The sequence below is a fragment of the Hypanus sabinus genome, chromosome 2 (assembly GCF_030144855.1).
Source record: "Hypanus sabinus isolate sHypSab1 chromosome 2, sHypSab1.hap1, whole genome shotgun sequence".
Lineage (NCBI taxonomy): Eukaryota > Metazoa > Chordata > Chondrichthyes > Myliobatiformes > Dasyatidae > Hypanus > Hypanus sabinus.
This window is the reverse complement of record NC_082707.1, coordinates 51550066-51694244: the sequence shown is the minus strand read 5'-3', so window position 1 is coordinate 51694244 and position 144179 is coordinate 51550066. Positions and strand designations below refer to the sequence as shown.

Sequence of the window (144179 nt, the reverse complement as noted above, 5' to 3'; positions counted from 1 at the left end):
GTCTTGCAGCTCACCAGAATGTGTTTTAGTGTTGCTGAAGTCGGGCAGAGGGAGCATGTGGGGTCCTCTCCATAGCACTGGCTGAGATTCATGGGAGACGGCAAGGCACTGTAGGCAGCCCTGATGGTAAAGCTCGCTCTGAATGTCTCCATCTCCCACAGCTCCCTCCAGGAGATCTTTCTTTTCTACAGTTCTCCCATCTCACCCATTGCCCTTGCCCTGCCTGAGTGAAGGCCTTTGAGCCTCCTCCAGCCGACGTATCTTCTGCGTTTCTGAGACGGAGCAGCCTTGTTCCAGGCCGGTGTACTGTCCCCGAGGCCCAGACCTCTCCTCCCTCGCTGCTCTTGGCCCACGACGTCCCTCTGCTTGAGTGCCGCCTTTGCTTGCTCGGTTGCTTCTGATGGGGTCCATTTCCTCCCAGTATCCAGGATGAGGGCAGCTTGTGCTACAAATGGATCACTCGCCTCTGTTAACATCATCTCCAGTCTTACTTTGGCGCACTGGTACTCCTCTGAAAGACTGGAAATGGGTAGCTCTAGGGCTCCTTTGCCGTACAGCCCGATGCCACTGAGGCTCCTGGGAAGACCAAGCTACTTCTTTATGTATGAGCTGATCAGTCTCTTCAGCTTTTCCACCTTCAAGATTTTAACTTCATACAGGGTTAGTGGCCACATGAGGCGTGGAAGGAGCCCAAACTGCATACACCAGAGCTTCAACTGGCCAGGGAGTGTGGTTCTGTTGATGCTCTTGAGCCACTGACAGCATCCTTCCTGATCTGATCTGCCTGCTCTGTGTCTTTGAGGGATGTGTTATACCACCGACCTAGGCTCTTCACAGGCTTCTTGAGACTGTTAGAATTGTCTCATCACCCATGTAGAAGCGTTGGTCTACCAGCTTCCTCTTGACGATGGAAACTACTTCTATGGAGAATTCCACATTTTTTAAAATGCCTCAAAAAGTCAGCATCCATGATTAAGGACCCACATCACCCAAGACATGCCCTTGTCATTGCTACCATCAGAGAGGAAGTAAAGGAACTTGAAAACACACACTCAACACTTTAGAAACAAGTTCTTCCCCTCCTCCATCAGATTTCTGAAATGACAATTACCCCATCCATGAATACTAACTCACTACATTTGCTCTCTTTTTTGCATTACTTACTTGTATATAAATAATACAGTGGACTCCGGTTAATTGGGCCAAAGATTAATTGGGCAGCTGCTTATTTGCGATAGCTTTTCAGGAACAAAAACTCAATCAAGAAAATCGGGATTCCTTTTGGTTATGTGGGACATTATGCTGCTTGATTAGGATGGTAGAGTGTTGTTGAACAGTTTCTAACTAGCATCACTTCCACCCTCTTGTGTGGACCAGACACTACACCATGCTTAGAGCAAGTGATCTTTAAATAGCATCAGGTGCATGTGTTTGTGCTCAAAATGAAGTGAATTTTGTCACAGAAAATTGGCAAGAAATAAGCAGTCAGACAATTCAGAACTATTTTGCTCACTGTGGTTTCAAGCATTCAGGCTTGGGGATGCCAGAAACAGATAGGAGTGAAAATGAAACTGTTTTACTACTTCAACAAGTTAGGAACTACGAAGAATTTGAAGGTATTGATGATCAATAAAAATGAAGATTTGGACAATGCAACTGTCAAAAGTATTGTATGAATGCAGTCCATTACCTGCATGAGGAGTCTGCATTGATTTTGTTCATTTACATTTAATCAAAAGAACATGACAGCGTTCATTGGATGAATCAACAGTCTCCAAAACCTAGGTTTCTGTACCTCCCTCTGCAAATGCAACCCAGACTTCCTCACCAGAAGACCACAGTCTGTGCAGACCTGAAGTAACATCTCCTCCTTACTGATAATCAACAATAATGCACTTCAAGGATGTGTACTTAGCCCACTGCTCTACTCTCTCCATACCCACGATTCTTTGGCGAGGCACAGCTCCAACGTCATCTACAAATCTACCGATGAAACAACTATGGTCAGCAGAATTTCAGATGATGACAGGAGTGAGATAGATCACCTAGTTGAGTGGAGATGCTGCAATAACCTTGCACTCAATGCCTGTAAGACTAAGGAATTGATTGCACACTTCAGGAAGGGGAAGTCGATTGAACACACAACAGTCCTCATTGAGGGATCAGAAGTGGAAAGGGTGAACAGATTCAAGTTGCAGTCAACATCTCTGATGATCGACTCAGGGTTCAGCATATTTATGCAATAAAGAAGGCACAACAGTGGCTATATTTCATTAGGAGATTGAGGAGATTTGGTATGTCACTAAAGACACTAGTATATTTCTACAGAAGTACTGCCGACAGTGTTCTACATGGTTGCATCACCATCTGGTATGGAAGGGTTACTGCGCGGGATTGGAAAAAAAACTGCAGAAAGTTGTAAACTCTGCCAGCTCCATCATGGGCACTAATCTCCCCAGCACCCAGGGCACCCTCAAAAGGTGATCTCAAGAAGGTGGCATTCTTCATTAGGGACCCACATCACCCAGGACGTGCCCTCTTCTCATTGCTACCATTGAGGAGGAGATACAGGAGCCTGAAGACACACACTGAACATTTCAGGAACAGCTTCTTCCCTTCACCATCAGATTTCTGAATGGACAATGAACCCATGAACACCACCTCAGTATTTTTCCTCTCTTTTTGCACTACTTATTTAATTCAATTTTCTTTTGTTTATATACAGTCATTCCTGTAAATTGGGCCATTGGTTAATCAGGACAGCCAATTATTTTGAACAAATCTTAAAGAACAACTGCTAATCAAGAAAATAGCTGGGATCCCTACATTTATTTGCAGTTTTTTTTGGGACTGTAGACTACTGCTGTACAGTTTCTACCTCGCGTTAGTCATGTGCACTTGTGTGGCCATTGACATTACACCGTGCTTAGAGTGAATAGTTTTGAAATAGCATCAGTTGTGTATGTTTGTATTCAAAAAGCAGTGATTTTTGTCACTGATAGTTGGCGAGAAATAAACAGTAAGACTATTCAGAACTGTGCTAACTGTGATCTGAAACATTCAGGCTTGGAGCTGCCAGAAATGGCTGTGAGTGAAAATGAAATAACTTCACTACTTCAACATGTTAGGAACTAAGAAGAACTTGAAGGTATAAACAATCATCTTGAAGGTTATAATGAATATTAAGATTTGGAAGATGCAATCGTTGAATGCACTATAGGAAGGCAGTCCATTATCTGCACTAGGTATCTGTGCTGATTTTATTCACTTATAATCAAAAGAATATGGCAGCGTGCACTGGATGAATTCCTCTGTTGCGAACTGTTAGAACCAATACACAGTTTTATAGTACTGTAGTAGTAACGGTGGTTTTCTAAATAGTTCTGTAATTTGTTTAAGTACATAATTTGTTACACAATAGTTTGTCTTTTTTATTTTTAACTATTTCCATGAAATTTTGGCTAATTGGACAGCTGAATAATTGGGGTCAAAATGTACTGCTCTGATGCACCATCAATAACTCTGAGACGTAGGTTAAGGTAGGCTTTTATTGGCTGGAAGAAAGCACAAGCAGCAAGTGACCATCACACGACATCCTGGAGACTGAGGAAGGGTCTGTGGCTCCAATCACCTTTTTACCGGGGTCTGTGGGAGGAGCCACAGGAGCAGTCAGCAGGGGGCGTGTCCAGACAAGTATATGTAGTTCACCACATGCTCACAATGTGTTTCAATTAACCAGAATTCACTGTATTTTTTACTGTAATTTATAGTTTTTATTATACGTTGCAATGTACTGCTGTCGCAAAACATCAAATTTTGGATGCAGCATATGAATGCAGCAATAAAGAAGGCAAGACAGTGGCTATATTTCATTAGGAGTTTGAGGAGATATGGTTTATCAACAAAAAACACTCAAAAGCTTCTACAAATTTATTGTGGAGAGCATTCTAACTGGCTGTATCACTGTCTGGTATGGTGTTGGAGCTACTGCACAAGGTAAAAGTTTGTAGAAACTTGTAAAATTAGTCAGCTCTATCATGGATAGTAGCCTCTGTAGCATCCAAGACATCTTCAAGGAGCGGTGCTGTAGGAAGTCTGTGACAATCATTAAGGATCCCCACCACCCAGGACATGCCCTCTTCACACTGTTACCATCAGGACGGAAGTACAGAAGCCCAAAGGCACATGCTCATTCATTCAGGAATGGCATCTTTCCCTCTGTCACCCGATTCCTAAATGGGCATTGAACCCAAGAACACTATCTCACTACTTTTATTTCTGTTATTTTGCACTGCTTAACTTAACTTAAATATTTAATAGACATATGTATACTTAATATAATTAAGTTTTTTTCCTTGTATTTATTTATCATGTATTTCATTGTGATGCTGCCTTAAGTTTAACATATATATGCTGGTAATATTACAACTGATTCTGATTTTGAATTCCTCTATCAATAAATTTTAGAAACTGATTCACAATTTTATAGCACTCAAGTGATGTTGTTAGTATTATAATTTGTTCTTTTTAACTATTTCTGTGAAACTTTGGCTCATTGGAGCAGCCACTTAATTGGGCCAAAATGCACTGGTACACATACCAATCCTCACAGAAGGATCAGAAGTGGAGAGAGTGAGTGATTTCAAGTTCCTGGGTGTCAAGATCTCTGAGGATCTAAACTGGTCCCAACATATTGATGTAGTTATAAAGAAGACAAGACAGAGGCTTTACTTTATTAGGAATCTGACGAGATTTGGCATGTCAACAAATACACTCAAAAACTTCTATAGTTGCACTGTGGAGCGCATTCTAACAGGCTGCATAACTGTCTGGTATGGGGGCCTACCACACAGAACCAAAAGAAGCTGTAGAAGGTTGTAAATCTAGTCAGCTCCATCTTGGGTACTAGCCTACAAAGTACCAGGACATCTTCATGGAGCAGTGTCTCAGAAAGGCAGCGTCCATTCATAAGGACTTCCAGCACTCAGGACATGCCCTTCTCTCACTGTTACCATCAGGGAGGAGGTACAGAAGCCTGAAGGCACACACTCAGCGATTCAGGAACAGCTTCTTCCCATCTGCCATCCGATTCCTAAATGGACATTGAATCTTTGAACACAACCTCACTTTAAAAAAAAATACACAGCATTTCTGTTTTTGCACGTTTTTTAATCTAGTCAATATACATAATTGATTTACTTATTTATTATTATTTTTATTTTATTTATTATTATTTTTCTCTCTGCTAGATTAGGTATTACATTGAACTGCTGCTGCTAAGTTAACAAATTTCACATCACGTGCCGGTGATAATAAACCTGATTCTGATTCTTCCAACCTTGATGTGTCCCAATTAAGTGGAATCACTGTATCTATACGGCTGCTGCAAAACAACAAATTCCGTGACATATGAAAGTAGTATCAAATCAGTTTCTTAATCTGATTCGTGATTCAAGGATATCAGCTCTCAAAAAAAAAAAGTATTTCAGGTGAGGTTTTGCACATGATCATCCAGGATGTGCATTTATTGGCAAATGTGACTGGTAAGAACAGATATCATATTTGCACTAACACCTTGGAGCTTTCTTCCTTGCAGTTATCAGTAGAGAATAGGGGAAGTGTAGAATGCCATGTGAGAGAAGGCAATGGACTAACTGTATCTCCACAAACAGAACACAAACTGAGCTCTGCAGCCTACTAGGAACTGAATGGAGCAGAGCTCTTTCTGGACTTATTGTGGTGTCGCAACACCAACCTTGCATTCAATGTCAGTAGGATCAAGAAATTGATTGTGGACTTCAGAAAGGGGAAGTCAAGAGAACAAACATCAGTCCTCACCCAGAGGTCAGCAGTGGAAGGGCTGAGCAGCTTCAAGTTGCTGGGTGTCGATATCTCTTAAGGTCCATCTTAGCCCAGCATATTAATGCAATTATGAAGAAGGCCCACCTGCAGCTGGATTTCATTAGGAGTTCAAGAAGATTTGGTACAACACCAATGACTAGCAAATATCTACAGTTGTACAATGGGGAGGATTCTGAGTGGTTACATCACTGGAGGTGCCAATGAAAAGGATCAGAAAAAGCTACAGAGGGTTGTTAACTCAGCCAGCTCCATCATAGGCACTGGTCCTCCCACCATCAAAGACATCTTCAAAAAGCAATTCCTCAAGAAAGTGTGCTGTAACTTTTGTTGTATTGTATTCCAATAGTAACATCCTGTATTGCGATATAGGTAGAAAATGGAGGGGTCAAAGTACTAGAGTGAGGAAAAATTAAACACAGTGTAATTGGGTTATAGAATAAGGAGGAGTTCAGAAGAGGTCAAGCGAAGAAAGTAGAGAATGATGAAAAGGTAACAGGATCATCCTGGGAATAACAGTCAAAACATGTGTTAATACAAAAAGAATGGTGGTGCAGAGGTACTGCCTCAGATTGCCAGACACCCAGATTCAGTCTTAATCTTAGGTTCTGTCTGTGTAGAGTTTGCATGTTCCCCCCATGAATATGCGAGCATCCTCCAAATACTCCTATTTTATCCCAAATACACGAGGGATTGCCCATAGCGGAGGTAAGTAAGAGGGCCTAAAGGGAGACAATGAGAATGTGGGAAGCATACAAACTAGTTCATATGAAGCTTATGGGGACATTGTAAACAGATGAAAAGAAAGTGTAGTGGGAGAGGCTCTGTAGAAATCTGGGATGAAACAGCCTCATGGATACAAGGCAACATCCAGGTTTATTGTGCATAGTAAGCCATGAGCTACCCAAAAGACTTAGTATCAGTGGGTGTTCACCCACTGTCTCAAATCTGAATCTGCAAGAAAACCAAGAAGTGGAAAATTAATTATAAACCAGCAGAGGTCAGCAGTCGCTTCAGTGTTAGGAATGCACACCAGAGAATCTATCATGCTGTTACTGAAACAAGATGTAAAAGAAGCAATGCCCAAAGACCAACTCTAATGAATCTCAAGGAGCCACATTATTGTTAATTGAATATTTCAGTAAAATTTGAGTAATATTGTAAAGATATTGTTTGATTAAGTGTTCTTTGTTTGTTACATAATTCATCACAGGCTATATGTAAGGTCGATAAATGGCATATGCAATTATGCCACAACATCATATGTGAACGCCTCACTAAAGTAAAAAACTGAGTGTACATATTGTCCCAGGCTCCTGGGTTTTTCTTCTGATTTGTTTTATGTTTTGGAGTTACAAAACGTAACAGTGGTGTTGAGGGGATTTTAAACAAACCCAAGATGACTACCTTCCCATTGAAGAGCAGTGAGGCGTTTGAGTTTTTTAAAAAAAAAGCACAGCACAGTTTTTCTTCAGAAAGGGGACAGAAAAGCAGGTGAGTTAAAAATAAAGGCAGAAAACAGATGAAATTCATGGGTTTCTAAACTATGAGCACCAGGAGAGAATAATAATAAATAAATAAAAGCACAGAAATTGCTGGCTACGTGGGAAAGATAGACACATTTGACTGCACAGCAGATAACTGGATTATGTATACAGAGCGAATTGAGCAGTATTTTGAAGCAAATTAAATAGCCAATGAAAAGCGCGTGCCAGTGCAACTGAGTGCAGTAAGTGGAAGAGCATATAGCTTGTCTGGAAGTTTGACTCTTCCAACCAAACCAGCCAAAATGACTTTTGCTGATGTTGTGGAAGTAATGCAGGAACATTGAGTACTGAAAACACTGTTGATTGCAGAACACTTTAGGTTTCATTAAGTAGCTGAATTGAAGAAATTGTCTGAACGTTGCCAGTTCAGTGACGTGCTTAACGATGCACTGAGAGGTTGTTTAATTTGCGGAATCTTACAAAAAAAAAACAATCAAAAATAGCTCCTAAATGGAGCACCACTCACATTTAAAAGAGCAGTAGAAATTGCTTTATCAATTGAAATAGCAGACAGACACACAACTCAGGAATCAGGAATGAAAGTGAGCTTGAACAAAATGACAACATCTGAACAGAACCTGCCTGGCTGAACAAATTGCATTATCATTGTGACAGCGACACCACACCAATGCAGGCTTAAATGCGGAACTTGCAATTATTGCAACATTGTAGGACACTAATAGTATGTTTGGCAGACAAAAATAAATGGACTGCACGGGGAAGAGAAAAAAACAAAAAGTCAAGTTGCAGTTTCAAAAAGAGCACTAATATGCATGCTGTTGGTGAAAATACTGATAAAGATAAGAATATCACAGGATTGGTAGCCGTGAGATTTACAAATGTGAAAACTAACCACAGGAAAGCAATATGACTTACACCAGAAGTGAACAGCAAATTATTTAAAGGGGAATTGGACAGTGGTTTGACTGTTTCAGCAATTCACCAAAAGGAGTCTGAATGGCATTTCAAAGATACTGAACTGAAACCAGTGGATATCCAACTAGGAACTTATACTGGCGAAAAGGTAACTCCTTTCGGAATGTCATTCATCACAGAGAAATACAATAACCAACAGGCCACATTGGTCTTGTATGTGGTAAAAACAGGAGGGCCAGTATTGTGGGGCCGTGATTGGCTGAGACAACTACAACTTGATTGGAGATCCATTTACCATTTGCATGCCACATCCCCAACAACAGAGTCAACTGAAAGTTAATTAAGGTATTGGATGATGTCACAGAAGTGTTCAAGGATGGCACTGGAAAATGCAAACATAGTGTTAAATGAAAATGCCACACCTAAGTTCTATAAAGCCTGTCCAGTTCCTTAATAAGATCTGTGATAAAGTAGCCAGCGAGCCAGGTTGCATGTAGGCTGTATTAGACACAATGAGCTGGAGGTGCTCAGCCAGTCAGGCAGCATCTATGGATGGGAATAAACAGTTAATGTGCTTGGTGGTGGGATCCATTTGGAGATGGCAGAAGTTACGGAGAAAAGTCCCCTGAATATGGAGGCTGGTGGGGTGTAGGTGAGGATGAGGAACCCTATCCTTGGTGTGGGTGAGGGAGAATGGGGTGAGGGCAGATGTGCATGAAATGGAAGAGATGTGGGTGAGGGCCGTGTTGATGGTGGAGGAAGGGAAGCCCCTTTCTTTAAAGAAGGAGGACATCCTAGTTATTCTGGAATGAGAAGTCTTATCCTGAAAATAGATGAGGTGGAGATGGAGGAATGGAGAAAAGGGAATGGCATATTTACAAGTGACAGGGTGGGAAGAGAAATAGTAAAGATAGCTATGAGAGTTAGTGGGTTTATAAAAGATATCAGTAGATAGTCTGTCTCCAGAGATGGAGACAGAGAGATCAAGAAAGGGGAGCATTCTTTCCAAGGTTGAGTGGAGCCCATGGCAATACTAATGGTCCCAGTAGCCAAAAAGAAAGGGTCTGTTTGGATCTGTGGTGATTTTAAGGTCACCACCAACCCAGTACTGAAAGTAGATCAAATACCTTCACAAATACTTCTGGAGGGAAACATGTCAGTGAAGTGGACTTCGCTGAGGACTACCTACAGATGGAGATAGAAGAAGTGTCCAAAATGTTTCTCACAATCAGCTTTCTTGCTAATAATAGGCTTATACTTGGAGTAGCATCTGCACCTGCACTCTGGCAGAAAGCTAAGGACCAGGTGCTGAAAGGCTGCCCAGGCACTCAGTGTTACCTCGATGGACATCATTGTTACTGGTAAGGATGACAAGGAACATCTCCCAAATCTCAGGATGGTACTTAAAAGATTAGAAGATTATGGGGTCAGAGCACAATGTAACAAGTATGAGTTCTTTATTCCAAGCATCACTTACCGTGGTCACATCATCGACACACAAATGTGCAGAGAAAATTCAAGCAGTGGTGGATGCCCCAATTGACACATTGAAATTGCAGCCCTTTTTAAGAACTTGACAATATTTGTTACTATATCAGGTCCCTGGCTACTGTGCTCCACACCTAGGACTCATCACTATAGATCAGGAAGAAATGGCAGTGGACAAAGCAGTGTGAGGTGGATTTCCAAAAGACAAAGGAAATGGTGATGGCAGTCACTGTACTCACTCATTATGATCCATATTGTTCAGTAATGCTTGCCTGTGATGCCTCACTTTATGTATTCGATAGGTACAGACATGTCACATGTTAGGTGTGATGGAAGGGAACAACCTATAGCCTTTGCATCACGTTCCCTTATCATGCAGAGTAAAATTACACACAAATTGACAGAGGTCTTGAGTCTGGTTTGGAGTGTAAAATATTGCAACTAATACCTGTATGGGAGAGAGTTTACCCTCATTACTGATTGTCAACCACTAGTGTCCATTTTCAACCCACAGAAGGGTGTTCTATTAACAGCAGCAAAACGAATGCAGAGTTGGGATCTGTTTCTTGGAGGTTCGATGTTTCATTCCTGGTGAAGGAGATTGTTTCACAGCCATGGGTCTCACCTACTAAGCAGAGCGATCCCCTTCCCAACTCCCTGTCAAGAAGGATGTTATCCCACAAGAGTAAGACATCCTCCACAATGATTAAAACTTCAGGCCTGAACAGGAAAATTTTGAATTTACTATGCTGTGGATGTGTCTCTTGGAGTTGTATTATACAACATATTGTGTGCTTTTAGGAGCATTGTTTATTTAATATTTCTGTCATATTTGAGTAATATTGTAAATGTATTGTTTGATTAAGCATTCTGTGTTATATAATTCACTATGGGTTACATGTAAAAGTATGTGAATCGTTATGCCCCTATGTCACATGTGCATGTCTCACAAAAATGTTTTTAAAACTGAATGTACACATTCTCCTGGGCTCTTTCAAATAGTGTAATGTTTCAGAGTTACAGAATGTTACACACGTGACAGTAAAAAATTACAGTATCAGTGAAGGTGAAGCAACTGCAGAGTAAATAAGGAACAGATGAGTAGTGGCTCATAGAATTCAGTGCAGCAAAGGATCATTCTTAGGGATGAAGGGATAGAAAGCAGGAAACAACAGAGCAAGTGAAGCAACAATACAGAAAAATCCTGTGGGAAGCAAGAAATGAGTTTGCTGGGGCTCTGGTTTCTGCTTATTTGTTCACCACAAGCGAAGATAGCTAATATTCCTTCATTTAAGCAGGGCCACAAGCCAGGTAACTGCAGACTGATGAGCCTTATAATCAGTCATAGGGGAAGTGGTGGAGAAGGTTTGAAGGGGCCGGGTTTACATTCATTTGAAAATACATGGATCGATTAGGGGGAGTCAGTATGGTTTAATGAAGAGGAAATTGTTCTCGGTAGTTTGACTGAGCTGAGGAAGGAAACAAAGGAACTGATGAAGACAGTGCTGTTGATATTGTCTGTATGGACTTCAGAAAGGCATTTGACAAGTCCCTATGTGGTAGGTTGAAAAGATTAATGCACTTGGGATCAAAGGTGAGCTACTAATTCGATCCAAAATTGACTTGGTGATAGAAAACAAAAGGGAGTTGTGGTTCTACAACAGGATAGTAATCAGTTGGAGAGTTGAGCAGAATTTAGCAGATGATATTTAATTCTAACAATGTAAGGTGATGCATTTTGATAAGACAAATAAAGAAATATTCATTTTATTTATCACATGTACATCAAAAGATTGAAACATACAGTTGAATGCATTGTTCGTGTCAATGACCAAACACAGTCCGAATATGTGCTGGGGCAGACTGCAAGTGTTTCTGGCGCCAACACGGCATGGCCACAACCCAGTAGCCCTTCCTAAGCTGTATGCCTTTGGAAAGGGGAAGGAAACCAGAGCACCCAGAGGAAACCAACATGGTCATAGGAAGAACGTGCAAACTGCTTACAGAGTAACAGGAGTTGAACACCAGTCACTGGAGCTGCCAAGTGTTGCTGCACTAAAGGTAATAAATACATTTACTAAAATACATTGTACTTTCATTGTATCCTGAAAGTGACAATGCAGGTTGTTAGACCAAAAAGAAAGCGCATGCTTACCTGCATAGGCTTCAGCTGCTGAAACTCTACAAAACATTGATTAGAGTGCACTGAGAGTGTGCATCAAGAGGGCATAGTCAGAGTGTGGCAGGTAGGAGATGTAAAGGTTTTGGAGGTAATTCCACTCACTAAACACTGCGCCTCGCCTCACACACAAAGTAAGTGGTTACTAACTGGAACTTGCTGCAAGGGAAGATAGAGGAATTAGATAGAATTACTACATTTAAGACACAAACACAAGAGATTCTGCAGATGCTGGAAATCCAGAGCAACATGCTCAAATTGCTGGAGGAACTCAGCATCTGTGGACGGGAATAAACAGTCGGCATTTCAAGCCGGTTACCTTCAACATGATTGGAAAAGAATGGGGAAGAAGCCAAAATAAGAAGGTGGGGGAAGGGGGGAAGTAGAGGTTGGCATGTGAAAGGTGAAGCCTAGTAAGGGGAAAGGTGCGTGAGTAGGGGAGGGGCATGGTGAGAAGGTGGAAAGGGCAAAGGGCTGAGAAAGAAGGAGTCTGATATGAGAGGAGAGTGGACCATAGGAGAAGGGGAAGGAGGAGGGGCACCTGAGGGAGGTGAGAGAGAACCTTACCCCTCATTATACCAGCATGTACACCACCAGATGTTGTAAAAATTGTGTTCTGCTCAATCAGGTCACCTGTGATTAACACAAGAGAGTATAACCTCTCCACATGCAACAAACCCCTTACTTCCAGTAAGATAGCGCCATTAGTGAAAGATGGCCAGCACCACTACAGGTGATATCTTCAAGCTAGTACACGAAGCCACTCCTTTCACTTCTTTTATATCTTTTTTTAAAAATGTCAGATAAGGTTCTGAATTGTTAGAACCTATTCACAAACAAGAGAAAATATGCAGATACTGGGAATCCAAGCAACACAGAAAATGCCAGAGAGACTCTGCGGGCCAGGCAGCATCTACGGGAAAAAAGTACAGTCAACATTTTGGGCCAGGCAGAGGGCGAGCGAGTGTTCTGTGCCATCCACCAGCCTCTCCACCGCTGCTGCCGGAGAAGGTGTCTGCAGCTGGTGGTCTCGCTTGCTGCTCCCGTGTGGTGAACTACGTGTGCCTGTCTGGACACGCCCCCTGCTGACTTCTCCTGTGGCTCCTCCCACAGACCCCGGTATAAAGGTGATTGGAGCCTGAGCCCGGCCTCTCAGTCTCCAGGATGTAGTATGGTGGTCACTCGCTGCTTGTTCCTTCTTCCAGTCAATAAAAGCCGATATCTCGCCTTACGTCTCAGAGTGAGTTGTTGATGGTGCATCATCCCAAGAGAAGGCCCTTGAGTTTGAATGATCTCTCTCTCTCTTTCGATGCCGTCAGTGGATGGTGCGAGAGCAAGGTTTAATCAGCGTGGATTGTGGATTTGGACTCTAATTCAGTGTTATAATGTACTCTAGTTTCTAATTCTAATTCTGGATGCACTTATTTGTTACTACTTTTGGGCGATTATTGAATTAGGGTGGCCTGCAGATAACGAGCACTGAGTTGAACTGTACTGAAATACGTCTTTAGATGCTGTGTTTTATAATCTTTGTTTTTGCTCTCATTTTCTTTAATGCTGTTTGTGTAATTTTTTTGTGTGTGGGGAGGGGGTTTTGAAGTTTGATGTTTTTCTTGGAATGGGTTTGTTCCATGGTTCTTTGTTTTGTGACTGTTTGGAGTGAATACTGCATACATACTTAGGTAGTAAATATATTCTGGATTGAATTGAATTGTAACTGTTTGCGAGCAGCTCCGATCAAATAGTTCCATTTAGGACTGCTATGGCTGAAATCCATAGTCACAGCCATGGGTGCTTCAGTGAGAAGCATCTTCTTAAGACGTTAAAAATCTATTGATACTCAAAATCAACGAACCTTGGACAGCTGACTCAGCAACTACAGTTCCCCTTTAAGAAAATGGAAGTGTGGAAAGCAGGCTGGTCTGCAGTGGCCTTAGACTTTCACTCCTAACTACCTTGCTGGCAAATGTACAATCCCTGGAAAGTAACACTGAAGACCTCAGAGCATGATTGCCATTCTAGACGGATATCAGGGGCTGCTATGTATGTTGCTTCATTGATACGTGGCTATCCCCTGCCATTTTAGACACCGAGCTGCAGCGCAATGGCTTCACCATTCTCAGCAAAGAAAGGACAGCTCAGTCTTTTAAAGGCAGAAGAAGTGGAATATGTTTATGTGTAACTTATTGTGATGTACCAACATGACAGTTCTGTCTCAGTCCTGTCCAATTGAGCTGGAACACTTAACAGTGAAAGGTCGCCCATTTTATCTGCCAAGGGAGTTTTCTGCCTTCATTCTGGCAATGGCATACATTCCACCTCAGGCCAATGTCAGGCAGGTTCTGGAGGAACTGAGCAACATAATCAGAGGCACAAAACAGCGCACCCTGATAGATTTCAACCAGTCCATCTTGAATAAGTCTCTCCAACATTTCATCTGTGGAACCAGGGGAGCCAACACACTTGACCACTCTTATAACAAAATCAAAAATATTTACCATGCCATCCCACGTCTAAATTTGGTAAAGTCTGATCTCCTGGTTGTACTTCTACTCCCAACATATAGACAAAGACTAACAACCCCAGTACCAGTGGTGAGGACCAAGGAGGTCAAAAGTCAAAGTAAAATTAATTATCAGAGTATTTACATGTCACCACATACAACCCTGAAATTCCTTTTCTGTGGGCATACTTAGCAAATCTTTAGAGCAGTAACTGTAAACAGGATCAATGGACATCAAACTGTGCAAATGCAGATATAAATAAATAGCCATAAATAATGAGAATGAAATAACAAGATAAAAGAGTCCTTAAATGAGTGCAGTTACAGTATCTCCTTTTGTTCAAGAGGCTAGTAACTGTTATAGACAATAGGTGCAGAAGTAGACCATTCGGCCCTTTGAGCCTGCACCGCCATTCTGAGATCATGGCTGGTCATCTACTATCAATACCCGGTTCCTGCCTTGTCCCCATATCCCTTGATTCCCCTATCCATAAGATACCTATCTAGCTCCTTCTTGAAAGCATCCAGAGAATTGGCCTCCACTGCCTTCTGAGGCAGTGCATTCCAGACCCCCATAACTCTCTGGGAGAAGAAGTTTTTCCTTAACTCTGTCCTAAATGACCTACCCCTTATTCTCAAACCATGCCCTCTGGTACTGGACTCTCCCAGCATCTGGAACATATTTCCTGCCTCTATCTTGTCCAATCCCTTAATAATCTTATAAGTTGCAATCAGATTCCCTCTCAATCTCCTTAATTCCAGCGTGTACAAGCGCAGTCTCTCTAACCTCTCTGCGTAAGACAGTCCGGACATCCCAGGAATTAACCTTGCGAATCTACGCTGCACTTCCTCTACAGCCAGAATGTCCTTCCTTAACCCTGGAGACCAGAACTGTACACAATACTCCAGGTGTGGTCTCACCAGGGCCCTGTACAAATGCAAAAGGATTTCCTTGCTCTTGTACTCAATTCCCTTTGTAATAAAGGCCAACCTGGTTCTTGAACCTGGTGGTACAGGTCCTGATGCTTTTGTATCTTCTACACGATGGCAGCAAAGAGTAAAGAGCATGGCCTGGGTGGTGAGGATCTTTGATGATGTATGTTGTTTTATTATGGCAATGTTTTATGTAGATGTGCTTAATGGTTGGGAGGATTTTACCCATAAAGGTTAAAGCCAAAGGTATTATCTTTTGTAGGATTTTCTGCTCAAAGGCATTGGTGTTCCTGTACCAGGCCGTAATGCAGCCAGTCAGCACACTTTCCACCACATAGTTATAAAAGTTTGCCAAGGTTTTCAAAGATGTGCCGAATCTCCGCAGACTCCTGAGGAAGTAAAGGTGCTATCGTGCTTTCTCAGCAATTATAATTCTATGATGGGTCCAGGACAGGTCCTCTGAGATGGTGGACACCCAGGAATTTAAAGTTACCAACCCTCTCTACCTCTGATCCTCCAATGAATACTGGCTCATGGACCTCTGGTTTCCCTCTCCTGAAGTCTATAATCAGTTCCTGGGTCTTATTGACATCGAGAGGTTGTTGTTATGACACCACTCATCCAATTTTCAATCTCCCTCCTGTATGTTGGTTCCTCACCACCTTTGATACTGCCCACAACAACGGTGTTCTCAGCAAATCTGTAATTTGGTGTTGGAGCTGTACTTAGTCATGCAGTCATAGGTGTAAAGCAAATACAGCAGGGGACTAAGTACGCATCCTTGTGGTGCTCCTGTGCTGATGGAGATTGTGTAGATGGTTTTGCCAATCTGGACAGACTGGGGTCTACAAGTGAGAAAATCCAGGTTCCATTTGCACAAGGGAGCATTGAGGCCAGGTCTTGGAGTTTACTGATTAGTTTTGGGGGATGATAGTATTAAATGCTGAGCTGTGATTGATAAAGAGCATCCTGATGTATGCACCTTTGGTGTCCAGATGCTCCAGGGCTCTGTGAAGAGCCAACAAGATAGCATCTGCTTTAGACCTGTTGCTTTGGTTGGCGAATTGGAGAGGATCCAAGACACCACTCAGATAGGAGCTAATATGCTTCAACACCAGCCTCTCAAAACACTTCATCATGTGGCTGCAAGTGCCACTGGGCCATAGTCATTCAGACAGGTTACCCTGCTCTTCTGAGGTACCAGTAGAATCGAAGCCTGCTTGAAACAGGTGGGTACCACACTCAGCAGAGAAAAGAGTTTGAAGCTATCTGTAAATACACCAGTCAGGTCTTCATTACTTGGCTAGGTACTCTGTCCGGATGGGATGCTTTCCTTGGATTCACTCATCTTCAGAAACTGAGACCAAAGGAACATCAGGAGACATGGGGGTGTGCAATAGTTCCTCCCTGTTCTGGTGATCAAAGTGAGCATAGAAGGCATTGAGCTCATCTGGAAGTGAAGCTCTGCTGTCCCCTATGTCACAAGATATAACTTTGTAGGAGGTTATGGCATTCAAACCCCACCACAGCTGTTGCGCATCCCTCGTTGATTCCAGTTTAGTCCAGAAACTCCACTTCACCCGAGAGATGGCTTTCCAGAGATCATACCTGCACCTCTTGTAGCATTCTTGATCTCCGGACTTGAATGCCTCTGATCTAGCTTTCAGCAGATTCCGGCTTTCATTGTTCATCCAGGGCTTCTGAATGGGAAACACCCTGAATGATTTTTTGGGGGCACACTGATCCACAGCTGTTTGAATAAAGTCAGAAATGACTCTGGAGTAGTCATTCAGGGTGTCAGGTGAGTTCTTGAACACAGCCCAGTCCACTGACTCAAGCCAATCCTGTAACCGTTCCTCTGCCTCTTGCGACTACCTCTTAGAAGTCTTGATTTTGGGAGGCTTGCTTTTTAGGTTCCGTCCATATGCAGGTAGTGGATGTACAGCCAAATGATCCATCCTGCCAATATGTGGTCTTGGGAAGAGACGAACGGCATTGCTTATCATAGTGTGGCCCTGGTCTAGTGTGTTGGGTCCTCTGGTGCAACAGGCTATGTGCTGGTGATAATTGGCAGGGTTTTCTTCAAACAGGCCTGGTCAAGGGAGGCAGAGGAGTGCTAACAGGACTGCTTTGAGTCAGTGGACAAGACAATATTCAGGGTTTCATCTTTCACTCTAAATGATTATGCCACATTTTTCATACTTGTATGGATGAGTGTGTGCCTTTGACAATATATCATACACTTATGAAACAAAAGCAACAGACGAACCAGGAGACTTGTAATCTGCTAGGGCCTAGGTCTGTGGCATTCAACACCGGTGATCCAGAACTAAACAAAAGTCCAGGTATGACATACAGATGGTTATTTTAAGGGCAAAAAATATATAATTTTGATTGAGGTTAGAGACAGAGTCAAATGCAGGTCAGCTCTGCCAGAGTATGCAGGCCATCACTTCCAACGGAGTGAAAGTGATGAATGGCTGTGATGCTTCACTTCCAGATGAACTCCATGCCTTTTGTACACGCTTTGAGAGGGAGAATAAAGCTACACCTGTGCGAATCCTTGCAGCATCTGGTGACCCTCTGATCTCTGTCTCGGAGGCCGACGTCAAAACATCTTTCAAGAGGATGAACCCTCGCAAGGTATCAGACCATAATGGGACACCTGGTAGGGCTCAGAAAACCTACGCCAACCAACTGGTGCAAGTGTTCAAGGACATCTTCAATCTCTTCCCACTGCAGTCAGAGGTTCCCACCTGCTTCAAAAGGGTGACAATCATACCAGGGCCCAAGAAGAATAGTGGGAGCTGCCTCAACAACTATTACCCAGTGCCACTTACATCTACTGTGACGAAGTGCTTTGAGAGATTGGTCATGGCTAGAATCAACTCTTGCCTGAGCAAGGACCTGGACCCACTGCAGTTTGCCTACCGCTGCAATAGGTCTACTGGAGATACAATGTCACCTGGACAATAGTAATAATTACACTACATCAGTCTGCTGCTTATTGATCACTGCTCAGTGCAATCATACTCTCAGTTCTAATCAACAAGCACCAAACCTGGGCCTCTATAACTGGATCCTTGCTTTCCTCACCAGGAGACCACAGTCTGTACAGATCGGAAATGACATCTCCTCTTCACTGCCAATCAACACTGGTGCACTTTTACCCACTGCTCTACTCTCTCTACACCCATGATTCTGTGGCCAGGCACAGCTCAAATGGCATCTATAAATTTGCTGACAACACAACCACATTTGGGAGACTTTCAGGTGGTGATGCGGAGGCATACAGGAGTGAAACGGATCAGCTGGTTGAGTGGTGTTGCAGCAACAACCTTGTACTCAATGTCAGTAAGACCAAGGAAGTGATTGTGGAGTTCAGGAAGGGGAAGTCAAGGGAACTCACCACAAGTCCTCGCTGAGAGATCTGAAGTGGAAAGGGTGGCCAGCTTCAAGTTCCTGGGTGTCAATATCTCTGAGGATTTATCCTTGGCCCAACATATTGATGCAATTACAAAGAAGGTACAACAACAGCTATATTTCATTAGGACTTTGAGAAGATTTGGGACATCACCAAAGTCACATGCAAGTTACTACAGATGTGCCATTCTGACTGGTTGCATTTCGTATGGAGAGGCCACTGCACAGGACCAGAAAAAGCTGCAGAAAATTATAAACTCTGCCAACTCTATCATGGGCAATAGCCTTCCCAGCATCCAGGACACTTTCAAAAGGTGATGGCTGAAAAAGGTGGCATCCATCATTAACGACCCACATCACTAGGACATTCCCTCATCTCATTGTTATCATCAGGAGGAGGTATAGGAGACTGAAGGCACACACTCAGCATTTCAGAAACAGCTTCTTCCCCTCTGCCATCAGATTTCTGAATGGATAATGAATCCAAGAATGCTACCTCAGTATTTTTCACCTCTCTTTGCAATATTAAGCTTGATTCTGAAACAATCCAGTGAATTTACGATCTAGTGAACTTTGTTTATGTAGTGGCCTAGTTCATATTTTCACTGTTATGCTGTATGTTTTTCATTTTAAAAGTTCTGTAAGAGCTGCTTGTTTTCATCTTGCTCTATTTTCAGTTTCTTTGGGTTATCGTAGAAGATAAGGGATGATGTGGAATGTGTGCCATCCAATTAGCCGGAGGTTTTCTTGGTGAGGGACAAGAAGGTTGGGCTTGGCGATTTTATTTGGCAGGAAATGACTAGAGAAGACACTGGGGAGAACCGGTCGATGCGGTGGAAGAGCCACTTGTTCGGGATGGATTGCGAGTGACGTTTGGAAGGTGGTGACCGACGACCCAGCGCGCGAGTGACAGAGAAGTTCACATTGAGCTCCAACTTGCGCACATTTGACTGTTTGATTAGAATATGCCCTTTTTGTTATTCTTTACTAACCCTTTAGTTAAGATTCATAAAGGGGGAACGCGAAGGTGAGTAGACAGGTAGTGCAGAGCACTCCTGTAGCCATTCCCCTGAATAATAACTTTACCGTCCTGGATACTGTTGGTGAGGACGACTGACCAGGTGTGAGCCACAGTGGTAGGGCCTCTGGCACTGAGTCTGACCCTGTGGTGCAGAAGGATGGGACGGAGAAGAGGATAGCTGTTGTCATAGCCAGGGGAACAGACAGGAGATTTTGTGGACATGAGAAGGAAACCCGCATGGTTTGTTGCCTCCCGTGTGCCAGGGTCCAGGATGTCTCTGACCGGGTGCATGACATCCTGATACAAGAGGGAAAGCAACCAGAAGTTGGGATACATGTTGGGACCAACGGCATAGGCAGGAAGAGGGATGAGGTCCTGAAGTGTGAGTTTTGGGAACTAGGCAGAAGGCTGAAGAACAGGACCTCAAGGGTGGCGTTCTCAGGATTGCTGCCAGTGCTACGTGATAGTGATGGTAAGAATTGGAGGAGATGGCAGTTGAATGCGTGGCTGAGGAGTTGGTGCAGGGGGCAGGGTTTTAGATTTTTGGACCATTGGGATCTCTTCTGGGGAAGGTGGGACCTGTACAGATTGGATGGGTTGCACCTGAACTCGAGGGGGAGCAATATCCTTGCAGGTAGGTTTGCTAGCATGGTTCAGGAGGGTTTAAACTAATTTGCAGGGGGGATGGGACCTGGAGCGATAGAGTAGTGGAAGAAGTGCATGGAGTAAAGCCAGATCTAACATATAGAGAGGCTTTGAGGAATGAGCAGCAGAATAAAGGGTGTAAAGGTAGTAAGGTAGAAGGGCTAAAGTGTGTGTACTTCAATGCAAGAAGCATCAGGAACAAAGGTGATGAACTGACAGCTTGGATACATACATGGAATTATGATGTAGTGGCCATTACGGAGACTTGGTTGGCACCAGGACGGGAATGGATTCTCAATATTCCTGGATTTCAGTGCTTTAAAAGGGATACAGAGGGGGGAAAGGGGAGGAGGGGTGGCATTACTGGTCAGGGATACTATTACAGCTACAGAAAGGGTGGGTAATGTAGCAAGATCCTCTTTTGAGTCAGTATGGGTGGAAGTCAGGAACAGGAAGGGAGCAGTTACTCTACTGGGGGTATTCTATAGGCCCCCTGAAAGCAGCAGAGATACCAAGGAGCAGATTGGGAGGCAGATTTTGGAAAGGTGCAAAAAAAACAGGGTTGTTATCATGGGTGACTTTAACTTCCCTAATATTGATTGGCACTTGATTAGTTCCAAGGGTTTAAATGGGGCAGAATTTGTTAAGTGTGTCCAGGATGGATTCCTGTCACAGTATGTTGACAGGCCGACTAGGGGGAATGCCATACTAGATCTAGTATTAGGTAATGAACTGGGTCAGGTCACAGATCTGTCAGTGGGTGAGCATCTGGGGGACCGTGATCACCGCTCCCTGACCCTTAGCATTATCATGGAAAAGGGTAGAATCAGAGAGGACAGGAACATTTTTAATTGGGGAAGGGCAAATTATGAGGCTATAAGGTTAGAACTTGCGGGTGTGAATTGGGATGGTGTTTTTGCAGGGAAATGTACTATGGACACGTGGTCGATGTTTAGGGGTCTCTTGCAGGATGTTAGGGATAAATTTGTCCCGGTGAAGAAGATAAAGAATAGTAGGGTGAAGGAACCATGGGTGACAAGTGAAGTGGAAAATCTAGTCAGGTGGAAGAAGGCAGCATACATGAGGTTTAGGAAGCAAGGATCAGATGGGTCTATTGAGGAATATAGGGTAGCAAGAAAGGAGCTTAAGAAGGGGCTGAGACAAGCAAGAAGGGGTCATGAGAAGGCCTTGGCGAGTAGGGTAAAGGAAAACCCCAAGGCATTCTTCAATTATGTGAAGAACAAAAGGATGACAGGAGTAAAGGTAGGACCGATTAGAGATAAAAGTGGGAAGATGTGCCTGGAGGTTGTGGAAGTGAGCGAGGTCCTCAATGAATACTTCTCTTCAGTATTCACCAATGAGAGGGAACTTGATGATGGTGAGGATAATATGAGTGAGGTTGATGTTCTGGAGCATGTTGATTTAAGGGAGAGGAGGTGTTGGTGTTGTTAAAATACATTAGGATGGATAAGTCTCCGGGGCTTGATGGAATATTCCCCAGGCTGCTCCACAAGGTGAGGGAAGAGATTGCTGAGCCTCTGGCTAGGATCTTTATGTCCTCGTTGTCCACAGGAATGGTACTGGATGATTGGAGGGAGGCAGATGTTTTCCCCTTGTTCAATAAAGGTAGTAGGGATAGTCCGGGTAATTATAGACCAGTGAGCCTTACATTTGTGGTGGGAAAGCTGTTGAAAAAGATTCTTAGAGATAGGATCTATGGGCATTTAGAGATCAGGGACAGTCAGCATGGCTTTGTGAAGGGCAGATCATGCCTAACAAGCCTGATAGAGATCTTTGAGAAGGTGACCAGGCATATAGATGAGGGTAGTGCAGTGGATGTGATCTACATGGATTTTAATAAGGCATTTGACAAGGTTCCACACGGTAGGCTTATTCAGAAAGTCAGAAGGCATGGGATCCAGGGAAGTTTGGCCAGGTGGATTCAGAATTGGCTTGCCTGCAGAAGACAGAGAGTTGTGGTGGAGGGAGTACATTCAGATTGGAGGGTTGTGACTAGTGGTGTCCCACAAGGATCTGTTCTGGGACCTCTACTTTTCGTGATTTTTATTAACGACCTGATGTGGGGGTAGAAGGGTGGGTTGGCAAGTTTGCAGACGACACAAAGTTTGGTGGTGTTGTAGATAGTGTAAAGGATTGTCAAAGATTGCAGAGAGACATTGATAGGATTCAGAAGTGGGCTGAGCAGCGGCAGATGGAGTTCAACCCGGAGAAGTGTGAGGTGGTACACTTTGGAAGGACAAACTCCAAGGCAGAGTACAAAGTAACTGGCAGGATACTTGGTAGTGTGGAGGAGCAGAGGGATCTGGGGGTACATGCCCACGGATCCCTGAAAGTTGCCTAACAGGTAGATAGGGTAGTTAAGAAGGCTTATGGGGTGTTAGCTTTCATAAGTCGAGGGATAGAGTTTAAAAGACGCGATGTAATGATGCAGCTCTATAAAACTCTAGTTAGGCCACACTTGGAGTACTGTGTCCAGTTCTGGTCACCTCACTATAGGAAGGATGTGGAAACATTGGAAAGGGGACAGAGGAAATTTACCAGGATGCTGCCTGGTTTAGAGAGTATGGATTATGATCAGAGATTAAGGGAGCTAAGGCTTTACTCTTTGGAGAGAAGGAGGATGAGAGGAGACATGATAGAGGTGTACAAGATATTAAGAGGAATAGACAGAGTGGACAGCCAGCACCTCTTCCCCAGGGCACCACTGCTCAGTACAAGAGGACATGCCTTTAAGTTAAGGGGAGGGAAGTTCAAGGGGGATATTAGAGGAAGGTTTTTCACTCAGAGAGTGGTTGGTGCATGGAATACACTGCCTGAGTCAGTGGTGGAGGCAGATACACTAGTGAATTTTAAGAGACTACTAGACAAGTATATGGAGGAATTTAAGGTGGGGGGGGTTATATGTGAGGCAGAGTTTGAGGGTCACCACAACATTGTGGGCCAAAGGGCCTGTAATGTGCTGTACTATTCTATATATAAATATAAATAATTCCTTTAATCGTATGCAGTGTATTGTCTGTTATTTCGTGGCACTAGTTTGTAACAGGGTCGCAAATTACACAGCATCCACACAAACTGGGGTTTAGGGTGGGATCGAGCCGTCTCAATCTCATGAGTTTGATGGAACTTGGAAGTGTCTTCCCCATACTTACACAGCCAAGGAAACCAGGGCGATCATTTAATTGCAAGTACATTTTTCCTTTAGTAAAGAGACAAGACTATTCTCAATGTTGTCTCACCTGGGACCTATATAATTTCAGCAAGATGCCTCTATTCTTGTACTCAAATCCTCTTGTTCTAAAAACCACCTTGCAACATCAGAGTTCTCCAAGATTTTAGATACTTATTTTTCAATCAATGCCAAATGTGATGGACCAGAGATTGTATGGCTAGCTGTGGAATAGCAATTGCTTTGGTTTAAATATTTGTAACATGTTTCTTTTTATAAATAAACAAAAGCTCATCCCTCAGCCTCTCTTTCACTCCACCCCCACCATATTTCTGGCATTTCCTTTCCCTTGAATGCCTCATTCTATTCTGGTACTTTACCTTTTATTTAAAATTTACCATTAAAATCTCTGATAAAGTGGTCTGACTGAAAATGTCTTCACTGCATTCTTTGAGCCAGATCTGGTTGGACCACACTCAGGATGCTCTATCCAATTGCAAGCCTGAAAAACATGTTTTACAAACTGAGTTTTCCAATTACCTGCCATGCCACTTCTTACCCAATCATTACATCAATAGATTAAAATTCAAAGATTTCCCTAACATTGATGTCAAATTTACAACTTACGTTCTGGAGCAACAGGCCCTTTGGCCTGTGACGCACGGGGGGTATATCCCACAAACGTGTTTGTTCTCGTTCTAAACGCCTATTCAATTTTGCTGTTGTAATTGCTTCCTCCACTTCCCCTGATAAAACATCCCAGGTGTCTTCCAGTGTAAGATCTTACCTCATAAGACTCCTTTAAACTTTTCCTATTTCAACTTAAAGCTATACCTTCTAACATTAGACATTTGACCTTGATAAAAAAAAAAGGCTTTGACTATTCCTATCTACGTCTCTCATAATTTTATGTATTTCTATCAGGTTGCACTCCCCCCCCCCCCCCCCAAGCCTATACCATTCCAGGGAAAATAATGCAAAATCTCCTTATAGTTTCTAATCCTGGAAATGTCCTGGTAGACCACTTCTGCACCCCGTCCAAAACCCCCCACATTCCTTCCTGTAATGTGGTGACCAGAACTACACATAAAGCACTACATATACAGCAGCAACATCTTTCCAACTTTCGTACTCAATTCTCCAATCAATGGAGGCAAGTATGCCCTATCCCTTTCTTCAGGCACCCGATCTACTTGTGTTGCTGCTTTCAATGAGGTGTGGATCTGAACCCCAAGATCCCTTTGTCAAACAATGCTCCTGAGGATCTTGCCACTTAATGTATACGTTCCTCTTTTGATTCTCAAAGTGCAATACCTCAGACTTATCTGGATTAAACTGCCATTTTTCTATTCATGTTGTCTATTGGTCTGTATTCTGCTGAATCCTTTGACAACCTTATTAACTATGCACAATTCTGCCGATTTTTATGTCATATGCAGACTTACCAATCAGCCCACCTACATTCTAGTTTTTTTCCTGTCATTTGTCACATCCCCACTGAGCATATCATGCCATTAGATCCACCTTCTGCTCCCTCAACCGTATTCTGCCAAAGCTGATAACCACCCAACTTCACTTTCCAGTTGCAGTCTCCCAAACCGCAATCTCTATAATTATATTGTCCATTTTTTATTATACCCTTTACTCAAATATCTCCAAGTAAGAAATTCAACTGGGGAAAAAAGGGTACAAATGAAACATTAAATTTTGCAGTTAGCTTGCAGTGACACCCTACCACAGTGATGAAGTGACTATTATCTAGATTAATGACATCTTATGATTATATTATGCCAAAGGCATTAAGTATTGTAGTTAAGCATAATATGCCATTTGGGTACATAACGTAATGTTATCATCATGTGCATGACCTAAGCTCTGCTGTTAGTTCTTAATAAAGTACACACCCTTGTTGTGAATCTCCTAGCATCCTCTAGACATTATTGTGGTTATCATGTAATCCACAATCTCAGCATAGTCCAAATCCAAACCAAAATTCATTATAATTGGTGCCAAGGATCATCTTTAGTGCTAATATAGATCAGCAGAAATGTTGTTGAGAGGAAAAGCAGCGATGTTCATCCCAAGCAATGCTCATTGTGCAAATCTAAGAAAACCCTGATGGTGAGATAGAGGCAGGGGAACCACAACCAAGTGCTGGAGTTGCCAGCTGTGCAGGGATACTGGCAGGTCACACACACACACACACACACTATATATATGTGAAATGTTACCTATAGAATCCTATGGTTCATTTTCTTGAGCAGACTCAATAGATCCAATATTGTAACCATAATAGAATCAATAAACAGTGCAAGTACCAAAAGAAAGAAGAAATAATAATAATACCTCAAATTATTTTATGACCGATCCATGATTGCAGATAGGACAATACATAATAACCAACTGGATATATTACAGGATAAACAAGCAAGAACAACTTAATTAATAGATATAGCCATTCCAAGCACACATAACTTACAAAAAATAAGTGAAAAACACCAGAAATATGCTGAATTAAAAGACGAAATTGAAAGATTTTGGAACATACCTTGTTCCTTGTCCCGAAAGTAATATCTACAACTGGTATCATCCCAAAGGCACTACACAACAGCCTTAGACAATTAGGGCTACACAGTAATAGAAATATAGAAACATAGGAAACCTACAGCACAATATAGACCCTTTGGTTCACAAAGTTGTGCCGAACATGTCCCTACCTCAGAAATTACTAGGCTTACCCATAGCTCTCTAGTTTTCTAAGCACCATGTACCTATTCAAAAGTCTCTTAAAAGACCGTATCATATCCATCTCCACCACCATTGCCAGCAGCCCATTCCTTGCACTCACCACCCTCTGAGTAAAAAACTTACCCCTGACATCTCCTCTGTACCTCCTCCCCAGCATCTTAAAAATGTATCCTCCTGTGGCAATTATTTCAGCCATGGGAAAAAAGCCTCTGAGTATCCACATGATTAATGCCTCTCATCATCTTGTATACCTCTATCAGGTCACCTCTCATCTTCCCTCGCTTCAAGGAGAAAAGGCCAAGTTCATTCAACCTAATCTCAAAAGGCATGCTCCCCAATCCAGGCAACATCCTTGTAAATCTCCTCTATACCCTTTCTATGGCTTCCACATCCTTCCTGTAGTGAGGCGACCAGAATTGAGCAGAGTATTCCAAGTGGGGTCTGACCAGGGTCCTATATAGCTGCAACATTACCTCTTGGCTCCTAAATTCAATTCCGCGATTGATGAAGGCCAATACACCATATGCCTTCTTAACCACAGAGTCAACCTGCACAGCTGCTTTGAGTGTCTTATGGATTCAGACCTCAAGATCCCTCTGATCCTCCACACTGCCAAGAGTCTTACCATTAATACTACATTCTGCCATCACATTTGAACTACCAAAATGAACCACTTCACACTTATATCTACAAACCCCATTTCCAGAAAAGTTGGGATATTTTCCAAAATGCAATAAAAACAAAAATCTGTGATATGTTAATTCACGTGAACCTTTATTTAACTGACAAAAGTACAAAGAAAAGATTTTCAATAGTATTACTGACCAACTTAATTGTATTTTGTAAATATACACTAATTTAGAATTTGATGGCTGCAACACACTCAACAAAAATTGGGACAGAGGCATGTTTACCATTGTGTTACATCACCTTTCCTTTTAATAACACTTTTTAATCGTTTGGAACTGAGGATAATAATTGTAGTAGATTTGCAATTGGAAATTTTGTCCACTCTTGCTTGATATAAGACTTCAGCTGCTCAACAGTCCGTGGTCTCCGTTGTCTGATTCTCCTCTTCATGATGCCCCATACATTTTCAATAGGAGATAGATCTGGACTGGCAGCAGGCCAGTCAAGCACACACACTCTGTCTACAAAGCAACGCTGTTGTAGCCTATGCAGAATGTGGTCTGGCATTGTCCTGCTGAAATAAGGATGGACGTCCCGGGAAGAAACGTCGCCTTGATGGCAACATATGTCTCTTTAAGATCCTAATATACGCCTCAGAGTCAATGGTACCTTCACATACATGCAACTCACCCATGCCGTGGGCACTGATGCACCCCCATACCATCACAGATGCTGGCTTTTGCACCTTTCGCTGATAACAATCAGGATGGTCGTTTTCATCTTTGGCATGGAGAACTCAACGCCCATTTCTTCGGAAAACTAGCTGAAATGTGGACTCATTTGACCACAGCACATGGTTCCACAGTCTTTCAGTCCATCTGTGATGAGCTCGGGCCCAGAGAACTCGCCGGCGTTTCTGCATGGAGTTGATGTATGGCTTCTTCCTTGTGTAATACAAGTGACAATGGTTTTCTGAAGTACTCCCGAGCCCAGGTGGCTATAATTGTCACAGTAGCATGACGGTTTCTTAGGCAGTGCTGCCTGAGGGCTCGAATATCACGCGCATTCAACAGTGGTTTCCGACCTTGCCCTTTACGCACTGAGATGTCTCTGAATTCTCTGTATCTTTTCACAATATTATGTACTGTAGATGTTGAAAGACCCAAATTCTCTGCAATCTTGCATTGGGAAATGTTCCTTTTGAACTAACAATTCTCTTGCGAATGTTGGCACAAAGGGGTGAGGCATGACCCATCCTTTCCGGAAAAAATATTTATTTATTTATTTATTACATTTTTAAGAGAATTACATAGAATGAATGGAATATTAGAATAGTAAAAAAAGTTAATATTGACCCTCCCCCCTCCCCTTAACCCCTATCTAAAAAGAGAAAGGAAAGAAAGGAAGAAAAATTGCCTGAATATCGGAGGATCCCACATGCTCTATGGAGTTCAAAATAATTTTAATTTTAATTTTTATTTTCCCCATTACTTTGTAATTTTATCTTCAAAGGACCTGTATATTTAATCCTATCTTTTGTAGATATGGGTGCCAAATTTTCAAAAATATATCATATTCATTTCCTAGATTATAAGTAATTTTTTCAAGTGGAATGCAGCTATATATTTCATTATTCCAATGATCCATAGTTAAATACAAGTCTGATTTCCAAGTAACTGCAATAACTTTTTTGGCTACTGCCAATGCAATTTTTATAAAAAAATTTTGATACTTATTCAATTTAAGTTTTGGTATTGTCCCTTCAATGTCACCTAGTAAAAATAATATTGGGCTATGTGGGAGTTGTACTCCAGTAATTTGTTCCAATAAAAGTCTTAGATTTATCCAAAATGCTTGAATTTTAAAACAAGATCAAGTAGAATGTAAAAAAGTACCAATTTCTTGATTACATTGATCAGATAGATTTGAAATTAATCTATTTATTTTCCACGACCCATGCTTGCTTGCAAAGACTGAGCCTTTGATGGACGCTACTTTTATACCCAGTCATGATACTTCACCTGTTACCAATTAGCCTGCTTAATGTGGAGTCTTCCAAACCGGTGTTACTTGAATATTCTGTGCACTTTTCAATCTTATTTTAACTCTGTCCCAGCTTTTGTTGAGTGTGTTGCAGCCATCAAATTCTAAATTAGTGTATATTTGCAAAATACAATTAAGTTGGTCAGTAAAACTATTGAAAATCTTTTCTTTGTACTTTTGTCAGTTAAATAAAGGTTAAAAATTAACATATCACAGATTTGTGTTTTTATTGCATTTTGGAAAATATCCCAACTTTTCTGGAAATGGGGTTTGTATGTAAATCTTCAGAAAGTCACAATACTAAACAGCACTTGAATAGTCTGAAAGTTCCTAGCAATTGACAAATGAGCATGCTTGGCTGTGCCCATACTTCAGGTTTTATCAGCTTGAGCTGAGAAAAAATAAACAGTAATGATAAATAAATAAACAATAAATATCAAGAACATGAGATGAAGAGTCCTTCAAAGTGAATCCATAGGCTATGAAAATATTTCAGTGATGGGGCAAGTGAAGTTATCCTCTTTGGTCAAGAGCCTAATGGTTGAAGGGTAATAATTGTTCCCCATCAACTTCTCGAAGTTCAAAATAAATTAATATCAAGGTATATATATGTTACCATATACAACCCTAAGATTCATTTTGTTGGTAATGGAAGTCTTGAGGCTCTTGTACCTCCTTCCTGATGGTAGCAGTGAGAAAACAGCATGGAACACATAGATTGATGGAGGAACTCAGCAGGCCAACTAGCATCTATAGAAAAGAGTAAACAGTCAACGTTTTGGGCCAATGATAATAATTCCACTCTCTGTGTAAGAGGTGAATAATTTGCAAGGGTAGTTGAAGTTCCCAAGATTCCTAGCCCCGATGGATATAGATAAAAGCACAAAGAATACCTGGTTAAAAAAAAAGTGGCTTCCTCAACTTGTCATCCTGGATGTCGTTCAATCCACGAAGAAAAAACCTAATTTGTCAAATTATCTTATTTCCATGGGTGGTATGGAGGATATGTTATATTGGAAGAACTGCAACAATATAACTGTGTTTTCATACAGCTAGAGGCAGTGCATTTGGGTTAATAGAGAATGCTTCAATGGGTTGGTTCATCAAATTTACCCAGCTCACTGATAGATTGTGCCTAAAGAACACTGATTCCCCGGGCACTGGAACTCTGGATCCAGTTTGGCACAATGGATCTCTGGTAAACTCTGTGCTTGGTGATTGTGTGGACATGGGTAAGTCAGATGTCAAACCACTTGAAACACTTAGTTCTATTAGGTGATTGACAGGGAAGTCCTTGGAGGTATTTCAGCTTCTCAGCTGTGCCTTTTTACAGGATGAGGCATGGAAATGTACTCAATCCCACTTCAAATAACGACAGGGCTGAGAAATTTGGAGACAAGAACATATTTTTTTAAAAACTGACAAACTGTTTTAGAATGAATCAGCGTTCCTCACCCTTTCTGACTGTGAGGCCAAAGATCAGTACTGCATTCTTTTTCCAGACCTCAGGTTCCACCCTGCTGCAACTGAATTCCATCCTTCCTACATCAAAGGATCCATCTCTAAATATCCTCTTTCCAGCCTCCTGAACTCAGAGACTGAGCCAAAACATTGCTCCTTCTCACTCAGTCAAAGTTTTCCACTCAGCAGTCTAGATTTGTCATGAACCCCTCCGCAGTTCCTGCGTCATTATGGGAATCAGCCTGTTAATGCACAAGCCAAGAGATTGATCTCGCTGCAGTGAGGCCACAAATCAATGAGGAATTTAATTCACTGATTGGTGGTTTGGTGATTGACAGGTTATACCACAATGGTGACCGTCTTCCAGTTTCCATTACTGCAGGTTAATTCTTACCTGATCTTGTGATGGCCATGATACCATTACACTAACACTTTCAGCGAATGTGAGTTGGAAGTGAACTGATATGCATCAGAAACTACTATACACTTTAACGGTAATTGAGCAGTGATTCTCTCCTGGTTGAGATTTAATGAGAATTCCAAACGTTGCATGCAACACCTCAAGTTACAAATTAAGATGCTGTAGCCAAGTTACTGATAGTGGGCAGACACTGCAAACTCCATTTGCTTCATTCTTAACAAAAGCAATTGTAATTACATGTAAATTGAAGGGAATGTGCTAGCAATTATCTTCAGTGTTTAGAAATTCTATCTGCTCCTACTGGGAAAATCCTTTGTTCTTATTAGAGATTGCAAACTGTCATTGGTGATCCTAAGGCTGAATTCCAAAAATGCATGCAAAGTGGAACATGTTAGCTGTCATTTTTTTGTTCTTAAAATTATATATTATTCAATAAATCAAAATTGAATTGTACTCTATCAGGATTATTGCATGAACTCATCGATCAGGCTTATGAACACAAGGTTTTCATGCTGCAAATAGATGGTGTGAAGTCTCTGGTTGAACACGAACTCCTAAAGTGTGTCCTTGAACGTATTCTGAGAGCATATCAAAATAAAGATCTGCAATCATTCGACAATAGAAAGCATGAACTTTCAACTGACCAAAGTTGTTTGAGACAGGGACATTGAGTAAATAACTTAAATGTTCTCAGGAAATGAAGTCTCAAGGAGTTACTGACAACATGAAATCCATTACCTTGAGCTCTGAGTAGTGATCAAAATTTAATAAGTCATTGCCAGAAATAGTTTCAATGTGTGAAGTTAGCCAGCAATGCACAGCAGTACCACACAAGACATTCCCATAACTGACTCGGCCATTCCAATAACTGGTCCACTTCAACATTTGTTAGAAAAGGAAGAAAGTTTTCTTATTCTTATTGATGCAAATCTTGGATCAATGTGAGACATTTATTTATTTGTAAAGAGCATACTCTTTAAGATGTGGGTCTTTACGAGACATGAATGTGTTATTGCTCAATTATCGAAACATTATCAAACATCCATTGATTACTCCATTTAACTTTGCTCCAAAAGAGCAAAGCTGCTAATGTATTATTGTCTTTGCACGTGATTGAGCTTGGTGCCACTTAGAATGGAGGGTAAGAGTAGGTATTAGGCAAGTGAAGCAAAAGGCAGTGACTGAAGGCAAAGCAATTCTGAATAAAGTCACCAAATCAGTGAGCAAGAATGATACTCAGCAAAAGGACTTAATGAAGTATTATGAAAACACATCAGGTACACATTAGAAATAAGATCAGAACTGTACTTATTGATTAGATGCTCACAGTAAGAGATTTACCTGAAGGAATTGAAGTGATGTGAAATGATAAGTCTATTCATGAAGTCGATAAATAATTAATTACCATTGAAGTTACTGAAAGGCAGTAAAATCAAGGGAGTGGCAGCTCTTTAGTTCCAAAAACAAGTTCAACATCAGAAATAGATTTGTCCTGAGATGATTGAACTAATTAAGGAAGCTAGTTAAAAGACTGAATCTGTAGTGGCTCTGTATATTTCAAACAGGGACATTGAAACTATTTTTCCAAAGCCTTATGGCATTTTTATATTATGTGAATAAGCTATTTGGGTACAATAAGCAATGACATGATATTTGGTATATGTGGCGCAAGTATCATGTGTTGGTGTGCTCTGCTGTTGGACATGAACAAACTGCACACTTTAAAGCTTTTGATCTATAGATACTCAAGTGACTAGAATTTACAAGCACAACTAATATCGTCTCAGGTTCATCTGAAATACAATACACATTCCCTTTATCCCTTCTCATTCTTCACATACTTTGATACCACACAACCTTCCTTCAACTTGTAAACAGCTCAGGTAAATGTCTCAGCTGAAGTAACAAACTTCTGCTTATTTCTTTAATGCTGCACAAAGGATTGGCCTTAATTGCCCGTTCTTGATTCTGAGACCACACTACCATACAGCCAAGTCAAAAACTGGTTTTCACCTACTGTCTGCCCATAGTTAGGGCCAAGATGATTCATAAACCAAATTAGACAATATTCTCCCTTACAGATTTAGGTTATATCTGTACTCCAATTCATGTGTTATTACAAAATGAGATCTCTGTACCACTTTCACAGTAATGTAAGTTTGCCCTTAAGTATTAAATTTCAACTTGTTTGGGTTTTGCTCTCGGAGTCACAATTCACAAGATGCCCTCTATGGATTTGTCTTTTAATCTGATTTGGTCACTAGCCCATTGCACTGAGAATATTTTTTCTTCAGCTTTGCTCATAGTATTCGCGACTGACTACTGGCTGTGAGCCTAGTGACGACAATTCCAAACAGCTGATGCAGCCAAGATGAACTAGGAATTATTGACACCATTATGCCAGCTATTGAGTTGCACTGTATCAGCCAGGTTAGAAGTGGTCATAGGTTTTCAACAAAGTATACTATGGTCAACACATAACCAATGGCAGCACATATTTAAATAAGCCTACTTAAAAGAGAATCTGCAGCAACAGATTGAATTATCAAAATCTGGTTATCTCATGTCACTTTGAAAGATTTCAAAAGAAAAATCTTGTGACTCAAAGAGAACCACCTCTAGATCATACCTGAAAAATACTTCCCACCCCATCTTATTTTCTTCTTGTAAAGTTTAATGGCGGTTGGCAGACCAACATAAGGTGCATTACCGCCACCTACCAAGTTGGAGTGTGGAACAAAGGGACAGAAAGTGTACACACTAAATTCCACCCAGCAAAAACTCAATTAATATCAAAAAGTCAAATACACACTCATATATATTACAATATATCCTCAGAGCTCTTCCCTGCTAAACTCTGTCCTAAAGATTTCAAATTAGTAATTACATATTTCCTTTGTAAATCCTAGGATCTGCATTCAAACAATAGGTGCTGCACCGTTTTTTGACAAGTACACTCCCTAGTGATGCCAAAATCATCTATATTAATTCAAAACAGGGAATTATTCAACCTAGTATGTTCAATAGATAAACTTTTCTCCTGTTATACCCATCTACGTTGAGTTCCCACCATCGTCTGAATTTTATATAAATGCCGTCCTTTCTTTTCCTTATCCCAAATTTGTTGCCACAGTGATTGAATAGACATTTTGATTATGGCTTTAATCTCCCCCTCATGCAAAAGCACCACTACTTTTATATCCTTAATTTTAAGTGATTGCTTGACAAGAATGGCTGTCACCTCGTTTACTTCAATTCCAACATGTGGAGGAACCCATATGAAATGTATACACAGGCTTAGACCCTGTAGTCTCAACAGATGTTGGCCAATCTCAAGAAGAATGTCTGGCTTACAATTTGAAGTACCTATTTTCATAGATGTCTAATCTGAGCACTGAAGCATATAATCAAGGTGTATTTCTTCCAACCATTCCAAGGCTAAGATGATAGCAACCATCTCAGACATAAATAGTAATGCTTTGTCTGATAATCTTTTCTTAATAGTCACCTGAAACTTTGGAACAGAAACATCTGTGCAACATGTCACTGAATCTTTTGAACCATCTGATAGATAGATAGATAGATAGATAGATAGGTAGATAGATACTTTATTCATCCACAAGGGGAAATTCAACATTTTTCCAGTGTCCCATACACTTATTGTAGCAAAACTAATTACATACAGTATTTAACTCAGTATAAATATGATATGCATCTAAAATCACCCTCCCAAAAAGCATTAACAAATAGCTTTTAAAAAGTTCTTAAATAGTTTACTAAAGCGCATTGAGTGGTAACTTAAGCTCAGTCCTAACCCCGGCACTTTAACATGTCTTGCCCCTGGTGGTTGAATTGTAGAGCCGAATGGCGTTGGGGAGTAATGATCTCTTCATCCTATCTGAGGAGCATTGCATTGACAGCAACCTGCTGTTGAAGCTGCTTCTCTGTCTCTGGATGGTGCTGTGCAGAGGATGTTCAGGGTTTTCCATGATTGACCGTAGCCTAATCAGCGCCCTCCGCTCTGCCACTGATGTCATACTCTCCAGTTCTGTGCCCACGACAGAGCCCGCCTTCCTTACCAGCTTATTAAGACGTGAGGCGTCCCTCTTCTTAATGCTGCCTCCCCAGCACGCCACCACAAAGAAGAGGGCGCTCTCCCAACTGACCGATAGAACATCTTCAGCATCTCACCACGAACATTGAATGACGCCAGCCTTCTAAGGAAGTACAGTCGACTCTGTGCTTTCCTGCACAGGGCATCTGTGTTGGCAGTCCAGTCTAGCTTCTCATCTAACTGCACTCCCAGATACTTGTAGGTCTTAACCTGCTCCACACATTCTCCATTAATGATCACTGGCTCCATATGAGGCCTAGGTCTCCTAAAGTCCACCACCATCTCCTTGGTCTTGGTGATATTGAGACGCAGGTAGTTTGAGTTGCACTATATCACAAAGTCCTGTATCAGTTTCCGATACTCTTCCTCCTGACCATTCCTGACACACCCCACTATGGCCGTGTCATCAGCGATCTTCTGCACATGGCATGACTCCGAGTTATATTGGAAGTCTGATGTGTACAGGGTGAACAGGACCGGAGAGAGCACGGTCCCCTGCGGCGCTCCTGTGCTGCTGACCACCGTGTCAGAGCTACAGACTCCCAACCGCACATACTGAGGTCTGTCTGTCAAGTAGTCCGTTATCCAAGCCACCATGTGTGAGTCTACTCCCATCTCCTTTCGTTTGTGCCTTAAGATCCTGGGCTGGATGGTGTTAAAGGCACTAGAGAAGTCCAGGAATGTAATCCTCACAGCACCACTGACCCTGTCCAGGTGAGAGAGGGATTTGTGCAGCAAGTACGTGATAGCATCCTCCACTCCCACCTTCTCCTGATACGCAAACTGAAGGGGATCCCGGGCGTTCCTGGTTTGTGGCCTCAGATTCTGTATTATCAGCCGCTCCATGGTCTTCATCACGTGTGATGTCAAAGCAACAGGTCTGAAGTCATTCATCTCCCTTGGTTGTGGTTTCTTCAGTACTGGGACAATACAGGATGTTTTCCACTGTCTGGGTACCCTTCTCTGCTCCAGGCTCATGTTGAAGATGCGCTGAAGGGGTTCTCCCAGCTCAGACCCACAGGCCCTCAGTAATCGTGGGGATACTCCATCCGGTCCAGCCGCCTTGCTGGTACAGATCTTCCTCAGTTCACCTTTCACCTGTGCATCCGTAATCTTGGGCGTGGGTAAGGTCTCCTTTGAGTGGCTATTTTCCTGTGAGGGAAGTGAGAGGGAGGACGAGTAGAGAGACAAGCCTGGTGTGGAGTTCTGCGGTGAGGATGAGATTGTGCTATCGAACCTATTGAAGAAGTTATTCAGCTGGTTCACTTTCTCCACATCTCCACTTATGTTTGCCCCCCGCTTTGCACCGCATCTGGTGATGATCTTCATCCCCTCCCACACCTCCTTCATGCTTTTGTTCTGCAGCTTTTGTTCTAGCTTCCTCCTATACTGCTCCTTTGCCCCCCTGAGCTGTACTCTGAGTTCCTTCTGAACTCTTTTAAGCTCCAACTGATCGCCATCTTCAAAGGCCCTCTTCTTCTGGTTTAGGAGGCCTTTGATGTGGCTAGTGATCCAGGGCTTATTATTGGGATAGCAGCGAACAGTTCTAACAGGAACAACAGCGTCCACGCAAAAGTTAATATAGTCCGTTGTGCAGTCAGTGATCTCCTCAACGCCCCCACAGAGCCCCCCTTGCAGTACATCCCAGTTGGTAGATATCTGTGTAGATATGTAAGAATCCATAATATCTGCCTTGTATATATTGCTGAACTTCTTGTACAATTTATAAACAATTACTCATCTTGATCTTTTCCTGAAATCCCCATCAACCACAGGCAAAGGGAAAAACCATGAAGGACTAACAGAGAGTGGTATACTGGGACCATAATCCATATTAAGCAACCCAAGACTTTGTGCTCATTTACATCCCATCCACTTAAAACTGAACATCTTACAAACACAGTGCTCCCAAACTCTGATAATGTTGCTAGTGATGGATGGCCAATTTTATGTCCTCTTACATTAACACAATAAACCAATGCCAACTACAATCTATGTAGATATAAAGTTATTTCCGCCAGTAATGCCAAAATTGGGTATGATTTAATAGCACCACAACAAAGACAGGTTTGATTTAAACAATATACAGTATAAGTTGTGACCTCCTACTCACACCCAGCTAAGCACCTGCGCACATCAAGTGTTTTTTTACACACTTCTCTGGAATTTTATTCACGTGCACCTTCCATGCCAGCCTTATGTCCGTTCACATACCTGGAAACTTTACCTTGTTTAAGAGATTTGCCATACTGAGATCAATTGTGGGTGCAATGTTCCTTTCAGGAAAAACAAATAATTTTGAGTCTTTGCAATAGAAAATTTAACCCCCCACCAATATCCACGATCCTCTCCTTCATGAACAGGTGCCCAACCCATCAACTCCGAGTTGCAGGGATGATTGACAGATAAATTATCCAATCAACTCTGTTATAGCAACGAAGGGCGAGGCTATCAACTATAGCCGAATTTAACCGCTCCAAATCCCGCCTACAAATGCGAATATGCGGCATCATTGGGCTACCGCAAAGCAGCGTCGCGGGTTTTATTGGTTAATATGCCTGTCAATGTTGGTGCGGCCAGCGCTACCCCTACCCATTGGATGAGATTGGGTTGATCGCAGTGAGCGGAACGTTGCTGTGGCGATAATCGGCTTGTTGTTCGTTTTTTTTAAGAAACATATTGACATTACACTTTTGTACCGTTTAATCTCTTTTGTTCTGATTTATCAGAAGACTATCAGAAGATCTGCAATGTCTTCAAAGGAAGACAGGGCTAAAGAGATCCTGAAGGGCTTTAAGCTGTATCCTTTACTGTGTGAATATTTCACTCCATGAAGTGGCGGTTCCCCTGGTAAGTGAGGCCGTGGATTCAGGCCCGGGCCTGCTGAAGGTGTGTGCAGCTAAAATGATTCAACCGTCCGACTGCTATTGTGGATATTGAGCTGAAAGTGACTATCCGCAGAGTAGAGATGAGAAGGCTGTGCCTCAATATCCTCCCTGCTTCAAGGAGAGGGATTTAGGGCAATGACAGCGACAGCAGGGGAAGCCGACGGGATAGTTGTGTTAAATTTGGACGATTCACCTTTGGAATTAAACAATGCTGAAGGTTTAGCTGAAGTCTCAATATAGCTCAATTTGTAAAAAAAAAATTTGAATGGCAGGGCTGCAAAGAATAATAAAAAGTATTCTTTTTCACACTGATTTAAAAAGCTTAATTTAGGTCGTTTTACATTGCTTTAATTGCCATTTCAGAACCATCAGAATCAAATTATTAGCACCAATTTTTATGACGTGAAACTTCTGTCAGTTTTAGGTTAGGTATGACATGTGTGATTAGATTGTAAATTAACTACGTTCAGTCAAAGGGTACCTGTCCTTTTAAACCTAAAATGAATATTTCAGTATGTTAAATTTACTATTTTAAATCAAGGGACAAGATACTAGCATGATTAGTTTGTAAGTTCTAAAGATATTTTTACTAAATTAAGCAGAAGATATGAAGCAAATTATAAACTGGAAGGAAAGGACAAAAGTGGTAATCTCTGGATTACTGCTTGAACCTTGTCCAAACTGTTATAGGATAAATAAGACCAGAGAACTCAACCTGTGACTCATAAGATTAGTGTGGGGATAACATTTCAATCAGTGGGACACTAATGCCAGTGTGGGAAGGTGGGAGCTCTTACATAGGGATGTGCTTCATTTGAATTGGGTTGGTACCAATTTTGCAGTATATTGACTGACCAGTTCTGTAGATAATGCTTTCATAATCAGATTTATTATCATTGTCTTATATGAAATTTGTCATTCTGCGGCAGCAGTACAGCATAAAAGCATAACATTACTATAAATTACAGCGTAAATAGTGCAAATATGAAGTAATGAGATGGTGGATTTCCTTAATACTGTGTTTGGAGGCAGGAGGCTTCCAGTGAGGGGAAATTTAGTAAGCTGAAAAATAATAGATGTTGGTGCAGTATAGAAAGTGGGTAATGATTGCCAGAGTCTGATGGAAAAACAGGGCACATAAATGTGTAAGTACAGTATAACCAGTTGGAATCAGAGTGGAGAAAAATGGTAATGAGACAAAGTTGAGAGTTGTTTCATTGACTGTATGTAGCATTCGTGACAGAACAGGTTCATTAATAGCACACTAGACATTAAGGGACATGATCTGATAGCCATTAGGGAGATGTGGTTGCAAAGTGATCAGCTTTGGGAATTAATTACTCCAAAATGTGTAGGTTTCAGACATGATGGAGAACACGGCGGATGAGGCTGAGTTGCTCTGATATTACAGGATGGGATAAAGGCTGTGGTTAGAAAGGAAGATACTTAAATTAGATAATTAAGAGGTGGGTAGCTGGATCTAAGAAATGCAGGATGTAGTATAAATCAGGTGTGTAAGGTACAGCAGGCAGTGAAGAAAGCTAATGGCATGCTGGCCTTTATAACAAGAGGAATTGAGTATAGGAGTAAAGAGATCCTTCTGTAGCTATACAGGGCCCTGGTGAGACCTCACCTGGAGTATTGTGTGCAGTTTTGGCCTCCAAATTTGAGGAAGGACATTCTTGCTATTGAGGGAGTGCAGCGTAGGTTCACAAGGTTAATTCCCGGAATGGCGGGACTGTCATATGTTGAAAGATCGGAGCGACTGGGCTTGTATACACTGGAATTTAGAAGGATGAGAGGGGATCTGATTGAAACATATAAGATTATTAAGGGATTGGACACACTAGAGGCAGGAAGCATGTTCCCGCTGATGGGTGAGTCCAGAACTAGAGGCCACAGTTTAAGAATAAGGGGTAGGCCATTTAGAACAGAGATGCGGAAAAACTTTTTCACCCAGAGAGTGGTGGATATGTGGAATGCTCTGCCCCAGAAGGCAGTGGAAGCCAAGTCTCTGGATGCATTCAAGAGAGAGTTAGATAGAGCTCTTATAGATAGCGGGGTCAAGTGATATAGGGAGAGGGCAGGAACGGGGTACTGATTGTGTATGATCAGCCATGATCACAGTGAATGGCGTTGTTGGTTAGAAGGGCTGAATGGCCTACTCCTGCACCTACTGTCTATTGTCTATTATCAATCTGCATAGACTAGATACACCAAATAAGTAGTAATAGTGTGGACAATAAATTTGTGCTGTATTTAAATAGTTTTTTCATTCAGTATGTTGTGGAGCCTGTATGGGAAGAAGCTACTATTGTATAACATAGTTGATAACCTGGTAGTTAGAGTCTTTAAGGAGCAATGATCATGATAATAGAATTCAATATGAAAACTGAAGGTGATTGTAATTTGGTATGAAACTGGGATTGGAAATCTCAGTAAAGTACTCTGAAGGTGTGAAATGGCACAGATACAGCATGCTGAGAGACTCCTATTTTTAGAATGTAGTTGTTGTTACCTTTTTTAAAAAGTTGCCCATTTAGACTGCAATATGATTTGTTAATTTTTGTATACTTTTTTGGTTTTATGTTGTCTTTAACTTCCATTGTCTTCCACACTTGCCTCATCCTCCATTTAGAATGTCATTGCTTTGGGAAGAAATGATCCTGCATCTTCTGCCATTTCTGTTCTACAATGATCCTGCTAGGGTCCCTTTCCCAGACATCCCACCCTGCAAAAACTCATTTTAGGGAGGTAGCACCCCCGCCCCCCGCAACCCCATATACCGCGCCCCCCCAGTCGGCCTCCAAGGGTGTACGTATTACTTTGTTTAGTGATTTTGTCTAATCTGTAAACCAAGTTGGGTATATGCAGAAAATGTGACATTAAAATATGTACTTGTATTATCATGGAGTTTTTTTTATTCTATTACAACTTTAAGCAAGTCTACAGGGAGTTTGGCCCATCACGTAGGACATCAATAGAGTAGCTCCTTAGCAGCTAGCCAGCTAGTTTATAACGTTAGCTATGCTAATGATTGAATGACACCTGTTAAACTCACCTCAACATGTCTTTTACAGTCATTTAACCCACTATGGGCAATAGAAAAGTCACAGTTGCGAACAGTGCAGCGAGCAACACTGTCAGTATTTTTGACCCCTATTAGGCAGGGGTTCACTTTAGTACGTTTTATATTTTCTGTTTTTGGAACACTCTGCCATGGCGCTGCAGGACATTCAACTGAACTGATGGACAATGAAAGAGAGCGAGAGGTTGACTAAAGCCTGCCCACAGAGAACTAATAGGTCTACTTAGCACAAAGAGAGACCAATCAAGGATGCTCCCCCTCCCCCTACCAAGAATCGGTCTCCGGGATGTTGCGGGTGTCAGGGAGCCCCTGTCAATATGCGTGAGACTTCCAGGAGAGGTGGGTTGTCAGCTTTCCAGTCATCTTTGGCCAGCTCCCCTGTGGGGACTCTGTAGCTGCTTTACTCAACAGTAATACCTATACATTTTATTTTAGTTTCTCCTTTTCAAACAGCAGGGTGAATTCTATCACTGCTTCCTAGGTATTGGTCTTACCTTAAGTTCTCCTAATCAAATCTGGTTCACTGCACAACTCCAGATCCACAATTGCATTTTCCCTAGTGGGCTCATCCATAAGCTGCTTTAAAAAGTTATTTCTTGGGCATTCTACAAATACTTTCTCCTGGGATCCTGTCCCAACCTTATTTTCCCATTCTTCCTGTATCTTGTTGTAATTTGTTCCCCATAATCTGGCTACTAATTGGACTACGTTTAACTCCCATCAGGATCTTCTTACCCCTACACTTTCTTAACTCTACCTACAACGATTCTGCATCTTGGATCCGATGTCACTTCTTGCTAAGGAGTTGATTGCACTTTCTACCAATAGAGCCAGCACCACACCCCTCTGCCCACGTTCTTGTCTTTTGATAGGATGTGTATCCTTGGATGTTTATCTTTCGCAGCTGATTTTCCTTTCAGCCAGGACTCTTGAGGCCCACAATGTCACTCCTACCAACTTATAATTGCACTGTTCGCTCACCTACCTTGTTTTATGTATTGCTTGCATTCAAGTATGACATCTTCAGTCCTGTATTCACCGACCCTCTTCTCAAATTGTCTCCTTGTTGCCTGAAGTTAAATTCGTATTCCCTTCCAGACTTTGTCTTATTTTTAATTCTGGAGACCTTAGTAACCTCTCCTGTGCACTGCTTCCCTTAACTTTTCCAATTTGTTGAACCCCTCCCCCCACCTCCCCACTATTTAATTTAATGCCCAGTCCTTAGTCCTTGTTATGTGAACCACCAGGATCCGGTCCCATCATGCCTTAGGTGGAGTCCATTTCATCAGGACAGCTCCCACCTTCCCCAATACTTGTGCCAATGCCCCACAAATTCAAATCCACTTCTCCCATGCTAACCTTTGACCCTCACATTTAACCTTCTCACCTTACTGACCCTATGTTAATTTGTACACTGCTTGGGTAGCAACCCAGAGATGATTGCCTTTTTGTTTCAGCTTTAATTTAATCCTTATCTAGTTATCTTTTCTCAGCAGAACCTCTTTCCTTGTTCCACCTACATTGTTGCTACCCATATGGACCATGATAATTGGATCTTTCCCCTCTCAATCAAAATTCCCCTTTTTGCTCTGATGAGATGTTGTGAATCTGGGCAACTGGCAGGCATGAAGCCTTCAGGAGTGTCAATCCTTGTGTTTACTCCGTTGACTATACTATCTCCAATTACAACTCGATTTTTCTTCCCTTGCTCTTCCTTGAATCTGGTGGCTTCTTCAAAATCGTACTCAGAATCTTTCTTACTGTTGGCAGAATCAGTTCTCCAATTGTATGAGGCTTTCCAGATTTAGCAATGAAAGGTTGGATGAAACATGCAAACCTTAATTATTTTGTTGTGATGTGCTGTGATATGTTTTTGAAGTGTTTTACTTTTCTGAAAGTTTTCATGAAATGACTGAAAATAAGCCAAGTTCTTATTTGCTCTATTCTCTTCAAATGTTCCAGGAACCTGGACAGTTTCATCGCCTCATTTGAAAAACTTTTTCACACAACAGCCACATTGGCTGCTGTTGCTTGCTTGGTGCTGGTATAAATTCATTTTTCAGATACTCCACACTATACTGCCTACACTACTTTTTTCATTTAGTCTGTTTCTGCCATTTTCATTATGGATTAATGACCACGGTTAATTGCCTATTGTTTAACTCCAACCTCATGCACTGCATTCAGTAAAGGGAAAAGTATGATGTCACTATAGCTCAGGCAAAACCTGACTCTGTCTGAAGGTACATAAAGTGGGGCAGCAATATCTCAGTTGGGCTGCGGTCTAGAAAAATGTAGTCAAGGCCATTCGAAAGAGCAGATTTGGAACTTCACCCGATTGAATGCCATACCTTAATTCACATGAACTGTGTCATGGTGTGATTAGAGTATGGGAATAACACCAGCTAATAGAGTACTCCTACATTAGTGAACAATAATAATACATAGATCTGGCCAGAAAAAACACAATTTCTTCAGTCCAGATTTCTCATGATATGCCAAATACAGAAACGTCGCATTCCTTTTCAACAATTATAACGTGCTTTGAGCAAAGTCTAAGAGAGTGGTGGGTTATCAAGAAATGAGTTGATCACAGTCCTGATGATCACAGTCGGCCCAAAACGTTGACTGCACTCTTTTCAATAGATGCTACCTGGCTTGCTGAGTTCCTCCAGCATTTTCTGTGTGTTGCTGTTGATATATATTTGGATTTTCAGAAGGCATTTCACAATGTGCTCAGAGCTTATTAAACCAGAGTTCAAAATTTTTGTCCACAGTGTACTGGTGTAGATTAAAGGCCGACAGAAGGAAATTGGTTTGAATGAATTTTGACTAGTGAGGTGCTTCAGGAATAGCTACTGTTCACAATCTGTACCAATGATTCAAATGAAATGGCCTTGTGTAATATATTGAAGTTTGCGGATGATACAAAGCTGGATGGCAGAGCAGCTTTGGGAATGTAGACAGTTGATTGGACAAGTTTAGAGAATTATTTAGAAAAAAAAGTGAAGTAAAACTAGTAAGAAAACTTTCTGATGCAGAGAAATGTTTAAGTAGTAAAAGATGGAAAGGTGTTGCATTCACAGGGACCTGGGTGTCCATGTACACAATCAAAAAGTTTCAGGTTTAGCAAAAAACCAGGAAGACAAACTGTATGTTGGCTTTCTTTGCAAGAGGTCCTGAGCACACAAATGGAGATGTTTTATTTCATTTATATAGTACTGTGATATGACTACGTTTGGAATATTGTATATGGGACTGGTATCTCTAAGGAAGGATATTCTTGTGATAGAAGCAGTGCAGCGTAGGTCGCTATACTGACTTTTAGGGTAGTGGATCTGTCATGTGAAAAGATATTGAATAGATTGACTCATCCTTTCAGTTTGGAAGACGGAATTGGGCAAAATTCTTGCAGGACTTGACAAGATAAATATGGAGCTGATATTGCCCCTTGTAGGAGTGTCTGAAATCAGAGTTCTTAGCTCAGAATAATTAGAGAGGGGTTGCTTTCAGAACAGGGTTTACAACAGATTTCTTTATACAATGTTTGGATTTATCTACTCATGACTGAGTACTTTCAAGTGAGAGGATTGATGCATTTTTGCAGATAATGAATGAGGCAAGAGTGGAAAGCCGTTGCTGGTGGATAAGATCAGCTATTATGTAATGAATGGCATCCCGCTTCAATTTATCTTGTTCTCATGTGAGTTCTGTTACTATGTTTCTCTAATCAAATTGTTAGAATAAGCAATTCAAACCAAAATAAGGTACAGAAATCACATTTTTAAAAAAATACCTTCTTCAGAATCAGATTTATTATCATTGATTTATATATGTGATTTTTGTGGGAGCAATACAAAGCAATGTCATAAAACTACGAAAATAGTAGTGCAAAAAGAAAATAATAAGGTAGCATTCATGGACAATTCAGAAAGCTGATGGTAGAGAGGAGGAAGCTGTTTCTAAATCATTGAGTGTGTGTTTCTTCTGGCTACTGTGCCAGCACCCTGATAGTATAAATATGTGGAAATTTGTAATTTTTTTCCCTTGCTAGTTTATTGACTATCTTCTACACAGCTACTGAAATTTCCTTCTTATCCATGTAGTTTAGTGATAAGTTTCTCAAAGATACAAAATCAATTATGGAATATTAAGGAGAGTAACAAAGAAAATATGAAGTGCAAAGAGACTGCAAGAGAAGGCTAATATAAAGGTATATACAGTTATGCATTGTGGAAACAGGTCCTTTGGCCCAACTGTCTTGCCATCCTGTGCTAATTCTATTTGCCTGTGTTTGGCTCATATCCCTCTAAAATAAAGGACAACAAATCAATTTGTAGGTGAAAAACTAAACTAAAGTAAGAGGAGAAGGGCAGCTGGTCAGACAGCAAAAGGAAATTTCTCACAGAATAGAGGCTATGGTTGAATTACTAAATAAATATACTGTATACTTAACCAAGAATGAAGATATTGCTGGAGGCTTAGCAACAGATGCAATTGAAATTCTGTGGGCTAAGAATTGGTTAAGAGAAAGTATTAGAAAGGCTAAATGCATTTTGAATGATTAAGTCTTAAACCATAAGGCATAGGAGCAGAGTTAGGCCTGTCAAGTCTGCTCTGGCATTCCATCATATTAACCCTCTTAACCCCCATTCTCCTGCCTTCTCCCTGTAACCTTTGATGTACTTACTAATCAGGAATCTGGCTACCTCCACGATGAATTGGCCTCCACAGCTGTCTGTGTCAGTGAATTCCACAGATTCACCACCCTCCAGCTAAGGAAATTCCACCACATCTCTATTTTTAAGGGGTGTCCCTCTATTCTGAAACTGTGCCCTCTGATCCAAGACACCCCCACTATAGAAACATCCTCTTCACGGCCACTCTATCTAGGCCTTTCAATATTTGATAAGTTTCCATAAGATCCCCCCTCATTCTTTCAAAATCCAGCGAGTACAGGCCCAGAGCCATCACACACTCCTCATAAATAACATTTTCATTCTTGTGAACCTCCTCTGGACCTTCTCTAATGCATCACATCTTTTCTTGGATAATAGATACAAAACTGCTCACAATTCTCCAAGTACGGACTGACAGGTGCCTTAAAAAGCCTCAGCATTACATCCTTGTTTTTATATTCTAATCCTCTCGAAATGGATGCTAACATTACATTTGCCTCCTTTACAACTGATTCAACCTGTCAGTCAATCATTAGGAAACCCTGCACCAGGACTCCCACGTTCTTTTGCACCTCTGATTTCTATATTTGCTGTCAGTCTAGAAAATAGTCTACATTTTTATTCATTCTACCAAAGAACATGACAATACCCTACTGCCCATTCTCCTAATCTGTCGTAGTCCTACTGCAGACTGCACCCTCAACATTGCCTGCCCCTCCACCTATCTTTGTATTGTCTGAAACTTGGTCATAGAGCCATAAATTGTATCTTCACTAGTCACCAGCGGCCAACCAGGGAAGTCCCATTATATTCCCACTCTTTACCTCCTGCCAGTCAGCCAAACTGTTATCCACATTGGTGTCTTTCCTGTAATATCTTTGGCTCTTATCTTGTTTGACAGCCTAGTGTGGCACTTTGTCAAAGGCTTTCTGAAAATCCAACTCAACAACATTCATATAGCTCCTTTGTCTATGCTGCTTGTTATTTCTTCAAAGAATTCTGACGGATTTCCCTTGAAGGAAACCATGCTGACTTTGGCCTGTTATGCATTTCCAAGTACCCAGAAACCCCATCCTTAATATTGGATTCCAACATCTTACCAAGTACTGAAGAGAAGCTAACTAGCCTATAATTTTCTTTCTTTTGCTCTCCTCCCTTTGTAAAGTGTGTAATGACTTTTGCAATTATCCAGTTCTCCGGAACCATTCCGGAATCCAGTGATTCTTGAAAGATCACCACTAATGCATCAACAATCTCTTGGCTACCTCGTTCAAAATGCTGGAGTGTAGTCCATCCAGTTTGGGTGACTTGCATACCTTCAGACCTTTCAACTTCCCAAGCACTTTTTTAGTAATAGCAACTATACTCACTCCGGCCCCCGATACTTGCGAACTTCTGCATACTGCTGGTGTCTTCCATAGTGGAGACTGATGCAAAATATTTATTTAATTCATCTACCAGTTCTTTGTCCCTCATAACAACCTTTCCAGTGTCATTTTCCAGCGATGTAATATCGACTATCACCACTATTTGTATAGCTGAAAAAACTCCTGTTTTATATTATTGGCTAGCTTACCTTCATATTTCATCTCTACTTTTCTTACTGCTTTTGTTTCTGGTTTTTAAAAGCTTCCCAATTCTTTGACTTAATGCTGATTTTTGCTATATTACATCTCCTCTCTTTTGCTTTTAGGCTTGCTGTAACTTCTCTAGTCATAGTTGTCTCATCCTCCCTTTAGAATCCTTTTTTGGGGATATATCTCTCTTCTGAATTGCACCGTGAAACTCCAGCCATTGATGTTCTGCTATCATTTATGTTAGTATTCCCTTCCAATCAACTTGTGCCAGCTACTCTCTCATGCCTCTGCAATTTCTTTCACTCCTCTGCATTACTGAAACATCTGATTTTAGCTTCTCTCAAACTGTAGGGTGAGTTCTATGAGATTATGATCACTGCCTCTTAAGATTGTTGCTTGCATTTAGTTTCCTCTTTTGGTCACAATGGGATACTTCTCTGGTTGTTGAAGAAAACAAAGCAGGAATCTGCAGGGGTCTTAACCATTATTATACAAATGTTCAGTATTGGTGCCAGAGCGCTAGAAAATTGCACATCTTAAACTCCGCTTTACAAAAGGATTTGGAAATAATTCTAGAAAGAACAAATCATTTGGTTTAATCATTATGAAGATGGATGTTCTAGAAAAAAATAATCAGGAACAGGATTGGTAGATTGATTAGTGCCAAATTTTTTTTTGAAAGTCAGTGATTTTCTGACTTAAACTCACGCAGTTATACAGCGCCTATAAAAAGTATTTAAGACCTTGGAAGTTTCATGTTTTATTGTTTTACATCATTGAATCACAGTGGATCTAATTTGGCCTTTTTGACACTAATCAACAGATAATGACTTTCGTGTCAAAGTGAAAACAGATCTCTACAAAGTGATCTAAGTTACAAATATAAAACAAAAACAATTAATTGCATAAGTATTCACCCCCCCCCCTTTTTTTTAATATGATACACCAAATCATCACTGGTGCAGCCAATTAATTTTAGAAGACATGTAATTAGTTAAATGGAGATCTGTTTTTGGAGACATATGTGCATTCAAGGTGTTTCAATTGATTGTAGTAAAAATACACCTGTATCTGGAAGGCCCATCTGCTGGTTCGTCAGTATCCTGGCAAAAACTACACCATGAAGACAAAAGAACATTCCAAGCAATCTGTGAAAAGGTTATTGAAAAGCACAAGATAGGAGATGTATACAAGAAAATATCCCTTGGAGTACAGTTAAGTCAATCATCAAGAAATAGAAAGAATATGGCACAGCTGTGAATCTGCCTAGAGCAGGCCATTCTCAAAAGCTGAGTGACTGTGCAAGAAGGGGATGAGTGAGGAAGGTCACCAAAAGACCGATGACAGCTCTAGAAGAGTTACAATCTTCAGTGGCTGGGATGGGAAAAAGTGCAAACAACTACAGTTGCCTGGGTGTTTCACCCATTGGAACTTTATGGGAGGCTGGCAAAGTGAAAGCCACAGTTGGGGGGGGGGGGGGAACAAATGAAATCTTGACTGGAGTTTGCCAGAGGCATGTGGGAGACTGTGGTATAATGAGATTTTTGGCCCTTGGACTAAACACTGCACATCACCAAATACACATCATCCCTACTGGAAGGCTTGTAAAGGTAGAGGGCAAAATGAATGCAGCAAAATACAGGGAAATCCTGGAAGAAAACCTGATGCAGTCTGCAAGAGAACTGCAATTTGGGAGAGGATTTGTTTTCCAGCAAGACAATGACCCCAAGCATAAAGCCAAAGCTCCACAGGAATAACTTGAAAACAATAAAGTTAATGTCCTGGAGTGGCCAAGTCAAAGTTCAGACCTTAATCCAATTGAAAATTTGTGGCTGGACTTGAAAAGGGCTGTTCACTCACGATCCCCATGCAATCTGACAGAGCTTGGGCAGTTTTGTAAAGAATGGGAAAAATTGTAGTGTCCAGATGTGCAAATCTGATAGAGCCCTATCCACACAGACTCAAGGCTGTAATTGCTGCCAAAGGTGCATCTGCTAAATACTGACTTGTAGGGGGTGAATACTTCTGCAATCAATCGTTTTTTATATTTGTAATTAATTTAGATCACTTTGTAGAGATGTGTTTTCACTTTGACATGAAAGAGTGTTTTTCTATTGTTCAGTGTCAAAAATGCCAAATTAAGTCCACTGTGATTCAATGTTTTAAAACAATATTACATGGAAATTACCAAGGGAGGTGAATGCTTTTTATAGGCAGTATATATGGATTTCCCAAAGGGATTCAATAAGATTCCTAATAATAAGCTTTAATATTGAAGGCTGTTCAATGAAAGGGGCTATAGTAGGATAGAAAGTGGGCTAAGCTGGCTTTTCAGATCGGAAGGTGTGTGAAGTAGATTTCACTGGGAGATGGTACCGGAATCGCTTTTCTTAATGATTATTAGTAATTTGTAAGGGTTTTAGGGTATAATTTTTAAACTTTCAAGTGATGCAAAAACGTAAGCATGGTAAATTATGTTCAATGAGATATGGGTAGACAGATAAATGGAAATGGATAAATGGAAAGTGAAGATCATGGCATATTAAATTTGATGCAGAGAAGTGTGGAAATGTTACATTTTAGTAGGAGAGAATGTTAAGATGCCATGTAAACCAAAGGGCACAATTATGGTATGGTATGCATATTGATGGATTTGAGAGAATGTGTACATAGTTCGCTGAAAGTGTGTAACAGGTTGATAAAGTGGATAACAATTTATGCAAAATTCTGATTTTTATAAAGAGAGAAAGAATATAAATGCAGGAGAATCATGATAAAGTAGGTTAACAACTAGCAGTCCTGAATGTCATACATTAGGAAAGACGTTTAAAATGCAGATATGATTTACCAGTCATTCCAGTGATGAGGGAAGTAACTAGAAAGAGTGGGAAAGGTCCGGTTTGGTTCCCTAGGACAGAAAAGGTTGTGAGGAGATCTAGTTTCATTACATAAAATGATGAAGGATATACAGTTGATTGTAGCTAATAGGGAACCATAATAGGGAACATTGAGATCCAGTACAGTTTGGCTCAGTTAAGTGGCTGCCACTATTAGCCAAAGTTTCATGGAAGTAATTAAAAAACATTTTTTAAAAAAAGAAAAAAATACCATTTAACTGACTAACAAATTGTGTATTGAAATGCAATATGGAACAAATTAGAAAACTCAATACTACTACTGTACTATTAAACTGTATTAATTCCTGATAGTTATTGATGGAGTTCATCTGTCACATTCCTTTGACTCTAAATGAACAATATCTGCACAGACAACTAATGCAGATAATAGACTGCTTTCATACAATACTATTGACGATGGCATACTTCAAATCTTCAATTGTCATTGTAACATTCAGGATGACTATAGCTTTAAATTCTTCATAGTTCCTAACTTGTAAAAGTGGTGAAGTCATTTCATTTTTTATCATCAATTTTTATTGCAACACCAACAGCTTACATTCAATATAGCCAGTTGCCAATTACATTTTGACTGTTTAACCCAGCCACCCCCACAACCCTCATCCCCCCCCCTCCTCTCCCCACTCCCCTCCACCAACCAACTGAACAGTAGTGCATACACACTCAGAGCATTCCTTTTTTAAGAGAAGATCTTTTAAGTTGGGTATCAAATTTGATCACATTAAGATTGTGTTTGGTCATGCATCATTTACTCTTGCTGATAATTCCAAGTAAGAAATGTCCAAAAAACTCCGAAGCCATTGAGTACTTGAAATATCATGAGGAGGTTTCCAATGCTGGACTACAATCTTCTTAGCTGCAGTCAGGCCTGCCAGCCAGATCTTGCGTGTTTTTTTCCGTAAGGGAAAGGTGGGAATCATCATTTAGAAGATGGACAGCGGGGTCCATTGGTAACTGTACCCCTGTTAGTTCTGTAAGAGTACTGATAACCTTCCCACACAAACCAAAAACCCTGGGCGTTCCCATACAGCATGTATAAAAGAGCCAACGGTTCCATGGGGGCAAAATGAGCAATATGGGTCAGGAACCAGTCCCATTTGATGTCTAATTCTTGGTGTTAGAAATGCTCTGACAAAATTTCAAGTGTACGTACTGATGATATGGGTTTTTCGAAGCACCGGCAGCATTATCCCAAATTGCATCCCAGTCTAAGTCTTGTCCCAAGTCAGTTATGTCCCTATCCCAGGCTCTCATTCCTGATGTGGTGAAGTCATTTCATTTTCACTCCCGGACATTTCTGGCATCTCCAAGCCTCAATACTTGAAATCACAGTAAGCAAAATAATTCTTAATTGTCTTGCTGCATATTTCAGTAACAAAAATTACTGCATTTTGAACACAGACACAAGTAACTCGTGCTGTTTTAAAAACTATTTGCACTAATTAGTGTCCAATGGCCATGTATGTGCATACATCTGACGCTAGTCAGAGACTAATCAGCAACAGTCTCCTGCCCCAATTAAGCAGCAGAGTGTCTCAAACAAAGTGAATCCTGTCTACATTTTCAATTTATTTTTTGTTCAAGTTTTATCCCAGATAAGTGGTTGCCCCGATTAACTGATGGCCCAATTAACCGGAATTCCTTTTATCCATTGTATAGAGAGAAACTGTCCCTTTGATAAGAAGTCAAAAACTAGGGGACATAGGATGAGACTTTTTGGCTAATGATGCAGAAATGACATGATTAAAAACTTGTTTTACACAGCAAGTAGTTAGATCTGGAATATACCACTGGCTAGCAATGTAGGTAAATTTGTATGTAGCATTCAGAAGGAAGCTTATATAGGTATCTGAAAGGAAAGAATTTGCAGACTTGTGGGGAGAGGGCAAGGTTGTGGAACTCATATATAAACTCCATATTGTTTATATAGTGATTATAAGCTGATCCCTGCTTCACTGTGTTATACTTCGACAACTGAGCTAGTTTGGATTCAAAATGACCTCTTTTTACACTAGAACCTTTCTGTAATGTGAATTCTGAGTGAAATATTTGTTGATATTTCTCGAGAGGAATGCCTTATTGTATAACAATACAATCCTGATATTTGCATTTATTGCAAAAGATGTGTGGTTTACCTTTTAATACTGATGATCACTGAGATTTTGCTCAGAATTTGATGAATATAAATTGTCCCTCAAAGGGTATGTTTGAAGCTATCACAATAATTATTCTTCCAACGATCTGCAATTGGATGTATCACTTTCTATTTGCTGTAGTACAATTGATGTCCAGTGCCTTGAAGAAGTATTCAGCCCTCAACCCTCTGTTTACATAAATGAGTTTTACAACCAGAGAGTTTTATTATTTAACTGAAAATTTTATTTATGAATCACATACTCCTAACTTCACAGTAGAGCCCAAAAACAGGAAAAAGTAGAAAGCATGTAAAACTAAAAATACAAAAACTAAAATGTCAGTAGTTCAAAAGTATTCATCCCCCTTTGCTCAGTACTTAGTTGAACGACTTCTCGCAGCCATTACAGCCAGTAGTATTTTTGGATAAGTATTAGTTTTTCACAATGTAATGAAGCAAGATTTACCCAATCCTCCTTGCAGAATTGCTCAAGCTGTGCCAGGTTAGTTGGGGAGCGGCAGTGGACAGCAATCTTGAGGTCTTGTCATAGATGTTCTATTGGGTTCAGTTCAGGTCTCTTGACTGGACACTCAAGGATATCAATTTTCTTCACTCCGTTGTTGCTCTGGCCATGTGCTTTGGGTTGTTTTCCTACTGAAAGATGAACTTCCTCCCCAGATTAAACTTTCTGACAGAGGCTAGCAGGTTTTTATCCAGGGATCTCTCGTTTGTATAGTAGTGTTCATATATCCATCAATCCTGACCAGATTTCTAGGCCCTGCCGCTGTAGCATCCCCATAACACGATGCTACCTCCACCATACTTTACTGTAGGGATGGTGTTACCTGGCTGCTATGTAGGATTAGATTTATGCCACAGGTACTGCTTAGTGTTGGGGCCAAAAAAGTTCCACTTTAGTCTCATCTGACCACAAGACTTTCTTCCGCATCTTTACAGCATCTTCTAAGTGATGCTTTACAAAGTTTTTATGGGGAAGATATGTTTTTTTAAGCCAGGTCCTCTCCTTTGCAACTCTTCCATGGCACCCTTTTATGGTGGGGAGATCAGAACACTTACACTTTTGGAAGTTATCCAAATATTTATGTTAGTTTACCTTTGGCAGCCTCTGAGGATTGGTTTTAACTTCCATTCCAGTAGGTGGGTTCCAAGGTGGTTGATGAGGTCATTGTGGAACTGGCAAATCATGTCATATGTGAAGCAGTAAGTGCTTGATAGATTGGGTGAGTAATGTACTAGTTCTATCCCTTGCATTGCATTTGTGGGCTTTTAGTAAATGTCATCCCCTATCCTCTTTATCCATTTTGAGTGAATCGTATACCCGGGATTCTGTCAAGACAGCCAGACAGTTCTCCTTTTTCATGAAATGTGTCCTATGTTTACCTTGCTGCTGCCTGTTAATCTTTGGTTGACATCAGTCTTGCAGTGAGATTAGCTCTTTTGTAGACCTGTTCTTTAAGATCATGGCTTGCAAGCCATTATGTACCAGGCTTAAGATGGAGATGAATTTCTGTGTGTAATCAAATTTGAGGAGGATGCTTAGTATTCATCTCACTTAATAGAGTTGATGGCTTTTGTGAGCTTATAAAAGGGGCATAAATGGCGGTTGATTTTTCTCCCAGCATTTCTTGTGGCACTGATGATTGAGAGCTATTTTTTTTGGATTGATCCTTATAATCGCCAATCTGTTGTCTATGCCTGGTGAACATTCTCAGGGCTGTAAAGATTTAATCATAAGATATAGGAGCAGAATTAGGCTATTTGGTTCATTCAGTTTGCTCTGCCATTTCATAATAGCTAATTCATCAACTGTGTTAACCCCATTCTCCTGCCTTCTCCTGTAACCATTGCTGCCCTGACTAATAAAGAACTTTTCATCCTCTGCTTTAAATATACCCGATAATTTGATCTTCACAGCTGTCTGTGGCAATGAATTCCACAGATTCACTACCCTCTGGCGAACGAAATTCCTCCTCATCTCTGATCTAAATTGATGTCCCTATATTCTGAGGTTGTGCCCTCTGGTCCTTGAATCACCCACTGTAGGAAATATCCTCTCCACATATCTAGGCTTTTCAATATTTGATAGGTTTCAATGAGATTTCTTCCCCCCCCCCCACCCCCATATTCTTCTAAATGGCAGTGAGTACAGGCCCAATGCCATCAAATGCTCCTTATAAGTTAACCCTTTCATTCCTGTAAGCATTCTCATGAACTTCCTCTAGCCCTTCTCCAATGTCAGCCCATCTCTTGGGTAAGGGACCAAAAACTGCTCACAATACTCCCAAATGCAGTTTGACCAAAGCCTTATAGAGCCTCAATATTACATCCTTGCTCATATATCCTAGTCCTTTCGTATTGAAAGCTATTGTTTCATTTGCCTTCCTTATGACTGCAAGCTGATCTTTAGAGAATCCTGCAAAAGGATTCCCAAGTCACTTTGCAACTCTGATATTTGATTTTTTTTCTCTGTTTAGAATATAGTCCATGCCTTTATTCTTTCTACCAAAGAGCATGACTATACTCTTTCCTAGATTGTATTCCATCTACCGCTTCTTTGTCCATTTTCCTAATCTGAGTCTTTTTGCAGACTCCCTACTTCCTCAACGCTCACTGCCCCGCCACCTATTTTTGTGTTGTTCATCTAAATCATTGACATATAACATGAAAAGAAGCGGTCCCAACACTGACCCCTGCGGATCATCATTAATCACTGTCAGTCACCCAGAAAAGGCCCCCTTTGTTCCTACTCTTTGCCTCTTGCCAGTCAGCCAATTTTCTATCCATGCTAGTATCTTTCCTATAATACCATGGGCTCTTATCTTGTTTAGCAGCCTCATGTACGGCATTTTGTCAGAAGCCTTCTGAAAATCCAAACAAACAATAGCCACTGACTCTCCTTTGTGTATCCTGCCTGTCATTTCCTCAAAGAATTCCAACAGATTTATCAGGCAAAGTTTGCCCTTAAGGAAACTATGCTAACAGCCTATTTTATCATGTGCCTCCAAGTACACCGAAACCTCATCCTTAATAATGAACTCTAACATCTTCCCAACTATTGAAGTCCAACTAACTGGCCTATAATTTCCTTTCTTCTGCCATCCTCCCTTCTTAGAGTGGGTTGACATATGCAATTTTCCTATCCTCCAGAACCATTCTAGGATCTAGTGATTCTTGAAAGATCATTGCTAATGCTTCCACAGTCTTCAGTTATCTTCAGTTGGCTTGTTTAGAACCCTTGGGTGTAGTCTATCTGGTCCAGGTGACTTATTATATCTGTAGTGACAGAATCCATACTGAAACGGGGAAGAAGCAATGAAAAAGAACCCTTGAGGTGGTTTTTCCCAGAGGTGGGAATTTTTCCAAGGACACGACTCTGGTTTTCACAATAGAATTGGTTCTTTCTTGAAGATGATCACAATGACGGCAGATCTGAGGTTGCCTAACACATCCTGGGTGTCTCTAGGTATGGAAGATGAGGATATACGTCTGCGCCTAAAGTTTCTTTTAAGTTTTTAAATTTTAGTAGTAATACCACCTATCCTTAAAACCTTGTTGCTTTTTCATTTGCCCTCTTAATGATCAGGCATAGTAACAAGGTGGACCCAATACTCAGTAGAGTTGAGTGTGATTATAAGTACAGAGTCTTTGTTGAGTTTTTTGGTATGCCCCCTTCACCAGGAACCGACTGCCTCTTTCTTGATAAGTTCACCTTCGGTTCTTTGCTCTCAGCAGGGTAGGTACTACCCACTTTTGCAGAACAAAAGTGGACTTAGTCTAATTTTGGTTGACTGCTTACAATCAATTTGTTCCTGTCCTAGACATGGGGACATCCCAGATAAGCGAAAAACAAATAAATTGGTCTGAAGGACAATCAACCTTGGATCTTGGGAGGAAGCAGTGATGATTTGCACTTTTAGCTGAACATCATATGAATGTCTTATTGTTGTCTGTAACACTCATGCTATGCACTGGTGTTTTGGGGATGTTCTTTCTCTGGATAATTGTTTAATTGTTCACTATTTGTGATAAATATGTCTGGGCTATAGATGTTTCAACAGATCCTTTAGCTGTGGGATCACTCATCTCTTTGTATTGCGTGGTGAGACGATGCTTCCCCTTAAATTTGTGGGTATTATCTCAGAATGTTGCTTAAGATGAAATGAAGACAATTCTTTCTCAGAACAACGTTTGAGTGTTGAAAATGCTGAGTCATTAAGTATGTTCAAGTTTGAGGTACATTTTAGAACTGCAAGAGATTCGAGGGCTTTAATGATTTGCAGGAAAATGGAATTGAGGTCAATAATTGAATCAACTATGTTCTTATTGAATTGTTGAATTGGCTTGCAGGGCTGTTTGGCCTTTGCTGCAGCTGCTACAGGTTATGTTTTTAAAGCAGCTTGCTGTGAACTTTGACTGCCATATGTTGTCCATTTAAATGGTCCTCTACACTTCAAAATATTTCTTTGACTATCATTTGCTTTGAAACATCATAATATTTATCCATATAAAAACACTTTTGAGTTCTACCATCAAAGTCTTGTGCAGAAGTAAGAATTTAATTATTCTACTTCAAGTATGAAATATAATCTGAGGGAAGGCTTCCTGTTTCCTGTTTCTGTAACCAGTTTTCTTTGCTACTCACCCAATGAACAGAATTTATTCTACTTCGAGAATGCAGAATTTATAATTGTTTTGATGCTCTCTGATTTTTTTTTAAAATATTAAACTTCTACGAAATAGTGCATCAGTAGAGAATCTGTACTGATTTGAGGTGAGGCTGCATCTCTGATTTTTATGTGTAGTCTGCATGTTCTTGAACTTCCATAATTCTATTGATTAAACTGCAGCAAATTTGAAAGTAATGTCTGGGCAGAACTCACTTTGATTTGTATCATAAGAGAAGGAACAAAGGTGCATTTATATAAACACATCCACAAGATGCTTTAAAACACTTTGTGGCTAATGAATTGACCTATAGCAATTGTGAGATAGATAAAATTTGCATTTAATTCCTAATAGATTGTTTTGAATTCTGAGGCTGAAAAAAATGCTGTAATATATTAGCTGAATTGGGAATATCTCATCTCAAAGACAACAACTTTGATAGCAATGCCATAATAGGTAATATATGGTAACTGAATCTTTGACAGGACTTAATTGTAAGCATGTATAGTAACTGAGCCTGAGGTGACAGTTCAGGCTAAGTTGATCAATGAAGCAAAGATGGATCCTATCATGCAGCTGGATTGGCTTACTTGTACTTTCAACCTATGAGCTCTAGCATTTGAACCTTTTAAACCTGGATAACTCTATCCAGTTTGCACATTCTTGGAACTTATGAAATCAAAAGTTTGGACTTTCAGTGCACTGTCATTTTGTTATCTCGTTATCTGAAAAATTCAGCATCTTCTATCAGAGACTAGTGTGTAAGTGAGAATTTAGTTATTCTACTGAAAGTAAACTAAGCAATCGAATAGCAGGCCTTCTGTTTTTGTAAGTTTAGCTTTCTTTTGATAATGGAATTCACAGTACCTTGTGAAACACGTGCAGAGTTTCGAATTGTTTACTCAGATGTCCTTTGAGATTTTAAAAATGATTAAACTTTTGTTAATATTACATCGGTGGTAATGGGGGAGGGACTGCACCTCTACTTTTGACGTGTCTGTGGTCTGCATGTTCTCAAACTTCTAGATTTCAATTGAGTAACCTGCACCAACTCTTTAAAATTTGCATTGCGTATTTTCTTGTACTAAGATAATAGTCTTTCCTACTGCTCCTCTCAAGTTAAACGACAGAATTTGGGTGGCTGAAGGGAAATGGGCGCGGAGTTGGGTTATTTAGTTTCCTGGAGCAGGATATTCCTCTCTTATAGTTATAAAAGTGTGCATGATGATTCATTGTGGTTTATGGCAGGATAGTGTGTGTTGAGTCTAAACTAAAGCTACAATAACTGAGATGTTCCATTTAGTTCTACTAAGTCAAAACTAAATGGAGAATTTTAGCTTTCATGTGGATGTAGCCAAAACTGAGACTGGCAAGAATATAAATATTTCTTTAAATTATACTGTTGAGGTTATTCTGTTCCCAGTCTTGGTAACTACACATTACTTGCTGATAGTATTTTAGATTTCCCTGAAGTGGTTTATCTGTTTTTCTTTACTAAAGACATTTCCCCCCCTTTTATTTCTCACCTTCCCATAGATCTGGTCACCCTTACTATCCCAAAATACCTAACCGAATTGTGCAGAATTCCTCTAGTTTCCTACTTCCCTACTCTCCTGTTTCAGTTCTAGACAGCCTGTCGCTTACCAAATGTGTGCACTGATTGGCTGTTGAAATTACTTGCTCTAGTATATAACTTCACTGTTGCCTGCACCTACTTTCTCTGACAGTGAAAGTGGGAACTCACTTGACTCATAAGTCTCATCTACGATCACTGTTCTTCACATTTCTCTGAGAAGCAACATCCCTCTCCTGAAATTTCTTTTCTTGAGGATAAATATTGCCTATGCTGTCTTACTTTCAAAATCCCATGTCTAGCCTTTTATATGCTCTAAATTCTCCCCGCCCCCCAAAAAAGCTTTGCACTCCCTTCTACCACACCAGGTTTTACCTCAGTTTCTGCTCCCTTGTCCAATGACTTAAATTGTTTTGCTAAATATATAGTTTAAACAATTTTTTTGGGATCTAATTGGGATGCATAAAGCAATAATCATATCTTGTTCCTCTGCAATTTGGCACATTGTGTATCAAATATCAGGAACATCGGCAGGTATCCTGACCTCTGCAAGAGACAGGCAACTGTTGGTGGACCTCGAAAGGCAGCTGAGGTTCCCCGACCATATCGCAGCCACCACCCTGCAACCAGACATTGTCCTTGTGTCTGAGTCTACAAAGCAGGTGGTGATGCTGGAGCTGACAGTCCCATGGGAAGATCGCTTGGAAGAGGCCTTTGAAAGGAAGCAATCTAAGTATGCAGGACTGGTCGGCAACTACCAGCAGGCTGGATGGAGAGCAAGGTGTCTCCCAGTGGAAGTTGGTTGTAGGGGGATTCACAGCCTGTTTCTTAGCCAGAGCCTACAGCAATTTGGGCATTGAGGGAGAGAGGAAGAGGAGAGCCATCCACAGTACCACCGATGCGGCAGAGAGGGCCTCAAGGTGGCTGTGGCTCAAGAGAGGGGAGCCATGGAGTCATGTTTAGCTAGCTATCTGGGCACAAGCTGGGGTCTGATCAGCCCCGGCTGGGTCACTTGGAGGAGGGGGTATGATGTTGAAAGACCCGAAACACCCGATGATTCCAGGAACATCACTGATGATGTGTCCAGAAGCATCAGTAGATGTATGCACACAGCAGGCAAACAATCAATTGAGATTTCTTTCATCTAAGCATTTGGAATATATACCAAAGTTCCTGTCTCTGTTTCCTGCTGCAAGTTATGTGCTCTGCTTTTTAAATGAAAATGATCTTTCTTATCAGTACCACAATGTAAGATCTGTACCTCTCCGGCTATCATATAGATCAGCTTAAAATTTTTGCTGGAGATGCAGAAAAACATGCAGCAAAGAAGTGATTCAGCAGTTAATTTCAATCCCTCACAAGTGTTTAATTTTCAGATCTGCATGTAGCTTTTTTTTAAATCAAGAGTTTTGGCTAATTTAAATTGGATTATTCATAATTAAGTAGTTGAATTAAAAGTCTTAAGTCTGAAATGTGTGCACATACTGCATGGTATTTAGATTGTGTAGATAAGAGCTGAAGTCATATATATTTTGCAGAAGTCTAACGGAAGGTAGAAGGTTGTGATGACAACTAGTTCAGAGTGGTAGCAAAAATAGAAAGTGGAATCAGTATCAGGTTTATTATCACTGGCATAGGTTGTGAAATTTATTGTTTTGCAGTGGCAGTGCATTGCAATACATAATTAAAATATTTGAATTGTAATAAGAAATATATTAAAAAAAATTAAGTAATGCAAAAAACTCAACTAGTAAGATGGCGCTGATAAGTGGCAATGCTTTGGGAATCATAAAATACAGTGGATTCTGGTTAATTGGGGCATATTGGAGCCAATATATTTTGGCCTGATTAAGTTGCTGCCCCAATTAGTCAAAGTTTGATGGAAATAGTTAAAAGGGTATAAAAATGACAAATTACCATTTAACTGTGACAAATTATGTATTTAAGTAAAATACAGATCAAATTAGAACACAACTAATACTATTACAGTACTACAAACTGTATTAGTTCCTAATAGTTATTGATGGAGGAATTCGTTGTGTATGCTGCCATATCCTTTGGTTGACTGTAAATGAACATAATCAGCACATCTGTATTGTACCTAGTGCAGGTAATGAACTGCCTTCATATAATGCTTTTGACGATTGCATCCTCCAAATATTTATTTTCATTGTAACATTCAAGATTATTGTTGATACCTTCAAATTATTCGTAGTTCCTAACTTGAAGTCATTAAACAGTTTCATTTTCACTCCTAGCCGTTCCTGGCATCTTGAAGCCTGAATGTTTGAAATTATTAGTGAGTAGAAAAGTTTGGAATTGACTTGCTGCTTATTTCTCATCAATTATCAGTGTCAAAAATCATGCTTCTTGAAAGCACTTCAGTTCAGTTTGTTTATTGTCATTTAGAAACCACAAATGCAATGCAGTTTTTAAAAAAAATGAGACAACGTTCCTCCAGAATGATATCACAAAAGCCCATGACAAAACAAACTACACCAGAAAATCCACATAACGTTTGGTAATCCCCCAAATCCAGAGTCCGCAGAGGCTGCTGCATATTAATATCGTGCTACTGTAGCGGTGTGCTACATGCAGCGCTGAAATAACGACACGGAGTTGGTAAACTGCAGTTAAAGAAGATTTTATTCGAACTTCGCGGCTTCGCTTTAAAGCCTTCCTGATCCCGCCCTCCCCGGGAGCGGATGCTGTAGGGGGCACATACTCACAGTCCCGCGCAGGCTTTTCCCTTTGTTGGTGAAGCAGACCTGGCGCCCTTTTGGGACTGGCCTTTGTGCTGGCGCGCTGGCTATTTGTGAGTTGGTTCGAGGGCGCTAGGAAGTGGGTCGCCACATAACCACCCCCCCACCCCCAGAACCGGCGATGCACCCCCCCAATGTCCACAGTCTGGGCTGGACACTGTTTGGGAGGTTGGCCTCTGCACCGTGGTGCCAGAAACTTGACCGGTTGCGCCAAGTCCACGTGGGCTGGTTTGAGTCGGTTCACCGTGAAAACCTCCTCTCTCCCCCCAACATCCAGCACGAACGTGGACCTGTTGTTCCTGAGCACCGTAAACGGCCCCTCGTAGGGCCGTTGCAGCGGTGGCTGATGCCCGCCCCTTCATACAAACACAAACTTACAGTTCTGCAGGTCTTTGGGTACGCAGGTCGGGTTCTGCCCATGCTGCGAAGTGGGTATGGGGGCCAGGTCACCAAGCCTCTCGCGTAGTCTGCCCAGGACTGCTGCGGGTTCTTCCTCTTGCCCCCTTGGGGCCGGTATGAACTCCCCGGGGATGACCAGGGGTGCGCCGTACACCAACTCGGCCGACGAGGCATGCAGATCATCTTTGGGCGCCGTGCGGATGCCGAGTAGGACGCAGGGAAGCTCGTCCACCCAGTTAGCTCCTCTCAGGTGGGCCATGAGAGCCGACTTTAGGTGACGGTGGAAACGATCCACCAGGCCGTTCGACTGTGGGTGGTAGGCAGTGGTGTGGTGCAGCTGTGTCCCCAAAAGGCTGGCCATAGCTGACCACAGGCTGGAGGTGAACTGGGCGCCTCTGTCGAAGGTAATGTGGGCCAGTACACCAAAACGGGACACCCAGGTGGCGATCAGTGCCCGGGCGCAAGATTCGGAGGTGGTGTCGGTGAGCGGGATCGCCTCTGGCCATCTTGTGAACCGGTCCACGATAGTCAGGGGGTGCCGCGCTGACCGCGACACTGGCAGGGGACCCACGATATCCACATGAATGTGGTCGAAACGCTGGTGGGTGGGGTGGAACTGCTGCGGCAGAGCTTTGGTGTGCCGCTGCACCTTGGCTGTCTGGCAGTGCATGCACGTTCTGGCCCATTCACTGACTTGCTTGCGGAGACTGTGCCAAATGAACCTGCTGGAGACCATATGGATGGTTGTCCTGATGGAGGGGTGCGCTAAGTTTTGAATGGAGTCGAAAACGCATCACTGCCAAGGTGCCGGGACGACGGGACGGGGCTGGCCGGTGGTGACGTCACAGAGTAGGGTCCTCTCGCCTGGGCCTACGGGGAGGTCCTGGAGCTGCAAACCGGAGACTGCGGTTCTGTAACTCGGGATCTCCTCCTCTGCCTGTTGCGCCTCTGCCAGCGCCTCAAAGTCTACCCCTTGGGAAAGGGCACGAATGTTAGGGCGAGAGAGCGTGTCCGCCATGACATTGTCCTTACCCAAGACGTGCCGGACATCCGTCGTGTATTCAGAGATGTAGGACAAATGGTGCTGCTGGTGGGACGACCAGGGATCGGACACCTTCGTGAACGTAAAGGTAAGCAGCTTGTGGTCCGTGAATGTGGTGAAGGGCCTACCTTCTAAGAAGTACCTGAAATGCCGGATTGCCAGGTATAGTGCCAACAGTTCCCGGTAGAAAGCACTGTATTTGAGCTTGGGTGGCCGCAGGTGTTTGCTGAAAAAGGCCAGGGGTTGCCAGCGACCCGCGATGAGTTGCTCCAGAACCCCACCAACTGCCATGTTAGATGCGTCCACTGTGAGGGTTGTAGGGACGTCCATTCTGGGGTGCACTAGCATCGCGGCGTTTGCCAAGGCCTCTTTCATTTTAATGAAAGCGGCAGCGGACTCCTCGTCCCAGGTAATGTCCTTGCCCGGACCGGACATCAGGGCGAACAGGGGGTGCATGATTCGGGCGGCTGAAGGAAGCGTTGGTAGAAATTGACCATACCTACGAATTCCTGAAGGCCTTTGATTGTGGTGGGTTGGGGGAAATGGCGGACCGCGTCTACCTTAGCGGGCAGAGGGGTCGCCGCGTCTTTAGTAATCCTGTGGCTCAAGAAGTTGATGGTGTCGAGCCCGAACTGGCATTTGGCCAGGTTGATTGTCAGACCGTACTCACTCAGTCGGGCGTAGAGTTGACGGAGGTGGGACAGATGCTCCTGATGACTGTTGCTGGCTATGAGGATGTCGTCCAAATAGATGAATGCGAAGTCCAGGTTGCGTCCCACCGCGTCCATTAACCGCTGGAACGTCTGTGTGGCATTCTTCAGGCGGAACGGCATGCGGAGGAACTCGAAAAGGCCGAATGGGGTGATGAGAGCCGTTTTGGGGATGTAGTCCAGATGCATCGGGATTTGATGGTATCCCCGGACGAGGTCTACCTTGGAGAAGATCCGTGCGCCGTGCTGGTTTGCTGCAAAGTCCTGAATGTGCGGCACAGGGTCGCAGTCCGGTGTGGTAGCCTCGTTCAGCCTGCGGTAGTCGCTGCATGGTCTCCAGCCCCCTGTAGCTTTGGGCACCATGTGCTGAGGGGAGGCCCATGAGCTGTCAGACCGCCGGATGATCCCCAGTTTCTCCATCCTCTTGAACTCCTCCTTCGCCAGTCGGAGCTTGTCCGGGGGAAGCTGCCGAGCACGGGCATGGAGGGGTAGTCCCTGGGTCGGGAAGTGGTGCTGGACGCCGTGTCGGGGCATGGCTGCCGTGAACTGCAGTGCCAGAACTGATGGGAAATCTGCCAGGACTCTGGTGAAGTCGTTGTCGGACAGCGTAATGGAGTTGAGGTGTGGGGCTGACAACTGGGCTTCTCCCAGGGAGAACGTTTGAAAGGTTTCGGCGTGGACCAGTCTCTGCCTCGGCAGGTCGACCAGCAGACTGTGAACCTGCAAAAAATCCGCACCCAGAAGCGGTTGGGCTATGGCGGCCAGTGTGAAGTCCCACGAGAACCGACTGGAGCCGAACTGTAGCTGCACCGTACGGGTGCTGTAGGTCCTTACTGTGCTGCCGTTCACGGCCCTCGGGGGGACCCGGTGCCTTGTTGCAGGTGTCGTAACTCATCGGAGGTAAGACGCTGATCTCGGCACCGGAGTCGACCTAAAAACGGTGTCCTGACCTCTTGTCCCACACATACAAGAGGCTATCCCGATGGCCAGCCACTGTAGCCATCAGCGGCGGCTGGCCCTGGCGTTTCCTGGGAACTTGCAGGGCGGGCTACAGTGGTGGGCTTCTGCACCCCACCGCTGGTGGTAGAAGCACCATTGTTCGTTAGGCTCCTCACCCCTGCCTCTGGGGTTATCGGGCTCTGTGGCCGGGCCTGGTCTGGTTTGCTGCTGGGAGCGTGGCTTGGTGATTTGTGCGATGGACACCCCACTCACCTTCTTGGCGTTCCACAGCAAGTCTGCCCGTGCTGCCACCTTCCGGGGGTCGCTGAAATCCACGTCGGACGGCAGCAGGCGTATGTCCTTGGGCAGCTGCTCCAGGAATGCCTGCTCAAACATGAGGCAGGGTTTGTGTCCACCGGCCAGAGACAACATCTCATTCATTAAAGCCGATGGAGGTCTGTCTCCCAAGCCATCCAGGTGTAGTAAATGGGCAGCCCGCTCATGCCGTGACAGTCCGAAAGTCCTTATGAGCAGGGCTTTGAATTCTGTGTACTTGCCGTCTGCTGGGGGAGACTGTACGAACTCCTCAACCTGGGCCGCTGTGTCCTGGTCGAGGGTGCTCACCACGTAGTAGTAATGTGTGTCCTCTGAGGTTATCTGCCGAACGTGGAATTGGGCTCCTGCTTGCTGGAACCAGAGATGAGGTCGCAGCGTCCAGAAGCGTGGCAGTTTCAACGAAACCGCATGAACAGATGCGGCGTCATTCATCTCCGGTCCAAATATAGTTTGGACCGTTGGGGTCACCAATTGTAGGGGTGTGCTACACGCAGCCCTGAAAGAACGACACGGAGTCGGTAAACTGCAGTTAAAGAAGATTTTATTCGAACTTCGTGGCTTCGCTTTAAAGCCTTCCTGATCCCGCCCTCCCCGGGCGCAGATGCTGTAGGGGGCATGTACTCACAGTCCCGCACAGGCTTTTTCCTTTGTTGGTGAAGCAGACCTGGCGCCCTTTTGGGACTGGCCTTTGTGCCGGCGCGCTGGCTATTTGTGAGCTGGTTCGAGTGCACTAGGAAGTGGGTTGCCACACTACCATCTTAACGTGTTCCCCGGAAAGGAGCTCCAAATCCACCAGACAAAACAAGACTACCCAGACACACCAAGTCAGGAGACCAACTCTACCACCCAACAAACTAAAAACTAAAGTTACAAGACCTACACAAAATCACATAGTTAAATATAGTTATAGTTAACATATAGTTACAACAGTGCATACAACGCCATAATTGATTTACAAAAAACAGACCATGGGCACAGTAAAAATAGTCCAAAGATCTTAAAAGACTGTAAGTTTGAAAGGAACCACCACACAGTTTCCACAAGTCCTCGGAGTCCTGATAGACTCGTCATCCCATGCAGGTGGCAGAAGAGAATACCCCCACTATGGACTTACAACTAATGCTATTTAAAAACTGTTTGCTCTATGTACTATGTAGTCTCCAATGGCCATACAAATGTACGTGACTAATAACTCAAAGTACACAGCAGATGTTATGGTCAAAGCAACACGTACAAACAAGCTGGAGGTACTCAGCAGGTCAGGCAGCATCCGTGGAAATGAGCAGTCAGCGTTTCAGGCTGAGACCCTTCATCAGGACTCAACGAAGTCCCTGCAGGTTCAATTGAAATGCAGAAGCCTTAGACCCCCACTCCGGAATATCCCACTGGTTGATGTACAGGAAGTGAGAGAACAGTAAGCATAAAAGGGAATCCAATTGGGAAAAGGATGTTGGAAGACGAGAAACTAAAACAGTAATTTTCTTATGGAGGCAGAGAGGGTAGCTGAAGTACAAGTGAGTACTGTTCTTCCTGGGTGAAGAGTGATGAGATGCTGACCAAGCCTCAACAAAGGAAGATGCCAGTAATATTCTGTACCCAGAGAAGGTACTAGAGAGGTTACCTACACTTAAACTGAAGACCATTAGGGAGGAAGTTTGTAGAGGCTGTGTTGTATAGCCTCTCAGTTGTATCAGGCTATGATTTTTCCAAACACGTGGATTTAGAGGGAATTGAACTGTTTATTTGCCACAACAAAATGAATCTCAGCGTTGTTTATGGTGATATTTGTACTTTGATTAAAAAATCTACTTTGAACTTTAAAATGATTACTGATGAGTCAATTTAACCTCTGTTGGTGAAAGATCTAGAAGCAATAATGACAGAATTAACTGTCATTTGGACAAATGTAAATTAATTGGAGAAAGCCAGAATGGATTTGTAAAAAGGCAAATCATGCCTAACTAACTTAGAAATAATAGGCTTGTCATGAAGAATGAAGGCCATCGAATGTAAAAGACTCTGGCATCATGGATGGAAAAATGCCTATGTAACAAGAAGCAGAGAGAGGTTATTTTTGAGACTTGAGAATTGTGTGTTACATTCTCCTTGAGTTGGCATTAGAACTGCTGCGCTTTATGTTGGCTTTTAGTGATTTGGGCTTTGTGTAGGCATGGTTGTGAAATTTGCAGATGACAAAGCCTGGAGGCATTGTTTATTTTTGACATTACTAATAGATTTCAAAATGGGCAGATGGAATGGGAGGGCAAGGGACAGCTGAAATTCAGTACTGTGAAATGTGAATTATAGTTTGTTGGGAAGAATGAGAAGAGCCTAAATTACCTATAGGGCACAATTCTAAAATTGATATTATATGAATATAAAGTTCAAAGTAGCTTTGAACCAAGAATGATATTATATGAATGTACAGAATGGATTGAGGGAAATGATAGGTATAGAATTGAGGACTGATTAGATGATTCCTTTCCCCACACAAATACTGCTCCAGTAGATTGCTGATTTTTGCAGATTCCAGCATCTGCAGTTTCTTGTGTCTCCTCTGTAGTAATTAAATATTGCTTTTATGTGCTCAGGGAATCACAAAAAGCTTGTTAATCAATTATTGATGTTGGAATGCAATCATTGTTGCAGACAAGTACCATAGCCATTCTTTGTGTACAAATTGATTTCCCAAACAGCTAATGAAATTGAAAGATTAGTGACTTAAGAGGGAAATCTGGAGGGTTAAAAGAAGCAATGAGGTTGCTCTGACAGACAAGGTGAAGGAGAATTCCAAGGCCTTCTACAGATATAAAAAGAGCTAAAGGATAGCAAAGGACAAAATTCTACTTGAAGACCATCATGGTCATCTGAGCTTAGAGCACAAAGATTTTTTTTGCATCTCTAGCCTTTCGGAAACAGATACAATTTATAGATCTGAGGCAAAAAAATTAGTGAGGTCATGGATCACATAGGATTACAGAAGAGGAGGTGCTTGCTGTCTAGAGACCAATGAGTGGATAAGTTCCCAGGGCCTAACAAGGTATCCGCTCAGACTTTGTGGGAGGTTAGTGTAAAAATTAGAGGGGCCTTGGCAGAATTATTTAAAACATCGTTAGCAATGGGTGAGGTGCCGGTAGATTGGAGGATAGCTAATGTTATTCTGTTCAGGAAAGACTCTAAGCATAAACTTGATATTGTAGACCAGTAAGCCTGACGTCAGTAATGTGCAAATTATTAGAAGGTATTTTAAGGGATAGGGTATACAAGTATTTTGATAGACAGCACCTAATTAAGGATGGTCACCATGGCTTTTTACTTAGGTTATGTCTAACCAATCTTATAGATTTTTCTTAAAGGTTATCAGGAAATTTGATAATTGGATGTTGTCAAAGGCTTTGCTAAGGTCCATGTAGTCAAAGTCCCACATAGGAGGCTGGCACAAGGAATGTTCAGTCACTTGGCATTCAAGATGAGGTAGTAAATTGGACTCTACATTGGCTTAGCAGGTGAAGCCAGATAATGGTAGTAGATGGTTATCTCTCTGATTGGAGGCCTGTAATAAGTGGTGTGCTGTGGGGACCAGTGCTGGGTCCCTTGTTTGTCGATATCAGGATTGTTCGATTTTTTTTTCGGGCTTGTCCATCTATCACTTAATGTTTGGCCTACAAATTCTGTGCATGTGAACTTATTCATTGTTTCTGGGTGACTACAAGTCAAACAGACCTATTTGGCTGCACTGGACAAAGATTAAATCTGTGACATAAACTCTTTTAGAATACATACTTAAATTGGAACAATGAAAATAATTGGAAAAGCTGAGCAATACTGTAATTCACAGTAGTCCTGAAATATTTACATTGAATGTTTCAACTGGGAAAAAAAAGTGCCAGCATCATGCTGAGTGTATGTGATCCGAAAACCCATGACATCGTGATTTTACATGACGGACCAATTGGCGGATAGGACTCCGGTGTTAATCCAATTTGTATGTCATCCTGAATGCCAAGCAACTAAACCTTCTTGACCAACTTTCCATGCGGGACCTTGTCTAAGGCCTTCTAAAGTCCACAAAGATAACATCAAGCCTTGGCTTGAATTTTCCTGGTAACTCTCTCAAACTTGTAAGATTGGTTAGACATGACCTGCCATGCACAAAGCTTTGTTGATTATCCCTAATCAGTCCATGTCAAACCAAATACTTATTTTTATGGTCCCTTAGAATATCTTGCAACATCTTTCCCTCTACTGATGTTGGGCTCATTAGTCAATAATTTCCTGGCTTATTCTTAGAACATTTTTAAAACAATAGAACAACATTAGCAATTATTCAATCCTCCAATGCATCACAAGTGTATAAGTGTGTTTTGTTTATCTTTGTGAGGACCCCTGCAAATTCTGCACTAGCCTCCCACAGGGAACATCTTATCAAGCCCAGGGATTTATCCACCCTAATTTTTCACAGGATAGGAAATGCTCTCTTCTCTGTCATCTGTATAGAGCCCATAACCTTGCTGCTGTTTTGCCTCAATTATATAGACTCTGTGTTTAACTCCTGAGTAAACACAGATGCAAAAAATCAGTTTAAAATCTCTGCTATGTCTTTTGGCTCCACTAATTACTGCTTTGATCTTCCAGAGGATCAGTTGTCTCCCTATCCTTTTGCACTTAAATATCTGTAGAAGGATTTTCCTTCACCTTGTTGCTAGAGCAACCTCATGCTTTTTAGTCCTCATGATTTCCTCAAGTGTTCTGTTGGAAGTCTTGTAGTCCTCAAGTACCTTATCTGCCCCAACCTGCTTTGCATCGTTGCCACCTTCTTAACCAGGGCCTCAATATCTCTCAAAACGAAGGATCCCTAACACTGTTATTCTTGCATTTTACTTTGCCAAGAACATACAAATTCTGTACTCCCAGCATTTTGCTTTTGAAGGCCTTATTACAAGGATTACTGTCAACAATAATGATCAGTTAGGTGCAGAAAAGCTCTGTTTACTGGCAGGTACATTTATTGGCTCAGTTCACAAGCATGTGCATTACACAACTGAATATGTAACTCCACTAATGTAACTCAACAGCTAAAGAAGGGAAAAGGTAATACCTGGGAAAAAGAATTCACGTTAGCCGGGAATTCAGCATGGGTCCTGATGTGATCTCCACATGACCAAAATGGGGTCTTCCATATCATCCATTCTTGATCACTGAAGCTGCCTGTGTTCCAAAATCCCTCACTCATTCCTTATCAGATTAATTTATGATGTTTCAGGCAATTTTAAAAAAGCTATTAGAAGGTAAAAGATGAAATATGAGGGCAGACTAGCCAATAATATAAAGCAGGATACCAAAAGTTTTTTCAATTATATAAAAAGTAAGAGGGAGGTGAAAGTTGATATTGGATCACAGGAAAATGATGCTGGTGAGGTAGTAATGGGGGACAAAGAAATGGTAGATGAACTTGATGGATACTTTTCATCTGTCTTCACCGTGGAAGACACCAGCAGTGTGCCAGAGACCTGTGAGTGTCAGGAAGCAGGAGTGAGTGCCATTGCTATCACAAAGGAAAAAAAAACTAGGCAAACTCAAAGGTCTTAAGCTGGATAAGTCACCTGGACCAGATGGACTACATCCCAGAGCCTGAGAGAGGTTGCTGAAGAGATGACTGATGCATTGGTCATGATCTTTCAAGAATCACATGATTCTGGCATGGTCTGGGAGGACTGGAGATTGCAAATGTTGCTCCACTCTTAAAGAACAGAGGAAGCTAAAAGAAAGGAAATTGTAGGCCAGTTAGCCTAACCTCAGTGGTTGGGAAAGTGTTGGGAGTCTATTATTAAGGATGAGGTTTGGGGTACTTGGAGACTAGTGGTGAAATAAGTCAAAGTCTGTATCGTTTCTGCAAAGGAAAATCTTGCCTGACAAATCTGTTAGTTCTTTAAGGAAGTAACAAGCCGGGTGGACAAAAGAGAGGGAGTGCATTTCATTTACTTCGATTTTCAGAAAGCATTTCATTAGGTGCCACACATGAGGCTGCTTAACAAGATAAAATTCTAAGGCATTTCAGAAAAGATGTGGATATGGATAGAGGAATGGCTGACAGGTAGGAGGCAGCTTCTGGGAATAAAAGTGGCCTTTTTTGGTTGGCTGCTGGTGACTAGTGATGTTCCTCAGGGGTCAGTATTGAGACCACTACTTTTCACATTCTTTGTCAATTATTTGGATAATGGAATTGATAGCTTTGTGGCAAAGTTTGCAGATGATACAAAGATAGGTGGAGGGATAGGTAGTGCTGAGGAAGCAATGTGTTTGTGGCAGGCCTTGGACAAATTGGAAGAATGGACAAAACAGTGGCAGATGGAATATAGTGTTGACAAATGAATGATACCGCAACAATAGTGTGGACTATTATCTAAATGGGGAGAAAATTCAAACATCAGAGGTGCAGAGGGGCTTGGGAGTCATTGTGCAAGACCCCTAGGAGGTTAATTTACAGGTTGAGTCTGTGGTAAAGAAGGCAAATGCAATGTTGGCATTTATTTCAAGAGGAATAGAATATAAAAGCAGAGATAATGCTGAGCATTTATAAGACACTATTCAGGCTGCACTGTGAGTATTGTCAATGGTTTTGGGTCCCATTTCTCAGAAAGGATTTGTTGTCATTGGAGAGAATCCAGAGGAGGTTCATGAGAATGATTCCAGGGATGAGGTGTGTTTGGCAGCTTTGGGCCTGTACTCACTGGAATTTAGAAGAATGCATGGGGGTCTCATTGAAGCCTATTGAATGTTGAAAGGACTAGATGGGATGGGTGTGGAGAGGATGTTTCCTGTGCTGGGGGCATCAAGAACTAGAGGGCACAGCCTCAAAATTGAGGGATGACCTTTTAGAACAGAGGTAAGGAGGGATTTATTTAGCCAGAGTAGTGAATCTGGAATTCTGTGCCACAGACTGCGGTGGAGGCCAAGTCTGTGAGTATATTCGAGGTGGAAGGTGATCATTTCCTGATCGATCAGGGCATCAAAGAATATGGCAAGAAGGCACATGTATGGGATTGAGTGGAATCTAGGATCAGCCATGATGGAATGATGGAGTAGACTTGATGGGCTGAATGGCTCCCAAGACCTATGTCTTCTAGCCAGATTAATGATAACGTGGTAAACTGGATCAGCAAATTTGTAGCTGACACCAAGATTAGGAGCATAGTGGACAATGAGGAAGGCTATCAAAGCTTGCAGTGAGATCTGGACAGCTGGAAATATGAACTGATAAAATGGCAGATGGAATTTAATGCAGACAAATGTAAGGTGCTGCACTTTTGGAAGATGAACCAGAGTAGGGGATTGAGGAGTGCGGAAGAACCAGACATATTTGGGAATTACAGATCCATTATTCTTTGAAATAGTGTCACTGGTAGATAAGGCCATAAAGAGAACTTTTGGCACATTGACCTTAATAAATCAGTGTATTGAGTATAAGAGTTGGGATGTTATGTTGTAGTTGTATAAGATGTTAGTGAGGCCAAATTACCTACCTACAAAAAAATCAATAAGATTGAAAGAGTAATGAGAAAATTTACAAGCATATTGTTGGGACCTGATAACCTGAGTTAATTGGAATTGCTGATTAGGTTAGGGCTTTATTCCCTGGGGCACAGGAGAATGAGGGGAGATTTGATGGTGGCATACAAAATCATGAGGGGAATAGATAGAATAAATGCACTGAGGGTTGGGTAAGGTTAGAACTAAAGGTAATGGCTGATGAGAGTAAAAGGTGAAATGCTTATGAAAGATTCAGAGAGCCAGGTAATGTTAGAGATCTAGAAGATTATAAGGCTAACAGGTAGGTGCTTAAGAAGGAAATTAGGAGAGCCAGAAGGGGCCATGAGAAGGCCTTGGCGGGCAGGATTAAGGAAAACCCCAAGGCATTCTACAAGTACGTGAAGAGCAAGAGGAGAAGTCGTGAAAGAATAGGACCTATCAAGTGTGACAGTGGGGAGAGTGTGTATGGAACTGGAGGAAATAGCGGAGATACTTAATGAATACTTCAGTATTCACTATGGAAAAGGATCTTGGTGATTGTAGTGGTGACTTGCAGCGGACTGAAAAGCTTGAGCATGTAGATATTAAGAAAGAAGATGTGCTGGAGATTTTGGAAAACATCAAGTTGGATAAGTCTCTGAAACCGGATGAGATGTACCCCAGGCTTCTGTGGGAGGCGAGGAAGGAGATTGCTGAGCCTCTTTGCGTCATCAATGGGGACAGAAGAGGTTCTGGAGGATTGGAGGGTTGCGGATGTTGTTCTCGTATTCAAGAAAGAGAGTAGAGATAGCCCAAGAAATTATAGACCGGTGAGTCTTACTTCAGTGGTTGGTAAGTTGATGGAGAAGATCCTGAGAGGCAGGATTTATGAACATTTGGAGAGGTATAATATGATTAGGAATCGTCAACATGGCTTTGTCAAGGGCAAGTAGTGCTTTACAAGCCTGATTGAATTTTTTGAGGAAATGACATTGATGAAGGTAGGGCTGTAGTGTATATGGATTTCAATAAGGCATTTGATAAGGTACCCCATGCAAGGCTTATTGAGAACGTAAGGAGGCATGGGATCCAAGGGGACATTGCTTTGTGGATTCAGAATTGGCTTGCCCACAGAAGGCAAAGGGTGGTTGTAGACAGGTCATATTCTACATGGAGGTCGGTGACCAGTGGTGTGCCTCAGGGATCTGTCTTGGGACCCTTACTCTTTGTGATTTTTATAACTGACCTGAATGAGGAAGTGGAGGGATGGGTAGTAAGTTTGCTGATGACACAAAGATTGGAGGTGTTGTGGATAGTGTGGAGGGCTGTCAGAGGTTACAGTGGGACATTGATAGGATGCAAAACTGGGCTGAGAAATGGTACATGGAAATCAACCCAGATAAGTGTGAAGTGGTTCATTTTCGTAGGTCAACTATGATAGCAGAATATAGTATTAATGGTAAGTGTGGAGGAACAGAGGGATCTTGTGGTCCGAGCCATAGGGTGCTCAAAGCAGCTATGCAAGTTGACTCTGTGGTTAAGAAGGCATATGGTATATTGGCCTTCATCAATTGTGGAATTGAATTTAGGAGCTGAGAGGTAATGTTGCAGCTGTATAGGACCCTAGTCAGGCCCCACTTGGAGTACTGTGCTCAGTTCTGACCACCTCACTACAGGAAGGATGTGGAAACCATAGAAGGGGTGCCGTGGAGATTTACAAGGATGTTGCCTGGATTGAGGAGCATGCCTAATGAAAACAGGTTGAGTGAACTCGGCCTTTTCTCTTTGGAGTGATGGAGGCTGATAGAGGTGTATAAGATGATGAGAAGCATTGATTGTGTGGATAGTCAGAGGCTTTTTCCCAGGGTTGAAGTGGCTGCCACAAGAGGGCACAGGTTTAAGGTACTTGGGAGTAGGTACAGAGGAGATGTCAGGGGTAAGTTTTTTACGCAGACAGTGAGCGCGTGGAATGGGCTGCCAGCAATGGTGGTAGAGGTGGATACAATAGTCTTTTAAGAGACTTTTGGATAGGTACACGGAGCTTAGAAAAATAGAGGGCTCTGAGTAACCCTTGTAATTTCTAAGATAGGGACATGTCAGCACAGCTTTGTGGGCCGAAGGTCCTGTATTGTGCTGTAGGTTTTCTATGTTTCTAGGGTGACCTTCTTCACGCAGTGTGGTGCTAGTGTAGAAAGAGCTGCCAGCAGAGGTGGTGGTGGTTGGACTGGATGGGCCAAAGGGGCTGTTTCTTTGCTGTGGTGTTCTATGCTTCTATGACGGGATCTGTTCTCTCTGGCTTTTATTGAAACAGAAATATTTCTCCAGGATATCAAAGGAATCTTGTGTTCGGTACTCTTGTCCCTAGAATAGAAATGGAATCCAAACTTCCTGAAATTTATATGCTTTCTTACTTGTGCATTATAATATTTTAATGTAATTGCAAGGAAATATTCATCGTCATGTTCAGTTAATCTTGCCTGATCAAAATCAGTAAATCTTAAAATGGTGAGAAATGGTTAAAAGTCTGTTTTTATATTTAATCAAGTTATAAATTTATGGAAGAGATATAGTCAGTGATCTTCCATTGAGTTGATGTAACATTGTGAACTTTTTTACAGGATCTGTCCAGATGACCACTGAACCGCCAGCAGCTGCTGGAGACAGTGAGTACCAGAAAATGTCAGAAACTAATGTTTGTGAAATCAAAGCAGTACTTGTTCTACATTTTCTGTACAGTTTCAGTTTAAATCTAAAATCTCCTGGTAGGTTGTCTTATATTCCAGAATAATCTTGATAATAATAACTGCTCTAGGTATTTAGTATTTTCAAGGGTATTAATTTTGCATTGGTTTATAAAGTAGAACACATTGTGAGGATTTTAAATTTCAACTTTCTTCTCTTTATGCAGTCCTTTACTTTCTAATCACTGTTGTTCATCTTACGATTGCTATTGAAGTATTTTTATAATGCAAGTGAAAACGGCTTCTCGATCTCCTTTGCATGTCAGAAATACAGACTGAAATCTTAAGGTGAAATAGGATTATGTGTTAAAGTCAGACCAGAATGGAGAGGAGAAGGGAGGTTATGCAATCTTGAATGTACACCATTCAATATTACTAAAGGTTGAAAGATGCTTAGTGGTTTTTCCATTTCTGATGAAAAACATATACATATACCAGACGCAATGCACAGTTCACTTTATAGGGTGGGTGATGTGCTGCACATTTTCAGGATTTTCTTTGTAATTTTTAACGTTTTCAGCTTTTGTGTTGCATTCAAAATATGATTGTGGAAAACTTTTGTTTTCCATGTTTGTGAATTACCATTTAGTTTTTGTTCCTATAAATTAAAGTTTCATTTGTCTATTTTGGGTAAATCCTGTTTTTAAGTCTTCTGTTCAATTTCCTTATTATCTTCTACCAGAATCCTGAGCAGGGCTAAACAGATATAGTTTGCCTATTAATAGAAACTATCTGCTTAGCAAGGTAAAAGAAATCCAAAGACGCTTAAGTACATTTCAATCAAAAAGATTTTTTTCCCGTGTCTCCAGCTCATGTTCTTACCAGAGGAGACGCAGGAGGGTAGAACTCTTTCCCGCAAGTACTTCAGGAGTTAAATAGTACCAGAATTACTCAAGATGGGGTCTTAAAATTACACTGTATACCTGTGGTTGGATTTCTCTCATTTTTAGTGCATTAAGTGGTGGGAATTTATACTAAATATGGAATAAATGTAAAATGAATCTCCACTACTTTTCCATAGCTCCAGTCACCTAATTTTAATTCTGACTTTGGGTCTTGAATGTGTGGAGTTTGTATGTTCTCTTTATGGCTGAATGGCTTTTCACTGGATGATCCAATTTCCTCCCTCATGCTTGTATGTTAATTGACTGCTATAATAAGTGAATTGCAGGAACATTGGAAGTAAGTTGGTGGGGATTTTAAAAAAATTGTTTAGAGACAGCAATGAGTCTTTGCCACCCAACTATACCTATGTGACCAATGTGGAAGGAAAAATGGGGTTTAAATAGATGAAGGCTTTGTGGCTAATGGTGGACTGAAGCGTCTGTTTCCATACCATACCAGTCTATAATTCAATGAATTCACTGCATCTTCTGCAGTATGTAGCAGTATCATTAGGTCAGCATATCGTTTTAGCTATGTTTCAACTTCTGCTCCCCGGGTGCTTGGCCTCCATATTCAATGAATTGTTCTGCTATTATTTCTACTTACTCCAAGATGGAGTGTCTTCCCTTCCCCTTCTCTTTAGAATTGAAAGCTGAGAAAGTGCTACCTCTAGGACTTGCATTCTCATGTCTTTTCCCATACAAACATAGCAGGTGCAACATCTAGCCTTTAACTACTTTCCTTTCCAGTATTCAGGGGCCTAATCACTTTCAGGTGAGACAGTGATCCACCTGCATATCTTCCAATGTTGTATACTATGCACAGTATGGTCTCTACATTGGAGAGACCAGATTCATATTAAGTTGCCACTTTTGATTAGTTTGTGAGTGTGACTAAGTTTTATGTTGCCTTTCAATTTAATTCTCCATGTCATTCCCACTTTGATTTCTATTTTTGGTCTCCACTGTTCCTTTCAAATCAAACAATTATTTTCTCCCCAGAACCATTCTTAAAGATCATTAACCAGACAATCAGTGCCTTTTCCATGAATCACTTTTCCTTTGTATGAAGCTCTGTGTTTCACCAGCACGCCACCCAAACAAATGTCTTTTGTTTAGGAAGCAGATTAAATTGTCATTATTCCCTTGCACTTTGAGCTCTAAAGCCAGGAAGGTTGATGGGTGAAAAGGAACATCCTCTGGTACATAACTTCCCAGAGAAATGTTAGCGGTAGTTTCAAGCCAGAAAGTCCCTCAGTCATTTGAAAAGCAAGTTCGATTGTGATCATTAAGCAAATGTTCAGATAGCCTAATCCTACTTGGGAAGATTACTCTTGTCAATTGATAGAAACCTTTGAAAAGAAATTCAGCAACATCAAATTCTGTAATGTTGTTGCCATGAGTTTGACCACTTATGGTTGAGGATTCATCATTATTTGCAAGTAATTCTTTCAGCTTTTCTACAACAAGACCATAATCTTTAAGGAAGGGCTATGAATTCCCCCACTCCACTATGCAGACAATTGAGACATTACGGAACTGAGAAATACTGAACTATTTACCACTGTAATTGTGGGCATCCTACTAGAGGCTTGCCTTATTCAGGTGCTTACAGCATTGGCATTCTTAGACTGTGGTTCATGATGACTCCACTGAAGTTGGACTAGCTCAGCATGGGTTTCAGTAGTCTGGGCCAGCTAGCTGTAAAGTATTTACAAGACTAATTATGGAAAGTTGTGAAGGAAGAACCAGCATTGGTCCCTAGAAAGAAGCCAGTATTTTTATTTATACGTTAAAGGTGGAAATGAACTCTGTCCCTGTAACTTGTACTTGTATGCTTCATCACTTACCTGTTTAAATAGCGAGAATGATCAAACTCAAAATTATTGCAAACCCCTTATGGCCATAGTTAGCAAGTGGAAAGGAAGACCTCCATCTTGTGTTGCGTACCATCCCGACTTGGACATCTATCATTGTTCCTTCTTTGTTGTAATGTCTAAATCCTGAAATGCTCTACCCATTGTAGCTGGGGCGCAGAAGTTTAAGATGGCACAGCACCATTTTCTTGAGAGCATTTAGAGCTGGGCATTAAACTCTGGCCTTGCCAGTGACATCAATATCCTGAAAAATTAAAAGGCTCAATCTCGGCTTCCAAACAGATTTTTCTGAATAATATAGTACCCATTTAGCAAATGTTTTCATCATTTTAATTAAAATAAATCTTTAACTTACAGTTGGTTTTGACAGTGATGTCATGGCAGGAATATTGTCTTCCCAATTTCCCCCTTCTAAAGCCACATAATTGTTACTTAGTGAGTGGGCTTTAAGACTTGCTGCTTATTTTTAAGTATCTATTTTTAATGTTACTGAGCCATCGTTAAAAGAATACTTTTCAATGCAAATATTACAATTGATAAGCAATAGATAACCTCGATCTGGAAGTAATTTAAAAAAAATTATTAGTCTTTTTCTTTCCCAAATGTGAGAATATGGCAAGATTTTCCAAAACAAGTATCATGGCAAACAGAATATCTAATATTTACCATTGTTTCCCTGTAGTCGCAATTCATTGCAGATAAAATGCAGGTTCTGATTATTTTCATTTGAACCATTTACATTCTGAAGTGAAATTATTTCATTTCTGTGGGGACATGGGCTATATTCTGTCTGAGGTGTGTTAAAATGTCAAGCTGTTAACACAAATACAAAGATGTATGACTTGATATTTTCATATGGTTTTCTGCAATTTGAGGTTAGTTTTTGTATAGTAGTAAAACTAATTTGGAAGTATGGGAATATTATATTGTATCATAAACAGTCTAGCATTAACTGGTTATGATGTTCAAGAAGTGTTAAATTCTTGATGTGCCCAGCTTGTATTTACTTAACAAACTCATTCTTCAGTAATTGGATGAACCTCCGTGATGCCGAGACAGGAAAAGTTTTGTGGCAAGGCACAGAAGATCTCTCATTACCAGGAGTGGAACATGAAGGTATTTTATTAGATTCTATAAAGATGCAATGAGTTATCCTCAGTAATGTGTTAGAATATATAGGTAAAGATATAGATAAAAACATTTTTTTTGGATTGAAATTTAGATCTCATAGAAGACCCAGAGCAAGATTTGTTACTCATTCTTAATTGTGGTAAACAATGATTCAACAACACCATCAAGTTAACCTTTCCCAAGTTCAATTTTGAAGTCCATTTGTGGTAAAAACAGTTTTTCCTCGGTTTAATTTAACATTTCTTTAGAAGTTTTCTGTCTATTGTCTTCCATATACTCTAGGAAACTATAAAACAATTGATGCTGTATATTGTTATTTCTCTAGCATTAGCTTTCTCTTATTGATTACTAATATTGATTGAATCAATCTTGAGTGAGCAAACTGGGCAATTTTAGTCCTAAAAGTGAGTGGATTTAATGTTAAAATCGGAATCAAATGCAGAAATGGGTGAATTGGATTTTTCTCGGAGATAGGCATGTGGCTGCTAACCAGTCGTATCAAGAGCAGGGGTTCCCGCCCTTTTTTATGCCAATGACCCCTACAATTAACTGAGGGGTCTATGTACCCCAGTTTGGTAAGCCCTGCTCTTGAGGAAGGTTGAAATTTAAGAAAGCAGTCAATTTTTGTTTAATAGCATTTTTATTTTGTCTGTTACTACCCCACGAACACTGCCTCCCACCCAAATACCCAAACAAATTCTTCATTATCATTTCTGATTTTTTTTTCTCCCCAGAACATAATTGCTGTTCTAGTATTGAGTGAATTTTATCCAGTTGAAATAATTTGGATTATTTTCATTTGGATAATTTGGATATTATTCTTCAAAGGAGAGCTTCAGCAGTTGCTGCTCAGTTTTTTCACTTCTACTGTCCACTCTTCTCTTGGCTCAAATACTTTTACTGTCTCTTTCCGTACTCGTATCTGACCGTTGTACTTTCCTCACTGCTGTATTGTGAAGAGCAATTTAATGCAAATGAAAACAAAATCAAATCCAGTGCCCTTTAGTCTCTCTTGGCTTTGTATTGTTTGCAATCCTTGTCTATCTATCTCTCTCTCTGTTGAAATAGTTTGAAAATATTGAGGGAAATGGTAATATTGGTAGCCTTATTTAAATGTCCAACTCATGCACAATAAAAATGAACAAAATTAATTGAATTCTAAACAGTAACGAAGAATAGAATAAGTTGTTGAAAAGTCATGATTGAGTCACACTTTAATGCACTATGTGCTGTTCTAATGTCAAGAATATTGACTTGTAAAAATGACTTGATATTTAAGCTTCCACTGAAAAAGTTGGCAGAAATATTCAATATTACTAAAAAGTATAATATTTAAACAGTGAAAACTGAGAAAGAAGGTTGTGGATTTATGAAAACATGGCTGGAAATGTATTCAAACAAAGATTGATTAACTCTGATATGGACTCTCCTACAGACTATCGGTGGAGTGGAGTTATAATAGATATTATAGATGCAAGAAATATCACATGGAACAATTTGCAGTTTATGGTTACTTGCAGTGAGTTATAGGTTTATCAGTTTCAAACTGGGAACACCAATTTACCATTCAGCCCAGCATGTTTGCACAGGAGTTTGCACATTTAGACAATAGACAATAGGTGCAGAAGTAGACCATTCGGCCCCTCGAGTCTGCACCGCCATTCTGAGATCATGGCTGATCATTCACTATCAATACCCAGTCCCTGCCTTGTCCCCATATCCCTTGATTCCCCTATCCATCAGATATCTATCTAGCTCCTTCTTGAAAGCATCCAGAGAATTGGCCTCCACCGTCTTCCGAGGCAGTGCATTCCACACCTCCACAACTCTCTGGGAGAAGAAGCTCTTCCTCAACTCTGTTTTAAATAACTGACCTCTTATTCTCAATCCATGCCCTCTGGTACTGGACTCTCCCAACATCTGGAACATATTTCCTGCTTCAATCCTATCAAATCCTTTAATTATCTTAAACGTTTCAATCAGATCCCCTCTCAATCTCCTCAATTCCAGCGTGTACAAGCCCAATCTCTTCAATCTCTCTGCGTAAGACAGCCCTGCCATCCCAGTAATCAACCTAGTGAATCTACGCTGCACTTCCTCAATTGCCAGAATGTCCTTCCTTAAACCTGGAGACCAAAACTGTACACAATATTCCAGGTGTGGTCTCACCAGGGCCCTGTACAAATGCAAAAGGACATCCTTGCTCTTGTACTCAATTCCCCTTGTAACAAAGGCCAACATTCCATTTGCCCTCTTCACTGCCTGTTGCACTTGCTCATTCACCTTCATTGACTGGTGAACTAGGACTCCTAGGTCTCTTTGCATTTCTCCCTTACCTAACTCTACACCGTTCAGACAATACTCTGCCCTCTTGTTCCTGCTTCCAAAGTGGATAACTTCACATTTATTCACATTGAATGACATCTGCCAAGTATCTGCCCACTCACCCAGCCTATCCAAGTCTCCCTGTATTCTCCTAAAGTCCTCTTCGCATGTCACACTGCCACCCAGTTTAGTATCGTCAGCAAACTTGCTGATATAGTTTTCAATGCCCTCATCTAAATCGTTGACATAAATCGTAAAGAGCTGTGGTCCCAATACAGAGCCCTGTGGTACCCCACTAGTCACCTCCAGCCAGTCCGAGAAACACCCATTCACTGCCACCCTTTGCTTTCTATCTGCCAACCAGTTTTCTATCCATGTTGAAACCCTGCCTCCAATGCCATGAGCTCTGATTTTACTCACCAATCTCCTATGCGGCACCTTATCGAATGCCTTCTGAAAATCTAGGTACACAACATCCACTGGCTTACCCTCGTCTAACATCCTTGTTACACCCTCAAAAAACTCCAACAGATTAGTCAAGCATGATTTGCCCTTGGTAAATCCATGCTGGCTCGGCCTAATCCTATTTCTGCCATCAAGATGTGCCACTATTTCGTCCTTAATAATGGACTCAAGCATCTTCCCCACGACTGACGTTAGGCTAACAGGGCGATAGTTCTCCGTTTTCTCCTTCCCTCCCTTCTTGAAAAGTGGGATAACATTAGCCACTCTCCAATCTTCAGGAACTGATCCTGAGTCTAAGGAACATTGGAAAATGATTACCAATGCATCCGCAGTTTCCTGAGCCACCTCTTTTAGAACCCTCGGATGCAGACCATCTGGACCCGGGGATTTATTAGCCTTCAGTCCTACCAGTCTACTCATCACAGTTTCTTTCCTAATGTCAATCTGTCTCAATTCCTCTGATATCTTATGACCCTGGCCCATCCATACATCTGGGAGATTGCTTGTGCCCTCCCTGGTGAAGACAGATCTAAAGTACGCATTAAATTCTGTTGCCATTTCCCTGTTTCCCATAACAATTTCTCCCAATTCATTCTTCAAGGGGCAACATTGTTCTTAACTATCTTCTTTCTCTTCACATAGCTAAAAAAGCTTTTGCTATCCTCTTTTATATTCCTGGCTAGGCTGAGCTCATACCTGATTTTTTCTCTCCGTATTGCTTTTTTAGTTAAGATCTGCTGTTCCTTAAAACTTTCCCAATCATCTGTATTCCCACTCATCTTAGCCCTGTCATACTTCTTTTTCTTTAATGCTATACAATCTCTGACTTCCTTTGTCAGCCACTGTGGCCCCTTCCCCCTCTTTGAATCCTTCCTTCTCATTGGAATGAACTGCTTTTGCATCTTTTGTATTATGCCCAAGAATATCTGCCACTGCTGATCCACTGTCTTTCCTGCCAGGGCATCCGCCCATTTAACTTTGGCCAGCTCTTCCCTCATGGCTCCGTAGTCTCCTTTATTTAATCGCAACACTGACACCTCTGATCTGCCCTTATCCCTCTCAAATTGTAGATAAAAACTTATCATGTTATGATCACTACTTACTAATGGCTCCTTTACTTCAAAATCACTTATCAATTCCTGTTCATTACACATCACCAAGTCCAAAATAGCCTCGTTCCTGGTTGGCTCAGGCTCAAGCACAAGCTGTTCCAAAAATACATCCCTTAGACACTCTACTAACTCCCTATCCTGGGGTCCAGCACCTACCTGATTCTCCCAGTTCACCTGCATGTTGAAATCTCCCATAACGACTACATTACCTTTAGCACATGCCAATGTTAACTCCCTAATCAACTTGTACCCAATATCCACGCTACTGTTTGGGGGCCTGTACACAACACCCATTAGGGTCTTTTTACCCTTACTGTTCCTCAGCTCAATCCACACAGACTCTACTTCCCCTGTTCCCAAGTCACCTCTTGCTAAGGACTGAATCTCATTCCTCACCAACAGGGCCACCCCACCCCCTCTTCCCATATTTCTGTCTCTACGATAGCACGTATACCCTGGTACACTCAATTCCCAGACCTGATCCCCTTGTAGCCATGTCTCCGTTATCCCAACAATATCGTAGTTCCCCATTTTCATCTGAGCTTCAAGCTCATCTGTCTTATTTCTGACACTACGCGCATTCAAGTATAGAATTCTTAGCCCATTCCTCCTCTCTTTGCTTAAAACACCGTCTACTGTACCTAACCCAGCTCCTTGAACTTCCATCGGGCTAATTGCACCCTGAATTTTGATGACCTTCTCAAGATCACCCAAACCTTCTACACATTTAACCCCATGCTCCTTCTGACCAACCCTCTGGATCTGGATCCCTGCCCCCTGCACGTCTAGTTTAAACCCCCCCGAGCAGCACTGGCAAACACTCCTGTAAGAATGTTAGTACCCCTCCGGTTCAGATGTAGACCGTCCCTTCGAAACAGATCCCAATGTCCCTGGAACAAAGACCAATTATCCAAAAACCTGAACCCTTCCTTCCTGCACCATACTCACAGCCTTGTATTAATGTGCATAATCATTCTATTCTTCGCCTCACTCGCACGTGGCACAGGTAGCAATCCCGAGATTGTCACCCTGGAGGTCCTGCCTTTCAGCTTCACTCCTAACTCCCTGAACTCTCTAAGCAGGACCCCCTCACTCACCTTACCTACATCGTTGGTCCCTACATGGACCACTGCATCTGGATTCATGCCCTCGTTCTCAAGAATAGCCTGCACCCGATCTGAGATGTCCCGGACCCTGACACCAGGGAGGCAACATACCATCCGAGACTCCCGATCTGCCCCACAAAATCTCCTATCTGCCCCCCTAACTATAGAATCCCCTAAAACTATTGCTCTCTTCTCTTCCCTCCTCCCCTTTCTAGTTGAGGGTTCAACCTCTGTGCCAGAGGCAGGACCACTACAACTCATTCCTGGTAGGTCATCCCCATCAACAGTATCCAGTACGGTATACTTATTGTTAATGGGAATGGCCGCAGGGGTGCTCTGCTCTCTCTGCCTGCTCCCCCTGCCTCTCTGGACCGTCACCCATCTGTCTACTTCTTGGATTTTTGGTGTGACTACCTCCTGATAACTCCTATCTATCTCTGCCTCTGCCTCCCGAGTGATCCGTAGTTCATCCAGCTCCAGCTCCAACTCCCTAACTCGGGCTGATTGGAGCTGCAGCTGGACGCACCTCTTGCAGGTGTGGTCATCAGGGACAACTGTGTTGACCCTGACTTCCTACATACTGCATACGGAGCACACCACTGCTCTGACTGTCTCCCCCATACCTGAACTGAATTAATAGAATAAGTCTAAAAAGTACCTAGCGACCTTACCTTCCTCCCCTCAGCGAGCAATCACACAGGCTTACCTTCATGCTGTGAAAAGATCAGTTAATCCTAAATTCTTTATAGACTTTAATAGTGACTGCCGTGTGTTAATGACACCAGATATGATTTCAACTATCCTTCTTCATCCATCATCTTAAAACTTTGTCTCTAAATGATTACACTTCAGTAATCTGCCTTGGGGTGAAAAGAACATCAGCTTGTTCAGATTTTCCTGATTGTTATGGCTTCTCAGTTCTGATATAAATTTTATAAGAAAAAATGTACCTTCTCGAGAGCTTCTATATATTTTATATAATGGAAAGAATTGAATTGTGCAGTATTTTCTAACTAGCCTTTTCCAGGTTTTATACACTAGGATGCTGGCTGGCAGTGTAGTGGCATCAACACTGAACTTTGAGGCAAGTGGTCCCAGGTTTGAATCCGGCCAGCTCCTTGAAAGGCATTCTATCCATGCTCTGTTGAGTGTCAGGCTAGCAACTTGGCCTCGTTTTTAAAAAAAACAAACAAATGCTAAAGAAACAGCAAGGTTGCTGCCCATTGTGTCACAAGACATGGAAAGGAACAACAACTACACTAGGATAACATTTTTCAGTTCTTTTCATTTAGTGATTAATTCAATCCCTTAACAGTTTTTTGTGGTTTATTTAACTGTCCGCTTTACTGATTTTTTTAAAAAAAATCTATATTCCTTGAACCCCTTGCATTTCAAAAACGTTATTTAGAGTTGTGTTTTAAAGATTTTGTCCATGAAAGACAGCATGTTTTGAATAGTTAAGTCTTTCTGCTTATTTTAAATTATATAAAAATAAAATGAGAGTAAACTAGAATACGTTAAAACTCTATGCACAATATTGTTGAACTTTTCCCTTTTGAGAGCAAATCTGGTCCTTTTATTCCTTATGATTTTATATTCCGGTTGATTTTGATCAAAAACGTTTGGATTGTCCTTACTTTTTAAAAATATGAAGTCCTTAGAAATTCAAGTTACTGAAGGAAATTTTGCATTCTTTTCTCCTTTTAAATTTAAACATGTATCTTAATTACCCATTTTACATGTAATTTGATTTATGTTTGCCTCCTTTAATCACCCACTATGTGTCAACTCATTGTTTATACAGCTAGTAAGTAATTCTGAATTGGAAATTTATATGATTATGAACTAAAGTCTTTTGATTTCTATGCAGCTCGGGTTCCGAAAAAAATCCTTAAGTGTAAAGCTGTTTCCAGAGAATTAAATTTTTCTTCATCTGAACAGATGGAAAAATTCAGGCTAGAGCAAAAAGTTTTCTTCAAAGGACAGTGCTTAGAAGGTGAATTTCTCATTTATTATTTCACTATAATATGTTAATAATGCTCTGCACTAATAAATATGCAAATACTCAATAATTCATGTAATAAATATAAGAAGTAAAAACTAGACTGGAGCAAATCAGTAAGTGAAGCAGCATCTATGGAGGCAATATATGTAAGATAACATTTTGTGTCAGAACTTAGCGGGAACAGAGAGAAAAATAATAATTTTTATAATTTTTATTTTTTTATAATTTTTAGACTAACAGCAAACAAAAGACGGTACTTCACAAATTTAGAAAATTCAATTGGAACTTCCCTGTGTAACTGAAAATCTTTTATGTCAATGATAAAGAATATAAATATACTTGAATAATGATTCTTTACTCATCGATTTATTTTCCTAGAGGTGGCTTCACCTTGTTTAGAAAATCAGATTTGGTGTACAAATTTTCAACAATTTGTTAAGCTTGATGTTATACATTCTACTTTTGTCTTGCACTTGCACAGTGAGATTAATGTTCTCTCAGTATGCAACATATTCACTTTTAGTAGTGTGCTGCAGTGGAAGAAGGGCCTGACTTGATGCCTTTTGCTAATTTTAGTCTGCTGAGCTAATATTTCACGTGTGGTTCTGCTTCACTTTGCACTTCATGGCTATGGCCATTCACATTACAACATCATAGAGCTAAAATTCAAAAAAATAGCTATATTACAATGCTCGAAATCTTTAAAGCTTAGATGGTGCCTTTAGATCCAGTGGTTTATTGTGTCTGCTCTTGACTTTACCTTTCCCAGTACAAGAAATATTTGTCAAAACCTCTAGAGTTTGCTTTTCATGGCAAGAGTGTTGAGTGGAAGAATTAAACCATCGTGGTTTTAACAATCTTTCTGAGGGAAGGAAATCTCAACTATTCAAAGTTTCAAAGGTCCAATTTAATTGTCGGAGAAATGTATACAATATACATCGTGAAATGCTTTTTTTTTGCAAACATCTATGAAAAACAGGAGTGCCCCCAAAGGATGAAGAACAGTTAATGTAAGAACCCAATGTCCCCCCCCTCCACTCCCTCCCATACTTAAGCGGCAGCGAACAATGATCTGTCCTCCTCCCACCAGCAAAAAAGATAGCATAAGCATCCACCACCAAGCACTCAAGCGTGAGCAAAGCAGTAGAAAAGACAGACTTGCAGTTACCCTAAAGACTTCAGGTTTCACCCGGCATTCGACATACCCAAGGTGCTCTCTCTCCCTATTAAGGAAGAAGGAGGTGTCTCCATTTTTCCCAGTGAGCGGGGAGACCTAACAAACAACTAGCTGGTTTACAATGTTAAAAGTCCATTACTTCGCTTTTTCCAAGCTCTGTTCCCAAAAACCTCAAAGATCACGGGTCTTTGAACACACAGCAGTAGATTTTCTGACTCCCCCAATGACACAAACCCTCGATCCACCCGTCTCCAGAGCCTTGAGATCCTGGGCTTCCAAATCCAAGCCAGACTCTCAGGCCGAATCCTTAGTGTACTGAACAACAGCCAGTCCTGAAACCCCAAGAACGGGTCCCATTCCCGCAAAGAACCAAAGTCAGCATGTAACTCCAGGTCAGGGTCTTCAAAAGAACCCTGAAAGGGAAACATAAAGATATTAAAGATCGAAATAGAGCCATCTTAACTTTGCTCCACCTTCTCAATTGTGCACGAAAGTGCAATAACAGTTTCAAATACTAGTCGCCTTCCATAACAAAAACATCCTGGAGTTTAAGGTATCCTATGTGCTTTCTTCAGTTGGATTTTTGTCAGAAAACTGCTGTGGATTGGAACGGTAATGGATTGCTGTTTCGTTTGTATGAAAATCCCAAGGGCAAGAACTAGTTGTACATTCGAAAAGTTGGGGATGTTCGGGGATAGTCAGCATAGCTTTGTCAGGAGAAATCAAGGTAAGGCACAGGAGGATACAGCCCTAATGTAGGCAAGTAGGATTAGTGTATATGGGCAAAAAAGTTGTCATGAATGTGGTGAGCCAAAGGGCCCAGTTCTGTACTGGATAACTCTATGGCTTTAAGTTATTTGTGGGTTCTTTGTCTTCTAGTTTTCATAAATAAAACTGGCAATCATTGTCGCCACAAAGGTTCAAGCTGAGATACCTTCCATTGAACTTAAATCTTTGTGGGAAAGAGGTTTTTTTTTAAATTTCCTGGAGTTAATGCCTTTTCTTTCACACACTTCAAAGTATGTAGATTTATAATCAAAGCATATATGTCACCATATGCTACTCTGAGATTCTTTTTCTTGAAGACATTTCATGTTGAATACAAAGAAACACAGTAGAAGCAATGAAAAACCCAACATAAGATATACCCAAAAGACAACAAACTGCTCAAATACAAAAAGGGGGGAAAAGAGCAATAAATATCACAATCAAGAGTTGAAGAGTTCTTTAAAGTGAATCCATAGGTTGTGGGAACAGTTCAGTGTTGGGGTGACTGAAGTTGTCCCCTCTGGTTCAAGAGGCTGATGGTTGAGGGGTAAATAACTGTTCCTGAACCTGGATAGTGGGCATCCTTGATAATGGTTGCTGCTTTCCTATGACAGTACTCCTTGATTTGAACTGAATTGAATTTACTTTATTACTTACATCCTTTGTATACACGAGGAGTAAAAATCCTTGCTTTTTACATCTTCAAGTGTGCATTGTACAATATAGATATAGAAATTTATAATAGTATGTACAACAGGACAGTCAATATAACAGAAATATAGTTGTATCAACATGAATTAATCAGTCTGATGGCTTGGTGGAAGAAGCTGTCCCCGGAGCCTGTAGGTCCTGGCTTTTATGTTGTGGTGCTAGTTAACTTTTTTTCAGTTGTGTTGGTTGGAAGATTATTGATGGAATGCCTTATTCTATAAGCAATAAGATGGGATTTTATTGTTAGTTCACATATAACATCAGGGACTGAATCATACTTAATATACTCTGACCATATGAAATGCCAGAAGCTCTCTTGTAAAATTTATTTAAATATTATAATGAAAATAATATTTGTTGTAGGTAACTTGTTTGAAATTGTTTTTTCAAACTAGAATGGTTTTTCGAATTTGGTTTTGTCATTCCTAATTCAACGAACACTTGGCAATCATTAATAGAAGCAGCACCAGAATCTCAAATGATGCCAGCTAATGTTTTAACGTAAGTAGCCTGTATTATGTCTTGCTGTGTTTATTTTGTTATTGTCATAGAACTAAAAATTGGATTATCTACTGTTGGACTTGATTCCTCTCATTTTTGTTGTTGGGCTCCAATATTTCAAATTTCCTATTTCAAATTCTTGATAGCTCTTTGCTACAGATAAGTAAATTATCTGTTCGTTTTCTGTTGTGCGAGGGGTTGATGTTGTGTTCTGTTTGCCTTTTTTGAGTGGGAGAGGGATTGTGTTTTTGGGGGGGTGGTCAGTGTTTCCTGTGTGAAGGGAGAGGTTTTGAGGGTTGATGATCCTGTTGCTGTGTTTTTTTTTACAGGGGGTGGTTTTGATGTTTCTCTCTGAATGACTTTAATGTTTTCTTTGTTTTGTGGCTATCTGGAGAAGACGAATTTCAGAGTTGTATATGGATACATGCTTTGATAATAAATGAACCTTAGAACCCTTTGAAAAATGACATGTTTAAGGGGAACACGAAGGGGAACTTCACCCTTGAGACTGGTGAGAGTGTGGAGCAAGCTGCTAGTGGAAGTAGTGGATGTGAGTTTGATTTCAACATTTAAAAGAAATTTTGGATTGGGCAGAATAATATTTTGACATGGGCTAGATGAACCAAAAGGCCTGTTTCTGTGCTGTATTGTTCTATAACTTTTTAATGACTCTTAACGCTAGCAATATTAAGTAGTCGAGGAATCTGTGGAGACAAAAACAGCTTGTATTTTAGATCATCGCCCTCTTGTCAGTACTGACTAACACATACTTTCTCTGTCAATGGTGTTTGACCTATTGAAAGTTTCCAATTTTTGTTTTCATTGAGGGAGCTATCTCATTATTCCTACTGTACACTTGTTCTCCAAGATTTCTTTTGAAATTTCATTTCATTTGGGATTTCATTTCTTTTCAGCTTATGGGTAATTTCACATTTAATTCCTCTGCTAAATCTGCACTGAACTATTGTAGTAATTGCAGTTTCATATTGTTCCCAGTGTCAGTGACAAACTTGAAATTATCCTTATTCCATTCTGTTAGATTTGTATTTGAATCACATGAGCTTTTGTTCTCAAAGGAAAATATATATATAGACCCTAGAAAAGTATTCACCCTCCCCCCCCCCCGAAGTTTTCATGTTTTATTATTTTACAACATTGAAACACAGTGGATTTAATTAGGCTTTTTTGACACTGATCAACAGAAAGTGACTCTTGTGTAAATGAAATCAGAATCAGGTTTTTTATCACTGGCAAGTGACGTCAAATCTGTTAACTTAGCCGCAGCAGTTCGATGCAATACATAATCTAGCAGAGGAAAAAAAATAATAAACAAGTAAATCAATTATGCATTTGGAATAGATTAGAAAAAGTTGCAAAACAGGTACTGCATTTTTTTTTAAAAGGTGAGATAGTGTCCAAAGATTCAATGTCCATTTAAGAATCGGATAGCAGAGAATTGCTGAGTGTGTGCCCTCAGGCCTCTGCACCTCCTACCTGATGGTAACAGTGAGAAAAGGGCATGCCCTGGGTGCTGGGGGTCCTTAATAATGGACATTGCCTTTCTGAGACACAGCTTCCTAAAGATGTCCTGGGTACTTTGTAGGCTAGTACCCAAGATGGAGCTGACTAGATTTACAACCTTCTACAGCTTCTTTCGGTCCTGTGCAGTAGCCCCTCCATATCAGACAGTGATGCAGCCTGTCGAAATGCTCTCTACAGTACAACTATAGATGTATTCGTTGACGTGCCAAGTCTCTTCAAACTCCTAATAAATGTAGCTGCTGTTTTGCCTTCTTTATAACTACATCAATATATTGGGATCTCTAAAGTGATCTAAGTTACAAATGTAATTCAAAAAATGAGTGATTGCATAAGTATTTACCTCCTTTAATATGACACAACAAATCACTGGTGCACCCAATTGGTTTTAGAAGTCACATAATTAGATAAATGGAGATCACCTGTGTGCAGTCAAGCTGTTTCAATTGATTGTAGTTTTAAAAAAACACCTGTATCTGGAAGGTGGTGAGTCAGAATCCTGGCAAAAACTACACCATGAAGACAAAAGTACATTCCAAGCAACTCTGGGGGAAAAAAATACATCCAAGTCGCTGAATATCCTTTGGAGTGCAGTTAATCATCAAGAAATGAAAAGAATATAGCACCTCTGTAAATCTGTATAGAGAATGCCATGCTCAAAAGCTAATTGACTGTGCAAGAAGGGCGGCCACCAAGAGACCCATGACAACTCTAGAAGACTTACAAACTTTAGTGGCTGAGATGGGAGAGACTGAGCATACAACAATTGTTGCCCGGGTGCTTCACCAGTTGCAACTTTGTGGGAGAGTGGCAAAGAGGCGGTTATTGTTAGCAGGGGGGAAAAAACTCACATAAAATCTTGGCTAGAGTTTGCCAGAAGGCATGTGGGGAAACTCTGGAGTCAGCTAGAAGGAGGTTCTATGGTCCAATGAAACCAAAACTGAGCTTTTTGATAATCAGACTAAATGCATACTACATTTGGCATAGGCCAAACACCACACATAATCAAAAACACACCATCCCTACTGTGAAGCATGGTGGTGGCTGCAATATGCTGAGGGGGGATGCTTCACTGCAGCAGGCCCTGGAAGGCTTGTGTAGGTAGAGGGTAAAATGAATGCAGCAAATTCCAGGGAAATTCTGGAGGAAAACCTGATAGTCTGCAAGAGAACTGCGACTTGGGAGAAGATTTGTTTACCAGCAAGACAATGACCCCAAGCAAAGGTCTAAGCTAGACAGGAATGGCTTAAAAACAACAAAGTTAATGTCCTGCAGTGGACAAGTCAGAGTCCAGACCTCAATCCAATTGAGAATTTGTTGCTGGACTTGAAAAAGGCTGTTCACTCACAACTACCATTCAATCTACAGAGCTTGAGCAGTTTTGTAAAGAAGAATGGGTAAAAATTGCGATGTCCAAATATGCAAATCTTACAGAGACCTATCCACACAGACTCAAGGCTGTAATTGCTGCCAAAGGTGCATCTACTAAATATTGACTTGAACGGGGTGAATATTTAAGCAATCAATTATTTTGTGTTTAATGATTGTAATAAATTTAGAACAATTTGTAGAAATTGTTTTCACTTTGACATGAAAGAATCTTTTTCTGTTGATCAGTCTCAAAGAAGCCAAATTCAATCCATTGTAATTCAATATTGTAAAACAATAAAACATGAAAACTTCTGGTGGGGGGGGGGGGTTGGAGGGTGAATACTTTAAATAGGTAGTGTATTTGGTATAAGAAATTGTCACTTGTTTTGTTTGGAAAGACAGAATTGGTTAGAGAAGCACAATGCTACAATGCTTTAAGAAGGTGTTTTTTGTCTTCTGTCACCTCTTAAATTTAAGTCTGCAATAACTGGATTATCTAAATAAGAAAATAAAACCAAAGATGTAAGAACTTGTCACACATGAAATGTCAGATTGTATCTGAACAACCAAATCAGATAACATTTTCTTTTTAAATACAGAACGCAACCGCTCCAATTGGCAATTATTAAGGAATTTCTGTTTCTGTCATCAGTATTGTTGCAAAGCTTTAAAATGCTAATTACAGGAACAGTTTCCTGAGATTACACTTCATAATTGTGTCTTTCCAAAGTTTCCAAAGTCTTTAACCTTGAGTCTGTGTTTGTTCTTTCTTTAGGATAAGTATCACTTTTAATCCTGCATTCCTTTCATCATCGAACTAGATAAGTGATCTATTCGTAAGACAATGCATTTAATACCTCACCAGGAAATGTATAACAGTTATTTTTTGTTTGGAGTTCTGTATCTTTTCCTCCCAGCATTGCTACTGAGATTAATGATACCAATATAAAGCACAAGGTTAGGATCGAAAGTAAACTTTGCTGTCTTGAATCTTAGTTGGATAACATTTGGAGTACTTGAATTGTGGCACAGAGTGTGATTGGTATTGCTGCTGTACACACTTTGTATGTTTTCTTTGTGACTGCATGGGTTAACCCTAAATACACTGGTTTCCTCACAAAACCAAAGACATATTGGTTGATAGGTTAATTGGCTGCTGTAAATTGTCTCTAATGGGTGGCAGGAAGTTTAATGGCTTAAGATTCAGAAGGAAGTTGATGGAGATGTGAGAAAAACAATGGAATTGGTGTAAGATTAATGTAGATGGGTGATTGACCACTGTGTAGATGGTGGGTTATATTGTCTACACTATTCTTGGTTGGTGCAACTGTAATGAAACCCAGTTTCCCTCGGGATCAATAAAGTATGTCTGTCTGTCTGAAGGGCCTCATTCTGTACTCAATGACTCAGTGTTATATGATTAAAGCTTTCTTATTTTTAAAAGAATGTGGACGCATATGGAGTTCACTGTAAAGATTTCTAAGGCTAATAGCAGAAATATGAGATTGTGATCTGTCAGGCAAGGGTGTACAGCATTCTGCTCTTAAAAAGGGAGGGTTGAATTGTGACCTCACAAGTTTTAAAACTGAGGAAAATATTATTCTGACAGACACACACACACACACACACACACTGTAAGCACAAAGCGTAGGAGTAGAATTAGGCCATTCGACCCATTGTCTGCTCTGCCTTTAATCATGGCTGATTTATTGTCTCTTTCAGTCCTATTCTACTGCATTCTCTCCATACACACTTTGCCCTTACTAGTCAAGAACCTATCAACCTTCACATTAAATAAAGTCCTTGACCTGGCAATGAATTCCACAGATTCATTCCACACCCCCTCCCCGGGCTAAAGAAATTCCTACTTCTCTCCTTTGTTTTAAAGGGATGCCCTCGTATTCAGAGGCTGTGTCCTCAAGTTGAAGACTCCTCCATTACAGGAAGCATGTTGACTCTATCTAGCCCTTTCAATATTCAACAGGTTTCAGTGAGATCCACTCCTACTTCTAAACTCTACCAAGTATAGGCCCAGAGCCATCAAATGCTCCTCCTACATTAACCCTTTCATTCTTTAATCCCCTCTAACTCTCGTATAGTTTAATCTATGTCCTCTGGTTATAGACACTTCGGATGGAAGTTGTACCAACAAATACTTTCACTTGTACTCAATCCCAGTGCATATAAGAGAGCAGCCAGGGGCCAATGACATGGCTCCTCCAGCTCAAAGACCTAGGTAGCATAATTGTGCAACTGGGGACAGCCCAGTCATGCAGCTCTTGGAGCTGCTATCCCACAGTTCCAGTGAACTGGTTCTGTATATAACCCATTAATGTATCAAATGTAATTTTTCTGTAGAATTAAATCTAATAATATACTAATATCCATTAGTTATAGGTATTCTTACTTTGGTTCTTCTAAGTCAGTTCTTTGAAGCCATTCCGTAAAAGGTCCAACAAAATGTCAAAGTGCCATCAGTACGTATCCATATAGTAGTACAGCACTGGAAAGGCCATTCAGCCCACAATGTGAGTTGATCAATGCCAATTATATCAAATATCTTCCTCCTGTGTATCATCCATAAATGCTCCATTCTCTTCATATTCATGTCTCTCCCTAAAGCCTTTTGAACTTCACTAAACTGCCTGCTTTCACTACTATGCCTAGAAGCCTATTCCATGCACCTAGCAAAAAATGCATCGGAAAAAAAATCTTACCTTTCATGACATCTTAAACTTCCCTCCCACCTTTAATTTAAAAGTATATCTTCTGATGTTTGACAATTCTAGCCTGAGAAAAAGATTCCTACAGTCAACCCTATATGCTTCTCATAATTTAAAAGACTGATAACAAATCTCTCCTCAGCTTTAGGGAGAACAACTCCTATTTGTCCAACCTTATAGCTCATGCCCTCTAATCCTGGCAATATCATGGTAAATCTGTTCCATATACATAGCTCATACTGTTACGTATCCCGTAACTGGATAACTTACCAGCAAAGATAGACAGGTCCGTTGAAGTCTGATGTCACTATTTTCAAACGTTTTTATTTATAAAGGGGCACAAAAGTAAGGTTAATACAAACATTCAGATAATGCACGTCGTCAATACTCAATCTAAAGCGCGGGTATAGGAATAATCATCATTAAGAAATGAGCTCTACTGTTGTCTAGGGGATAATATATTGTCTGTTGGAAATATAAAAGCCACTCAGAAGTCTGCAGGTTTCAGCCTTTTGGGAATCACTGGGTGTCACGTGGTGCGACAGAGAGAGAGATTGGTGAGAAAAGTAAAGACTTGCTGGGTCTTTATGAAGCATCCGTTGAATCAGGGGAGCGTTGGTTCCCCATTGTGAGTTCGAAGTCCTTTTCGGTGTTATCAGCCACCCGCTCCCCAGGCCAAGGAGAGGCGGAACGCACGTGGCTTTGTAGTGCTTCCCACTAGCACAGGAGCACTGAGTGATGGTGTCCTTCTGGTGCGTCACTGGGGTACTGCCTCCTGCAGTCCCCTTTTATCTTGACTTGCAGAGTTGTAGATGTCCATCAACGTAGGGTGATGCAATCCCCACCCCCACATTGCCCGAGGGTGTCCATATCCATGATAGCTGTCACGTAGCGGGGACATGCACTTCACACAGGTGTCTCTAAGAACAATGGCCAAAACCATTGCATTGTCTCTCATTTCCTGAGTCCGAGACCCGAATTAATAGTGATCTTGCGATTCTCCGGAAGGAGGGGGCTGCTCCCGCCCCTTCGGCCCCTCAGAGCTGTGGTACATTCATAACAATACCCTCTCCACAGTCTACACATCCTTCCTACAATGCAGCAACCAGATGTGCACACAATACTCCAAGTGTGGTTTGACTAAATTTCTATGTAGCTACAGCATAACCTCCTTATTCTTGCATTCAACACCACTGCCAATGAAGGCAGGCATGCCTTATCCACTTGTGTAGCTGTTGTAGTGAACTATGGGCCTGGAACCCAGTGTCCCTCTCTATTTCAATGCTACTTCAGGGGTCTATCATTTCCTTAGACGTCTCAAAGTGCAGCACTTCATACTTGCCCAGATTGAATTCCATCTGCCACTTCTTTGCCTATATCTGTAATTGATCTGTATCCCATTATATTCCTAGATAGTACTTTACACTGCCCACAATTACCCCATCTTGGTGTCATCACAAACTTGCTAATTCACCCATCTATAATACAACACTATTCTTTGTGCAACACCATTGGTCACAGACCTCCAGCCAGAATAACAGACTACCACCCCTACTCCGTTCTAAGTCATTTCTGAATCATTTCTAAACTTGCTATTTACTCTGGATCCCATGCATCTTTTCCTCTATATCAACCTTATCAACTGCCTTGCTAATGCCTTCTGCCTCACTCTCAGCAAGCTCCTTTGTTACCTCAAAAAAAAAAATCAATCCGGTTTGTAAGGTATGAATTTCTCTGCACATGACTGTCCCTGAGAAGGCTATATCTTTCCAAATGTGCATAAATCCCATTCCATGTATACTCTGATAGCTTTGCTGTCACTGGCCTATAATTACCTGGAATATGCCTATTTCATATTCCAGATAGTGAAGGGCATAGTTTTAAGATGCTTGGAAATAGGTACTGAGGGGATGTCAGAGGTAAGTTTATCACACAGAGTGGTGGATGCGTGGAATGCACTTCCAACGAAGGTGGTAGAGGCAGATTCAATAGGGTCTTTTCAGAGACTCTTAGATAGGTACATGGAGTTTAGAGAAATAGAAGGCTATCCACTAGGGAAATTCTAGGCAATTTCTAGAGTAGGTTACAAGGTTGGTGCAACCTTGTGGGCTGAAGAGTCTGTAACGTGCTGTAGATTTCTATATTCTATGTTATTTCTCTCCTTGAGCAAAAGTACAAATTTGCTTTTCTCAGACTAGGACCTTGCCTTTTTACTGATGAAAACACGAAGATCATTGTCAAAGCCCTAGCAATCTCCTCACTTCTTTCAATATTCTGGGATGTATGTCATCAAGCCCTGGGGACTTATCTACTTTGAGCTTTTCCTTAATCTCATCTTCCTTAATTTCAAAATAGCCCAGCATATTAGCATACCTCACTACTTGCACTATCCTCTAAATCCTTCTCCTTGGTAAATATTGACACAGTACTCATTTAGTACCTCTGACATTTACTCTAAGCACAAATTCTCTTCTTTATCCTTGAATGGACTTGTACTACTATCCAAGGTTATGCCTTTTTATCGAGTCATAGAGTATTACAGCATGGCAACAGGCCTTTTGTCTAATCTGGTTCATGCCAAACAGTTTATCTACCTAGTTATATTGACCGGCACCTGTATATTAGCTCTCCATACACTCCCACCCATGTACCTATCCAAACTTCCCTTGAGTCTTAAGTGTTGTAATGGAACCCACTTACCCCCCCCCCCCACCCGACCAGAAAACATAGGAGCAGAATTTATACCATTCAGCCCATTGAGTCTGCTCTGTCATTCCATTATGGCTGATTTTTTAAAGATTTTTAGAGCAGCTCATAGTTGAGCCCAGTAGGGGATCAGCTATTCTGGATTGGGCGTTGTGCAAAGAACTGGAATTGATTAAGGTAAATGAACTCTTGGGGGGTGGGGGGGGGGAGCCAAGTGATTATAATATGATCAAATTCGTCCTTAAATTTGAGGAGAATCTAAAGTCAGATGTATCCGTATTATAGTACAGTAAATAGAATTACAGATGCATGAAGATGAGTTGACCTAAATTGATTAGACAAGAACACCAGCAGGGATGACAGGAGCGCAACAATGGCTGGATTTTCTGGAAGCAATTCGGAAGGCACAAGCTATGTACATCCCAATGAGGAAGAAGTATTTTAAAAGAAAGATGACACAGCTAGAGTGAACAAGAGAAGATAAAGCCGACATATGGTCAAAGACAAGGTTATATAATAGAGCAAAAATTAGTGGGGAGTTACAGAATTGGGAGGCTTTTAAAAAACAACAGAGGGCAACTAAAAAGTCACTAAGAAGGTGAAGATGGAATACAGAAGTACGCTAGCCAGTAATTTTTAACACAATGCCAAAAGTTTCATCAGCTACATAAGGTGGCTATCGAAAATGATGCTAGAGAGATAGTAATGGGGGACAAGGAAATGGTGGACAAACTGAAAAGTACTTTACATCAGTCTTCACTGTGCAAGACATTAACTATATGCTGGAAGTTCCAGAGTGTCAGGGGTTACAAGTGTGTGAAATTGGGTGAAGGTTCTTGGGAAACTGAAAAGTCTGATGTTACCTGGATCAGATAGTGTACACCCCAGGATTCTGAAAGAGGTGTCTGAAGATACTGTGGAGGCTTTAGTGATGATCTTTCAAGAATTATGAAATGGTTCTGGAAGATGGGGAAAACTTTAGATGTCACTCCACTCTTTAAGAAGGGCGAGAGACAGAAGAACGGAAACTATAGGCTAGTTGGTCTGACCTCGGTAATTGGGAAGATTGTTGGAATTGATAGTGAAGGATGCATTTTCAGGCTACTTGGAGGCACATGATAAAATAGGTTGTGATCAGTATGGTTTCCTCAAGGGAAAATATTGCCTGACAAGCTGTTAGAATACTTTGGAAAAAATAAAAAGCAGAATAGACAAAGGAGAATTGGTTGATTTTCAGAATGCCTTTGACAAGGTGCCACACATGAGGCTATTTAACAAGTTAAGAGCCCATGGTATTGCATGGATAGAGCATTGGCTGATTAGCAAGAAGCAAAGAGTGGGAATAAAGGGAGTCTTTTCTGGTGGGCTGCCGGTAGCTACTGGTATTCCACAGAGGTCTGTGTTGGGACAGCTTCTTTTTACCTTGTATGTCAATGATGGAATAGATGGCTTTGTTGCAAAGTCTGTGGATGATAATGAAGATAGGTGGAGGGGAAGTTGTTTGAGGACATAGAGGCTATAGAAGGAATCAAAGACTAGGAGACTGGGCAAAGAAATGTCAGATGGAATACAGTGTCAAGAAGTGTTTGTAATGCACTTTGATAGGAGAAATACAAGGGTTGATATTTCTCTGAATGGAGAAAATTCAAAACTTGGGAGTCCTTGTGTAGGATTCCTTAAAGGTTAATTTGCAGTTTGATTCTGTGGTGAGGAACGCAAATGTGATGTTCACATTCATTTCAAGAGGACTAAAATATAAAAGCCAGGATGTAACTTTGAGGCTTTATAAAGCACTGATGAGGATTCACTTGGAGTATTGTAGCAGCTTTGGGCCCTTTATCTAAGAAAAGATGTGCTGACGTAGGAGAGAGTTCAAAGGATATTCACGAAAATGATTCCAGGTTTGAATAGCTTGTCATATGAAGAGTGTTTGATGGTTCTGGGCCTGTGAACACTAGAATTCAGAAGAGTGAGGAGTGACCTGATTGAAACCTATCGAATGGTGAAGGGCCTTGATAGATTGGATGTGGAGTGTATATTTCCAGTGGTGGGAGAGTCTAGGATCAGAAGATATGGGAGCAGAATTGGGTCATTTGGCCCATTTAGTCTGCTCTGCCATTTCACCATGGTTGATCCAGTTTTCCTCTCAGCCCCAATCTCCTGCCTTTTCCCTGTATCGCTTCATGCCCTGACCAATCAAGAATCTATCAGCCAATACCTTGAATATACATAAAGACTTGGCACAGAATTCCACAGATTCCCCACTCTCTGGCTAAAGAAATTACTCATTGAAAGGGACACTCCTCTATTCTCAGGCTATATCCTGTGGTCTTGGATTCTGCCACCATAGGAAACACTCTCCGCATCCACTCTATCTTGTCAGAAAAGATTTCCCCTTAAGGAAACTATGCTGACTTTTGCCTATTTTATCATGCCTCAAAGTACCCTGAAACCTTATCCTTTATTCTAACATTTTCCCAATCACTGAAGTCAGGCTGTTTGCCTATAATTTCCTTTCTTCTGTTTTCCTCCCTGAAAGATCAGAGTGACATTTGCAATTTCTCAGTCCTTCAGAACCATACTAGAGTCTAGTGATTCTTGAATGATTACAAATGCTTTCTCAAACTCTTTAGCCACCTCTTTCAGAACTGTGGGGTATACTGTCTGCTGGTGTCTTCCACGGTGATGACTGATGCAAAATACTTAATCAGTATTTCTTTGTCCTCCATTACTAACTCTCCAGTGTCACTTTCCAGCACTCTGATACCCACTCTCACTTCTTTTACTTTTTTTATGTATCTGGGGGAAAAAAAAATTGGTATCTGCTTTGGTTAGCTTACCCTTCATATTTTGTCTTTTCTCTCCTTGTGGCTTTTTTAATTTGCCTTCTGTTGGTTTTGATAACTTCTTGATCCTCTTACCTTCCCACTAATTATTATATGCCTTCTCTTTTGCTTTTATGCTGTCTTTAATTTCCCTCGTCAAGCCCTGGGTACGTCGTCCTCACTTTAGAATATTTCTTCATTTTGAGATGTATCTAACCTGTACCTTCCCAATTGCTCCCAGAAACTCCTGCCATTGCTTTTCTGCCGTCACCCCTGCTAACGTCCTCTTCCAGTCAGTTTTTGCCAGCTCCTCTCTCATGCCTCTGTAATTCCTTTTACTCTTCTGTAATACTGATACATTTGACTTTATCTTTTCCCTCAAACTGCAGGACGAATTCTATCATATTATGGTTTCTGCCTCTTAAGAACTTGCCATTCCTGCTGGCAGCCTATTCCACCCTCTGAGTGAAGAAGTTTCCCCTTGGGTTCCTCTTAAATATTTTACCTTTCACCCTAAACCTAACGTCTCTAGTTCTTGTCTCGTCCAACCCCTGCATGTATTTAGCTTATCAGTTCTCCTCATAATTTTGTACACCTCTATAAGATCTCCCCTCATTCTACTACATTCCAGGGAATAAAGTCCTAACCTTTCTCTATACCTCGGGTCCTCCTGTCACAGCAATATCCTTGTAAATCTTCTCTGCACTCTTTCATGCGTATTGATATCTTTCTTGTAGGCACTTACCCAGAACTGCACACAGTATTTCCAAATTTGACTTCGCCAGCATCTTTCAACTTCAACATAACATCCCAACTCCTGTATTCAATAGGCCAATTTGCAAAAAAGCTCTTTATGACCCTATCTACCTCTTACACAGCTTTCTAGGAATTATCGATCTGTATTCTTGTATCCTTTTATTCTTCTGTGCAGCTCAGTGCCCTAACAATTCATTGTCCAAGTCCTACCTTCATTTAACCTTCCAAAGTGCAACGTTTTACACTTGCCTGCATTAAATTCCACCTGCTATCCTGTTGCAGCTTTCATTTTTTTTCTCTTAAAGGCAAGTATAAAATGCCTTGGGATTGTCCTTGATCTTACTAGCAAAGGACATTTCATTGGCCCTTTTAGCTTTCCTAATAACGTGCTGGAGCTGAGATGTGCTGAGATTCTGACAAAGAGGATTAGTTTCCTGTTGTGAGGGTCACAGGTTTTCATAGCTTACCCACTCCTTCAATAGATCAAGTTTAGCTAAAAATAAGATCAGGTTTTATGTCAGGTATAACAACTCTCCGAGTAGAATAACTGAAGATATGTAGTGGAAGCTTGCACATTTTATATTTTAAAGAACAGTAATGTTAGGGTATGATTATCTGAGCCTCTCTGATGGGATGGGTTAACCAAACTGTTGAGTAGGTACAAATACATCGATAAATGAATTTCGACATTATTTGAGATGTATAGACTTCCAGAGACCAAATAGTACACTCATAGTTAAAGGTGCAAATTACAGGATGTTGGCCCTTTGCAAGTATTTTCCCCTATTGTAGAGTGATGTTATCCCTATAGAACTCTTTTTAAGTTTTTGAGTTATGAAATCTGATTTTTTTGATGGAATGGAATCAAATGTTAGCTGCTGTTGGAGAGCTTAAATGTAAAAATAGATTTGGCAGAATTGCAGCATATTGAATCAATCAAATTTTGTCCAACGATAGTTGACAGAGCATGTGAAAGATGGAAGGATCCTAGTGCAGATCAAGTTATCAAAGCAAAAACATAAATTCTGTAATGCAAGGTGAAGTGGCTATTGAAAATAGGTTTATTATATCTGACGCAGTTCATTGTAGGTTTGTTCTGCATTGAGTCAGGTATTCCACCAGCTGTACCTAGAATTTATGGAACACTGAGGTTCTGTTTTTAAACTATTTTCTTTGGTTATTTTGCACATGAATTGAGCATATTGTTTACTCATCTAGCAAAAATTGCCCTCAAGTTCTTGTTTTGAATAACAATAATATTGAGGATAAAGTTTTCTATTGGGAAGATTCAACAATTGTATTACCTTACAAAATTCTTCCCTTTCATAGCAGCAATGTCTTTTCCAAGGTGGTATCAGAAAATTGCATTCTCTCTGACTCTTTTAGATCAGGAACACCTTGAATTCTGTCACCAATCAATGGCAAAATTTGAAGGCCAGCATAAATCTTCAGTTACTGATACCTGTGAAACAAATTGGAATTGTTTAGAACCATTTTCAAACAGTTATTTAGATATAGCTCCAGTACAGCTTGTCATTTTGGTTTCTCACTCACTCGCTCATTCTTTTGGTTTTATGGTAGTGCTGTTGAAGATCACACACTCCTGCAGTCCAGTCAAGAAAATTTCTTGTACTCTTTAACAATTTGCTGATCAGTTAGTGTACTTGTTTATTATTTTAATTAAATGTGTTCTTTTTAGTACTTGCCACAACTCAAGATTAAATACCAATTACAATGGATAATTAATCATGTACATTTTTGACTTTGTGTTAAAAATGAGTTTAAATTAGTATTTTCTAATGTCCATTGGTGCTGAAATTCTAGATAAAATATTCATGCTATCGGGATAATAAAGTGTTTGGCACTCAACAGTATATGGAATCTAAAGCATGAAATTTGTTGACTAAAAGGATGATGTTTCACTCTAATGCTAAATTGTGTTTCATAAAAAAATTGCAAGTGCAAGTAAGACAATGGCCCAGCAAGGATCCTTTAAATTGTATAAAATGCCTGAGCTACTGTGTGATTTGCTGCTTGCTTAACTGGATAACATGGGTTATAACTTTACGATCCTATTTACATGTTGATGTCTTTGTTCTCATGAAATATGACAGGAACATGACACCAATGTTAGGGTCAATTCTGTCAGTGAGCACCTGGTTCAAATTCGACTGGGGAAAAAAACTGGTTAGTTTTCTAATTCACTTTCTCAGTTTCATGAGAAACAATGGATTCTAAAGAATGTTGTCCAATTCATTGTCTTAAAAATACTGGGCTTCAACCCTCACATGATACCATGTGCTTTCACATTTATTTATGTCATTACTAATAGTTGTAACTTGTAAATAGCAGTCCTTAATCTGTCATTGATGCTGTGGACAAGGGCACCACGATTGCTGCTTTGTTAACATGATGTCATTATTTAAAGCCAGTCATTGAATTTATTGCTTTTAGTGGTCATAACTCCAAAGACTCCAATGTCATTATCCCATGACTATACCAATCCACTTTTGCCTCCTTTCAAAGGATTTTTGTGATAGATCCATGGTTTATTTGGAAAGTTTTACTTTGTTCCTTCTGAGGTTCCCATGATCTCCTTTCTCCAGTCCAGTGATCACCATGTCAGTTCATCTTTTGCTGTCTCTGAATCTTTTCCATCCTTTTCTCTTCTTCATGAGTAATTTCTAAATCTATCTGCATTTTAGAAATAAGATAGTAACTACTGACTTCAAAATTCTGACTTAAGTTCCTGCTGTGCTTACAGAAAGGACTCTATTCTATTCTTCTAGTTCCTTCATATGTTATAACTATCTCCCATACCAGTACTTCTAATATGATGTCATTTTTGTTCAACTATTGATTCTTCCCAATCGTAATTGACAGAAACTTTAAACATGTCTTTTCCATTTCCTGCCCTTCTTCCCACCTCTTGGACCAGGATAAGATATAGCCTTGTTCTTGCTCTCCATCCCACCAATTAAATTCAAATTACATTCAATTTAATGAAATTGCTTTTTGTAATTTGAAATACCCCCAGTGTGATATCACTGCTGGATACATTTTTTCTTCTCTCTTTTAACAGTTTTGAAGTGACCATTCTTTCCACTTGCATTCCCATACTACCAATACCCAGACCCCTTCTTTTGATGCTTTCCAGTGTGATGATTGGAAATCCAGTACCTTCCCTACCTACAAACCAGAGCTCAAACACATTTCCCTACACAATGTGGCAATATACTTGTCCTTTTTAATTTTATATCACTGCTCTTTCTACCTTTTGGAAAGAAGAAATTTTATATTAGGTGACTACTTTTGTTATTTAATCCACTGGACCCCTCCCATTCTGATCACTCAGTCTAATAGTCCTAATCTTTTCTAACTTGCTCATGGAAGTTACTCATCCTTCAACAAATTAAATGTGGTTTTCCAGATTCCACATTTAAATCCAAAAATTTCAAATACTCCTTCAACATTCATTTTATAATTTTGGATCATTATTCTCTGTTAACAGCACCTATTATCTGTTGTATCATTTAAGTTGTCTGAATTTCCATCCTTTCAGACTTTCCTTTTTCTCACTCTATCTGCTTTTAAAATCTATTTATCTCTGTTATCAGGATCAATACAAGATTATTTACTAGAACATGAGCTGTTTCTTCACAGGTGTTGTGAGAATTACTAGGTATTAATAATCATGTTATTCCATGTGATTTGTTGAAGCTTATTACTTTCCCTTTCTTTTACCTGCAGTGGTAATGTAGTCATAGAAACCAAATTCTATGATGATGACCTCCTTGTAAGTACTTCCAAAGTCAGACTTTTCTATGTTTGAAGTGAATTGTCTGCGGTTTAGTTTGAAATGTCTTGCTGATGGCAGATGGATGAGACACTTTTTAGCCTCGTGACCAATGGATCAGCTGTATCTGGATGGCAACTGGCAAATTAGGTTCCTCAGAAATGATTTAGAAGATTGAAGTGAGCAAGACTCAGAGCAAAAAAAAGACTCTTGTAAAAGAAGAATGAGCAGTGACAGTACTGTATTTTCTTGAGACCAATGTTGTACATTATTTTAATTGCTACTTGCTTTGAATCTGTATACACTGCTTTGCTTCCATATTTGTATTATATGTAGTTGTACTTCAAGTTTATTTAGCAGTTAGTCCATGTTAATTAGTTTCTTTCATTGACAATTGTGATATATCATTGTAACAAAGTGTAAAATACTCCTTGTATGTTATATAGAGTTATAATGAGAGGTCTGAGCAACATTTCAGTCTGAATGAAATAAAGGCTGTTGCTTCTGTATTTTACAGTCAAATGTAGTTTGTACTGTATATATTGGTGCAGTAATATTTTATAACATGTTTTCAGTTTATAATTTGTTTGCTAAGTTACAATATTAAACAAGTTAGCTTTAAATAATGATTTTAAGTAAATCTTTTTTTAATCTAAGGATTTTCTTGGGATAATGTTGCTGAACTGTTAGAGATACAATATAAAGTTATGTATATTATGTCACTGGGAGGTAGGATTGATCACTCATCCAACAAAGTTAACTACTGTGAACCAATGCATTTTGTTAGTAATCTAATTGTTACTCTTCCCTGCAATTTCATCTTGAAGACCAAAATTAACAAAGCATTAAATATTTTTCCAGGAATGCTGATCTCATCAGAAAATCATCTACTGTACTGTAATTCAATATGTAAACAATCTTTTGTTCCTCTTGTATCCTCTCTTCCTTCAATAGTCTGACCCCCTGTGATTTCCTGTTTGAGAATTTTTCCTTTGTAATTCCTCACCAAATCAGTTGTCAAATTGTAGTGGAATAGAAATTGTAAAATTTAATTTGATGCATTTATTATTTTAGGTCTCTAACAAAATTTCCTCAACTTGCCCTTCATCATCCAAAATGAAGGCCACACATTGGTGATGACTATACAGTGTCTGCACCTTATTTGGACAAATAACATTTAAGATACTTACTAATTACAAGCTTTCAGAGGAACATGTATAAACTATTTTATTGAACATGCTCTTATTGCAATTTCCTCCTGCATGTTGTGGTTTTGTACTCTTAGTAGAACTTTGGGTGTTGTATGTTTAACATTAAGATATATTTAGACAAATTTGGGATGGATTGCTGTCCATGAGCAGTGGGTAGAAGTTCCTTTCAGCATGCTGACTCTGCCTAGGGCAACTATCTAGCCAGAGAAACTGTTTTCCATTCCAACAACAAATTCATTGTTGAGTCAATGAATCCACACTTCATTTGATTTCTTGTTTGCTTCTTGAGCAGCAGGAACAAAAAAGAGAAGATAATCAGTTGGATTTAAATGTTTATTATTATCGTACACTGGAGATCTCTGACTAGGACCTTTTGTTTGCTGGAGGGGAATGTGTTGTGCATCCAGCTTGTCTTATAAAGATCTGTCTCTCAGGGTACAGGTTTATTTGTAACTATCCATTTTAATGGTTTGAATGATATTTATAGATTAAATGTGAGTTATTGATGGCTGGCTGTGACTTTGCTTTGAAACTAATTTCCTATTTGAATTTACAGCATACTGTATATGTTTTGAATGATTTAAACATAAATTGCATGTTTGAAACTGCTGATGTGAGATGACACAGAGCAACAATGATTTTAGCTGGCATGTGAATGACATTCAGCTCTTAATTTCTGAATCAACTTGATACATCAAGACAATGGAAACCAGCACTTGGTGGAATGTACATAATGTGAGAGGATCTGGAAACCATAAATCCAGGGCAAGAAGAGTTTCTATTGGCATTACTTAATTTCCCGCCTCACAGCTGTCAAGGGAAGAGGGAAATGTAGCAGTAACATTGGATAATTATCCACAGATACAGAAAGATATGAAACTGGTGAATGGAAAATGCTCCCTCTCTTGCATACCAAGCTGAAGAGTTCCCAGTTATTCTGGAGGTTTTAATTTACCTGTGTTGAAGATGAGAGCACACAGTCTGAGATGTAAGAGAGAAAGAAATCACAAGCAGTATGTCAAACTGGCTGCAAAGAAGAAATGTTGCTGTTGAAAGAAGATGTGAAGCATTGGTGGAATAGATGACTAAAGAGTGGGGAATTTTGTCCAATTATCATTCTGGAGTGTCACTGATTTATATCATAAGTTTGAATATCCTAATTGCAATAATTCTGTTTAAACTTAAGTGATTACTGAGATATCTAAACAACCACTCTGGAAAGGGCAATTTAAGTGTGAATAAAACTTGATATTTTGGCTGTGATCTGAGATTAATATCTGGCAGATAGAAGAAAGGGAATAATATATCCAATAAGGAAGTATGTGAAATGTATATGGGTACCAGAAGTTCTTACAATTTTGGAAGAATGTATTTATCAAAATCTGTCAACTTAAGCATATAGAATAGGTCTGCAATAATTGAATTTCACAATAGAAGAGGCTTGACGAGCTGAATGATTTACTATTTTTGTTTCTTCATTCCATCTTTCGCAGTGATTTGTTGAGCCCAATGCTCCCTATCCTTTCCTACTGCCTTTCCAAACCTGCATTCTCCCACCTTTTTTCCATCTTGCATATCTGAACATCCAGCGCTTAATGAATTAACATCACCAATGATTAATCTATTCTGGTTAACATAATGCCAGTTATGTGCTTTGTTCTAGCTCATATGCCTAGCTGGCTCTCGCATAGGCACAGGACAAACTAATAATTTGCAGTGTTGCAATTTATCTGCTGTTGCTCACCTTTACCAGCACATGCTCAGTCTATCCTCCTCCGTTTTACAAGTTATGTAGTCTGCCCAGATGAAAACTCTCATAACCTTCTAAATACTGTATATCCAATCTACGTACCTGTGTATTTTCTTTAAGCTGTCATTGTACCCGTTTCAATTACTTCCTTTGGCAGCTCATTCCATAGAGACACCAACCCTTGTCTAGAAAAAGTAAAATAAATTGCCATTCAAATTTCTGTTAAATCTTCCCCTCTCGCCTTAAACCTATGTCCTCTAGGGCTTTTTATACGACAAACTCTGAAGTGTGCAAAGACTCACTCCATATAACCAAATGCAAATATTGAATTGAATATAGCAGGTGGTGAAAGAACGCTTTACAAATAAAGGGATAACTCAGGGTATTGCTGGAGGATGAGCTTGACTCTTAATTAAAAGTCAGCCATCAATGGGTTCATTCTTTTACAGAAATGTGCTGTCTGCATGTGAAATATTAGACACTTGCATTCTAGGTCGGCTACCTTCTAATTTGAATGGTAGAGGACAGAATTATATGGAATTGGGCTCTTTGGCCCCACTTGACTATGCCAATCACGTACAGACATTGCTGTAAGCCTGCAGGATGGTCTGGCCTGTTGAGTAATCTCTATCACCTAATCTCACAAGTGATCCTAAGCCTCTGCAAGCTATGGGCTTGGGACCTTTAACAGGTGCAGAATGCAGAGGTGCTGAGATCCTTGTCATTAGTGCTTGTAGGCAAAAGTGGAGCACAGAGGTTGTGAGCTTTGCAGACCCTTGACTTATGGAGTCATAGAACTGTACAGCAGATCCAAGGCCCTTCCACTCACCTTATCCACAAGAACCATGATGCCTATTATAGTTGCTCCATGTCCCTATAATCCAGGGATTCTGAACCTTTTGGATGCCATGGACCAATGCCATTAAGCCAGGAGTCTGTGGGCCCAGGTTGGATATCTCTGCTTTAATTATTTCTTATCTATCACCTGTCCAAATATTTTTTAAATGTTGTGATTGTACTTGTTTCTGCCTGCCTCCTTTGGTCACTTTTTTCTATGTATTCACCACTGTTTGTAGAAAATGTACCCCCTCGGTCCCCTTTAAATCTGGAAACTATGCTCTCCAGTTCTGGACTCCTCTAACCTCTTAAAACAAATATGACCATCTACACCTCATAATTTGATAAAACTATATAAGGTACCTCTTGGTCTTCACTCTAGGCAATATTCCTGTGGTTCTTTTCTGCACCTTCAATAGCATAGTCACATTCTTCTTACAGTACAGTGACCAGAACTGAACACAGTACTCCGAGTATAGCTTAACCCATCATCAGAATCAGGTTTATTATCACTGACGTTGTTAAATTAGTTGCTTTGTGGCAGCAGTACAGTGCAACATGAAAAATAATTACTATGTTACAATAATGTAAAATAGTGCAAAAAGAGCGAAATAGCTAACGTTCATGGGTCCATGGACCATTTGAAATCTGGAGTTGGAGAGGAAGAAGCTGTTCCTCCTCCATGATGGTACTAATGAGAAGTCCTGGATGGTGAGGGTCCTTTATGATGGATACCACCTTGAGGCATCCTTTGAAGATGTCCTCGATAGCAGGAAGATTAATATCCATTGATGGAGCTAGCTAAGCAAACTGTACAACTGTAACATGAGGTCTCAATACCTTGGCTGATGAAGCCGAGCATGCAAGATGCCTTTTTTTAATCACTCTGTCCAATGTGTTCCCATTTACATGGAACTATGTACTTGTTCAAAAACATACACAGTGAATGGCAGTTATGTCCTAACTTAGTTTACTTTTACAAATAACATCAATTTGTAATACACACCGAATGCTGGGGAAGCTCAGCAGGTCAGGCAGCAGCTATAGGAAAGAATAAACAGTTGACATTTCTGGCTGAGACTCTTCTTCAGGACTGAAATTGTCCAAGGTAAATTCCTTCAGCCATTCATTTGAAAACTTTTTCAGTTGATCAAGATCCTGTTGAAACCTTAGGCATCCTTCCTGGTTGTTCACTATACCACTAATTTTGGGTGATTTCTACAAATATTCTCATCCAAATAATGAATATATGATGAACCATCCTGGCAGCAATCTCTGTGTCTCTGATCTGAAAAGTAACCCTAAATTACCGCCTTCTACCACAAAGCCAACTTCGTATCTTGTTTGCTATTTTGACCCAGATACCATGTATTCTAACCTTATGGTGCTGAGGAAGAACTCTATGGTGTATCATGGAGCATGGGGTTAACTGTGGATATACAATCAGAGGTTCACATCAGTAGCCTGTCTCATCGATTTTTAGGACATCCACTGATGGTCAAAATGGTATAATTATGGTGCCTGTGCCTTGTGAATGCTGGAGATACACATGGAAAAAAAAATCACGAGTTGCTGTGTTTTGTTTTTTTGCATCTATATGAGAACAATGATCTACAGTCTAATGGAAGGGCAGTGGTCCAACAGGATACACATACTGCCTTTCTCAGAATAACATCATATCTGCTCTGACTAACTGTTCAAATATTCTGTCCCATGGTACCAGTGAACAAACAGACAAGCAGAGATACTGCACATGGACCTGAAGCTCAAATACTTGATATCTGTAGATCAACGCTGAGAATGAAAGCAACATTGTCAGCTGATCTGTGTTCCACATACTTATGAATATTCTAAATATACAAATTTATCTTGTAGTCTTTGACCTTTACAGAAATCCTGAGTTCTGTGATGTGCTATGGAACACAGGGTTGTTTCTGGGGATTCTTTCTGTGCAGGGAACTAAGGTGTTATTTCCGTGCAGTGAATAAAATGGCCCAGAAAGCATCCCAATAAGATTTTCAATGAGATGTAGCTCCTTAATCTTTCAATATAACAAACGGGCATTATGGAAATGTGTCAGGCATTTCTGTACCAAAAGTAATGTGACTGAAGAACCACCCAAGTTGTTTTGAAAATCTTAGATTAAGTTGTTTCTTACCACAATACTGTCAATAAGCAATGAAAATGTTTATTTAGCACAATACCTTGAAAACATCAAAAGGGTTTTGATCTCAAGAATTTGAATCCATGGTTTGTATTTTTTTTAAATATGTTTTGATGTAGAATTATAAAAGTTTACAGAAGTTAAGTTAGGAGATGTATACTATCACAAATACTGTGAAAGACTCTTACTGCAGCAGGCAGGGTGGGCAACAAGGTATATTTAGTAAATAGCTTTCTGAAATGCTCAAGTCTAGATTCACATGCACAGTTTAGCAATAAATATATTAAATAAATACACAACTCATGAAATGTTAAGAGAGTTGTTTATTCTGACCCATTTTTCCCAACACAGTTGTATTTTTTAAATGCTGTAAATTAAAACACAATCACACACTCAACTCTCTTCCATGGTTTTTTCTAACAATGCAAACATTTTATTATCTATCTGTAAATTTTATTATCTGTAAATCTTAAATTACAGCTACAAGTTTAGAAATGCAAGTTGTTATTTGCAGCAAATTCTGGCCATTTGAAAATAGGTTCCTGGTAAAAACAATATCCCTTCATGATGCAATTACACAGTGGACTGCTGTGAAGTCTAATTGAAAAGAATGTTTTTTTAGAATCATCGCCTAAGTGATACAAGGACAGTTTCCTGGTTCACACTTTGGGACTTTAGCTGTGGATTTAACTGGTCAGATGAAGTCAGGAATATCTTGTACCTGTGATTATGTTATATTCTGCTTGCTCAGCTGTGGATAAGCTGAAACACCACAAGAGGTCACTATTATTTTAAAAATGAGCCTGATTGGTGTCCTGATGCTGCCCAATGTTCCACTTCACTGCATCTTTCCTATACTGTACTTCCAATCTTGCAGATGCTTGAGTCTGTGTAGAGGTTTCCAACCCACAATGAATGGTTGTACCTTCACTACATTAATTTGCTGCCATATTTTACCTGGTCCATACCTTTGCCACTGGATTCCTTATGCTGAGTATAATGGGCAAACACAGGAAAAGTGTCAACAGTGAAACTGTCTGCAACAGCAACATCTTGTGAAAGTCAAGAAGGAATCAGAGATGGGGAGAAATATGGAAATAGTGGCGAATAAAGATTTCTAAGCATGCATGGAAGCAAAGTCCCAGTCCACTGGTATCAAACTGTTATCCATTGCAGGAGTGTTAGACTCTTCCTGCAGATGCAACTTTACCTGCCTTCAAGTCCAAGGGCAGATCATGAGACTTCTGTGTTCCATTGCTAGGAACCTCCCTATTACAGTATCAAAGGAGCATATTCTGCACCGGTATAAGAACTCACTCCTCCTTACAGTTACTGAAACTGTACTAGACATCCCAGGTAAATGTTATCTTATAGTTTCCAGACTCTCCCTGAGTTGCACAGGGATGTAGTTTTGAGGATTTGTATAATATGCTGAAAGCCACACAAATGGGTTTCTCTTGTTTGTGATCTATTTTTTTAATCTGTACATGTTATTCTTTCCCAATAAGAGCAAACTATAGACTGGGCCTTTACAAACACTCATTCGAGTTCCTGAATGTTATATTTTGCAACATTTTATTCAACTCTGTTATTTTGATTTTTGTGTCCATTATTATTGTGTTTCAATTTCCCATATTTTGAGAACATCACAGGCAATACATCTGTCTGACATCTGCACATGATGGCAAGAGTGTTAAGGTTCTTGGCAATTTAATTTGTTTGGTTACAGAATATCAGAAATATAGTTGTACAGAAACTACATTGCTTTGGAGTGTGGCACAGTAGTTACTGCTGGTGCCTCACAGCTTCTGCAAAAGGGTTTGATCCTAACCTAGAGTGTTGTCTGAATGAAATCCACACGTTCTTCCTGTGATTGTCATATATGTACTTAAGCTGCATTGGTTGGTAGGTTAATTGGTTACAGTAAATGATCTTCTGTGTAGGTAGGGGCAGGAACAAATGAGGGAAATTGATGACTGTCTAGCAGAAATTACAGTAAAATAACGGGAAATGAAAATGATGGGATGCTCTGAAAGCCAGCAGACACTCAATGGGCCAAATGAAATGGTCTCCAGCTTTTCAAGAAAACATAAAAACAAAATATAAACCAAGGAATCGTGGAATTGGAACTGATCTATTATGAATGTTTACTTTTGTTGGTGGAAGAGCTATGACATATTCCAGAGGCACTTAATTATATTATATTCTCATTGTCACGATGGGGCTTTAGGATTCAACTACAAATGTGTTGCAGAAATCTTAGTTTACCAAGAAGTAAAATGTTAATTTATCACCAAAATCATTGATTTTAGCCAAAAAACAGAATGATGAATTATTAATACTGAGATATTTCCTTAAAAATGTGCACTCGTTGTCATTGAATCATATTTATTGATTTTGTATGTTAATTACCTGTTGTTACATATATTTTGCTTATTACAAAAAACAAATAGTTGCTAGTATCTTTGTGAAATATCTAGGTATCCCAAAGGTAAAACAATCTTTTGCAGATTTTCATGTTGTAATTATTGCTCCCTGTGCTTTTCCAGAGCAATATCAGCACAGTTCCTTCTTGCTTTAATTCATTTGTCACTATCAACATTACTGACAAGGTGTAATTATTACCTATTCCAAACTGTTGACGCACTACAGTCCTTTCAGTGAAAGGACTTGCATGGTGTTATTGGGTGGGAATTCCAGGACTTAAAATCCATTTATAATAGGTTCCTGACATTACTGAAAATCAAAGGATAGAACTATCCTGAAAGATTTAATAAACTATGGCTCTGTATACTTGAAGACTACTTGAGTGTCTTATGATTTTCTAAATATGTTGCTAAAAATGGATTCTAGCATTTTCTCACTGACAGGTGTTAGGCTAGTCAGCTGATTGTTTCCTGCGTTCTTCCAAGACTTCTCCAGAATCCACCAAATTCTGGTAGATCACAATCAATACATCGTCTTTCACTATAGCCACTTCCTTCAAACCTGAGGATGCTGGCCATCAGTTCCAGGTGACTTGTTGGCTTTTAACCCCAGTTGTCTGCCAATTAGTTTTGCTCTAGTCATAGAGATTGTTTTAAGTTCCTTCTTTACAGTACTCAAATATCTCTTAATATTGGGAAGTTTTCAGTGTTTGCTACGACGAAAGCCTATCCAAAATAATTATTTAGGATTGCTGTCATTTTCTGTCTATTTTCCATTATTAATTCCCCAGTCTCATTCTCCTAAGCACTAATGTTTACTTTGGCTACTTTTTATAACTATGTTGTAATCATGCTTTCCAGGAGGAGTCTGTGCAATGAAATCATTAATTGTCTCACAACACAATGCCCGATCAAAAATAGCCTGTACTCTGGCTTTTCAATTTATTTCTCTAATAAACTATCCTGTGTTCACTGCATGAACTTATTTTCCTTTATTAACAGACCTACCCCAGTGCTTTTTTTCTTTCTGCCAATACTCCTGAGTGTCATACATCCTGAATAATCATTTTCCAGCCTTGGTCACCTTGCAACTAAGTCTCAGTAGTGGCCATTAGTCATATTCATTTACTTCTACTTGTGCTGTCAGCTTATCTATCTTATTACAAAAGCTGTGTGCATCCAGACAACAATTAAACACAAAGTCAGAGGCATACAAGAGAGAAAAAAAAACTTGTCCATGCCTACCATCATGTACCCTTCTATACTAATCCCTTTTTCCAGTACTGTACTCACAATCTTCCATGCTAAGGTGGTCCAAGTGCTCATCTAAATGTTGTGAAAATACCTGCCTCCTTCTTATTCTAGCCACACTCTTGGTTAAAAAAAAAGAATTCCTCCTCTCTTGGTCTCCTGCTACTATACTTTTTTGTTTTAGATACTTCTGATAGTTATTCACTTTTAGAATAAAGAACAAAACAAAATAGTACAGGCCCTTCAGCCTACTGTGTTCCTTTTAAATTACTCCCAAGATCAATCTAACCTCTCCCATATAGCCCTGTATTTTTCTTTCATCCACATGCTTACTGTATCTAAGGATCTCTTAAACATCTAAAATGTCTGCCTCTACCACCACCCCAGACACATACTGCTCTGTAAAAAGGTTATCTCTGACATCTTCCTATACTTTCCTCCAATCATGTTAAAATAATATCCTCTCATCTTAGCCACTCTCACCCTGGCAAAAAGACACTGGCTGTCCACTCAATCTATGCCCTGTATCAGCTTATACACCTCGATTAAGTATCTTCTCATTCTCATTCATTCCAAAGAGAAAAGCCCTAGCTTACTCAGCCTTTCCTCATAAGATGTATTCTCTAATCCAGGTAACATCCTGGCAAGTGTGCTCTGTGTTCTCCCCAAAACTTCCACATCCTTCCTATAATGAGCCACAAGAAATTAACAAAATCCTCCAAGTGTTGTCAAACCAGTTTTATAAACTGCAAAAATTACCTTGTGGCTCTTGAACTCAATCCTCCAACTAACAAAGGCCAACCCACCTTCTGCCTTCTTAACTACCCTATCATCTTGGGTGGCAACTTTGAGGAATCTATGTATGTGGAGCCCAAGATCCCTCTGTTCCCTCACACTGCTAAGAATTCTGCCATTAACTTTGTACTCTGCCATTAAGTTCCACCTTCCAAAGTGTATCATTTCACACCTTTCCAGGTTGAACTCCATCTGCTGACTCTTCACTCAGTTCAGCATCTTCTCAATAGCCCAATGTAACCAATGACAACTTTCCACACTATCCACAATCCACCAACTTTCATGTCATATGCAAACTTACTAACCAACCCTTCCACTTTCACATGCAAGTCACTTACAAAAGAAATCAGTAACAGCAGGGGTCCCAGGAAAGATCCTGCAGAACACTCATAGTTGTGGATCTCAATGCAGAATACACTCACCTACTAGCAGCCTATGCCTTCTATGAGGAAGCCAATTCTGAATCAATGCGGCCAAGTTCTCCTGGATCCCATCCTTCCTGGCTTTCTGAATGAGCCTTCCATGGGAAACCTTATCAAATGCCTTGCTAAAATCCATATACACCACACCCATCTTCATCAGTTACTGCTAGAGGAGAATGACCTATTGGGGCACAGCAACAACAACTAGGTCAGTGGCACTATGGCCAACTTTGAGGCTCAGCAGAGAAATGTAAAGTCAGGCAGAGTGATAGTGATAGAAAATTCAATAGCTAGGAGGATGGCAGGAAATTCTGTGACTATAAAAGAGAAGCCAGGATGGTGTGTTGTCTCCCAGGTGCTAGGGTGTCTCAGAGTGGCTGCAGAATATTCACAAAGGGGAGGGTAAGCAACCAGAGGTCATGGTGCACATTGGCACCAGCGACATGGGTAGAAAGGGAAAAGAGGTCCTCAGCAGAAAATTAGGAAAGTGGCTAGAGGTGGACCTCTAAGGTTATAATCCCTGGATTACTCCCAGCCACATATTGGTCAGAGCAGGATTAGGATGATTGTGCAGATAAATAAATGGCTGGGGAACTGGTGCATGGGGCCAAGTTTCACGCTCTTGGACTATTAAAACTTCTTCTGCAGCAAGGGTGACCTGTACAAGAGGGATGAGTTTCACCTAAACTGGAAGGGATTAAACTAGTTTGGCAAGGGTTGGGAACCAGAGCACCCCTTCAGAAAGTGGAGGGATGAAGAGGAAGTAAATTCTAAGACCAGTAAAACAGACAGGAGCAAAATAATATATATAATGAGATAAATAGTTTTAACTGTATATGTTTTAATGCTAGGGGTATTATGGATAAATGTAATTAGAGCATGACTCAGTACATGGAACTATAATGTTGTGGTCATTGCAGAGGCTTGGTTGAGAGAAGAATAGGAGTAGATGCTTATTGTCCCAGGATTTTGATGTTTTAGAAAAGATATAGAGAGGGAAGTAGAAAGGTGAGGGGGGCAGACTTGCTCTACTAATCACAGCTGCACTCGGGCATATTGGAGGGCTTATCCACTGAAGCTATATAGATGTATCTCAAAAATAGGAAGGGTGAAATCACTCGGATGGGATTGTACTACAGACTCTGCAATAGCCACGAGGATATCGAGGAACAGATATGTAGGCAGATTAAGGAAAGGTGTAGAAGCAAGTGGGTTGTTATCAAGGGAGACTTCAGCTTCCCTAAAATAAACAGATCTTTTTAGTGCAAGTCATTTAGATGGGACAGACTTTGTTAGGTGCATCCAGGAGGATTTATGTGGATAGTCCAATAAGAGGAGGGATTGTCTTGAACTTGCTGTTGGGTAACGAGCCTGGCCTGGTGACCAACATTTCAGTGCGTGAGCAGTTAGAGAGCAGTGGCCACAACTCCTTAAGTTTTAAGATAGCTGCTGATAAGGATAAGTATGGACCTTGTGGGAGAGTATTAAATTGGAGCTGGGCAAATTTCGAAAACATTACATAGGAACTAGGGAGAGTTAATTGGGAACAGCTGTTTTTTGGGGAAGTCCACATCCAGCACGTGGATGGTGCTTTAAAGACCAAATGCACAGAGTACAGGAAAAATATCAGAAGGAAGGACAAAGGTGGCAATGTAAAAATATGTCAAGAGAGGTGATAAATTTAGTCAAGAAGAAAAAGTATGTAAAGCTAAGGAAACTATAATCAATCAGAGTATTTGAGGATTATAAAGAAGCCTGAAAAGAACTCAAGAAGGGAATTAGTTTAATCAGGATGAGCCATGAAAAGTCCTTGGTAGTAGAATTAAAGAGAATTCCAAAGCATTCTATACTTATATCAAGATCAAGAGCAAAAGGATATCTATGGAGAAGGTACAACCACTCAGGGATACAGGGGGAGCATTTGTTTAGATGTGGAGGGTGTGGGTGAGGACCTTAAACAGAACAGTACTTTATATCTGTATTTACCAAGGAGAAGGATTGGAGGATAGTGAGATCAGTGCTGAGCATATTGATGCCATTTTGAGGTAAAGAGCACAGTTCCCAGTGCCTGATGGGACTATCTCAGGTTACTGAGAGAGGCAAAGGAAGAAATTGCTGGGGCCTTGACCAATATATTTTTGTCCTCTCTAGCCACAGGTGAGGTCCTAGAGCACTGGTGAGTAGCTAATGTTGCATTTCACAAGAAGGAAACTAGGAATAATCCTGGAATCTATAGACTAATGAGTCTCATATCAGTGGAAGGGAAGTTTTTGGAGAGAATTATTAGAGATAGAATTTGGAAAACCATGGCCTGATTAGACAGTGCCAGCATGGGTTTGTGTGGGCAAGTCATGTCTTACTAATTTGAATGAGTTTTTTGATGAGTTGATGAGAGTGATCGTTGATGTTTATCTATCTGGATTTTCATGAGGTATTTGACAAGGTAACTCATGGGAGGCTCATCCAGATGATTAAGATGCATGGGATCCATGGTGAATTGGCCATTTGGATTCAAAACTGGCTTGACCGTAGAAGGCAGAGGGTAGTGGTTGAAGGGACTCATTCTACCTAAAGGTCTGTGCTTGACGCTCATCCACAGGGATCAGTAATGGGACCTCTGCTGTTTGTGATGTATATAAATGACCTGGATGAAAATGTAGATGGGTGGGGTAGTAAGTCAGCAGAATATACAAATATTGGAGGTGTTTTGGATAGTGTTGAAGATTGGCAAAGAATACCGCAGGATATATAACAGTTGCAGATAAGGGTGGAGAAGTGACAGATGGAGCTTCAAAGTTCAAAGCTCAAAGTAAATGTATTACCACAATACATGTAACCATATACAACCCTGAGGTTCATTTTTGCGGGCATTCACAGTAAATGCCAACACAATAGAATCAATGTAAAACCGCACACATAATGGGCAAATAACCAATGTGCTAAAGCCAACAAATTGTGCTAATATGAAAAGAAAGAAAAATAAACAAAATGATAATAATAACAACAAATAAGCAACAACTATCAAGAACATGAGATGAAAAGTCCTTTAAAGTGAGTCCATGGGAAGAGTTCAGTGTTGGGTGAGTGAAGTTATCCCCTCTGGTTCAAGAGCCTGATGGTTGAGCGGTAATAACTGTTCCTGGACCTGGTGGTCTAGATCTGGCTGCTCCTATACCTCCTTCCTAATTGCAACTGTGAGAAGAAAGCATTGCCAGGATGGTGGAGGTCCTTGATGATGGATGTTGTTTTCCTGTGATATTGCTCCTTCTAGATGTACTCAATGGTGGGGATAGCTTTGTCCATGGTGGACTGGACAGTATCCACTACTCTTTGTAAGCTTTTGTGTTCAAGGATATTGGTGTTTCAATACCAGGCTATGATGCAGTCAATATACTCTCTATTATACAAATATATAAGTTTATCAAAGTTTTAGATGACATACAGAATCTTCACAAACTTTCTAATAAACTAGAGCTGCCATGCTTTCTTTGTAATGGCACTTCTGTGCTTGAGCCAGGATAGATCCTCTGAAATTATAACATTTAGGAATTTAAAGTTGCTGATCCTCTCCACCTTTGATTCTCCAATGAGGACTGGCTCATGGACCTCTGGTTTCCTCCTCCTGAAAGTCAATAATCAGCTCCTTGGTCTTGCTGACATTGAGTGAGATGTTGCTGTTATGGCACCACTCAGCCAGATTTTCAGTTCAGCAGAATTAAATATGGCATTGGAGCTGTGCTTAGCCTCACAGTCATAACTATAAAGCGAGTTTAGCAGGTGGCTCAGCAGATGGCCTTGAGGTGCACCTGTGCTGATGACGATTTTGGATGAGGTGTTGTTGCCAATCCAAACTGACTGGGGTTTGCAAGTGAGGAAATTGAGGATCCAGTTGCACAAGGAGGTACTGCAGCCTAGGTCTTGAAGCTTATTGATTAGTTTTGAGAGGGTGATAGTATTGAATGCTGAGCTGTAGCTAATGAAGAGCATCCTGATGTATGCATCTTCATTGTCCAGATGTTTCAGGGTTGAGTGAAGAGCCAGTGTAATGGCATCTGCTGTGGACCTGTTGTGATGGTAGTCACTCAGGAGTTGATGTTTCATTATCAACCTCTCAAAATACTTCTTCACAATGAGTGTAAGTGTTTCTGGACAATAGTCATTGAGGGAAGTTGCTACAAGTTTTGGCCACCAGTATAGGTAAAACCTGCTTGAAGCAGGTGGGTACGTCACACTGCCGAAGTGAGAGGCTAAAGGTATCAGTGAATACTCCAGCTGGTTGATTAGCACAGTTACCCTGTCTGGGCCAGATGCTTACCCAGACAAATGTGAAGTATTACACCTTGGTAGGTCAAATGTCACAATTGTACACAAGGCCCTTAACAGAGTTGATGAGCAGAGGGATCTTGGGGTCCAAGTTCCTTGAAAGTATCTACACAGATTGATAGGGTGGTTAAGAAAGCACATGGCATGCTTGCCTTTATTAGTTGAGGCACTGAGTTCAAAGATCAGGAAGTTATGTTGCAGCTTTATAAAACTCTAGTCAGGCAGCATCTGGGGCATTGCATAGAGTTCTGGTTGCCCCATCATAGGAAGGATGTTGATGCTTGGGAGATGGCACAGAAGAGGTTTACTGGGATGTTGTCTGGATTAGAGGACATGTGCCATAATGAAAGGTTGGACAAGCTTGGGTTGTTCTCCCTGGAGTGGCAAAGGCTGAGGGCAGATCTGATACAGGTCTATAAGATTATGAGAGGCATAAATCGAGCAGACAGATCATATCATTTTACCAGGGTTGAAATGTCTAATACTAGCAGGAACGCATTTAAGGTATGGGGGGGGGGGGACTTCAAAGAAGATGTGAGTGGCAAACCTTTTCCACAAAGATTGGTGAATGCCTGGAGTGCAGTTCCTGGGGTGGTATTAGAGGGAGATACATTAGCGAGTTTTAAGAGATGTTTAGATAGGCACATGAATGTTAAGAAAAGGGAAGGATATGGACATTCTGTAGGCAGATGGGATTAGTTTAGTTGACCATTTGATTACTAATTTAATTGTGGGCTGAAGGGCTAGTTCCTGTGCTGTACTGTTCTATGTTCTAATAACCTTTGCTTTAGCTATTTCCTTTATCTCAATCAGATCCTTATTCAGTCTTTCAGCCTTTAGGGAAAACAAAGCTAGCTTACCCAGTCTCTCCTCATTGTTGAAATACTCTATACCATATAACATCTTGGTAAATCTATTCTACACCCTCTAGTGCAGTCACACCCTCCTGAAAGTTGGCAACCACGGTGGTATACAGAACTCCAGAAGTTGTCTAACTTATGTTTTATATAGCTCTAACTTAATTTTGTTGCTATTACATTATTTCCCCCAGTTAATGACAAAAAAAATCCCATATGATTTCTTAACTTGCTGTGTTGTTGCCTTTGGGGATTTTTGAACATGTACATCAAAGTGCTTCTGTTCTTCAGAACGTCCCAGAGTACAACCTTCATTGTATGTACAGTATATCCTAACCAACCGGTCCTTCCAAATTGTTTCAGCTCAAAACAGTTTTTCAGGATTAAATGTCATTTACCATTGCTCTACTCATCTTACAAACTCAACATTATCATTCTCTAGCCAAGGGCTAACCTGCTATCAACACTATCACCAACTTTGTACCATCTGCAAACTTACTAACTGTACCTCCTTCATTGACAACCAAATTGCTCCAACATATCTAGCAAACAGTAAGGGTCCCAAGCAGCACACACAAAATGCTGCAGGAACTCAGCAAGTCAGGCAGTGTCTGTGGAAATGAATAAATAATTGATATTTCATGCCAAGACCCTTCTTCTGAATTAGAAAGGAAGGGAGATTCCCAACAGAAGGGATTACACTCATTATTCTGTTCCCCATTCTGTATATACAAGAATAGACTATTTCATGATATTTGGAAAAGACATAGACAAAATAAACACCTGTGGAATTGGGACAATAGATGTAAGTGACCATGCACCTATATATTTATCTGTTGATTTTGACCTACAACCAAAGAATACTATTTGGAAACTAAATTCAAGTCTACTCAATGATCCATACTTCAAGGAACAAATTAAAAAAGAACTTGATCTCTACTTAGAATTTAATGATAATGGAGAGGTTTCACCTCCCATTTTATGGGATACTCTGAAAGCTGTCTTAAGAGGGAAAATTATAGCGATATCTTCATATAAGAAAAAAATAAGGAAGAAAACATTAGATGAATTACAAAATAGGCTGAAGGAACTAGAGAAAAAACAAATCGAATTTGGCACAGGATACATTAGGGGAAATTTAAAAAATTAGGAATGAAATTAATAGTTTGGCTATGCAAGAAATCAGGGAAAATTTAATGTTTCTGAAACAGAGACATTATGAAAGTGGATCAAAGTCTATGAAAATACTGGTATGGAAGCTGAAAAAAGATAGCAGAAAATACAATTCATAGAATTAGGGACTCAAGAACGAAAAAGATAAAAAAAATGAGCTAAGTGAAATTCAAGTAGCTTTTGAAGTGTTTTACAAAACTCTATATTCCAAAGTTTCGAGGGAAGCATAACCCAAATTGACACCTTCTTGAATTCTCTAGAGTTACCCACTTTAAGCTAAGAACAAAATAGAACGATGACTGCTGACATAACTGAAATTGAATTAAAAGCTGCAATTAGTAGGCCTAAATTAAGCAAGTCACAGGGATCAGATGGGTATACGGCAGAGTGGTACAAAGAATTTAAAAATGAGTTGATTCCTGTTTTACTCCCCACACTCAACTGGGCTCTAAAAAAGGCACAAATGCCACCCAGTTGGAAGGAAGCGATAACCTCAGCTATACCGAAAGAAGGCAAGGGTAAAATGGAATGCAGATCATTTAGACCAATATCCATTCTCAGTGTAGATTACAGATTATTTACCTCCATCATGGCCAAACGATTAGAGGAGTTTCTACCCATACTGATTCATAACGATCAGACAGGTTTTATACAACGACACCAAACACAAGACAATATACAAAGGACACTTCACATTATGGATCATATACAAAAAAATAAAATCGAAGCAATAGTGATAAGTGTGGATGCTGAAAGGCATTTGATTCGGTTAATTGGAATTTTCTTTACAGAGTTTTACATAGATTTGGTTTCCAAGACAATTATTAAAACTATATAGACACTATATGACAACCCTACTGCTAGGATTAAAATCAATGGATATTTATCAAATAGTGTTACCCTAGAAAGGGGCACGAGACAAGGTTCTGCATGGTTACTGCTATTCTTCACATTATATCTGGAACCATTAGCTCAATACATCAGACAAAATGAAGATATCAGGGGAATTACTATTAAAGGGACAGAGCATAAATTGGCTTGTTATGCGGATGACATTTTGATCTATCTGGAGCAACCAACATACTCCTTACCTAAATTGATGCAATCCTTTGAACAATATGGTCAATTATCAGGATACAAGATCAACATAGATAAAACCCAATTACTTTCATATTACTATAGCCTACCAAGAGAAATTGAAAGTAGATATCCCTGGACAAACAGAGTCTATCAAATATCTGGGCATCATTATGCCAAAAGATTTGGCAATATTATCAGAATGTAATTATCAGCCTTTATATAAAAAATTAAGGAAGATATGGCAAGATGGAGCCTGATTCCTTTTTTCAGTCTCATTTCAAGGATTGAGTCTATTAGAATGAATATACTGCCCAGACTGCTATATCTCTTTCAGACCCTGTCAATAGAGATTAATCAAAATCAATTCAATGAATGGAACAAGATGTTATCAAGGTATATTTGGCAGGGTAAAAGGCCTAGCGTTCATCTCAAAACTTTGTAATTAGCAAAGGAAAAGAGGGGTTGGGGCCTGCCTTCTCTTAGATATTATTATTTTGTAGCACAGTTGAGAGCTGTGATATGTTGGTTCAACCCATCATATGACGCTCAATGGAAAAAAACATTAAGTGGGTACTTCCCATCCCCATACACGCAATTTTGGCTGATAACAACCTGCAAAAGTACATAAATACTATTGATAACTCATGGGTGAAATTGACTCTTAAAATATGGAAAACTACTATAAAAGAATATAATCTAGAGGGAGATATTGCAATTCTTAAATGGTGTGCAAATGACTCGGATTTTACACAAAATAAATTGGATGCTAGATTTAAAGACTGGAAGCTAAAGGAATAACAATTCTTTGCAACATAATGAAAGAAGAAACACTGTTCAGTTTTGAAATGCTTAAAGAGAAACACTTATTAGAAAAACAAGATTTTTATTGGTATTTACAGATGCAACAATATGTTAATAAGACGCTTAAAAATGTAACCAAGGCAAGTACATGTTTGATAGAGCTATTTAGAAAAGCATATAATTCAGATAACGGTAGTAGAATCATTTCAAGCATGTATAAGGAGTTGTCAAATTTTAAAACACATTCGACTTCATACATTAAAGCAAAATGGGAGAAGGAAGGAGGGATAATTATATCTGAGGAAGAATGGACAATAATATGGAGATATCAATGGAAGTGTACCAGTTCACAGAAATGGAGGGAGTTTAGATGGAAAAACTTGATAAGATATTTTATTACACCCTCTCAGAAATTCCATTATGATGGTAACCTCACAGTTTGTTGGAGAAATTGTGGAAATCAAAATGCAAATCATTATTATATTTTTTGGGACTACCCTGTTGTCAAAGACTATTGGAGGGGGATACACAATGCCCTACAAGACATTTTTAAATGTGAAATACCCTTAGAGAGTAAGACCATATATTTTGGATATATACCTCAAGAATGGTTGAAAAGAGATAAATATTTAATGAATATACTGCTGGTGGCTGGTAAAAAAGACTCTTACTAGGAAATGGTTATCATATGAGAGCCCAACTTTAGATGCATGGACAGAAATTACAATGGATATTTACAAAATGGAGTTGATAACAGCATCTGTTAATCATAAGCTGGAACAATTTGATTCATACTGGGAAAAATGGTTTAACTACATAATGCCTCATAGGCCTGATTTTATTCTCACAAATCAATGAATATGTTGTAAAAAATGATCACTTCCTTCTTGTACATAGTTTTATCCTTTTGCTTGTTTTTTTTCTCTCCGCTCTTCTATAAGTGTATACCTCAGATAAATACTATGTGCAGATTTGTGACATATATGTACAATGTCTGAAATACATCTTATGGAAATGTTTGTTTGATGATGAACTTCAAAAAAAAAATTACAAAAATAAAGAAAGGAAGGGGGAAGCCAGCTGAACAAAAAGGTGGGGGGAGGGGAAGGAAGACAGCTCGAAGGTAAAAGGTGAAGCCAGTTGGGTAGGAAAGGTAAAGGACTGGAGACGTGATAGGCAGATGAGAAGAGGTAAGAGGCCAATATGGAGAATAGAAGAGGAGGGAAGGAGAAAATAAATATTTTATTACAGGATGGAGAAATTGATATTCATGCCATCAGGTTGTAGGGTACCCAGACGGAATATGAAGTGTTGTTCCTCCATCTTTTTATCGCTGGGGGATCGCACTGCTGCCGGAGAGGGGAAACTGCCTTTTTATCACAGGTGAGATCGCACTGCTGCCGGAGAGGGGAAACTGCCTTTTTATCACAGGTGAGATGGCTCTGCTACCGAGAGAGAAGACTGCCTTTTTATCACAGGTGAGATGGCTCTGCTACCGAGAGAGAAGACTGCCTTTTTATCACAGGTGAGATGGCTCAGCTACTGAGAGGGAGAAGACTGCCTTTTTATCACAGGTGAGATGGCTCTGCTACCGAGAGAGAAGACTGCCTTTTTATCACAGGTGAGATGGCTCAGCTACTGAGAGGGAGAAGACTGCCTTTTTATCACAGGTGAGATGGCTCTGCTACCGAGAGAGAAGACTGCCTTTTTATCACAGGTGAGATGGCTCAGCTACTGAGAGGGAGAAGACTGCCTTTTTATCACAGGTGAGATGGCTCAGCTACTGAGAGGGAGAAGACTGCCTTTTTATCACAGGTGAGATGGCTCTGCTACCGAGAGAGAAGACTGCCTTTTTATCACAGGTGAGATGGCTCAGCTACTGAGAGGGAGAAGACTGCCTTTTTATCACAGGTGAGATGGCTCTGTTACTGAGAGGGAGAACGTTGCCCAAGTTTTCAGAGTTTTGGATGTGGACTTGAACTGTTGACTTTGTTTCAATCTTATGGTTTTTTCTATTCTATGTTCTTCACCCAATCTTTCTCTTTTTTGTGTGCGGGGGAGGGGGATTTTTTTGGTGGGGGGGCTCAATGTGCCTCTCCCTTTTTTTGTTTTTTTTGTGCGGGGAGGAGGGATTTGGGGGTGGATGATCATGTTGCCGTTCTTCTCTTTCTTGGTTTCATGACTATCTGGAGAAGAAGCAGCTCAGAATTGTACACTTTGATAATAAATGAACTTTTGAACCTCAAGGACGGCCTCATCGTGGCACAAGTGGACGCAATGAACGGACATGTGGGAATGGGAATTAATGTTTGGCCACCGGGAAGTTGTGCTTTTCACAGATGGAGCGGAGCTGCTTGACGAAGCTGTCCCCGATTAATGACAGGTCTCACCAATGTATCAGGAGCACCAGACACAATAGATGACTAGAGCAGATTCACAGGTGAAGTCTTGTCTCAGCTGGGCGGAGTGTTTGGGCCCTGAATGGAGGTGAGGAAGGAGATGAATCTGAATCAGAATTGGGTTTATTATCACCGGCATGTGACGGGAAATCTGTTCACTTAGCAGCAGCGGTTCAATGCAATACCTAGTCTAGCAGAGAGAGAAAAATAATAATAATAAATAAAACATAATAAACAAATAAATCAATTATGTATATTGAATAGGTTATTAAACAATGTGCAAAAACAGAAATATTGCATATTTAAAAAAGTGAGGTAGTGTCCAAAGCTTCAAAGTCCGTTCAGGAATCGGATGACAGAGGGAAGAAGCTGTTCCTGAATCACTGACTGTGTGCTTTCAGGCTTCTGTACCTCCTATCTGATGGTAACAGTGAGAAAAGGGCATGCCCTGGGTGCTAGATAATGGACGCTACCTTTCTGAGACACCGCTCCCTAAAGATGTCCTGGGTACTTTGTAGGCTAGTACCCAAGACGGAGCTGACTGGATTTACAACCTCCTGCAACTTCTTTCTGTCCTGTGCAGTAGCCCCTCCATACCAGACAGTGATGCAGCTTGTCAGAATGCTCTCCACGGTACAACTATAGAAGTTTTTGAGCGTATTTGTTGACATGCCAAATCGCTTCAAAATCCTAATAAAGTATAGCTGCTGTCTTGCCTTCTTTATGACGATATCAATATGTTGAGACCAGGTTAGATCCTCAGAGATCTTGACACCCAGGAACTTGAAGCTGCTCACTCTCTCCACTTCTGATCCCTCTATGAGGATTGGTATGTGTTCCTTCATCTTACCCTTCCTGAAGTCCACAATCAGCTCTTTCGTCTTACTGATGTTGGGTGCCAGGTTGTTGCTGCGGCACCATTCCACTAGTTGGCATATCTCACTCCTGTACCCCCTCTTGTCACCATCTGAGGTTCAACCAACAGTGATTGTATCGTTAGCAATTTTATAGATGGTATTTGAGCTATGCCTAGCCACACAGTCATGTGTATACAGACAGTAGAGTGGTGGGCTAAGCACACACCCCTGAGGTGCGCCAGTGTTGTTAGCGAAGAGGATATGTTATCACCAATTTGCACACACTGTGGTCTTCCAGTTAGGAAGCTGAGGATCCAGTTACAGAGGAAGGTACAGAGGCCCAGGTTCTGCAACTTCTCAATTAGGATTGTGGAAATGATGGTATTAAATGCTGAGCTATAGTCGATGAACAGCATCCTGATGTAGGTGTTTATGTTGTCCAGGTGGTCTAAAGCCGTGTGAAGAGCCATTGAGATTGCATCTGCCATTGACCTATTGTGACCTATTGCAAATTACAATGGGAACTTGCTGAGGCAGGAGTTCAGTCTAGTCATAACCAACCTCTCAACGCATCTCATCACTGTCGATGTGATTGCTACCGGGCAATAGTCGCTTAGGCAGCCCACATTCTTCTTCTTTGACATTGGTGTAATTGTTGCCTTTTTAAAGCAAGTGGGAATTTCTGCCCGTAGCAGTGAGAGGTTGAAGATGTCCTTGAATACTCCCGCTAGTTGGTTGGCACTGGTTGTCAAAGCCTTACCAGGTACTCCATCAGGACCTTCTGCCTTGTGAGGATTCACTCTCTTTAAAGACAGTCTAACATCGGCCTCTGAGACAGAGGTCACAAGGTCAGCAGGTACAGAAGGGATCTTCACACTGTAGATGTGTTCTCCCTTTCAAAGCGTGCATCGAAGGCATTGAGTTCATCTGGAAGCGAAGCATCGCTGCCATTCATGCTACTGAGTTTCGCTTTGTAGGAAATAATGTCTTGCAGACCTTGCCAGAGTTGCCATGCATCTAATATTGTTCAAAATTGTCTCTTCGCCCTTGAAATAGCCCTCCACAAATCATACCTGGTTTTCTGGTACAGGCCCGGGTTGCCAGACTTGAATGCCACAGATCTATCCTTCAGCAGATAGTGTACCTCCTGGTTCATCCACAGCTTTTGGTTTGGGAATGTATACTATGTCTTTGTAGGCTCACACTCATCCACACAGGTTTTAATGAAGTCAGTAAAAAACTGCAGCATACTCACCCAGATTCAAAGATGAATCCCTGAATACAGTCCAGTCCACCGATTCAAAGCAGTCCTGTAGGTGCTCCTGTGCTTCCCCTGTCCATACCTTCTTGGTCTTCACTACTGGTGCTGCAGTCTTCAGTCTCTGCCTATACTCAGGGAGTAGAAGTACAGCCAGCTGATCAGACTTGATGGTGGAGAAACAATGGTCGGTCCAGTGTGGTGTTTCCTCTGGTATTGCAAATGATCTGTTGATGGTAGTTACTTAGTGATTTTTTTTCAGACTGGCCTTGCTAAAATCTCCCAAAACAATGGTGAAGGCATCAGGGTGCGCAGTTTCGTGCATGTCGATCCCATTGCTCAGATCATCTAAAGCAGGTGTCACACTTTGGCTGCTTGCAGAGATAAATGCCAGGTGGGGGATTAGCAGGGAGGGATGAATGGACAAGGGAATCATGGAGGGAGCGATCCCTCCAGGAAGTGGGGGCAGAGGGGAGGAGGTAAAGCAATGTTTGGTGGTCAGATGCCTTTGGAGATGGTGGAAGTTGCGGAGAATAATATGTTGGCTTCAAAGGCTCATGGAGTGGGAGGTAAGGACAAGAGGAACTCTATCACTGTTAAGGTAGTGGGAAGATGGGGTTAGTGTGGATATTTGTGAAATGGAGCAGGGCAGCATCAATGGTGGAGGAAGGGGAACTCCATTCTTCAAAGAAGGAGGACATCTCTGATGTGCTGGAAAGGAAAGCCACGTTCTGGAGACGGTTGTGGCAGAGTCAAAGGAACTGAAAAAAGGGAATAGCATTTTACAGGATACAAGTTGGAGGAGGTATAGTCAAAATAACCATGGGAATTGGTATGTTACGCATCCGAGCTCCAGTATTTGTACTAAATGCATTCCGATCGTAACAGCAATTATGGATCATTATCCTTTGCCTCAATCTTCCTTACCCTTTCTCTATTTGCTAGAACACTTGTGTGCTTGCATGCTTTATCCCTTCCTCATATACTTTGGTTACAATTATCTTTATCATTGCCTTGCACCATTGCCTGATTTATATTTGATAGTATCAGCAAATGTTCCTCATAATGATACTGTATTGGTCCTTTCCCTGATGAGGTGCAACCTATCTGACTTGGTACTCTGGTCAAGTTATTTAACTTTATTTTGCGATATGTTCAGATCCTGATTATGACCATTCAACTTTGAGGTTCTGGCACATCTCTCTGAATCTTCTTTGAATCTATTGGAAAGAGAATCTGCCACTTTCCTTACATTTCCTAAGGACGTAATCTAGAGAGCTGAGCAAGGACCTGCAAGAACATGACTTTGGCTTATTTTCACAACAACCTCTTTGGAATCTATTTCCAACAGAGAAAGCAGAATGGACACAAAGCTTGACTGAATAGGGTTATCAATGCAATTTTGTCTGGTTCCTTAGTTTTTATGCCATTTATCCTTATTTTCATTTTTAAAACAGTTACATAATTACATTTCAATTTTAATTCTTAACTGATATTTTTAAAGTTTTTAATTGCCAAGGATGTGTTTTTAGTAATGATAAACTCATCCACAACCTTAACTAACAACAAAGCTGATGCATGGACCTTCTGGCTTGCAGGACATTTCTGGAACAGACCTCTTCAATGCATTGTCAAAATCTCTGTTGTGCCTCAGACTTATCATTGATCTCAGGAATACCAATGTAAGTGGGAGTAGCAACAAGGCATTCCGCTCTATGAGCCAGCTTTTCTATTTCTCAAATTTATGACTTTTCTTCTACCTCAACAATATTTTCCTGCCCAATCCTCAAAGCTGTTGTTTCCACACATATCCTGTGTGTGACAGCCTACCATGTGTGAGAATTGTTAAGACTTGCCCCTCTCTCTGAGTGAAAAAAAATTCATCTCATTTCTCAATAATATAGCCATTATTTTGATACTGCAAGTCCTTGATCTAGATTCTTTAGTTAAAGGAAAAATCTTCCCTCATCTCCCCCGATGAGTTCCCAAAGAGTTGTGTACTGTTCAATTAGGTCACCTTTCATGTTGGTAAAGTCTAGAGAAAAGAGGCCTAGACAATTATATCTCTATCCATCACATGATGGAGAAAGGAGAAATTGAACGAAGTAAATACAGACAAGTGTGTTGGGGGTAGTACTGTGTATAACAATTCTGAGCAAATGAACAGGGAGAAAGATTTGATCCAGCAAGGAAAATGAAATTGAAGATTCAATTACCTTCACAAAATTTGTAATGCAGTTAAAATAAAGGACACTGATGTAGCTGAGTTCTCAAAATGCATCGTGTGATCAGTTTCATATCAGCCCGAAAAAAGTCAAGTAGTATTGGACTCTTTTAGGAACTGGACCTGTGCAGGTGGAAAGGGGCAGTGGGTTACCATTGTGAGGGCAGTAATATTAATTCAATTAGATTTATCCAGGGAAAGAGGCCAAATGAGATTAAAAGTAAAAATTTTAATTTGGGGCAAGACCAATTTAATCAGAAACAAAAATAGAAAATGCTGGAAACACTCAGCAGGTCAGGCAGAGTGTCTATGGACAAAGAGATGGTTAATGTTTCAGGTTCAGACACTTCATCAGTGTCATCAGTTCTAACAAAAGGTACCAGATTAAAAACATTTAACTGTTTACTTTTCCACGGATGCTGTGTGATCTACTGAATGTTTGTAGAGTTTTCAGTTTTTTTTTAAAGATTTCCAACATCTGTGTTTCTGTTTCACTTTCATTTACTAGCAAAAGGTGCAATAGAAACAACTAACTTAAGGCAGAATTGTGACAGATCATGAGGAAACAATGGCCAAAGATTTAACTAGTTGTGTCTATCAGAGCAGGCCAGAAGCTGAGTACTTGACAACATGTGAGTTACTTCTTGAACCCTGCAGCATATCAACTGGTTAGTGTCTGCTATTTTCAAAATCAAAGTAAATTTTATCAATGTCCATAAAATCAAAGTACATATATGTCACCATATACAACCCTGGGATTCATTGTATTGTGGGCATACTCAATAAATCCATAGAATAATAACCATACAGAATTAATAAAAGATCACACCAACCTGAGTGTTCAACCAATAAATAAGCAATAGATATTGAGAACGTGATATTCAGAATCCTTGAAAGTGAATCCATAGGTTCAGGGACAATGATGGGGCAAGTGAAGTTATTCTGTTTGATTCAACAGCCTGATGGTTGAGGGGTAGGAACTGTTCCTGAACCTGGTGAAGTGAGTTCTGAGGCTTCTGTACCTATTTTCTGATGGCAGCAGTAAGAAGAAAGCAGGTCTTAAGTGATGGGGTCCCTGATGATGGATGTTGCTTTTCTACAACAGTGTTTCATGTAGATGTGCTCAGTGGTGGAGAGAGCTTTAACTGTGATGGACTGGGCCTTATCCACTACTTTTTGAAGGATTTTCTATTCAGGGGCATTGCTGTTTCCATACCAGGCTGTGATGCAGCCAGTAAATATACACTTCACTGCACATCTATAGAAGTCTGTTACAGTTCTAGATGTCATGCTGAAACTTTGCAAGCTCCTAAGGAAGTAGAGGCCCTACTGTGCTTTCGTCGCAATTGCACTTACACACTGGGCCCAGAACAGGTCCTCTGGAATAACAACAGAGAAATTTAAAGTTGCTGACCCTCTCCACCTCTGATCCTCCAATGAGGACTCAGCTCATGGACCTCTGGTTTCCTTCTCCTGAAGTCAATAATCAGCTCCTTGGTCTTGCTGACATTGAACCTATTTACCGGTTCGACCATTACTTCCTCCAGTGCATTCTATTGTTGATCCAATGTGTAAATTTAGAACGAACACAGAAAATAGTGGAAATGCTCATCAGGTCAGACTGCATTTGTGGGAGGAGAAACAGAGTCAGAGTGTGAGGTCAGTTATCATTCATCAGAATTTGGTTTCTCCAACCTGAAACATTAACTTTGTTTCTCTCTTCAAAATGTGTTTGATCTATTATTTTTCTTTTTGCTTTACATTTTCAGCATCTGAATGTTTTTTTTTACTTTCATGTAAATTTAGAAGGTGCATAACAGACTTGCTGAGACTTCTATAATACTATTTCCCAAATCCATGATCTTGACTACCTACCAATATCACAGGGGCAGTAGGAGCAGGAAACACCAACAATTATAAATCCCCCAGCAAGTCATCAACCATCTGTCTCAGAATAATACTGTTCCTTCCTCAGTGCTGGGTCTGGAATTTCCAGCCTCGCCCCATTAACAAAAGAATGCAGCACTTACAGCCACCTTGTCCTAAGCTATTTCAGAGAGTCATTAACTATTATTCTTTCTGCATATCTATTTGCATTACTTGTTTGATTAAAAAAAATCATTGTATGATTCTGTTTATCTTATTGCTAGGCTCAAATTTCTGCGTTTTGAAACTCTTTAAAAAAAATGACCTTTCTGCGATGACCCTATGTATCTGTTTGATCATTCGTCGTGTGAATATTACAAAGGCAGATTTTTTGTCTGCGGAGTTAAAATTGCAATTAGTGCAATTTTAATGAAGTCAGTCGCCGCCTGTGATGTATGTGGGTGTCTGAAGCACCAGGTGGCAGCAGATGCAGGCAGTTTTCAGCATACTCGGCGCTCCGATCAGCACAACAAAGAACCAACCATCTTTGCTTTTTCCCGGTATCGTTTACAGTCGAAAATATACACCTAATACAATCGGAAACTACCGAATATTTGTTCAAAGCTGTTTAAGAGATACCATCATTTGAATATATATACTATGCTCCCAAATTATTACTGCGCCTAACGTTAGAATATCCTATGAAATAGTCAGCCTGTTCACATCTTGCATTCTCGTTTGCGGGTCTGATCATCAGCTTTTGAAAAAAAATCACTTCGCGGCTTGACTAGAGGAAAAAGAATTAAGTGCAGCTGTTGAATCTTCACTAATATGTTGCTCATGTCAAAATCCTAACCAGTACTGCCTCCCCCACAAAAAGCTAATTTAACACAAAGCAGTCGGCATCTGGATTTACGAAATAAACATCAATTCATGCACCCTTCTCCCTCCTCCACTTCACAGAATGCAGACCATCATTAAAGGGTCGGACCAGCACACACCCAACCCATCTCCATGGAAACATTGACCTCATGCTGCGACATGAAATCCAGGCTCATTGCTATGGAAACTATCCGTGACATCAAGCCCGAAATCCGTTACCATGACAGTCCACCCTACTGATTTAGCAGCTATTTATGTCTCCGTGCCAACACGCCGCGCTCGGGATGTTTCTGTGTGCAAAAGTTGCCATCCATTTGCCGAATAATTAAACTAGAATCTGCTGAATATATTGGGCACGAAAAAGCCCCATCATTTGCTTTGTAAAGGCTCCAACACAATGACCTGTTTGTGTTCAGCCGAGACAAATTTATGTCCGTACAAAGGAGACACAAGAACAGTATTCAAACAAAGCAGGGCGTTAACCGACTACACTTGGCACTTTGCACAAAACGAGTAGCGAGGGCGGTGATGCTTATGTTACCGTCTTCACGGGCTGGTGAATTATTTGTACAATCAAGGTAACTGCGTGATTTTATATGCAGTTTTTTTTTAATTAAACGGCTGCCCTTCGTGGGTGAGGGGAAGCAGAACTCGTCCCTGGGGAGTGCGTGGTTACCATCCTGTCTTCGCTGTGTAACTGCTATTGTTGCAGCAAGATGTTCAAAGCAGATAAATGTGCTGGCGATAGCAGTGAATCACCAAGGTCCCGCCCTTGTGTCTGTATTGGATAATGGTTGCAGTGTCTCGCTGGTCCCCGCACGCCCAAACAGGCGAAGCTCAAAAGAAAAGCCTCTAATTTTTTTTCTATTTAATATATTAATTTATTTTGGTTAGGTACTATGATGTAATTTCGTCATAAACTCAGTGTTGCGGACTTCCATAAGGGACATAATAATGTGTGGTTTGTCGCGATAGTGGATAGTAAAATGCTTTGTTTTTTTTGCATTAAGCCGGGTGGGGAAGTTGCAGTTGCGGAATTGACCGCCAGGGTTTAAACATTTTCAATTAAATGTATTTCTAACCATCAGTTCTTTTTTTAAAAAAAAACTTTTGAGTACAAGCACGTTAATCTGACCTTTGTTAAACTAATTCTCATGATTGCAGATCCATATTTTGAAATGATCTGACTTCAGGCACTGGAGGTGCTCGGCAGCCCGCAGTGCCGAGTGCTTGCCGGGGTCTCGAATTTCACTTTATCCTCCCCCAGCCGACAGACAGCCTGCAAAATGGCTTCTGCTGATGTTTGGGATAATGCGGCTTTTCTCCATGGGTGGTGTTTTTTTTTGCGCTGCAGGCGGGTGTACGTGGGGGGGGGGGGGTGCTTTTTGTCCGTGTTTGAAGCAAGAACAATGTCCCCAGCTGCAGATGTGGAGATTGTTGTCCTCATCAATAAATAATGGTGGAAATTAGCAGCCAGAACAAAGCGCTGTTTCTTCGCAAGTTAAAGCTTGTTTTCACCCTATCACCATTTCCTTGCGTTTATTGGCCATAAAGAAATACGAGTGCAAATCTCAGTGTTTTTGTTCTTTATGAGGCCGCTGCAGTTTATTAAAGTATTGATGTGCGGCTCTGCCTACAGCGCCCCTTTGCAAAGGTCCGGTCCGACTCGGCGCCGCTGCCGCTAGTGTTACTGTTGGAAGGTTTCTGCGTAAACAGCAGGCAGAGGGAAGCTCTGCGTTTCCTGCCTGGGTGAGCTGGCGGCTTCAGAGAACCTTCTAGAAGGTTTAAGCATGTGATCACATTTGTTGTTTTTTGTTTTTTAGAGAAATCCAAAGTGTAAGAGGCTGAAAAGCGATTTTTTTTTGAAATTGTAGGGGGTAACAACTTTTTTTCAGCTTCCCTGACCAAGTTTGAAACAGAATTGAATAAATTGCAAAGCAACGTGTTATAAACATTTACAGATGCTTCTCGACAATTCTGTACTTCCAATGCAATCTGATATAGTCAAGCAAAAGGTTAAAATGATACATATGTTTTGGCGTTTTTGGTAATTGATAAAATTAATTATAGTAACCTATTAAAACTATATAATCTCGCAATAATTTTAACAACTATAAAGTTATGATTTGAATGCAGCGGCGGAAACCACTCACGGTTTCTCCTGCAAAACGCACTTACTTACGATCAATAATGTAAAACCTTCCGGTTATTGCATCTTTGTCTCTTGGGTATCAATATATAATGCATCCAGGCAGCCAACACCATTAAAGGCACACTGAGGTAATTTAATCAAGTAAAGGAAGACATTAACCAATGCAGTAGGAGATGAAGGCGATCACTTGAATTCACAATATCAATCAAGTATTAACACTGAATATAGCATATCCATATCCGAATCCCCTTGCTCTCCTACAAATGTAACAACTCCCACTGCTGATTTTTTAATGGTCGAATGTACAAGCAGCAAGACCTAGAACAGTACAGTATTTTTTAAACCAGTGTCACATTGTGCTGTTCTCGGTTGCGCGTTGTAAGAAAGTCAGCGAAAACACTTCTATCCCCTCCCATCTTTAGAGTTTGCATCACCAAAATCAATTGTGGCAGATGACACCGGATTTGCTATAACATGGAACTTGTAATCGAAATGCAGGGATTAATATTTCAGCCATCCCTGCCAGTTGAACGAAGATTGGTGTTTATATTTCATCTGTCAGGAACATTTGGATTTCGCTTCCTTGTACTGGAAGCATGGAAAAAACCATTTTCCCCAGTGAAACTTAAAGAGTATTTGATTTTATTATTAACAGTTACTGAGGTGAACGTGGTTCTTAACCGCAAGTAGCTTCCTTCGTGTTTGCAAGGGCTAAATATTACTCTCCAAATAATGAAAGGATTTAAAATGCCCCCCCCCCCAAAAAAAAGGGCCACATAAAACGCTGACTGGAATTATCTGTAGGTTAGATAACATATGTACATATGTGGAGAGAAAAACATCACTAATTGTTTAGATTGATGAGATTAAATATGAACTGGTAGAATGAGTAAACCAGTGGGGGGGGGGGGGGGAGAGAGAGGTGTAGCATGAACACGGTGTGTCTATTGGGGCGGAGTCTGAGAGGATCTTGAAGCAAAAATGCTCTGCCTCTATTAGAGGGTAAATCGTCCGAACTGTGAGATACGGAGCACAGAAGAGTTGGAATCCAGAATAAAGGAGAATGTTGGTTAGGAGAGAGGAAACACTGAATTAATGTTACAATTGATGGCCATCAATTAGGTTAAGGTGTTATTCCTCAAGCTTACACTGAGCTTCATTGTAAGTGCAACTCTAAATCAGAATCCCTTCTTAAAACTTGGACACACACAAGGGACTGCACATGCGTAAATCTGAAGCAAAGTACTAACTGCTGAAGGAACTAAGTAGGTCAGACAGTATTTGTAGATGGAAAAGGACAGTCGACATTTTAGATTGAGATCCTCCGTCAGGATGTTGCCTGACTCAGTGAGTTTGTTTTTTCTCTCAATTCCAAGTCTTGTGCAGCTGACACTCACATGAATACCAGAGTGTTAACGACCAGTTTTGACCAAGGCACTTCCACCTGAAATATTAATTCTTCCCTGGGTCCCCTCCTCCTTCCCTTTCTCCTATGGCCTACTTTCCTTTCCTATCAGATTCCTTCTTCCGCTGCCCCTCACCTTTCCCACCAACCTGGCTTCACTTACCACCTTCCTGCCACCCTCCTTCCCCTTCCCCCAGCTTTTTTTTAATTTTGGCATCTTCCCCCTTCCTTCTCAGTCCTGAAGAAGGGTCTCAGCCTGAAACATCGATTATGTATTAATTTCCACAAACACTGAGTTCCTCTAGCATTTTGTGTGTGTTTGCTTTGCATGTGCAGCATCTGCAGACTTTCTGGTGTTTATAATAATTCTATTTTTCTTTTTCATAAATGCTTCTTGATCTGCAGAGCGCTTACAGCATTTTCTGTTTCATTTCATATTTCCAGAGTTTACAGTTTTGTTTAATTATAATTAACCATTCTAACACAAAGGGTTTATTTGTTTTGGGTTGCTATCAGCCTTTGCTATATTGGCATATAAATGTAATATTGTTTTTTTTTAGTTGTGCTGTTTTAAAATAAGTTGTTGTCTCATATTACTGTTCATCACTGTTCTGATTTCAAGCTCTTTAAATCAAATAAAACCAGAAACATTTCAACTTGTACTATTAAATCGTAAAGATAATTTTAATTGTCTGATTTCCCAGAAAACAGAATTGGTACTAATTATATCCAGTTAGCTTCACAAAGATGTCCACAATTGTGGGGTCAGAAGGGGAGTTAGTTCTATTTTTTTTCTTACAGGAGTAGAGTCTTCTTAAGGAGACCTCATCATTACACAGAATGTACTGCATGGTAACAAGCCTATTGATTTGGGGCCAGGATTTATTATTTGTACAGAACATTGCTTAAACCACCCCATCTTCTGACCCCATTAATATAGCATTATCCTCTGTTTTCTGAAGTAACCCAATAGGTACCTAGAGTCAGCGAGTTTTACAGCATGGAAACAGGTGTTTCCTCCTCCCATATTGTCCATGCTGACCACGGTGCCTATCTGAGCTAAATCCATTTGCCCGCATTTGGCCATTCCTCACCATGTGTCTGTCCAAAATGGTCTTCAGATGTTGTATTTGTCCCACCTCTACCATTTCCTCTGACAGCTTATTCCATATACCCACCAGCCTCTGTGTGAAAAATATGCCCCTTATATTTCTTTTGTATCTTCCCTAAGTTACCTTAAACCTGTGCTCTCTAGTTTTAACCTCCTCTTGACTGAGAAAAAAGACAGTGACCATTCATTTATCTAAGCCTCTCATGATTTTAAATACCTTTATAAAGTTACCTTGTGGCCTCTTTCACTCAGAGGGAAATAGACTCAGTCTTATAATTCAAGTTGTCCAATTCTGGCAACATCCACATGAATCTTTGCTGCACGCTTTCTTGTTTAATGACATCTTTCCTTTAGCACACAATTTTCTCAATGCAGTCTTACCAGCATCTTGTACATCTGTAACAGGATGTCTCAGCTATTGTACTCAATTCCACTGACTGACAAAGGCAACCGTGTCAAGCATCTTCTTTGCACTCTTTTTACCTGTGTTTCCACTTTCAGGGAATTATGTATTTGTACTCTTAGGCGTCTCTGTTCTACAAGTCTCCAGGTCCTTCCATTTCAATCCTGCCCTGGTTTAACTTCCCAAAATGAAATACTTTGCACTTGTCTGAGTTAAATTCCAAATGCCATTCCTTGGCACTCTTTCCTACTTGATGTCGATCCTGTTGTAATCCTAGACAACCTTCTTCACTGTCCAATATATGTCCAATTTGTTGCACTCTGTAAATTTACTAACTTTGCCAATTACATTCTCATCCAAATGTTGGAAATATAACTCTAAATAAAAATTTATGAAGTAATATAGCATGGAATCTGGCCCTTTAGCCTAACTCATCCATATAAGCTGTGATGCCTATATAAGCTGGTACAATTTGTTTGCATTTGTCTCAAGTCCTTCTAATCCTTTCTTTTACAGGCATCTCGTCTGCCAGTGTCTTTTGAATGTTGTTACTCTACCTGCCAATTCCTTATTAACACCGTTCCATGTCTTTCTGTACTTTTGAGCCTCACATGAACAGCTGTAATTTAATGGCCAGTTCAGACAAAGGGCCTTGAACCTAAAATATTAATTTTGTTTTTCCACAGATGCTGTCTATTTTGTGGAGCATTTATAGAATTTTCTATTTTGTTTCAGATTTCCAACACCTACAGTTTTTTTAAAGTTATAGTTGACCATTTTAGGTCTAACGGTGTACTTGCTTTCTCTTAGCTCCCATTTCGCCATCCTGCAGAGACTGTGAGCATCTGGTTCATTTTTCCATCTGGTTTCTCTGGGTATCTTATGATACAAAAGTAGGAGGTACAATATCCATCCTTTTACCACTTCCCCTCTGGGTAAAGTGGCAATTAATTTGTACTTGATGCTCACAATGTAGTCTGTGTACTGGGGAAACCAAGGAGGATCAATGGACACTTTGCAGAGCAATTGCTCAATGCAAGGGTGATCTTGTTTGCTTACTACTTCAATTATCCTTTCCACTCTAACTCTGGACCTGTACACTGTCCAAGGAAAGCTAAATATAAACATTTAGGGACAAGATGTCATCTTTTTACTTGGCATGCTATAACTTTCCAGACTCCAGTGTTAAGTAGTTATTCCAATCATATATTTCAAATTTCCAGTATTTCTTTCTTTATTGCCTGAATTATATCTGTAGATACATTGTTATTATCCACTCCCACCACTTTTCTCAAGTACTGCCTCCTGATTTCTGACAATTCTCTCTTGTCATCTCTCCATCTCTCTAGGACTTGAAATCATTAACTTAAGCGGCTATTAATATGGAAGTGAACTTGTCATAATCTTTGTCAATATAACAATATTGATTGTTGATATCATGAATACCTGTCATAAAAGAATGAATCTTTTATCAAGCCAAGAAGTCTACGTGGGAAGCTTTAGTAGATAAATGTGAACGCAAATGTAAGATACTTGCATTTGTTTTTTAGACAAATATTACAGGTTATGGCTCATAGAGTCAATGTTCCTAGAGGACACAGTAAAATATGGAAAAGTTCTTACTTTATTTGCCAGCCAGTACCAGTTTGCTGGATCCTTTCATCTCTCAGTAACAAATAAAGTGAAAAGACATGTCCTTGGCTGTCATTGAGGACACATCAACCAGAGCTTCAAAATGGTCTGATGAAACATTAATCTGAAATGTTAACTCTCTTTCTGTCTCCACATATAATGTGTCGAGCCCATGCATATCTCTAACAATTTCCTCCTTTGCTTCAGAGGACATTTCTAGAACCCCTAATCAATTTGTATCATACAATATTGAAGATCAACAATGATTTATGTGATTGTCAGAATTCAAAAGGGCTGTGCCAGTTTTCTAGCTGAGATGAATTCTCATGCAGTTGAAGAGAAAGGAATGTTCTCAGCTGGCACCACTTACAGGTTAAACATTAATGGAGTCTGTTGATCAAACTGAGGAAGTTTTTATTCAGGTTTGTCAATGCATCCCAACTAATAGCACCTTGTTCCTAGGGGAATTTTGTGAAAGCCCACTACATGTTCATATTACTCAGCAGATGCCATAGGTATTGGAAGCTAAGCTGAAGACAGAAAACATTCTCTTCTTATTTACTGTATGTTGATTTGTATGTCTGGAATCAGTTTAGGCTGCCTGGAAAGGAGCTGATGCCATAAACATTCAAGGGTGTTGTCATTTTAGGACAAAGACTGCTACCAAAAGCAGTAAATTATACTTTGTGAATAATTGAGGTGAATATGCAGCCTGACATGGGATTATAATTTTGCATGTTATATATTTTCAGTAATTTTTTTTTGTACTCACACATCATTCTCCTCATCCATGAGATCACAAAACTTATGCCATTGCTAACCTGAAATCTTCAAACAACTCAGAAGAAAGATTGACACAATGAACTTCCTGGTCACTGGATTATAATTCTGTACCACCCTTAATAGTGTATTTGAACATAGGTGTTAGCCCCTTGTGGACCTTCAGATGTTTTCCTTTTCTTTTAATTTGATTCCAAATTTTTTTAGAAATTTTCAGCCCTTACATTTAGCATTTCCTGATTTTTCTAAGGGGCTATTTGGCCCTTTGTGTCTATACTGGCTCTGAGAGCATTCTCTTTACTGTGGTACCATTCCCCACTCATTTCCCTGTAAGTAATCCTAATGTTAATCATTTTCTCTGATCCACCTAACACCTACCTACATTAGGATACATTTTATAGTAGCCAATAAATCTAACGACTCACACATCTTTAGCAGGTGTGAGAAAACCAATGCAACCAAGCAAAGCTCTCACAGGTGCCAACAGTACGCTAGCAGCACTGGAAGTTTGCATTGAAGCTATGAGGCAGCAGCACTACCTGATGCCCAACTGTGTCACTAGTCAACAAATACATAATTTCAATTGAGGTGTCTATTTTGTGGGGAAAGATAGCCCATTTATTTATTACTTATTAAAACATACTTATTAAAATATTAGTCAACAAATAAGTTAGTCATTCATTTATGTTTTCAGTTATGGTACCTCAAAAAAAAGTTAAGGAAATGTATTTTTATCCATAATACAGTAGTGATAAACAACGTTCTTTCAACTACAGTATTTCAAAAAGACTGTCTTGAATATAAAATATAAAGAGAAGTTAGAGTAGATATGGGCCACTGGAAAATGATGCTGGTGAGGTAGTAATGGAGTCCAGGAAATGGCAGATGAACTGAATAAGCATTTTGCAATCAGTCTTCACTGTGGAGGACACTGGCAGTATGCCAAAAGTTTGAGAGTATCAGGGAAGAAGTGTGTGAGGTTGCCATTACCAGGAAGAAAGTTCTTGGGAAACTGAAAGGTCTGAAGGTAGATAAGTCACCTGGACCAGATGGTGTACACCCCAGTGTTCTGAAAAAGGTGGCTGAAGAGATTGTGGAGGCATTAGTAATGATTTTTCAAGAATTACTAGATTCTGGAATGGGTCTGGAAGACTAGACAGCTGCAAATGTCACTGCACTCTTCAAGAAGGGAGAGGAAGAAGAAAGGAAATTATTGGACAGTTAGTCTGACTTCAGTGATTGGGAAGATGTTGGAGTGGACTATTAAGCATGTGGTTTAGGGTTACCTGGAGGCACATGATAAAATAGGTCGTAGTCAGCATGGTTTCCTCAAGGGAAAATCTTGCCTGACAAATCTATTGGAATTCTTTGAATAAGTAACAAGTAGGATAGACAAAGGAGAATTGATGGATGATGTGTACTTGGATTTTCAGAAGGCCTTTGACAAGGTGCCACACCAAGGCTGCTTAACAAGTTAAGAGCCCATGGTATTACAGGAAAGGTACTGACATGGATAGAGCATTGGCTGACTGGCAGGAGGGAAAGTGTGGGAATAAAGGGAGCCTTTTCTGGTGGCTGCTGGTGACTAGTGGTGTTCCACAGAGGTCTGTATAGGGACCACTTCTTTTCACGTTTTGTGTCAATGATTTGGATGATGGAATTGATGGCTTTGTGGCAAAGTTTGTGACTACATGAAGATAGGTGGAGGGGCAGGTAGTTTTGAGGAAGTTGAGAAGCAAGAGAACGACTTAGACTATGTTGGAAAGTGTATGGTCATGCACTTTGGTAGAGAAATAGAAATGCAGCAATTTTTTAAATGGGGTGAAAATTCAAAAATCTGATATGCAACTGATCTTCGTGCAGGATTCCCTGAAGGTAAATTTGCAGGTCTGTGGTGAAGAAGGCAAATACAATATTAGCATTCATTTTGAGAAGACTAGAATGTAAAAGCAAGGATGTAATGTCGAGGCTTTATAAAGCAATGGTGAGGCCTCACTGGGAGTATTGTGAGCAGGTTAGGGCCCTTTATCATAGAAAGTATGTGCTGACATTGGAGAGGGTTCAAAGGAGGTTCACAAAGATGATTCCTGGATTGAAAGGCTTGTCATATGGGGAGTGTTTGATGCCTCTGGGCCACTACTCACTGGAATTCAGAAGAAGGGGTAACTTCATTGAAATCTATCGAATGTTGAAAGGCTTCGATTGAGTGGATGCAGAGAGGATGTTTCTTTTGGTGGAGGAGTTTAGGACTAGAGGACACAGCCTCAGAATAGAGGGCCATCCTTTTAGAAAGGAGATGAGGAGGAACTTCTTTAGCCAGAGAGTGGTGAATCTGTGGAACTTGTTGTGACGGGTGCCTGTGGAGGTCAAGTCATTGGGTATATTTAAGGCAGAGGTTGATAGGTTCTTGATTGGTCGGGGCATGAAGGGATATGGGGAAAAGGCATGAGAATGGGGCTGAAAGGGAAAATGGATCAGCTATGATGAAATGGTGGAACAGACTCGATGGGCTGAATGGCCTAATTCTACTTCTATATCTTATGGTCTTATAAAATAGACTTCTCTCAGTGAAAAAGAGAGGGTGCCACTGTACCATAGTGGTTAGCGTGACACTATTACAGCTCAAGGCATTCCAGAGTTCAGAGTTCAATTTCAGCACCGTTCTGTCCATACGGCCTTCCCGTGGAATGCAAGGGGTCTTCTGAGGACACTCCAGTTTCCTCCCACAGTCTAAAGAGTTCCTGCTAGGTTATTTGGTCATTGTAAATTGTTCCGTGATTGGAATTATGTTTGTCAGGAGTTGAAGGGCAGGAAGGGCCTATTCTGTGCTGTATTGACTAATTAAAAATGAAATAAAATGTTCCTGCTCACCTTTCCTTATTTCTTCTGCCAATTACTTTAAATGTACACCCTTTACTTTCTGACCCCTCTGCTAGGAAAAATTGGTTGTTCTTGTTTCCTGTGCCTATTTGCCTCATAACTGAGAGAGTGAGTGAGGCCTTCGTTGGTCAGGGTTGACTGTGGGCGTTGCATCCTATCTGTTTAGGTATGCAAGCCTGGGCAGTACAATATGAAGAGCAACCTGTTGCCCGTGTAACAAGCTCCTGCTCTTCTGATGAACCCAAATGAATGGCAGAGACTGCTACAATTTGGTACCAGCAATGTTGCTGAGTTGTTTGTCAGCGCTGAACTCAACACAGGACTACCTTAGGGACTCCAGCTCCGGATTTTTCCCTCGGTGTTTACTCCCACGAGTGGGTATAGCTGCAAGGCAGTGGAG

At 40.6% G+C, this 144179-nt stretch overlaps 1 protein-coding gene and 1 long non-coding RNA gene across 3 annotated transcripts; one reads left to right on the top strand and one right to left on the bottom strand.

Moving 5' to 3' along the window:
* The first annotated feature begins 37670 nt into the window (after positions 1–37670).
* On the top strand, positions 37671–106560 carry pde6d (phosphodiesterase 6D, cGMP-specific, rod, delta). Of its 2 annotated transcripts, XM_059945793.1 has the most exons (6): positions 37687–37931; positions 74940–74984; positions 78851–78939; positions 85833–85958; positions 89019–89124; positions 104795–106560. In XM_059945793.1, the coding sequence occupies exons 3-6, from the start codon at positions 78858–78860 to the stop codon at positions 104874–104876; spliced, it is 396 nt and encodes a 131-aa protein (XP_059801776.1). In that variant the 5' UTR covers positions 37687–37931; positions 74940–74984; positions 78851–78857; the 3' UTR covers positions 104877–106560. The 2 variants fall into 2 exon arrangements, with proteins under 2 accessions (XP_059801769.1, XP_059801776.1); XM_059945786.1 differs by lacking the exon at positions 74940–74984 and having other exon boundaries at positions 37671–37881.
* Positions 86414–135892, bottom strand: LOC132378697 (uncharacterized). The gene is made up of 4 exons (XR_009507162.1): positions 135599–135892; positions 107904–107986; positions 102349–102506; positions 86414–87557 (listed from the first exon to the last, which is right to left on the bottom strand). It is a non-coding gene; the product is annotated as an uncharacterized LOC132378697 (long non-coding RNA).
* Between the last annotated feature and the right edge of the window lie 8287 nt (positions 135893–144179).

Excerpts from the sequence above, each read along its gene's own strand:
- pde6d (XM_059945786.1), top strand. The coding sequence starts at position 37,832 with ATGTCTTCAAAGGAAGACAGGGCTAAAGAGATCCTGAAGGGCTTTAAG. Across the intron at positions 85,959-89,018 it reads CAAAGGACAGTGCTTAGAAG|AATGGTTTTTCGAATTTGGT; the intron begins GTGAATTTCTCA and ends TTTTCAAACTAG. Across the intron at positions 89,125-104,794 it reads ATGCCAGCTAATGTTTTAAC|TGGTAATGTAGTCATAGAAA; the intron begins GTAAGTAGCCTG and ends TTTTACCTGCAG.